The sequence below is a fragment of the Enhydra lutris genome, unplaced genomic scaffold (genome assembly GCF_002288905.1).
Source record: "Enhydra lutris kenyoni isolate GAN:26980312 unplaced genomic scaffold, ASM228890v2 scaffoldscaffold39, whole genome shotgun sequence".
Lineage (NCBI taxonomy): Eukaryota > Metazoa > Chordata > Mammalia > Carnivora > Mustelidae > Enhydra > Enhydra lutris.
The window spans coordinates 17,249,267-17,393,445 of record NW_019154123.1 but is presented as its reverse complement, the minus strand read 5'-3'; the positions used below and the strand labels follow the sequence as shown (position 1 = coordinate 17,393,445).

The following is a 144,179-nucleotide window of genomic DNA, read 5'->3' as shown; positions in this document are numbered from 1 at the left end:
CTACTATACACGTCTTCCATAAAATGCTTATCATGTGCTCCGATCCCCGTAATCTTCTGATGGGGCCTCCGTGCAAGCATCAATTTAATTCTTTGCTATTCCTGTTTTGGACTTTTTTTTTTTTTTTTTAAAGATTTTATTTATTTATTTGTCAGAGAGAGAGCGAGCACAGGCAGACAGAATGGCAGGCAGAGGCAGAGGGAGAAGCAGGCTCCCTGACGAGCAAGGAGCCCGATGTGGGACTCGATCCCAGGACACTGGGATCATGACCTGAGCTGAAGGCAGCTGCTTAACCAACTGAGCCACCCAGGCGTCCCACCTGTTTTGGACTTTTAACTGATTTTATGAACGATGTGCATTATGTGTGCCTCCTGTTCCTTGCCACCCATCTGCATATGCATACAGTGTTTGCAATGTACTGGGAGCACAGATTTCCAGCAGACCCACGATGTGTGAGATTTAAGCAAGATTCCAAGCTAGGACAAGGTAAGCACGTTATGTTTGTGTCTGAGTAAGCAGGACAGCTCCAAGAGGACTTGTTTTCCATTTGAACCTGAACTTGTTTGAAATGCAGAAAGAAGGCAGTGGCTTTCTAAGGAACACAAACACCAAGGACCTTATTTACTTGTCCTTATTACTATATCCTTATTTACTTGTGTTACTTCCCTATATTAGCCAATCGCTCACTTTGAAAATGATGACAGATAAAAGATAAGGAAACCCATCGTTCATTTCACATTCAGCCCCTGTTTACTAGTCAGTTAAGGTGAAGGTAGAGAATGTTGGTACAACGCGAGCACATCAGGAGGTAAAACTGAAGTGCTGGTTTTACACAAAGTTTCCACTTTTGGGTGTGAGTAAAATACAAATGCATGCCCAATCTATAAAATAGAAATTGTATAATTCCTGTGATTTTGCATATTAGTTTAAATGCTTTGGATTTTGTATTTAAAACTGGCATTGCACAATATAAAGATGAATGGTAAAGGTCATACTAATATAATAGTATGAAATTTTTATTTTGTTTTACTTGAAATGTCATTAAATAGCAAATAAAAAACACAATAACAAGTAAAGAGAGGGACCTCAGAAGAAAAAGGAATACTTTACTATTTTAGTACCCATAGTAGTACTTTTTTCCTACTTTTTGAACAAGGGGATCCTGTGTTTTTATTTTATCTTGAATTCTGCAAATGATGTACTGGCTCTGGCAGCACATTTGCCCCAGGAAGCCATATGGGACCAATCCCAGCACTCATGTTCACTGACAGGAGCCGATGCCCCTCTCTTCACAGAAAACAGCAGAGCTCTGTAGGATCTGAGTGTACTGAGGGTCCCCACGTCAGTGGATATGGTAAGGGTCCTTATTTACTCAGATAGCCAGATGACATCTTCAGGTGAGGAAGGGAAAGGGACAGACAGAGCTCAGAGTGAGTTTTCTGAGAGTCTATGGAAAGCAGCCACATGAGGGAGTTCAACTCCAAGTAGACGGACTGCTCAGCTTGAAAAGAGACTATTGACTGGGAAGAGACAGTATTGTTGAAAAGCAAGCCCAGGCATCCCCACTACATAAGAGGGGGGCTCTGCTAGGGAAGATCCCAATTTTCTGTGTGTATCTGATGGGGTGTGTACACTTACCAGTCTGCTACCCTCTGGATCCAAGGCACTTTCTGTCTGAAATACCCTCCTTCCTGCTTCCCCTTTCCTCCTTCCTTCCCCTGGTCCTGGCACCATTGGTTACAGGCTAACTTCTCACCTCTCTGCACTCAGCTCAGGTGTGTCCTTCTGCGGGAAGGGGAAGCCTTGCCTGACACCCCCCTTGCTCTCCTCTCTTGCAGCACTCAGGGCAACATGCGCATGTCTAGTTTCCGAGGAGCAGTCTGAGGGACAGACAGCAGGCATGGCACCCAGAGTGGAGGCTTCCTGCTGCTCACTTGCCCTCTTTGAGCCTGTTTCTCCATATGGAAAATGGGGAGGGGGAGGGTAATAACACAAGACCCACTGACCTTCCAGGATTTTGAAAATTTAGTTTTTGAAAAGGTACTACACATACACCCAATGCACAATTCAAATAAGTGTATGCAATGAAGAGTCACCCTCCTTCCCCATTCTCTCCTCCAGATTACCAGTTGTCTTCTCCAAAGACAATCCCCCTGTCACTAGCTAATTGTCCTTAGCTTCCGTTCAAAGGTACTCCACGTGCTTTAGAGCAAATACATTGTACACAGAATTCTGGGGGAGAATGCATATCCAGACTATAAGGAAGCATCAGATAAACCCCAAATATTGTTATTTTAAAAAGTGACAGTTAGAGGCGCCTGGGTGGCTCAGTTGGTTAAGCATCTGCCTTTGGCTCAGGTCATAATCCAAAGGTCCCAGGATTGATCCCCATGTAGGGCTCCCTGCTCAGTGGGGAGCCTGCTTCTCCCTCTCCCTCTGCTGCTGCCCCTGCTTGTGCGCGTGCTCTCTCTGTGTGTCACATAAATACATAAAAACTTTAAAAAAAATAAATAAAATAAAAAGTGATGCTTACAAAACATCAGTATCACAAAACACAAAGAAAGGCTGTAAATGTGTTCCAGAATTAAGAAGGCTGGTAGATTAGATAAAAGCATTATATTCATGCTAAAGCTATCAAAGTTGGTATAAGTGTACTGTGTCTATGTAAGAGAATCCCTTATTAGAAAACAAATACTGCCATATTCAGGGGTAAAGGGTTATGTTTATATACCATTATATACCATTATGTATATAACTGACTCCCATACAATTAAAAAAAATGTGTGTGTGCATTTGTATGGGTGGGTGTGTTTGTACATGAGAGGGAGACAGAGGGCATAAATCAAATGGGGTAAAATGTTAACAATAGGTAAATCTGGGTAAAGTATTGATGAACATTCTTGTATTATTTTTGTTTTCGCAATGTATGTCTAAGTTTGAGCTTCTTTCCTCTAAAAAGTTGACATCCATATTCGCAGGTTCCCTATTTGCAAATTCATCTACTTGCTAACCTTTAACCCCGGCAGCAACATCCAAGCATGTCCACAGTCGTCTGCAGACTTCTACAGAGATGTGAGAGATTTGGGTTGCCCAACACACATGTTCCCAGCTGAGGTCACACGAGGCGATGTTCTGCCTTCTGGTTTTGGCTCTCGTACCATAAATAACTGTCCTTTTCGCCGTCTGTTTGGTCCCGGGTTTTTCACATTTTTGTGCTTTTTGTTGATGATTTTGCTGTTCAAAATGGCCTCCAATCACAGCGCTAAAATGTTGTCTAGTGCTCCTATGAGCAGGAAGGCTGTGCTGTGTCTCCTGGAGAAAATACACATGCTGGATAAGCTTCTCTCAGGCATGAGTCGTGGCGCTGTTGGCCGTGAGTTCAATGTTTATAATCAGTAATATATATGAAATAAGATGTTTGCAAACAGAAACACACATAAAATCAGGTTATATATGTATGGATCAGTCGCTGAAAAAGTTGTGACCAAGGCTGGCAGGAACTTAACTTTTTATTAGCAGATATTAAACTAATTTAGTGTTTGTGGCAACTTTATAGAATATAAGTACCATGAATAACAAGAACCAACTGTTTATATGTACATGTTTCCTACACAAATGATAGTAGATAATGCAGTGTTCTGCACCTCTTACATTTAAACAATGTTTTTAGAGATCATGCTATTATATTCATTCTTTTGAGCAGATGCCTGGAGTTCCCCACATGGATATATCCTAACTGATCTAAGCAGTTCTCTAGTGACAGACTTTTGGGTTTTATCTTTTCAAAATGCAAAGCTGATTATGTCACAGTCCGGTGTAAAGTACTTCCATGGCATCTCCTGGCTCTTGGGATAAAAACTGAGGTCCTTAATCATAACCTGCTGGACACCCTCACACAGCATCCTTCAACTGCCTGTCTCCCTTCCAGCCTTCTTCCACCCCCTACTATTAGCCACACCCCCTCCTGCCACAGCCCATCGGCACTAGCTTTCCTCATGAAACAATTTCCCCATCACTCACCTCTGACCTGATGAATTACCCTTTTCCTTCAAACCTCAGCTTCACAGCTTGGTTTTTGTTTACCAGTGAATCCTCGGGCCTCGCATAGAACTGGCGTATAGAAGATGCTCAATATACTTTTGCTGAACAATGGAAGGAATGAAGCAGGAGGCAGGCAGGGAGGGAAGCCAGCTGGTAAGGATTATGTTTATGAGGGTCTCTTATTGACCAAACACTTGGTCTGAAACTCTGTGGAATAGAAACTGTACAGCTGCCATATCGTCTCCTCTCGAGTTCTCAGTTCATTAGCACTGAAGTGATTTTTGTTGGATTCAGTAATGACGATGGAAAATTGGTGGGTCCTGCAAAGTGCTCCTGGGGAGGCTGCTGAACCTTTCTGTGCCAGTTCCTTACCATGAAAGAAAGTGATAATGTCTGGCTCTGGCTTGTTGTGAGTGACACACCTAGCACTTAGCACACATTATAGGGGCCCTCCCTGCCCGCAACTCCAACAATCCAGAAGAGGTTGGCTTGTTCTCTAAGAATATCCTCAGCATATTGGCTCAGAACAAAAGATCTGAGTACAGAACAAAAATACTAAATACAAAGATCCACTTACTGTCACCATTCCCCCATAGGCCATCTTCTACTCTTTTTGAAGCCAGGATGTGTCTGCTAGAGCCAAGCTAAGGAGAAGAAACCAAAAAGGAAGTGTCATGTCAATGCGTTTTCCCAACTCCCCAGGGCTGATCACTGTGTCCCTGAGCAGGAAGGGAGGGAGCTCTTTCAGGACTGTCACTGGCCTTTGGCTCCCTTCTACCTTTGAGTGACTAATTCTATTTTCATGCATTCTCTAAAACTATATGAAACTTGCGGTTAAACCCACATCCTTCCCCTATGCCAAATGGCCCCCACCCACATCCTCCTAAGTTTGGATGGCAAAATGAATCAAAATAGTTCATAGAAAAGGCCAGAGAAAGAGTGAGAGAGTACATGGGGGACCCTATATACTAGAATCCAACCAACAACTTCTCACCATCACCACCCCCCCTGGTCTGAATAATCCTCATCTCTTGCCTGGTTTATTGCAACACCCAAGCTGATCCAGCTTTCTCCTCTTGCCCCAATCTTTCTCCAGGTATAGGACTGCCAGATAAAATACAGGACACTCTGTTAAATTCACATTTCAGATAAACAACAGATCATTCTTTTAGTATAAAGACATCACAGATATATCACAGATATGTCACAGATATAAGATATCCCATATATCTATGGGATCTATTTCTACTTAGAAATTATTCATTATTATTCAATTATAATTATTCATTATAATTCAAAATTATCTGAAATGCAAATCTAACTGGACATGATTAAATTTTATTTGCTAAATCTGGCAATCCTACCCATGTAGCAACCACAGTCATCCTTTTAAAATGTAAATTAGCTCAATCCTAGAAGAGAGCACAGACAGTAACTTCTCTGACATCGGCCACAGCAACATTTTTCTAGATAGGTCTTGTCAGGCCAGGGAAATAAAAGTAAAAATTAACCATTGGGACTCTATCAAAACAAAAAGCTTCTGCACTGTGAAGGAAACAATCAACAAAGCTTAAAGGCAACATACCGAATAGAAGATATTTGCAAATGCCATATCCGATAAAGTGCTAGCACCCAAAATATATAAAGAACTGATAAAACCCAACATCCAAAAAACAAATAAGCCAATTAAAAATGGACAGAAAACATGAACAGATATTTCTTCAAAGAAGACATACAGATGCCCAAGAGACACATGGAAAGATGCTCAATATCACTCATCATCAGGGAAATGCAAGTCAAAACTAAAAAGGAAACCTTAGGCACTGTTGGTGGGAAAGCACCTGGTGCAGCCACTGTGGAAAACAAAAAATTAAAAATAGAACTACCCTATCATCCAGGAATTGCACCACTGGATATTTACCCAAAAAATACAAAAACACTAATTCAAAGGGATACAAGCACTCCTATGTTTATAGCAGCATAACCTACAACGGCGAAGATACGGAAGCTGCCCAAGTGTCCGTCAATAAAAGGATGGATAAAGAAGTGGTGGTTGTGTGTGCATGTATCAATAGCAATATCCATAATGGAATATTATTCAGTCATAAAAAATGAAATCTTGCTGTTCACAACAGTAAGGATGGATCTAGAGTGTATTGTGCTAAGCAAAGTAAGTCAGTCAGAGAAAAACAAATACCAAGTGATCTCACTCATACGTGGAATTGGAGAAACCAAACAAATGAGCAAAGGGGAAAAAGAGAGAGTGAGACAAAGTAAGAAACAGACTCCTAACTATAGAAAACAATCTGATGGTTACCAGAAGGAAGGTGGGTGGGGAGCAGGTGATGGGGATTAAGGAGTGTGCTTGTCCTGATGAGCACCGGGTATTGCATGGAAGCGTTGAGCTACTAATTTGTACACCTGAAACTAATACTACACTGTATGTTAACTAACTGGAATTAAAGCGAAATAAAATGTAAATTAGGTCATAACATTCATTTGCTCCAATAGCTTCCCATCTCTGAGCAAAGTCCCCAGTTCTTCTTGAATTTCATCCACTCCTACTCTCTTCCTCTGCCACTCAACCCAACCACACTGTCTTCCTTGTCGTGCTTCATACTTCTCTCAGACAGCCGCATTGCTAGCTCCTTTACTTTCTTTGGTTTTTGTTCAGATGGGATTACCTTCTCAGTGAAGCCTTCTCTGACCACCCTTTCGAAACTGGAGCCATCCTATCCTCTATCACCTCCCCCTGCTTTTCCTCCATCATGTGTCATCTTTAACATACCACATTTACACATATTTGTTGGTTTGTTCTCCAGCTCCCTGATAAAATGTATGGTCCACAAGGACAGACATTGTGTTTTGTTCAAGCTGGATATCCAGCCCCAGAACCCTGCTTGGCACATCAATAAATATTTGTTGAACCAATGATGAAACCAAGGGCAAGAAGCATAGCCAAGAAAGCCCAGAAACAAGGAGGTTTTGTTTTGTTTTTCTTTCTCTGCAGGCTTGCTCTAATCTTTCCCCACTTACTCATCTTGCTCAATGCCCCCTTTGGCTGCCTTCCCACATCTCACCAAGACTTTTCAGGGGCACCATCAAAAGACTGGAATGATCTGATCGGCTCAGCTTGCTCTCCCTTCCTCTCTCTCTTTCTCTCTATCCCTGCTTCCTTTCTTCCCTCCCTCCCTCCTTCTCTATCTCTCTGTGACACTTGTGTTTTTAATATTTTTAATGAAGGAGTTATATTTCTAAAAACATTTTATGTTCTTTGTATGCCAAAGAGGAGTGATTTGGAGGCTCTCACAGCCAAGAGCAAATGCCACGGGATGTCTTCCTTGTGTTTTTTCCCACACTCAGATTCTCTGCGGAGAACCAATCACCCATGCCCTAGTCTACATTAGCCAGGAGAAGAGAGGCTTTCCTTTGGTAACAAACAGCCACAAAATCTTAGTCAACATGAAGTAGAATTTACCTCTTGCTCATGATACATGTCCCATCTCAACTGGCAGGGTCTATTTACTGAGTCTCAGAGAGCCAGACCAATGGAGTCTTCTGAATTGTAGCTGAGCCATCTGGTCATCCTCTTCAGTGCAGGGCAGGAGAGAGAAAGAGGATGCATGCTGGTTCTTAAGTGCATCAGACTAGAAGAGGGGGGCATCACTCCCACCTACAACCCTTTGTCTGAACTCAGTCACATGGCCCCACATAATTTCAGGAGGGCTAGGAGAGCATAGAGTTATTTGATAAGAAGTAGATGTCTTGGAGCACCTGGATGGCTCAGGCTTTAAGTGTCTGCCTTTGGCTCAGGTCATGATCCTGGAGTCCTGGGATCGAGCCCCGCATCAGGCTCCCCGCTCAGCGAGAAGCCTGCTTCTCCCACTCCCACTGCTTGTGTTCCATCTCTTGCTTTCTCTCTCTCTGTCAAATAAATTAATTAATTTAGAAAAAAAAGAAGTAGATGTCTCTTCCTAGGGACAACTTTGTGGAAGGGGAGGAGAAACACAGCGTGTGAGGGGTCTGCTCAAACACAGATATTCATCTCATCCACTTCTCCTCTCAGAGCTCAGGGAGCTCAAATGAGGCCTGGCTATACAAGAGAAAGAGATCAAATGGGAGCCAGCTCTGAGCACCAGAACCATAACAGATAGCAGTGAGGGAAATAAGATACTTTTCTAGTTAACGCAGGTACCAACTGTGCCTCCCTCTCCAAGTCCTGATCCCATATCTCTATAGAAAATAATAACATTATCTTTTGTTTCTCTGACACTGACAGAGCTTTTCCTTTCATGTGGTTTTCACAAGAAGTAGGCAGAGATTATGACACTTTTATAAAGGAGAAACCAGAGGCTCAGAAATGTGAAGAGAATTGCCTAAGGTCATAGAGCTCATAGGAGGCATAACTGGGACTTCAGCAGCTCTGTTTGCCTCTACCGGGTGCAGAGCTCATCATCACATCACAATTCCTTTGACAGGGCCTTGGGGAGAGGAAGAACACAACTGTTTCCACATGGATCTCTGCAGCCACACCACATACATAGGAAACCATTACTGCTGCCTCTTTGCCGTTCATAAACGGGTTAAGATATAAACATTAGGTAAAAGTTAGCTCTGCTCAGGAAACAGAAAGCCGGCTATCCGGTGGGAGGTAGGGAACAAAGTGGATTTTCAAAGCAGAAAGATAAGGAAGCTTATCTTTCAACGTCGTACTCTTTCCCCATCTACTAGTCAGCTAAGTTGTAGAGCTGAACAGGCTGGTTACGAGGAAGGTTGCCCTGGATTTGAATCCTGGGTCTGCCACTAACTTGCTACATAACCATAAAAATAGATTTATTTATTTATATTTATATTTAATATATTTATTTTTTAAATTTATTTATTTTTAGAGACAGAGAGAAAGCACAAGCAGGACTACAGAGGGAGAAGGAGAGAGAATCTCAAGTAGACTCCATGCTGAACTTGGAGCTCAACATAGGGCTCAATTTCACAACCCCAAGACCAAGACCTGAGCTGATACACACAACTGATGGTGCCACCTAGGTGTCCCACTTTATAGACTTCTGTGTGGACATAATGTATATAAGCTTTTATGGTGCTCACACATAGCTGTTATCATAAAAATGTTGTCTGTGTGGGGTGCTGGGGTGGCTCAGTAGGTTGAGCGTCTGCCTTCAGCTCAGGTTGTAAACCCAGGGTCCTGGGATCAGGCCCCACATCTGGCTTGCTGCTCAGTGGGAGTCTGCTTCTCGCTCTCCCTCTTCCCCTCCCCCAACTTTGTGCTCGTTCACTCTCTATCTCTCTCTCTTAAATAGATATAATCTTAAAAAAATAAAAAATAGAAGTTGTCTGTATAAGGTGCTGGATGGTTCAGAGGAAGCCAATGGGACCCTGAGGTTCAGAGATGAGAGCGCAAGAAATGAGAACAGGGCCTTCCCAATTTCTTGTCCTTTCTTCCTCTCTTCCTCCTTCTGTCACATTACTTTATTTTTAGTTATAAAGACAGTAGAGCAACAATGAAAAAAAAAGTTTAGGAGTAAAGAAGAAAAATGCAAAGGAAACACTCATAACCTCAGTATGGTAACTGAAACATCTCGCTTTGTCCATACTTAAGAGTCAGTTTGCATTCTCTAAATATTGTGCTTTGAAACATTTTCTGTGTTGCCTCTTTGGTATGGGATAGGTTATGCTTCAGTATCAGAAGCATATCTCAGAAACTTAACATAATATGGGTTTTTTTCCTTATTTACCCAATTCCCCCTATGGTCCTTAGTGACTCTTGTGCAGCTATCTGCCATGTGGTGACTTAGAGATGAAGGCACCTTGAACTTTATGGCACTTCCATCTCAACACACAGTCTTCTTGACTGTGATAGAGAATCATGCATGGGCTCTTAAATGCTTGAGCCCAGAAGAATATTTATCACTTTGTATTCATGAGGCCATATCTTACAGCAAAGCAGAGTGTGGGGAGGCCTGGGAAATGGAGTGTTTCATGTGTCCAGGAAGAAGAAAATTGAAAGTACTGTTGCATCATCTTTCATGCAACTTTATGTTTGTGTAACTTTTCATTGATTGCACACTCCATAATTTATGGTTAGACATTTAGATTGTTTCCAGTATTTCAATATTATAAATACAAGCAGAACTTCCCAATTTCACTATGCTCATAGTTGCAGCCACACTGGCACTGATCTGCCATATTATCAGGTCCGGGCCTCCACCTACTCATTCACTGCCTCAGCTCTCACCCCCACCCAATCAGATCAGCCTCGGCTCCTTCTCAGAGTCCTCAGGTAGGTGACAGATACTCCAATTCCTCTACTCATTAGGGAATTATACACTGAGTGTGAGGCACTATGCTTAACACACATATGGGGACATTCTACCTTTGCTGCCCGGAGCTGTGCAATCTGTGTCCTGTCAAGAACTGTTTCCTGACCGTCTACTGGTCTACAGCAGAGGGGAGAGGGTCGGAGAATACTCCTGTCCTTGCACCACACGCACTCAACCATTTACACCCCGAAGCTGCTCTGCGTGGATGTGCAGTCTCACACAGTCCTTCGTTAATTCTTCTCCTTCCACTTCTCTGTTTACTGGTGGTAGAGATTCAAATTCTCTTATTGCCCATGGTCCTCACCGATATCCTCCCTAGAGAACACTCACTCATTCTTCCACCAAATGGCAAAGCTGCCATGTACATCGACTGATATATACACATGCTCGTGGAGAGGCACGTCCCCTAATGCCACCCACCGGGACCATTGTAGACTCATGGTCTCCAGGTCATCCAGAACCCCCTCAGAGGTCAGGAACACTCAGTGGACATCACCAAGAAAAGTTTCTTTCTTCTTTTAGAGTATTTATTCCCAGAGGTGGGATAATTGGGTCAAAGGATTAAAAATTTTTTATGGCTCTTAATTCAAGTTGACAAATTGTTTTCCACAATTTGGATGGTGGATAAGCACACTCTGTAGTAATATCAGTTTCTGTGCACTGTCACCAGGATGAAGAATAACCATTGTTGTAAATTTTATCACTGTGATGGACGAAAATCATACTTTTTCCTTGTTTTAATTTGCATTTCTGTGATTACCACAGGCTTTAATCTTTTGCCATATGTGTTTCAAGGAATGTTTTTACTAATATGATTTATTAGCACAGATGTTGGTTTATTTATTGATTCAAAACATTTTTTATAAGTTCTTTATATAACAAAGATGTTAGTCTTCTGGCCATGGTGGTTGCATCTTAGAGCCTCCACTCCACCTTACAATCCCTGTTCTGGTCTATTTGCCTTTTTATTTTGGTTACTTTATTTTCATTGTTTTTGTTGTGGTACAGATGTTTAAGCTTTTTTTTTTTTTAATTCAAAGTTGTCAGTCTCTTCCTTTGTGGTTTCCTCTTTCTTTCTTTCCTTTCTTTTTTGTTTTCATTTCATTGATTTTGTTTTGTTTTCATTTCAAAGCTTGCAAATATATTACCTGTCCATCAATAGGGGACTGGATAAAAAGTAATCAGAAATATCAATATATTTTGCTTTTTTATATTGGGGTATATTGTTAAGTGAAAAAAGCAATGTGTAGAACAGTGTGTATAGTTTGCTACCTTTACTTTAAGAAAAGGGCAAGAGAAATATGGAGATAGATAACTGTATCTATCTATCTATCTACTTAGATAGAGAGATTTGGTTGTATGGTATTTTTTAAAAAGGAAAAAATGGAATAATAAAACCCAAAACTAAAAGGAACCAGGGCACTTTGGAGAAATGGCTAGGGCAGGAAATTACAAGACAAGTCTGAAATATCTTGTGTACCAGAAAACAAGGAAACTGTCAGAGATTGTTGGGTTTATGCCAAAAGCACACAATAGCCAACAGTAAGGACTTTCCACTAATCAAAAATGGAGTAATTTGAATATTAAAAATAAACAAACAAAAAGTCTGAGAAAATAATGACATATGTATGTTCTTGATTAAAACATAATAAACATGTTAAGATCATGAGTTCATAATGATATTAAAAAATAATTCACTGGCCAGGTAAGTGGATGCTAGGACATCAACTCATTATTTTGAAAAGTAGTAAAGAAAAGAATAAAGAATTAATTTTGCTTCTTCTACATGAACTGTATTCCAGAGTAACAGAGTAGTTAATGAAGATGATATTTCCATTATAGATTTCCAGCTAATACATGCAAAGGAATGTGGTAGCCAGTCTCCAAGATGGCCCCCAACGATCCTGTATTCACACCCTGTGTAGTCCCCTCCCACACTGTACCAGGGCTGACCTGTTTGACCAACAGCACATAGAGATAATGATATGTCACCTCTGAGATAAGATTATAAAAGATTTTGGCTTCCATCTGGTTCTCTCATTCTCTTCTCTCTCTCCTTTTCTCTCTCTCTCTGTCTCTCTCTCATTACTCATTCTGGGGCAGCTGCCATATTGTGAGACATTTAAGTAGTCTGTGGAGAACCTCACTAGGTGAGGAACTGAGTTATTCAGTTAAAAGCCAGTAGAAACCAAGGTCTGCCAACAACCATGTGAGTGAACTTGGAGGTAGGTCCTCCAGCCCACAAAGATTGGAGTCCCAGTTAGCAGACTGACTGCAATGTCATGAGAGACTCTGAGGCAGAATCACCCGGCTAAGCCACTCTTAGATTCCTGACCCACAGAAGTTATGAGATAATGCTCACTGTTTTAAGCTACTAAATTTTGAAGTAAGTTGTTATGCAGAAACTGCTAACTAATAAAAGGGATGACAGAGTTAGAATATCATAGATTTGTACTGCCTCATAATTGGATGCTGGCAATGCTCATCAGTGACTGCTAAAACCATAAGGCGCATACTAAAGGAGAACTTTATAACTGATGGGTCTATAGGCTCTCAGTATCTGAACTAAGGAATGAAATTTTAAAAATATTTATTTTCATACTCACAATTACGGTTTATTATGGTAAAGAGTACAGAGCAAATTCAACAAAGGGTGAAATCCAGAGGAAACCGAGCACAAACTTCCAAGAGTCTCTCTCAGTGGAGTCACCCAAGACACACTTAATTTGACCAGGAACAAATTGTGACAACCCCTGCAAAGTGTTGTCAGTCAGGAAAACTGGATTGAATCTAGGAGTCTAGGGTCAATTACTGAAACTTATAGTGCCTATGTGACCAAATGTATCACTGGAGTTCCAGACCCCGAGAAAGAAACTGGTTTTTTTTGTTTTTTTTTTTTAAAGATTTTATTTATTTATTTGACAGAGAGAGATCACAAGCAGGCAGAGAGGCAGGTAGAGAGAGAGAGAGGAGGAAGCAGGCTCCCTGCTGAGCAGAGAGCCCGATGCGGGGCTCGATCCCAGGACCCTGAGATCACGACCCGAGCCGAAGGCAGCGGCTTAACCCACTGAGCCACCCAGGCGCCCCAAGAAACTGTTTTTACAAAATATCCTCACTAACTGGTACAGTGTGAGTGATCAAATTTTTAAAAAAACAACTTATTAAATTTTTGTTTAAAAATTTTTTTTTGTTTAAGAATTTTTTATTATGTACAATTTCAAAGATATAAAAAGTATAGACATTAATTGGCTGGATTCTATACGCCCATCACTAGTGCATTAACAATTACCAGCTCATGGCCAATCCTGTTTCATCCATAACAGCACCCAACTCCCCTCACTCCATCACGATACCAGGTACCTTAAAGTAAATCCCAGACACCACATCACTTCAGCCACCGATCAATCTTAACATTACAAAAAGAGAGACAAATAGACATTACTCATCTTCTGGTGTGACATAATTAGATGTCTGCACCATTATCTATGAAGTATTATTGCTAAAGAAAAAAAAAAAAAAGAAAGGAAGGAAAGGGAAAGGGAAAGGAAAGGAAAAGACCTGAACTTGAAATCAAGCGCCAGCTACAAATTTACCAGAAATACAAAGGATATGTAGGAAACTCTACATATAAGTCAACTAATTTCTTCAAAACACAAATGGCTTGAAAAAGTGCAAAAATAAAATTCGGAGATATATCAACCCCCGTGATGTGTGGACTATATTAGTCAGGGTTCTTCAGAGAAACAGAACCAATAGGATGTATATAAGAGGAGCTTTATTATAGGTATCGGTTCACACAGTTATAGAGACAGACAAGTCCCATGATCTGTGTCTAACATCTACAGACCCAGGAGAACTGGTGGTATAATTCAGTCTGAGTCTAGAGGCCTAAGAATTGGGGATGCCAATGGCATAAGTCCCAGTCTGAGTATGAATGCTCTGGAGTCATGAGTGACAACATCTGACGGCAGGAGAGGGACATCTCCGTCCAAGCAGAGAGAGCAAATTTGCCTTTCCTCTATATTTTTGTTCAGTGCAGGTCCTCAGTGGATTGGATGATTCCTACTCCAAACTGGTGAGGGTGACCGTCTTACTCAGTCTACTGATTTAAATGCTAATCTCTTCTGGAAACAACCTCGCAGACACACCCAAAAATAACGTTTCACCAGCCATCTGGGCATCCACTAACCCAGCCAAGTTGATACCCAACATTAACCATCACATGATCACTTCGGAAATCAATTCAAACAAGCCATCTGTAAAAGACATTGTGAGACAATCAAGGAAAAGAGAACATGAACTAGATATAAAAGGATATTAAGGAATTATTAGATTTCATAAGGTGTGATAATGGAATTCTGTTGTTTTTTCATCGTTCTTATCTATAAGGATACATATTGAAGAATTTATGGATAAAATTAAGCTGTATGATGCTGGAATTTGCTTTGCTCATCATGATTTTTTTGTATTTTTACTTTCTAAAATATTATATTAATATTTTATAAGTAATATTAAATACCATTAATATTTTATATTATTATATTTTATTTATAATGTATATTTAAATTTATAATTTAACATAATAATATAATATAATATAATATATAATAATATAATAATCAGTTATAAACTATTTAAATTTATAATATAAATTTATAATTTATATTTTATTTATAATACAATATTAACATTAAATATTAAGATAATATAATATTAATTTATTATATTATAATTAATATTATAGTAATGTTTAATAATTAATATTAAATATTACTTATCTTGATTATGGAGTTTTCCTTTAGTTTTGGGCCCAAGGAAAGTGTCTCACTCAACTCGCGCTAGACCTGGGCCTGAAGACACCAAATGTAAACACAAGGGTCAAGAGGTAAGCAACGGAATAGCAGAATGGGATGAACACTACAAAGGCAACTGTGGTAGAGAATCTCTGGGGAATGAAGAGAGAAAGACTGGGAGAACGCGTGTATGTGTGTGTGAGCATGTGGATAGCGGTAGATGGTGGAGGCAGGGTGGGGAAATAGGGAGCTTTTCAAGGAGTGGTTGAAACTAGAGAGAAGTAGAGGGAATTCAGGATATGTTTTCAGGATGGAAAAGATGTGACTTGCTAATGACTTAGAAAGAGGAGGGGAGCGAAAGGTAGGAGATTGGATTCAGCTTCAGTAATGGTGAACAGGGGGGATACCTTTAACTGAGGTGAGCGATACTGGGGAGGAACAGCATTCAAGGGAAACCAGGTTTGATTTTGAACCATATTAAGTATGAGCTGCTTATATAAAGACACACATAGAGCTGGAAAAGCCACTCACAAAGACAGGTAAGAAGAGGTGAGCAAGAGATACAAATTTAGATGAGATCACTTATGGGAAAAAGAAAAATGGACCAGGCAGACAGCTGAGCTCTGGGGCCACCCACACTTAATGGTCAGGTAAGAAGTGGGAGTCAGGAAATGAGGCTGAGAAGGAGCCGTCACTGAGGTAGGAAGCGACCAAGGAAAAGATTTCCTAAAGAATGGTGTGAGATACTGCTGAGGAGTGAAATAAACTGAAAAAAGAACTAACCATTGGGTGTGGTAACAAGCCACCAAGATGTGGACAGTTTCCATTGAATAGGGAGATGGAATCAGAATGAACTGACAAATGAATTTGAGAGAGGCAAGGAAATGAAGACGGCGAACCTGATAATGCATTTAAGCAATTCTTCAAGGAGAGAACAGAGAGGCAGCTTGGAAGAATCAAGTTGGGGCATAATCCACAATCCTCAGCTCTACTCCCTACCTACAGTATTTTGTATTGAGTACAGCTCTGGTTCAGGAGGCTGTGGAGATTGATTTCATGAGTATGGAGTACTTTGTGAGAAGATTATCAAAAGGAAGTAATTTGTTTTACATTTTGCACATATTTTTTATATATGGCCTTTATCCAGCTATGACAATGGCAGAGAAGGACATTAGCTAAAAATGTTAGGTCTAAATCAGGGGCTGAGTTTTTAAAAGCAAGAATCATTTCTTGGGGCTCCGGGTGGCTCCGTCAGTTAAGTGTCTGACTCTTGCTTTTGGCTCAGGTCATGATTTCAGGGTCGTGAGATCAAGGCTGGGATCTAGGGTACAGGTAAGAGAGGGATGAGGGAAATTGAGCCCCATTTCTGAGCAGTGCATCTGATGGCTGAGATGGGGGTCTGCCTACCACCACCTACATAGTGAGTGCCCTAATTGAGTGGACAAACCCTTAAAGTAGCCTCGAGAGGGAGTAGCCTCAGTGACACTTTGGACGTCAGAATTTGTAAGCAGTGTGCCGTTGTCCCTTGTCTTTCCCACAAGAGTAAAGCCAGAACTATCCCTGATGGTTCCAGTCACCTATGGTGGGGGGGGGGGGTCCTTACCTCACCAACAGAAGCACCAAAGGTGGCATGTCTTCTCTCCCTCCCCCCAATTCCCTTGTTCTCCAGGGAAGACAGGCAGAGAGAGGAGAACAGTACACAAGCCACAGACCTCATCTCTCTGATCCACTTCTTTTTCATTAAGCTCAGAGGGAGAAATTGCCTGCTTTGAGAGGTAAAGAAACTTATTGTGGGTTTTGAATTCTAAACCCAAGACACCAGGTAGTGTGCTCTCCTTGATATAGCCACACCTCGTTTCAGGCAAACTGAACTATAAAATATGACAACCTCTCTGAGTCCTGCTTGTCGTGCCTCTGTCTGTGGCTCTTTTTACATTTCCTTCTCAGACTTGGGGCAATTGCTCAAACGGGCATACATTTCTGTATTTTAGACAAGGAAATGCAACATTCATGTAGTCAGCAACTTTGGCGCTCTGTGGCCACACTTTGCCCAGAGGGACATCCAGAAATACACAAATCCATCTCTAAAAGCTTATAGAGGGTTGCCTGGGTGGCTCAGTCATTAAGCGTTTGGCTTCAGCTCAGGTCATGATCCCGGGGTCCTGAGATCGAGCCCCACATTGAGCTCCCTGCCCGGAGAGCCTGCTTCTCCCTCTCCCTCTCCCTCTCCCACTACTTGTGTTCCCTCTCTCACTGTCTCTCTCTGTCAAATAAATAAAATCTTTAAAAATAAATAAATAAATCTTATAGAACAAGACAGCTTTTACTGAATGTTCTCCCCAAAGGGGCAGTGAAAGGAGAATTATGTCACCCAACACAGCAATCTGTCCCAGTCCCTCCTCTTGAGAAGAGAAGTTATCTCTTCCATAAAATGCCCTCACTTCTTCCTCTGGCCACTGGCTCCTCACTGCCCTCTCTTCTTCCTCGCTTTCTCAGGAAGGCCTGCTGTCAGCTTCTGCCACCTTCCTCTCCACCCCTAACTCCAGCAGTCCTGATGGTTCCTGACCAGAGATTTCCTGCTCTTGAATATTATCAGTCAAAACAGGTGTATGGGGTACACCGTCCCTTGTGATAGGACTCTCATTTTAATCACCCAGGCCCTTGGAGTTCGGATTATTTTCCTATTGTTGCTGTAACAACTTACCACAAATTTAGTGGCTTGAAACAACACAAATTTATGATCTTCAGTTCCATAATCATCACTCCTAAATGGGTCTCAAGGTGTCAGCAAGGCCGTGACCCTTTCTAGAGGCTCTAGAGCAGAATCTGGGTTTTGCCTTTTCCAGGTTCTAGAGGCTGCCACATTCTTGGTTCTTGGCCCCCTGCCATCTTCAGAGCCAGCAACCACATCACTCCGATCTCTGCTTTCTTCCCTATATCTCCTTATCTGACTCTGGTTGTTCTGCTATCTCCCTTTTTCACATTTAAAGGAAGCTTCCAAGAACTTTGGCCCTGCCCTTATAATCCTGGATATTCCCCCTATCTTCAGCTGATGAGCAGACTTAATGCCATCTGCAAACTTATTTCCCCTTTGCCCTATAACAGAACATATTCATAGTTTTAGGGGATTAATAATATGGACACTTTGGGGAAGCCATTATTTGTCTACCACAAAGTTCAAAGGCCAGTGTGGCTGGTGGTAGTTTGTGGGGGAATGGTCTCCTCTTCCTGTAGCCAAAGGCTACACAGGTGAGATGTTGTGCTGGGCCCTAAACTCAACTCAAGTGAGTGGCTAAGGGCTTAGCTAAAGTCTTCCTCCAAGTTGAGCATCATGTAACCCTTTCTCAGTTTTAGCTCTGCTGCAATCCTTGTCCTTTACCCCCATGTTAAGGGTGGTTGGGCAACAATGGGTGGTAAGTGATCTTTAGAAGAAACACAGATAAGCAAATACTTGAGCTCTAGTCCAGAGACATTTTCTCTCCATGACAGCTTCCATTCTCTCCTGGAAATCTCTTGGCTCACAAACACTGAATCATCCAGATTTTGGTGGACATCCTGGCATTTGAACATCTAGCCCATCCCAGGTTAATGACAGACTAACATTAAATTCTTCTTATTGTCTCAGGGAGGAGGGGAAGCAATGTTTCCCTGGGGCTCTGATTTGCAGATGAAATACAGGATGGCCACATGTTCTGATCTGGGAGTTATCATCACTCCAGATTCCAGGTTTACACAGTATGAGAAGATAGTCTCTGAGGACGGCTGTCATTAATTCTTTATCTCCCTGAATGCACCTGCTGCTTCTCACAACAAGATGTGGAGTCTAATTCCCCTCCCTGGGCTGGCCTTAGTGACTTCCTTGACCAATAGAATGTGATGAGAGTGATGTTCTGGGTCTCTCGTGGCTAAGTTACACGGGCTTCACTCGATCGTCTTGGAATCAAGCTATAATTATGTGAGAGCCCATGTCACGTGGAGACAGCAAATGTAGGCTCTCTGGTTAATAGGACCTGCTGACCTCCTAGCTGAGAGCAGCCTCAACCACAAGCCACAGGAGTGAGCAGTCTTGAGCATCTAGCCCAGCCAGGCCTTCAGCTGACTCCAGCCTCACTTGTCTGAATGCAAGAGCGTTCAAGGCCTTCAGTGTGAACCATCCAACTGAGACCAGCCAACTCTTAGCACTGTGAGCAATAAAAAATAGTTGTTGTAATCCACTAAGTTTTGAGGTGGGTTTGTTACAAAGCAATAGACATTTAGGGTACATGTATACCCTTGGGGGAACCCAGAACAAATCTAGGTAGTGTGATGCTGGGGAAGCTGTTGAAAAATGCCAGATACTTATAGAGAAGATATAAAATGTGTGGTCAATAAATAATAAAGACAAAGTGCCATAGGATTTTGGAAGAGGAAGATATCACTTGCGGGGAGCTGATCAAGGAAGGTTCCCTGGAGAAAATGGGATTTAATCTAAGTCTTGAATCCTGGGTAGGCTTTAACAGGTAGAGAGTAGGGATAAGAGAGAATATATTCCTGAAAGAAGTAATGTGGACAAAAATGGCCAATCAAAAGAATTAAGAGTAGATGAGAAACCCAAGATTTGCTAAAAACATTCGTCTTTCAAGATTCAGGGCAAGGGTGCTCCCTCCCAGGCATCCTCCTCTGCTTCCTCTAACTTTCCTGCCTTCGGCCTCACTTGAACTGATTTTTCTGCTTTTGTCATAGCACCAGGAATACTCTGGGCTCCACTTTTTTTTTTTTTTAATACTCCTATTATGATTAGGCTAAAAGTTAAGTGTCTATAACAGAGTTCCCCAATACGGTGGCTTAAGTCATGAGGATAGTTCTTTTTCTCTCCCATATAACAATTTTCAGAGGATAGACCTGCCCCTCGTGGTCATTCAAGGACACAGCCCTTCTAAGTCATTGCTCTGCTATTCCCTTGGGCAATGTCACTAGCTTGCGTGGTCAAGACTTGGTCACCAGCACATCCAGGCTCCGGATAGTCTGGGAGTGGGAAGAGAGGTAGAGAGGCGGTAGGCCTGACATTCCTAACCCACTACTGGTGTATATTACTTCCTTCACATGCTTTTGTCAAGAACTTGGTCACATGGCCTCACCTAAGCCCAAGGGAGGCTGGGGAAGTGGGGTCCAGCTGGACAGCCACATGGGACAGTAATTCTATCACTAGGGAAGGAAGGGATTCGGGGTGGGCAGTAGCAGTCCGTGCCACAGGTGCTCCTCTTTCTCTGAGTCTAGGAGCTCTTTGAGGACAGAAGCCACACTATCCTCATCTCTGGTCCCCTCGCTGAGCCTCCTGGCTAACCCACAGTAGTACTTAATCCATACCTGCTGAAAGGATAAAGCTATCACTGTGAATGGCCTTGGCTGGATGTGATAGAGGTGCAGGCGGCATGGGGACCTGAGAAAGAGAGGACAGATGTGGAAGTATTTAATAGAGAAATGTACAGGGCCTGATGGAGCTTGCCAGCACAGAGAGCTTTTAATGTTATGATCTTTTGTGATCTGAGTTGACAGCTCTTTGGCACAGGTTTAAAGAGCTTGAACTGAATACCTCACTTAACAGACATTTATTGAACCCATTCCAAATTTAAGAAATTCCTCAACTGTTTCAAAATCCCTTTAGGAAGAAGTGTGCCTCGAGCTTCAAGACTTTCAGGGTTCTTTCTCAATACTAGCTTCTGTTACAGTGACTGGGTTCGAGTGTCTAACCACACAGCAGGGTTTTTACCTGGCAACCTTTCCATGCCATCGACCCTACCTTCTTGCTCCAACACCACCTCTCTGGGGTGCTCACAGACTCCCAGAAAGTGAATGTGTGTGCTCATTCACGGATGTCCGGACACTTTCTCCTTTCTAGAAACCCAGGCTCTGTGGCTGAGGGCAGTCTAAACATGTTATTCTTCAATGTCAGCCCCAGGTCTTGGAACCAGTACAGACTGTGTCTGAATTCTGGCTCTGCCCTTTACTACTTAACATTGATAGTAGGTTCAAGTTACTTCATCTGTTTAAATCCCAGCTCCTTCACCTGTAAAATGGGGATTGGAATGGGGCCACGTCACTGGGTGTGTGAGGATTTAATAGGGTTCTGGGTATAAAGCAGTTGGTCCTTAGTATTGCACTCAATAAACAATAGCTCTTCCACTAGTATGACAAGTAGGTCTTCAGGCCTCCGTGGCTTCTCACATCAAAGGCTATAAACAGGTGTAACAAAAATAATAGCTGGTTATGGCTGTGCACAAAACTCAAGAGTGCAAATTGGAACCTTAGTAATTTCTTGACCCAGCCCTAATTTCTGACCCTGTGGCTCTGTCCTAGCCTCTACAGGACAATCTGATCCTGGGGCATGCTGTCCCAACCCAAGATTTCTTGGCCACATTTGGGATGATTATCAAATTGGAGCTCAGAGTTCCATTTTTATTTTTATTTTTTACATTTTACACTCCTCCCTGGTGCAGCATAATCTGATACCCTTACTCCTTAGCATAGTCACCATGTGAAGGGAGAACTGGGAACTCTTTTTGGTCTTCTATGCTTCTGGGACCCATGCTTTTTGTTGGCTATTGATGTCCTGTGGTTGTGGTGCTCCCTCAGAGATGACACTCTGAGAGAGGTGGCAGCCCTAGTCATTGGCACATTTGGTTTCATCCCATGGACCAGGCCTGTCCCTCTTACCTCCTGGGACAAGCTGAGTTCACTCCCCACACCCTGCCAGGCTAGCTGTCTCTCATTCCTAGCTAACTTGTGGCTCATCGGAAACTCATAGAAGCTCTCTAAGCCAAACTTGGTCCTATGAAAAACCGGGTCCCCCTCATTGTCCAGACAGACAATGCCATTATCCCTCTTGCTTCCTCTAATCAGAGGTGCAAGACCCATTCGAGCAACTGCAGCTGGGAACCTGAACCCCTACGTCTTCCTTCCTGTTCTATCCCGCTGCCCTTGAGGACAGTGCTCCTTCTTTCCCTTCTCTTTCTCCTCTCATGAGAACTCATGCTGAGAGGAGGGTCTCATCTCTTATAATCTTGTTCTTCCTACATAGCTCTGCTTCTCCATCTCTGTCCTCCCCAGCACAAAGCTCCTTCTACATAGGTGGAAGGGACTTGTACACGCGCACAAACACACACACACACGCGCGCGCGCGCACACACACAGTAGAAACCAGTTCTCTGAGTTTGTGCATACTTTCCAGACTGTCTCCCGTCCACCAGAGAACAGAAGTTCTTTGAAATGATGAGCAAAGGAGTCTGCCATTCCTGTTAGCAGGGGTTTTTTTTGTGGTGGCTGGGAGGAATGAACATGCCATTTGATGTCTCAGCTATCAGTCTGTCACAAATTAGTACTTCATGTCTTATCCTGTCTCGTGAGTTACACGGGTTTTTACCATGTTACTGCAGTTGCAAAGGAGCGCTACCAGCCTGCTCAGTTCTCGGAGCGGGCTGAAGCCCCTTCATGGTGTGCCCCTTGACCCTTCTATTTCCCATTCCAATCTTTTCATTTAACTTTTATCAAATCGAAATTATACATATAATTTTAGCAGTCAAATAATCTTCTAGACCATTAGAAAAGCGGCAGTCTTCTGGGCCCCTCTCCTGTCCTCCATTCCATTCTCCCTTTAGTCCTTTAGCTGGTTCTTTTGATATTTGCCTCTATGTTCCTAAAATTGGGATCGTATGGCTGCTGCTCGACTTAAAGGCATTATTTACGGATTTCAAAGTAGGGAGATGAAGATAGCACTTCGTTTAAAGACTCCCACACATACTAATTTACCCTCCTTCTATCAATACTTAAGGTTTACTTTGTTTTGATGATATAAATGCTAGTCACTGGTGAGCCAGATGGTAGAGTTTAATTGCCTTTCCCTTCTCAAACAATGGTTTGTTTTCCCTGGAGCTCATAAATGCCCTTTTCCTCCTCTGCTTAGTTTTCTGTGTAGTTTTCTTACATCTAAATTCCTGTCCTCTCCTTGAGGACTTGGCTCCCAGATACTCCCACCTAACCCTCTGGACCACAGCCTTCTTGGCCTATAGCACAGCTCCCATCTCTTATTTATTCTCTCATCTTCTCTTATTGGCTACCTCTACATGTTTGTTCTACTTTCTGGGATATTTCTTTGGCCTTTTATTTCAACTTCGCTATTGGCCTATAAGTTTTTTTTACCGTCATGGTTTATTTTCTGAGTGCTCTTTCCTTTGTGACTTTTTTTTTTTTTTAAAGCAACCATTCCTATATCACAGATTCTATGTTATCTTTAATTTCTCTGGAATATGATTAATTATCATATTTAAAATATTTATTCTTGGCATTGTCTCTATTAATACAGAGTCCTTTTTTTTTTTCCTGTTTGTTTTGGTCTTTGCCTTTCATGTTGAAGGACTACCTCAAATGTCTAGTGGTCCTCACCTTAACCTTTCATGTTTGGGAGTGCCGTGCTAAAAATCTGATTGTTGACCGGTGGTCTTGACCTGGAGTAATAAAGGTAGAGGGAGCAGTAGGTGTCAGTATCTTTTGTTGGTTTTTCCTGGACTGCTCAGATTCCCTGTGGAATGATCTCCAATCTCCAGTCAACATCGAGGGAGCTGAGTGTAGGAAGAGGGCTGGAGAAGAGAGCAGAGTGGGGAGTGGGCCATCTTTTCTGGTCAGTATACAGACTTGGACTTTATCTTCCTGTTTTTAGTACTGTATCTCAGCTCTCATCAGTGCCTCACGTCTTCTAGTTCAAAGGCCTCTATTTTATCCTTCCCAGGTACAAACTTTTAGTTTTGTGCTCAGACTGGGGCTAAGACCCCAGGATCTATATGCTCCTCCATCAGTCCTCCTGTTCTCGGCCCACCCTGCATTTCCCCCTTCCTGAGCTACCTGATGCCTCAACTCCTGACTTAGGTTTTAGTGAAGTCAATTGTCACTGATCATCTGCTGTCAGCTTTCAGAATGTAGTGAGTGTTGTCCCTACCCCCGCTTTCCTTTGTCATTTGTTTATACCCTTAAGAAAAAATCCCTTTCCTGCCATTTTAGTAGGGTTTGGGGAGAGTGGAAAGATAAAAACTGTGTACAATCTGCCATCTTTAAGCAGAAGTGTCTCATTCTATTTTAGTCCTTTCTGCTTTCACTTGGGAACCATCCAAGCTAGATGCTATGATGTAGCATTTTAAACATCCTCTATAACCCAACTCCTTTTTCCTTCCACTGCTCTGGATCTGGACCCAAATGGGGATTATCCCACAGGCCATCTTCTTTCCTCTTACAAACAGACTGCTCAACACACAGATCAGTATGACCTCAGACACCACCCTTGTCAGTTTCAGCCTCACTCTCAACAGTTGCCCAGAAGAGCTTAAAGATCCCTGGTCAGTACCATCTTCCATCCACCTTAACAGCAATTGCAGACATTCAACCCTTTTACCAACCCCCCAATTCTATCCTACTTCTCTGTGCTTTATTTTTTTTTTTAAAGATTTTATTTATTTGTCAGAGAGAGAGAGAGCACAAGCAGGGAGAGCAGCAGGCAGAGGGAAAATCAAGCTTCCCACTAATCAAGGAGCTAGGTGTGGAACTCGGTCCCAGGACCCTGGGATCATGACGTGAGCTGAAGGCAGACACTTTAATGACTGAGCCACCCAGGTATTCCTCCTTTGTGCTTTAATCCAAAAATGACTTTTCTTCATATTTCAGGAAAAAATGGAAGCAACCAAATGTCGATTTCCTTAACTTCTTTCCCTTATTTGTCTACTCCATGAAGGAATCTGTGTCTGAACCCATCCACAGCCCTCTCTTCAATACACTTAGGGCCAGTACTTAACAGGCTCTGCTTCCGAAACTACCCGAGGTGCTCCTCCCACCATGTAGACCACACTGTGGCTTTCAAAAACCAGCTCCATCTGCGTCTTTGGGACTTACTGCCTCCTGTTCTTTGCATCTTTGACTTCTCTCCCTGTTTTGGCACATTCCTTTCAGCTTAGAAACAACTTAAATGTTTCCACTTTAGAAGAATCTCTGTAAATCCCCATTTAGATACTTCGCTCTCTTTCTCTCCTTACCCTTTCACTGGGCTTCTTGGAAACATTGGTGCTCATTATCTCCATTATCTCCATTTCCTTATCTTTCCCTACTGCTTAGACCTTTGCACTCAGCCTTCCGCCTGTCAGTCTCCCTCACCGATGCCCCCTTGGTGGACACATGTGTTGGGCATCCCGCAGTTCTTGGCTTACATGGCACTATTTAGTAGGCTGGGCCAATGCCTCCCTGACCCACCAGGTTTCCTAGACTGCACTACTTCTCTCCTAGTTCTCCTCACTCTCTGGCCACTCCTCCTCTGCTGTAGTTTCTCTTCCTCTCCTGTGCTTGATGTTCATGTGCCCAGTGTTCCATCTCAGTCCTCTTTCCCTCTCCTTCTCCGTAAGATTCCTGCATTCATCCCACACTAACCACCTGGTCTCTCTTAGCACCTCTGTGTGGATGGCTGTCTCTCTACCTTAGTTTTTCTGCTGAGCTCAGACATGGATTTCCATCTGCGGGCAGGACATTTGTGCCAGGATAGTCCATGGGAACCCCAAACTCAGCATACCCCAAGACAAAACCACTATTTCAGAATCTAAACTTACGTGAAGTGCTTTTTGCAATCTGTGAAATCTTGGAGGAAGTTACTGCATTCTCATCTGGGAAACTGGATGATAATACATTCCCTATAGGATTAAATGGTCTCATTATGTCTATGACGTATGTCTAGCAGTTGTGAGAATCATTGACATACTGTTCTTGCTCACCAAATGGCCCCATCATTAGTAGTAGCAGAAGGAGAAGGAGATGGTGAGGAGGGTTAGGCACAGCCATTACCTGTTCCCAGTCCAAACACCTGGGATTCACCCCTCACCCACACCTCCACCTCACTGCCTCCTGCCAACCTTACTCAATCTATCATCAAGACTACTGATGCTATCCCATAAATATCTCTCATACCAGGTGCCTTGTTCCCATCCTCACTGCCCTGCCCTCCCTGTTCAGTCCCAATCCTCTCTCACCTATGTATTGAAAAGTCATGCTGCCTAGTTCCCCAGCCTCTGATCTTAACCATTTTCCCTCCAGTCCATCCTCTAAATCTTCACCAAAATTATACACCTAACATGACTGCCTGCCTGTCACATCTCTCCCAAGCATGTTTTAGTAATACTTATAATCATAGCAAAGAGGGAGGGAAGCTAAATATTTTAAAATCGTAACTGACCATACCTGCATCGTCTCCTAAGGCATGCATTTCTCCTGAGCACAGGGCTCTGGTAAAACACCTGAGTGGAGGCAGAAGGTGAACAGTTGAGAATGTAACACAAGAGATAGCTGAACTCTTCAGAGGAAATAGACTGGAATTAGGGATCTGGAAGGCAACTAGAAGGGAAAGAAAGTTGAGGAAAGCCTTGGGGATGGGGAGATCCCAGCTCACTAACTCAGTGGGTGGCTGGAGAGAACTGGGCTGTGCTGAAATGGGGCTGCCACATAAAGATTAGAGGTGTTGAATATATCCTCTCAAGATATGGACGGTTCTGTGCTGCTCTAGAACCCCTCCCATTCTGCCCTCAACCCCACTGCCCTTTAGTCTGCCTGGAGGCAAAGTTTTGGCTGGAATGCCTGGGAATGGGGAGTTGGGGTGGAGATTGGTGTGTCTGGGGCTGAGTTTTCAGCAACCAGGGCCAAGAGTTTAATTAACAATGGAAGGATTGAGCAAATAAGCAGATATGTGCGGATAATGGGAGTCAGGTTTCTTACTGTCAGAGAAGAGTTACAAATAGGTAATGAGGAAGGAATGGTGTGGAATTGGAATCAGAGGAGTACTGATATGAACTCGTGGATTTTATAGATCTATATGTGTATGTAGGCATATAAGCACACAGAATATACATGCATAAATATGTTTATTTCCATACTCTGTCTCCTGAGAGGGCTTAGAATCAATTATATCACAGTAGCAATTTAATCACACCTACCTCCCAAATCTTGGTTTCTAAATACCATTCTCCACTAAAGGGAACTGGGACACCTAAGAAAAAGCAATGATTCCAGGCTGGGACAGAAATGTATAAGAGAAGACAGGAATATTTTATTGTTTTGTAAAGAAAGGAAATGTTCAATGAATGCTAGGGACCTGGCAAAAGAACACAGGAATGAGCTGAAGGAGTTCTCACTGGCCAAATCTGAAATATCCCCAAATACATTTTGAGGGTGAACACATATAATGATAGTAACAGTTTATAATCCACTGAATAAAATAAGAATCCATACTGATATAAATAAATGAAAAAATAAATAAGAGAAAAGAAAAAGGTTATGGTTAAATGCCAAATAAATATGAAAGGAATAGTTAAGTTAGGAATTCATCAGTGGGTGATCAAACTAGTGGATAAAAGTTTGAGGAGGAAGCAGAAATGTACATAATCTCAAAGTATCTCCCCCCAAATTTCTTATTAATTACAAAGGGAAAAATAGTAACTTTACAGCAAGAAATGTATCAGACAACATATTAATGAAGTGGTCAAAGATAATATCACCGGTAATAGCCAGAGTGAAATCATGTGCTGCCTTCTTTTTTTTTTTTTTTTTAAGATTTTATTTATTTATTTGAGAGAGAGAATATGGGAATGAGGGGCAGAGGGAGAGGGAGACATAGTCTTAAGAAAACTCCACGCCGAGTGTGAAGCCCAACACAGGGTTCAATCTCATGAACCTGAGATCATGCCCCTGAGATCAGGACCTGAGCTGAAAACAAGAGTCAGAGGCTTAACCAGCTACACTACCCACATACCCCAACATCATGTTCTGACATGATATACTGAGAATACATCATTTCAGTGATATTTCTGTTGAAAATGCATAACCTGAATCTAATCATGAGGAAACATTTGGCAACATCAACTAAGGGACATTTTACAAAATAACTCGTTAAAGTCAAGAACTTCAGCAAAAGAAAGGTTGAGGAACTTTTAAAAGAGATGGGGGAAAAAAAGAAAACTGTGGAAAGAAACTAGATGTCCATTGACAGATGAATGGGTAAAGAAGATGTGGTGTATATATGAGCACGCGCGTGCGCACTTATATACACACACGTGCACGCGCGCGCGCGCGCACACACACACACACACACACACACACACAATGGAATACTATGCAGCCGTCAAAAACGAAATCTTGCCATTTGCAATGACTGGATAGAACTAGAGGGTATTATGCTAAGCGAAATAAGTTAATCAGAGAAAGACAATTGTCATATGATCTCACTGATATGAGAAATTTGAAAGGCAGGGTGGGGGATCGTGGGGGTAGGGAGGGAAAAAATGAAAAAAGGTGAGACTGGGGAGGGAGACAAACCATAAGAGACTCTTTATTTCACAAAACAAACTTAAGGTTGCTGGAGGGTGGGTGGGGGGGGATAGGGTGGCTGGGTGCTGCACATTGGAGAGGGTGAGTGCTGTGAAATGTGTAAGACTGATGATTCACAGACCTGTACCCCTGGGGCAAATAATACATTATATGTTAATTACCCGCCCCCCAAAAAGGGATGGAAAAAATACCTAAAAAGACATGACAAATAAATGCGATGTCTGATTCTAGATTGGATCCTGGACCAGGAAAAAATAGTTATAAAAGACTTTATTGAGACAACTGATGAAATTTGAATATGGACCATGGATTAGAAAATAGTATTGTATCAATGTGAAATGTCTGTATTTTAAAAATTGCACTGTGGTTATGAAAAAGAAAGTCTTTTTTTCTTAGAAAATGCACAGTGAAGCATTTGGGGGAAGGGGGCATTAACCTATTAGGGGTAGGTAGGGGTCTCCAACCTATTCTCAAATGGCTCAGAAAATTCCGTATCTGTCTATCTATCCATCTAACTAACTATTAATGATAAAGGAAATGGAACTAAGAATTTCCTGGAATTTTCAAAAGACACCAGATCCTGGGGCGCCTGGGTGCCTCAGTGGGTTAGGCCGCTGCCTTAGGCTCGGGTCATGATCTCAGGGTCCTGGGATCGAGCCCCGAGTCGGGCTCTCTGCTCAGCGGGGAACCTGCTTCCTCTCTCTCTCTCTGCCTGCCTCTCTGTCTACTTGTGATCTCTCTCTGTCAAATAAATAAATAAAATCTTAAAAAAAAAAAAAGACACCAGATCCAGGAATCTCAATAAATTTCAAGCAAGTAAATGGAAAGATAGCCACATTCATATATATCCTGATAAAACTGCAGAACAGTATTAAAAAAAAAAGCTTAAAAATAGCCACAGAGAATAAGCAGAGAGATAATGTGTAAAAGTGGCAATTAGCCTTACAATTGACTTTCCAACTGCAATAATGGAAACCAGAAGACAGGTAAGGAAGACTATGTCTGGATGACATGAGATCCCTTAAGGGGTCTCTTAGTTTATCATGTTAATTAAGGTTAATGGCAAACTATGACAATTCAATCCAGGTAGGATCAGTAATGGCCAGATCCTTTAGGAAAGAAGATTTGGGTCACGCCCACCAGGTAGAGAACTAGGACCAGTTGTGAAAAGTGTATATTGGCCTTTAGGAGGGCAATTCAAGAATCTATCAACATTATAAAGTAACTCCCTTTGATTCAGCAATTCCGCTTCTGAGAACTACCCTTCCAAATATATACAATATGCACAAAGATGCCTGTGCAAGGATGTGTGGTCCATCTCCAGAACCATGAAATCTATCACGGTCCATCCCAACCAAAAGAATACCGTGGATGTACCTCTCTATACTATTATGCAAGCATCCTTAAGACCTCAACTTATTTTGATCAGTGAAAACAGCAAATCATGCAGACCATTACCTTTTGTGCAATTTCATTTCTATAAAACTGAAAGCACGCATAAACACATAGTTGCATGTCTAAACACATATACAGATACATGTGTGTGTGTATGTGTGTGTGTGTGTGTGTGTGTGTGTAAATACCGAGAGAAAGGCCTATAAGAACATACACCAGGCTGGGAGGTGGGGAAGAGACATGATGATTTGTATCAAGGAGGATGTTATCTTACTTCATATAGTTCACAAGTAGGCAGCGAGGCAGGCAGAGAGAGAGGAGGAAGCAGGCTCCCTGCTGAGCAGAGAGCCCGATGTGGGGCTCGATCCCAGGACCCTGGGATCATGACCTGAGCTGAAGGCAGAGGCTTTAACCCACTGAGCCACCCAGGCGCCCCAACTTCATGTACTTCTGTGATGCTTGAGTCTTTCAAAACACAACGGGTTAATATATTACTTGTGGACGGAGAACATTTAAAAGTAAACTGCTCTAAAGTAGACAGAGCAGCATTCCCAACAGCTCCTTGCAAAGAAAGGGGATGTCTTCAAAACTTAGAGCCATCCCTTTCTGGAGCCCTTCCCTAGCTGAGTGAACTCAAGGCACAGGGAGAAGTATTGTTCTCAGGGTTCTGTGAGCAGGCATCTATCCTCTTGGACATGAGCTGGGACTCTGAGTGGAGCATCAGACTCCATGTGTGGAACAGCCCAGTCATTTCCATTACCTGGAAGGCCTCATCCCAGCATGCCCCATCCTCCCAGCACTGGCCCAGGGCTCCCACTCACCCACCCTGCTGCATTTCAAGGCCAAGCCAACCCTTTTTAGGAACAGCGAAAGAAGCCCCGATGATAGTGTTTTCCAGCCCTCTCAAATTTGTCTCGTGGGGTAGAATAAGGTCAACCACAGTGACAAACAAAACCAAGAAAGAGGCAGTGTGTAGAGTATGGTGATGATTGCGGTTTTCATTTCCTCTAGAGAGAGAAACCTCAGGAGGCTGAAGTCAGGGCTTCCCAGCATTTTTACCCTGAGACTTACTGGGAAATTTCAAAAGTTTAGCCCCACACCTTGGTGGGGGACAGTTGGGGGCAGATGATTCCTTATCCAGGGATGGGATGGGGATTGTAGGGAGAACTTTGTGTGAGACCAAATACACTGTAGAGACAGGAGAGACTGGGAATTGGTTTGTTCTCTGGGGAAGTTAAAAGTGTTGGGACGTTTACAATTTTAAACTTATTTAGAAGTTAACATCTGAATACAATTTTGAAGAGGTAAGAGATGCAGCCCTGTGAAAGTCAGAAGGACTAGTACTCCAGGTACAGAGCCAGCAGGGCAAAGGCCCTGAAGTCTGTTGCGTTGCACAACAAAGTCCTTGTGGGAGGAGGGACAGTAAGAGATAAGATCAGAAGGGAAGGGAGGAAGATGGAGAATGAGAACTGCCTTGACAGCTTGTAAGGACTTTGCCGTTTATTCTAGATGAATTAGGGAGCCCTCAGCAGTCTTACGAGCCAAGTAGCAAAATGATTTGGTTGTGTATAAAAGGATAGTTGTGGTTGCTATGTTGAGAATGGACTAGATGAGTCAAGGAGTAAGGGGAAAGCAGGGAGGCCAGTGAGGCCTACAACAACCCAAAGGAGAGCCCGTAGAGTTGAGATTTTCTTGACAGAGTGGCTAGTATCACCTGAAGGGCCTGGGATACTCTCTGGGGGACAGGGACTCTTTAGAACAAATAATGAAATTTATATACCACCTCTCTGTGTTTCTACCCCCTGAGATTGATACTTTTATTAGTCAGGGGTGCGGCCAAGGAATTTGCATTTCTACATGTTGCCCAGTGATAGTACCTCTGGTCTGGGAACCATACTTTGAGAACCATCAACTTTTTCTTCACAGCCCTGACGAAAATGTGCAATGAACATGTGTTTATCACACGTCCTCAAGGAAGCATCTTCCTTACCCCTGTATCCGGGTACCAAGCATGATGCACTGAGCTCAGCTCTAGGCCAGGCATGGTGATGTATGAAATGTCCTTCAGCATCTCTGGTTTCAAAGGTTTGTTGGTAACTGGTGATTAAACTTTTCAGGAAACGGTCATTATAGGGATGAGATTCATTATAATAACAATAACAATGGGTGTGACACTTTGCCTGGGGGTTTTACTCACATCTTCTCCAATTAAATCCTACGGAAAGCCCTGTGGGTCTGGCATTATCACCCCTCTTTTATGAATGAAGAGACCAAGGCTCGGGGTTTAGTTTTCCCAAGGTCACACGATTAACAAGTACCACAGCCCAGCCAGGCCTGACTGACCACTCTGCTGTGTTTGCAACGCAGACTACAGTCAAGAAGTCACTGATATGAGAAGATTGCCTTCAAGACAGGAGCTTCCTCCCTTGCGGACTGTGAGCCATTTTGAAAAATGCAGGGAATATGCCATCCTTTAAAAAAATGCCTCCTGTCTGAATTGACATCCTTGTTCACACAGCACATTTCCATCCCCAAGCCCTTCTTAACAGCGCTGGTCCCCCAATAGGTAGCAGCGGCTGCCCCAACATAAGGCTTTTTCCTGACCTTTGTGATTTTTTTACCGTTCTCTGGGGCAGCACGTTTCCTCAGCCCTTACTTTCCTCTCAGCCTCCTCCTGTAGGATGATGGACACAACTCCGGGGCTGAAGCTTGGCAAATCAAGGCTTGCCGATCTCTAAATGGAATCCATCGTTCTCACTAGAGAAGGAGAAAATAAAGTTCCAGGACTTTCCCGCCTCATCAGTCTCTCTCTTCCCCCACTCTCCCGGGAGGATAAAAATAGCCACCTCAAAAAAAAAAAAAAAAAAAAAAAAAAAAGCCGCCTCCCAGGGCCTGCCTGCGGGAGCAGCAACTGCGCTGGGAAACTGGGCCTGCTCCGGGAGTAGCTGCGCAGTGAGGCGCGGGGCGGGTTGGTGGCGGGGGTCAGGGCGCGGACCTGCCCGCAGGGGCGAGGTGAGCCGGCCAGGAAGGGACGCTCCACAGTCCCAACCAAGAGGGGGAGCACCTGGAGCAAGTGTGAGCGCGACGGTGGGTGCTCACATAAGTGCACCCCGAGACCTGGAGGTCCGCGCATGGGCTCGCTCATTCGGCAGCGTTTAGAAAAGCCGAGGTGTATCCGCGATTCTTACCCTCTTTAGAGGGCTAGGACTCGGTAGAACAAATGATGAAACGTACCTAGAGAAACACAGACACACACTACTGCACACCACAGGTTAACAACCCCAGATGAGGGTTGATAATGGGGACTCAGAACGACCGTAAAAAGTAAGAATTCGTAACGTGTAAGGGTAAGGTTACTAAAGTTCGCTGAGCAGGATCTTTTGGGAGAATAAATGCATACAGTATTTACCCATGGGAAGTGATACAGAAATCGTAATGGTGACCTCCGATGGGGGGGGGATAAAAGGTGCTTTCTATTTTTCACCATTTTCTCACTCAGAAAAATCAGGTTTCTCTGTTGCTACCAAAGCGGCTGCATCCAGGCATTATCCTGGATCTGGGGATCCCACTCAGTGGCAGCCCGGCCCGGGCCTAACTGCCTGGACTTTGTGTCGCGCGCGGGAAGAGGCGTGTGTTACAGACAACAGGCGAGCAAACATCAGGCTGGTGACAGCATGGGACGAGGACGGGCTCCTTTTAAAGGGTGCCCAGGGAGCCCACGGACGACCGCAGCACTTGAAACCCAAAGCGCTCCCAGCCTGGCCGCCGCCAGCAAGGAGCTGACGGTGCGTGCGTGCGCGGTCTCGGGGCGGCGGCGGCGCGCACGGGCGCGCCTCCGCGGCCAGCCCCCGGCCCTAGACGATGCCGCCGAAGCGGCGGCGGCGCGCTCCGGCGGTCTGAAGCGGCGTCCGGCTGCCACGGGCCGGCGGCGCGATGACCTGGACGGCCGCCCCCGGCTCGGGGCTGTGAGGGGCTCGGGGCCGGGGGTGGGTGGCGGCGGCGCGGCGGGCGGCCAACGCTCCTCCTCGGCGGGCGGCGGCGGCGGCGGCGGCCATGCGGGGCGGCGCGGCCGGGGCCGCGGGGCCGGGGCCGCCTCCCTGGGACCCGCGGCCTCAGGGCCCCGCCGCCGCCGCTGCTGCTCCTGTTCGCCCTGTTGCCGCTGCTGCCCACGCCGGACGCCGCCGCCGCCCCGGCCCCGCGGCCTCCCGCGCTGTCGCCCGCGAGCGCGGGGCCCAGCGTAAGCCTCTACCTGAGCGAGGACGAGGTGCGCCGGCTCATCGGTGAGTGGGGCCGTCTGCGTCGGGGTAGGCAGGTCGGGCCGGATCACGGCTGTTTCCGGCCGTCCGCGGCCCGGCCCGAAAGCAGGCACCGCGGCCAGGTAGCGTCCCAGCACCCGGGGTCGTCTCGGGGCCCCGGCCTTTGCCCCGTGCCTTGCCCCGTCCCAGCACCCGGGGTTGTCTCGGGGCCCCGGCCTTTGCCTGCCTTGCTGGCCAGGAGGTGTGGTCCCTGCCCGGTCCCCGGACGGGGTCAGCCTTCCGGCCTACCCCCTACGTCCTTGCTGTCCCGCCGAGACAAACCGGGAATCCACCCGGTTCCTTCTTCCCCGCAGCCTCTTAGGCTTTTCGCTCTATTCCCTATTCAAAGCGCCCAAACTTTTCTTCGGTGATGCATCAAGTTCCTTTGACCCTTCCTAGGCGTGTCATTGTAGGGCCCTGGATTTTGGATATCTCGAAGTCCACGTTTTATTTAGACCAAGCCTGCTAACCCTTGGCTGTGGTTTTGATGCCCCAGTAGAGGCCACAATACTGTGCTCTCACTTTCTGGTTATCATACTTGTTTTTAAAATTGAGGTGAGGGGAGGGGAGAAGTTAGAGGGGCACTGCATGTTCATGGCAGTCTCCAAGTCTTGTGACGGATAAGCATATTTTTAAATGGAGAATGAATCTCCGGGTAGCAGATCTGCTAACTTCTTCGGTATCTTTTCGGTTCTTGTCTTGGATGTGCTGGACTGTGGACCGATTTGTATTTCAGGGCCACTCTCCTACTCTGAATACCTTGTAAGGAAAGGAGAACTAGCTTTGGGTCAGTTGGTTGTTCGGTTCCACCTAATTAGCTTTGTCGTTTGGGGAATTAATTTGAAAAATAATGGTGTTTTTGTGCTGAGACTGTGGATTCTGGAAATGAGCCCTTAGAGGTCTGATAAAAATGGCCCCAAATGGGAAAGTCTTTGGTGTTAAGGATATTTAGATATTCTTTGTGCGTTAGGCTTTCTTTTGTGTGTTGTGGCACAAAATAACATTTATTTAATCTCAGGTTTGTGGTACATCTGAGTGATGGTGTTTGTTTTTTTTTTTTAATCATCCATTATCTGTCAGTTTTAGTTTTTTTTTTAAGTTTATAAGATTTTTTTGAAGTCGACTCAATGTTGGAATGGTATTGCTTTTAGCAGTCTTGTTTAGACATTGTTACATGTATGGTTTGTAGTCTTTAATCAAAGAAGAATGCTGTGTTTTTGTAATGTTCTGCCCTTCTTAATCCTCTTTTTAGTCTAGTTGAATTAGCTAAATTTAGTTGAGATGAATTAAAACTGAAAATTATGTTAATACTTGGAGCACAAGACTAAAGTTAAGGAAAAATAATGCTTAAAATAGACTCCTGTCACTAATTATTTTAAAAATATTAATGCATTCTGCATGGTTTTTAAAGGTTTTTTGGTTAAAAGCTTGTATATAATTTGTGACTTTGTTTACATAAAAGAGTGCATGTTAGAAACCAGCCAGGTGGGAGTAGGGGATAGGGAGCAACCAGAGGCTGACAGTGATTGAGTGCCTGCCATTTACTGGTCCCTGCATGTTTTGTACACATCATTTCCTCTAATTTTCTTGTGACCCCGTTAAGTAGATACCATTACTCCCATTTTAGAGTTGAAGAAAGTGCGGCTTTTTTTTTAATTTATAATCATTTATAAATATATTTATAATCATTAAAAAAAATTAAACATAGTGTTGACATAGGCCACAAAGTTTTATTAAATCTAATGAAGACTTTGTTTATATAGAAGTTTTGTCATTGCTAATTAATACTTGAAATAACGTATATGTATTTGTCACCTGACTGATGAGCATCCACCTTTTGCCCAGGAATGGGCAATTGGGAGGCAGGGAGGGACGAGCCCTTCACCGATCAACTTCTGGGACATGAGGGACTTCCAGTGGTATTTTTTCTAATACAGATAGAGTTGACCTGTTAAATTTTGATTCTCCTTGCCAGATCTAGGCCCAATCTTCTTCATCCACTCTACCTTTGTAGTATTCCTTGGCTGCTCCTGGGTGGGGAAGAACAAGTGGGTAAGACTCAGATATGTACCAGGCATCTTTTTTTTTTTTTTTTTAAGATTTTATTTATTTATTAATTTTACAGAGAGAGACACACAGTGAGAGAGGGAACACAAGAAGGGGGAGTGGGAGAGAGAGAAGCAGGCTTCCCACTGAGCAGGGAGCCCGATGCTGGGCTGGATCCCAGGACCCTGGGATCATGACCTGAGCTGAAGGCAGATGCTTAACCCACTGAGCCATCCAGGTGCTCCTGTACCAGGCATCTTGAGTTCTCAGACTGCCGTTTCTAATAAAGTGTTTAAGACTACTTGATAGAATAGTTTGTACTGTGTGTTTGCATCATTATAGGTTAAATGCCTCTGAAAGCTGGTCTGGGAAACTAATCATTTTATAACATTTCTAAGACGATGAGTTTGGAATTCCAAGTAAGAAACTTATAAATAGGGGCTCCTGGGTGGTTCAGTGGTTAAGCCTCTGCCTTCAGGTCTGGTCATGGTCTGGGGGTCCTGGGATGGAGGCCCGCATTGGGCTCTCTGCTCAGCAGGGAGCCTGCTTCCCCCTCTCTCTCTGCCTGCCTCTCTGCCTACTTGTGATCTCTCTCTGTCGAATAAATAATAAATAAATAATCTTTAAAAAAATAAAAGAAACTTATAAATGAACTTGATAGTGATAGCTTCATAAATTGCACTAATTGCCCTTGATATGAGAATAAGTCGTTTTAATCCAATTAATACGTGTACACAGTTTAAAAATCAAATAGTGCTAAAAGGCTTAACATAAAACACAGCAGTATCCTACCCTTGGCCCTTTTATCCTTCAGGTGCTACTCTCCAGTGGAAGTGACCATCTCATACTAGTTCTATTTATTTATTTATTTTCCTGTTTTTTACTTTCATATTTTGAAATTAATGTAGAATAAGCATTTGATTGCCTAATATCATAATTGAGCACTTGCCCTGTTCTCTGGTCCTCTCGGTATAGCTACATAACAATTTTTGGTAAAACCAACAATCAGTATTTACATTGTTGCGTATATCCTTATTTCTCACTTCTGAGTTAAATAGTGATACCAGGTTATGGGTTTTTTTTTTCCCCTATACTTTTATGTTTTCCCTGGAGCAAATAATTGACTCCAACTTTTTGATTAGTTTTTCATATATCTATGGCTACATTCCTCAAATACCTCAAGAAATATGTTCAGTGCCTTTTGATGTTGTTTTTTTTTTCCAGGTAGCACAAATCATCTCTCATTTCTCCTTGGTTTCATCTTAGAGACTCCCTGCTTGGGAGCCTTCCATCCTCTTATTCCAGTCTGGACAGTAGGATTGTTTTTCTTGTGGTATCTGTTCCCTTTCTCCTGCCTTGGAGCCTGTTTCCTGAATCATTTGTTTTCTTTTTCTTGGTTTGCTTCATTTTGCTAACAGGTATCCTCAGTAGCTTCCTAAGAAGGGATGCATGGGAGGTAAATTATTTGAGGCTTTGCATGTCTGAAGGTATCTACCCTAGATGCTTTATAGATGATTTATAGGTCCTTTATAGATAATTTGGCTACATTTAGAATAGTAGGCAAAAAGTGTATTTTTTCCCATAGTTTTGATGGCATTTTCACACTGTTTTTGGATTTAATGGTTTTTGAAGAGAAACTCAAAGCCATCTGATTGTTTTTATTTTTCTGTTTTTATTAAGGCTCAGGGTCTTTTTCTTTGGCATTCTGAAATTTATTCTTTAAAAGATTTTATTTATTTATTTGAGAGAGAGAGAGAGAGAGAGAGCACAGAGGGAGAGGGAGTAGCAGACTCCCCACTCATCAGAGAAAGCGATAGAGCTCAGTCTCAGGATCCTAAGATCATGACCTGAGCTGAAGGCAGACGCTTAACTGACTGAGCCACCCAGGCACCCCTGGCATTCTGAAACTTTATAAACTTTTGTGTGGGTCCTTCCTTCTGTTCGCTTGTTGTCTATCTTGTTTTAGTAGGCCCTTTGGATCTAGAGACTCATATTCTTCAGTTTTCCAAAATGTCTCTTACTTTGATAATTTCCTACCCTTCGTTTTTTGTTGTTTCTTTCTGAGACATCTATTGGTTTGATTACTGAATCTCCTGGAATTGATCTTCAAATACTCTTAACCTATGTTGCCTCTTGTTTATATCTTTGTATTTGGAGGTAGAAAGTATGTGGGTAAGAATTGTCTCAATTTTGTCTTCTAAACTTTTTAAAGTTTAATGATGATGTTTTTAAGTTTCAGGAGCTCTTTTTCTCTGTTTTCATTTCCACTTCAATTTCATTTTCTGTTTCCATTTTATTTATGGATGTATTGTCTTTGAGGTGTGTGTATAAGTATTTTTCATTTTTTCTGTGTGCTTAATATGTTCTTAATATTTCTTCTGCTTCCTCCAGTGTGCTTGTTCATTTCAGGGTTCTTGTTATGGTTGTTTAGATCACAAACATCTGATCATCCTTGGCTGTCTGCAATTAAGTTGATCAGGAGAGAGACTGTGTGCTGGTGGTGGTCTAGTGACTTCCTTTCAAGTACAGGTAGACTTTTCATTGCGCTTCTACCCCACAGATCCGCGCCTTCACATCTTACCTGAGAACAGTCAGCGTCTGCAGAGAAGATACTTTGAATAGCCTGCCTCTGATGTGTTTGGTAATACACTGGCTGCCTGGGTTTGGGTTATCTGGTTGAGGAGGGATGCCACCATTCAAGCTGTAGACTTTGACTTCCCTTTACAGTTCTCCTGCCTCTGTGGTTCAGTTTCTTCAGAAAAAACTTAGGGTCTTCTGTTGGATCTGGTGGCCCACCCTCAGGCTGGCCTTTGGTGCCTCAGGGGTCCTGAGGTGCAGTGACTCCCCTCTTGGAAAAGTTTGTTGAAGTGTATATTGTATATTGTCTTCTTTCCCTTTCTGTTTCTCTTTGTGGTTTAATGTCTTTGTGATTTCATTAGTATCATTCAGAGGAGTTTGGGGATGAAATGGGGATAAAGGTCAGTGGTCATTCTGCAATATATAAATGACAGTTTAGGTAGGGCTTTGAGTATTTTTTTTTTTAAATATTTTATTTATTTATTTAACACAGAGAGAGACCACAAGTAGGCAGAGAGGCAGGCAGAGAGGAGGCGGAAGTAAGCTTCTTGCTGAGCAGAAAGCCCGGTGCGGGGCTCCATCCCAGGACCCTGGGATCATGACCTGAGCTGAAGGCAGACGCTCAACCCATTGAGCCACCCAGGCGCCCCTGGGCTTTGAGTATTGAAGAGCTGTTGATGTGTAATAGGTTTTTTGTTTTTTTGTAATAATATTTAGGAGTAGTAGTTGATAACTTTTTAGAATGCTGCTGGCAGGTAGCAGTCTTTTGTCTTTCTTTGTCAGGCACAAAGGTAATTCCTGTTTTAAGTATATACTGTTATTTTCATTTTATAGATGAGGAAACAGACTCGGAGGAAGTATGTAGCTAACCCAGTTCCTTGGTTGTGGGGCATATAGTCCTGATGGAAGTCTATCTGTACAGAGGCTCCAAAAGCCACAGGGACTTTTACTCTCCATGTGGCATTACTGTGTCCCCAAGCCCAGTTTCACTGCTCTCATTTACTCTTCTTAACAGGCTGCAATGTAGTTATGTATTTCCCCATTTTTACTGGTGAGGATGTTGATTTGGGAGCCTTTGGGCAGTGAGTAAATGGTCCCCTCTTGACTCAGTCCTGCTTGAATCCAGAATCCATCTTGCCTCTTTGTCAGCTCTGGAGGAGCCGTGATTAACCAAAACATTCGAGAAGTAGAATCTGAAAGCCGGTGGCCACATGTTCGTGCTCTTGACCATAATCTGCATCTTCCCATGTTCCTGCTCTAATTGTATTAGATAATAATATGTAATTCCATGTATCCTAATAATAGTTCTAATAGTATTGAGTTCCCTGGATTCCAGGGCTTGTGAAACTTGTATGTGGCTGGGGCAGTGCTAGGAGTTTGCTCCTAGCGAGATGCTGAAGGGTGAGGGCTATTGTATAAACTGGAAATGGCAGCAGTGGTGGTAGTGATAGGGACTCTGTAAGGATCAGGGGTCTTCTAAGAATAGACTATGCCTCCTGCCCATTAGATACTCACTTGGGGTAACTTGCTTTTCTATTAAAGTAAATACCCTCTGCAAGAGTTAAGCATTGTTCACATCTTATTTAAAATCAGTTAAATACAAGTTGAGATCAATGCTTCTCAGATCAGTCCAGTAAAAATCTTTGAAGCCCAATCATATTTTGTCGTAGAAAATGGTGACTCAAAATTATTAAACTCCTTTTCTCGAAGAACTCAAAATTTCGGAGGGGAGACTAACAGTTATAATGAGGACTGTAACAGTGAGATAAGAGTCATACTGCTGACTGACATAAGTAAGTTATTGTAGGAGTGATGACTTTCAACTCTAGAAAGGGGAAAGGGAAAGAGCCATAGAGCGTTTAGGGAAAGTGTTCCAGGAGCGGAGACATTTGAGCCTCCTCTTGAGGATGAGTTTGATAAGCAGAAAAGAGGAGCAGTTCTTGCCGAGTGAGAGAGCAGCATGAAAAAGCTACAAATGTATGAAAGTAGATGGGTGTGAAATCAGGAAGTAGGAAAAATCTAATGTGGCTAAAATGAGAAAAATTGGCAAAGCCAGGGCGTGGCAGAATGTAAAGCTGGGAGGTAGGTTGAGATTGGATTAGGAGTTTGAATTTCATCTCGTAGGTAATGAGGAGCTGTTGGAAGAATTTAGGAAAGGAGAGTGTACAAACAGGACTGGGTTTCAGAAAAGATGACTTTTGGCCCCAGTGGAAAGGGGGTTGGAGAAAGACAAGCTGGATTTGGGAATGGGACAAAGTCAGCCTTGTGCTGATAAGAGGGATCAACTAGGGTAGTGAAGGAGTGGGATGGATTTGTGAGGAATGTGCAGGGAGTTTGGAAAAGACTTAGTGGAGGAGACCTGACGTTAAAGCAAAGAGAGGAGTTATAGAGAATGCCAGGGTTCAGATTTGGGCTGCTGAACTGAGGGACTCTTTCCATTTGGGAGGTGGTTGAGGAAAAGAAAAATAAAATGAGCCATGTGTTCCTCTCCTCCCAGCACCTCTCTTTCCTCTTAAACCTCAGGCCAAGTGCTTGATGGGGGAGGGCAGTGAGAGGGTTCTCTCTACTGATGCGTCTGGCATAACCTGAGAGGTATGGGGTGCTTGCTGGTGAAGTCAGTTAGCACCCCGCGGCAGACTCTTAACCCTGGGCATTTTGGGTGGGGTTGGTGGCATTAATGCAGCATTAATTTGAGTCCATGTGTTCTTCATTGGGAGAGCAAGTCTGAGACATTGTGCAATTGTGGGTTTTGAGTTTTTTTTTCCCCCTTCTTCATGCTACACATGTGGGAGAACTCTGTCCAGTTATGGCTAAACCTGTCCCCTATGAGTCACATCCTGAGTTGACTAGTCAGTTCTGAAGGTGCTGCCTAAAACACTGTTTGGATTTTAAGGGTCACTTTAGAAACACATCTGAGGGAAGGTTTTTGAGCATCCTGAATTGAGAAGTTGTATGGCATTACTTTTGTGGCCTAATGCAGTTATGCCAGTATTGTGAAAAAACTTGCCAGCTGTACCTACCGAAACAAAACAAAGCAAATACTTAGACGTAAAACACAGCCTTTAGCTACCCTGAAATTATATTATACTTAAAAGTGCTTTTTTGGTGTCACCCTTGTTGATGCAAATCAGGTATAATATTTTCTGATCAAAATGTTATTAAATAACTCTCATTTATGTGTGACCTCTTAAGATGTGATGTGCCAAAACAAGTGTGTGTATATTGCTGAGTTACATAATAAATACTTAGTGAACAATTCTTTTACTGTGCCCAGCAAGCGTTACTGCTGAGTGGTAGAATATTTCTGAAAAGTAATTTCATAGGTCTCATGCTTGTTCATGAGATAAATATGTCTTGTTTATAAAGAAATACATTCTTATATAAATATGTTTTAGTTTTAGTATACCTCTTACTATATGCCAAGTACTTCACATGTGTTCTCTTTTTGTTATATCAACCATACAAAGTAGGTGGCATTGACTTTTTTTTTTTTTTTTTTTTAATAGATAAAGCTGAGGTTCTGGGAAATTACAGAATTCACAGGAGGTCACAGAGATGTCTGGGGCTTTGTGACTCCAAAGTGCATACTTTCTCTCTATGCTGCCTCTGAAGGTTAACAGTTTACTTAGTCCTTATCTCTGGAATCATCTAAGGGGCTTAAATAAAATATGGATTCCTAGACCTTTCCTGAGCAATTTATTTAGGAGATCAGAGATGGGGCTCAACTCATGACCTTTTTTGAATGTCATGTTTCACTAATTATAAGGTGTCCAGTTTTCCCATGTTTGAACATCTCTGAAATTGGAACCATTTTCCAATCAATGGTGAGTCATCAGTTAATTGACAGTTCTTTTTTATCTTTCTTAGTGGCACAAAAAATAATGGTGCAGTTTCGATTAAATGAAATATGGTATTGTAAAAGGATTGCCACCTTCCGGTTTTGGGGGGCGTAGGGGAGATACCTCTCAGAACTCTTTCAGAGTTGTAAAATTCACTGAGGGTATTTATTACTTGCTTGTGCTAATGGCTGTGTAATAATGTCCTTGCAAGGAAAGCAGATGATGGCAGTGAAATACTACCATTTAGTTTACAAGCAATAGTAACTCAGTTATCAGCTAGGAAGTTGCTGGCAAAAGAAGTATCAGTGGTTCTCAACCTCATTTTGTCAAAGTCTTCTGGCCTTTCTCTAGACAAAGGCATGGATACCCAGCTGTATTAAGTTTTATGTAGTGTGCTGACTTAGACTTTGGGGGCTTTATAGGGACCTCTGATGAAAGCTTATGGTTGTATCTTGTATCCCACAAAAGCTGATTCTGGAAGTGGGCATATTACATTCTGTATTTCATCCTGGTATTCCTTGACGTCCTCCACAAAATTTTAAAGATTTGCATACATTAAAATTTACTTAATTGTGTTGTATGAGTTTTAACAGATGTATAGTATCATGTACCCACCATTGTATCATATAGAATAAATTTACCACCCCCCAAATTCCGATTTATTTGAAATAAATTTGCTTTTAAAAATGTATTTATTATGGAAAAGTTCAAACATTCAAAAATAGAGTAATAGAATGAACCTATGTGCACCCATCATCCAGCTTCAACAATTACCAACTAATGGCCATTTTTTTTTTTTTTTTTTGGCCTGTATCTCTCCACTTCCTAATCTACTCCTTTGTCCTCACTGCCCTGATTCCTCACTTGGATTATTTGAAGCAAACTCAGACACATAATTTTGTAAATACTTTTTAGTGTGTATCTCTAAAAGATAGGGACTTAAAAATTTATAATAACCATTCTCACACCTAAGAAATTAACAGTTCATAAATATCAAGTATCTATGCTGTTTCAGATCTTTCTGATTAAAGATTTTTTAAAATTTTATTTATTTATTTGACAGAGAGAGAGATCACAAGTAGGCAGAGAGGCAGGCAGAGAGAGGGGGGAAAGCAGGCTCCCCGCTGAGCAGAGAGCCCAATGGGGGGCCTCGATCCCAGGACCCTGAGATCATGACCTGAGCCAAAGGCAGAGGCTTAACCCACTGAGCCACCCAGGTGCCCCCAGATCTTTCTGATTTATAGATAAATGTTTATATGGAGACTCTTATCTGCCACCTCTTTCCTCTTTTATCCCCCTTCAACTCCTGTGTGTTTAATTCCTCTGGTGCCAAGCTCTTTCTCACCCTAGGTTCTGCATTTGATGGTTGCTTTGCCTCACACACTTTCTCCTGATCTTTACAGGCCTGGAGCCTTACAGATCTCAACTTGAAATGTCACTGCCTCAGAGAGCCCTACCTTCCTAGGGTTGACCCCCAGTGCCACTGTGTTCTTATCACCCTGTTTTATTTTAAGCATGTCATACTTTTGTTGTTTCTGTCTCTCCCTATACAAAAGTTAGTTCTGTTTGAGTAAAGACCTTTTATATTGTTCTACTGTATATCCCCAGCACTTAAAACAATACCTGGCATGTAGTAGATGTTCAGTAAAAGTTCAGTGAATGAATAAATCATACTTCTTTTAGGGGAGATTCACTGTCTTATGCCTTATGGGGTCTTCATTCTCTTTATCATTTTCCATTGCCTTCTGAGTTATTATCCAAGAGGGAAATTGGGCTGGACTTACTCGTATTTATGAATGGGAGTTTAAGTAAGTTAGTTTTTAATACCTTATTTTCTTTGAGGTTGCCTAATCTTCCCATCTCTGTTCTTTGTAGCCCTCTCTCTGGGTACGGTGTCCCCCATCTTGCCTTCCATAGCTCTACACTCTGTATAAACAAATCAGTATCACTATACCTACCACATTCTGTCTTTCCCATATACTGCACTTAAGGCCACCCCAAAGCTTGACTAGCAACTCCCAGCAGGCTTCTGGTCTGCAGGACATTTGAAGGATGGAAAGTATTCAAGAGAGATTCTGGCGAAAGCCTTTTCCAGTTATTAAAAGCTGGGAAGTGTAGTTTCTCATCTTCTCTTCTGAAATGCTTAAGCTACTCTTAATTCTGTCCAGTGCATTTTTTCATCATACACATTGCAGTTTTTACCTGTAGAAGATTGATTTGTATCCTTTTATATCTTTCATGTCTCTGCTTTTGACCACTTGAAGTACAGTTGCAATAGTGTTTAAATGTTCTTGTCTGCGAATTCTAATGTCTGTGCCAGTTCTGGATTAGTTTCAATTAATTTAGCTATCATCTATCTATTCATTTATGTATTTTCCTTTAGGGGGAGGGGCATGCCTGGTAGCTTTTGAGCAAAAGACAGGCATTGTGATTATTAGTCTGGTAGGTGCTGAATATTTTTGTATTCCTATAAATATTCTTGGGTTTTGTTCCGGAACTCAGTTGAGTTACTTGGCAGCAGTGTGGTCCTTCTGACCTTGTTTTTTGGACTTGTTAGGTAGGACAGGAGCAATGCTGTGTAGGCTAGTTGTTCCCCACTACTCAGTTAAGACCCCTTTGTGTACTTTCTCTGGTGACCTGTGTGAATCATGAGGTTTTCCAGTCTTCCTGGTGGGAACAAGTGATATTCCAGATCCTATGTAAGTAGGTTTGTACATTTTATCCTTTCTCTGACCTTGTATAGCTTCCTTATCCATCCTCTGATCAGTACTTAGCTGAAGACTGGAGGGCAACCGTCTGCAGATCTTTATTAAAGTATTCTGTGCTGCTTTCTCTTCTGTGGTACTTCATCCTGCCTTCTCCAGCTGTCTTTGTCTTTCTGAACTCTCATATTTTCTATGGTTCTTGGTTATCTCAGAAAGGGAGTTAGTCTGGTCCTAATATTCTATCTTATCTAGAAGTGGAAGTAGTCAAGGATTATCTTTATGATTGTTTGCATCTTTTCTAACAAATTATTTGTCAAAAGAGAATTTAGTCCAAATTAAAGAAAAACATTTTATGGTTTGTATATGTGTGTATGCACATGTGCACAAATATGGGAATATAGTAGATAATGTGGTGTAGAACAATACTGAATTCTGCATTTTTAAGTTTTAATTTCATTTTGTGGCATATGTATTTAATTAATGTGAGTGTTGGTTTCTTTATATATAAGACAAGATGCTTTTCAACTACAACAGGATGTCTTTTATCACAGTTGGTATAATGTATGTGAAAATGCTACATAATCATCAAAACAATTTATTTTAGTTATTGGTGAGAGATTTGCATGGTTTTGGCTGAAAACTAAAATCATAGAGTGTTTGAAAGAGAGGTCACTTAGACATTAACTTAGGTGATTGATTATCTTTATTAGCAACACTTAAAACTCAAGCTCCAAACAATTATTTACTGATGTCAATTTACTAGGCCTTATTTTAGGGGCTTAATATATTTTAATAAATAGATAATATTTTAATAAAACAGATAAATATCCCTCATGGAACTGACTTCTAGCAGAGAGCTAAGTGACTTGCCTGAGAAGAGAATTTGTGTAGCTTTATAACTGAACTTCAAGTTAGCACTTTGCAATGCAAGTTGCTGGCAGGGAGAAGTGACATTTGTGAGTTCTCCATTGTGCTTTGAGCCCTTTGACTCTGAGTTATTAATAGGAGTTGGTTATGAAGTAAGTTGAAGTAAGTTTGATGGTCACATCAAACGGTAATTTATTCCATCTCTGTTACAGAGCTGTACCTGCAGTGCATGTTTGAGCTGGTCGGATTATTTTCTTTTTCAAATAAGATAGGAACCAATGATAAATTATTTTCTAGAGTATCTTTTGACCAGATACTGGAACATTGCAGTGTTATTGCAGGGCATGCTTCATATGTTATGCTTTAGTGCTAGAGATTACGGGTTGTTTTTATCTCTTGTTTTCCTGGGATAGGATTTGGGAAGGATTTGGGAAGCACTTTTATCACCTCTCCAAATCACATCTTTGGAGGCATTCTTTTATGGATTTTTTTTTTTAGATGACAAATATGTTGATTAGACCCAAAATCTTGTCCTTTATCTTCTATTTTAGTGTCTACCTCTTTTTATAATTTCTTATAGTATTTTCATCTACTATAGTATTTTCAGATGGGGAAGGTGACATTCATCATTTGAGTCATCCATTTGAAATCAAAAGTGATCTTACTCTACCTTTGATTCCACACAGGTGATATCATCACAGGTACAGGAGAAATAAACCTGAGCACATATTTATGATGGATAGCTGTGGGCTTCCATTTTCAGGGATCATGGAATTATATCGAAAGCTACTTTCTGAAACGAAATCTGTGGAGGAGAGGGGAGGAGAGGTGCTTAGTAAAATACACCTTTGCATCCTGTAGCTTCCTGATCTGTTAAATCAGTGGCAACAAATAGCCACCTCAGTGGATTGTTTTTAAGTAGACTGTTGATTTTGACCGTGTTATCATGTTTATTTTCTGAAGCGGCAAAGTAAGGAAAGGTGCTCTGTGATTGCAGATGCTTGGCTTTTCCTTGGGAGGACCAAGAGATTCCCTTTTGTGAAGTTTACTCCTTAGTGATACCTCAGGGACCAAGAAGGCGGGCCTGCTTGCCTTTCCTCCCAGGAGGCCAGTTTTAGGCAGGAGATGAGGAGGTAGTCTCAAGGAGGGAAGGGGGAAGCATATTTACTATTGGCTTCTATTGTTAATCGGGCATACCGTTTTTTCTCTTCAAAGCTCACTTTTATTCTTTTTCTACTCTCTCTGTGTACATGTATATGCTCTCAGTTGAGTTCTGTGGAGATGCTTAAGGTTGTAGGAGAAAGATTGGAGGAAAACGATGAAATGGTAGAGGATTACACGAAAAATCTTATTTATAAGAGATTATGGTATAAACAGTTACAGAGATTGAAGATTTATGTGCTTTTTCTTTTTAAATTATGAGGAAAGGATGCCCTTTTCCTTTAGTCTAATATTTGTAAATTCTTTGTCTTATGGTATAAACATTAGGTCTCAGCCAATTTCCTAGTTATAATTTGACTATAGCCAGATTTATTAGATTCTAATGGGCAAATTATTTTATTGTATCTATTTCAGCTTATTAGTTTCCATAAACCAGGAATATTTGAAATAAGATCGCCTTATTTATTTTCTTCCAGCATTGATTAAAATACAGAGTATTTAGCGGTTTCATACATAGTAAGTGATGTTGGCTTTTTTTCCTCTGGCTCATGTTCTACACTATACTCAGAACTTAGATTAACTTGACTAAATAAATTTTTTACTTGAGTTTTGACTAGCATTTAGAAACTGGATGATATCATAGAATTTAATAGAGGTTTTGCTGACATTTGGAAATCATAGATGATATCATAGAATAATAGAATTTTGTGGCTGGAGGGGGACATTAACCTCATCTGGTTTAACTCTCTTGTTTTATAGTTGAGAAAATTGATGCCTAGAGAAAGTGGTTAAATAATTGATTGCCAAAGTTCACTCAGTTACTTATTTGTAAAATCTCTGCTTTAGCTCTGTTTCCACTACATCACTTTTGTTTTCCTGCCTTAACTGATTCCGGATGTTTTCTTTAAAATATCATTTCCCTTAAAGTTCATCTTTGATGTAGTTGTTTATCAGCAGGCTGCCATTTGTGCATCTAACATTTGAATAGCTACAAATATTCTAAGACCCCAGCCCTGCTTGTGAGGTGTACAGGGTAATAGGGAAGACAGATGCGTGAACAGCTTCTTGGAATGTATTTTATTAAGTGCTATTAAAGGTAGCTCTTTTTATAAAGGGAGATGGGTTTCCTCATTGGCACTATTCAGTTGTTGTTGTGGCCTTGAGAAACCAATAGTTAACTTTTAAAATCATTTGGAAAATTTTTTGAACTGTTGAATTATTTGAACTTCAGCTAGACAGGCCAGATCATGTAGGACACAGGACTTGAATTAGAGTTTGGACTTAAGGGACACCTGGGTGGCTCAGTCACTTAAGCACCTGCTTTGGCTCAGGTCATGACTCCAGGGTTCTGGGATCCAGTCCTGCACTGGGCTCCTTGCTCAGCGGGGAGCCTGTTTCTCCCTCTGCCTGCTGCTCCCCCTTCTTGTTCTGTCTCTCTGACAAATATGTAAAATCTTTAAAAAAAAAAAAAACCAGTTTGGACTTAAGATTGTATAGGGAAAAATGAAATTTTCTTAATGAGAGTTGAGAGTTTTGGGTAACAACTTTGGTTTCTTTGCTTGGAATTTGGGTTGTTTAAAAATAAAATTATGAACAAATGCCATCATTTCCAATAAGAGCAACGTTTCTACTTTGCTGGAATTGGCAGTGAAAAATTTAAGTCTGGTTAGTGTAATCGAACAGCTGAAATGTTCTTTGTTCTTTATTAGAACAGAAAAATTACACTTACTAAAATAACAAAATGCTACCTCTTCAGTCTGTGGCTGTCCATTCTTACTCCTGTCCATCTTCCAGCAGCTCCTATATCCTTCAACCCACTCTACTTTGCCTGCTCTGTTCTCTTTTCTGCTGGCCCTTTCTCTTTATCTTGCAGAGCTCTAGTTCAGTTTTGAGGTCCTTTCTGATTCTTTTCATAATCTCTCTTATCTCTTCAGCTTAACTGAGACCTGATTTTCTCTTGTAAGTGATAGTTTCCTCATAATTCTTTCCAGTCACTGAAAGCCAATTTTATTATACTCCCTCCCCATTTGTGCAGGAAGAGGCCAGCTCTTTTTCGTTTATTGAGGTGAAATTCACGTAACATAAAACTAACCATTTTAAAGCGAATAATTCAGTGACATTTAGTACATGTACCATGTACAGCCACCACTTCTTATTCCAAAACATTTCCATTACTCCAAAGTAAAAACTCCTTACCCATAAAGCACTCTTTTCCTCCCCCTTCCCCTAGCCCCTGGCAACCACCAATTTGCATTTTGTATCTATGGATTTATTTATTCTGGGTATTTTATATATTGTATCTCATACAATGTGAGAGTTTTGTGTCTGGCTTCTTTTATTTAGTAGCCTAATGGTTTGGAGTTTCATCCACATATAGCATGTACCAGTACTTCATTCTTTATGTGGCTGAATAATACCCCATTCTATATATATATATCAAAATTCGTTTATCCATTTGTCTGTTGATGGACTTTTGGGCTGTTTTCACATTTTTACTATTATGAATAATGCTGGTATGAATGTGTATAAATGTACTTGACTGTCTTCAATTTTGGATATATACCTAGAAGTGGTATTGTGGGCTATATGGTAGTTCTATGTTTAACCTTTCTTTTCTTTCTTTCTCTTTTTTTTTTAAGTAAACTCTACACCCAACCTGGGTCTTGAACTAACAACCCTGAGATCAAGAGTTGCATACTCTGCTGACTGAGTCAGCCCAGTGCCCCTGTGTTTAACTTTTTGAAGAACCATCAAGCTGTTTTTCACAGTGACTGACCCATTTTGCCTTTCCACCAGCAGTGTATAAAGGTTTCAGTTCTCCACATCTTTGCTAACACTTCCTATTTCTGGTTTTTTGTTTGTTTGTTTTAATTAAAGCTGTCCTAGTGGTTCTGAAATGATACCATGTGGTGGCTTTGATTTGCATTTTCCTAATGACTAATGATGTTGAGCATCTTTTTATATGTTTCTTGGCCATTTGTGTATCTTTGAAGAAATGTTTACTCAAGTCCCTTGCCTATTTTTTGAGGTTTTTTTTTTTTTGTTGTTGTTGTTGACGAGTAAGTCCTTTGTATATTGTAGATACCTGACCTTTATCAGACACATAATTTGCAGTATTTTCCTCCAGTCTGTAAATTATCTTCACCTTCTTGATAATGTCTTTTGATGTACAGAAGTTCTAAATTTTTATGAAGTCTAGTTTATCTACTTCTGTTCCTCATGCTTTTAGTGACATACCCATTGACAAATTCAAGATCATAAACTGTTTGTATTTAGGTTGCTGATCTCTTTTTAATTGTTTATATATATGGTATGAGGTAGGGGTCTAATTTCATTCCATTGTGTGTGGTTATCTAGTTGTACCAGCATAATTTATTGAAGAGGTTATTCTTTCCTCATTAAGTGGTTTTGGCATCCTTGTCAAAAATCAGTAAATTAGAAATATGTAGGTTTATTTTTGGATTCTCAGTTCTACCACATGGGTCTACATGTCTGTTGTTATGTTGATAACCATACTGTTTGGGTTTCTGTGGCTTTGTGGTGAGTTTTGAAATCAGGAATTGTGAATTCTTCAGCTATGTTCTTTTTCAAGATTGTTTTGGCTGTTGGGAGCTATGTGCAATTCCGTATTAATTTGAGAATCTGCTTTTCCGTTTCTGAAGAAAAAAAAAAAGATAATTAGAATTTTGATAGAATTTGTACCAGTAGATAGATCCCTTAAGGTAGTATTGCCACCTTAACAATAGCGAGTCTTCCAATCCATGAAGATGGGATGACTTTTCATTTATTTAGGTCTAATTTCTTTCAGCAGTGTTTCGTAGTTTTCTTTGTTAAACCTTTGTTCATATTTATTTGGATGCTATTGTAAATGGAATTGTTTTCTTAATTTCCTTTTTGGATTGTTATTAAGGGACCAGTTTTTATCATGCATTATATCCTTCCTTTACTATTTTGATTGTTTTGCCCAAAGACCCTGACGTGACTCCGCATACTCTTCCTTTTTGAGGTCAGTGATATTTACTTATATGATCTTTGACCTGTTAGGGTTGTTGGAATCACCTGACTTCTATAAGATGATCCTTCATAACTTCATACCCTGAGTTGTTCTTATTTCTCTCTCTTTATCCCAAAGGATATTAAAACCTATCCAGATTTTTTTTCTCAGCTATTATTCCTTTGACCATGTTGGTGTTGTAATTCCCAGGTCTATTTTCCAAATAAGACACTGAAATATGGCCACTTTACATTTGGTCCAGGTCCACTTCTTAGCCCTTGGAACTTCCTTTTTCTCACCAGGGCACACCAACCTTCTTTCTCAATCGCTCCCTTCTACTGAAACCAGGCTCTGTGTCCTGGTCTGCTAGAGTTACATATTTCCTGGCTTGCTGCAGACTGGCTCAATAAAGCATTACTGAATAGATTGTTTCCCTTGTTGCCTATCTAACTATTCCCCATTGCCCACTTCACTTCTGGAGCCTACCACATCACTTGCAGACAATGATAACTCCTGTCATCTGCTACTTTTGCTTTGAGACTGAATTTAATTGCTTTTGTCATATTTGACAAACTAATAATTGGTAGCAGTTAGAAAAGAGTTAATTATCTAGATCCCATCTTCATTTGTCTTTTACTTTTTCTTTCTTTTTTTTTTTTTTTTTTAAGATTTTATTTACTTATTTGAGAGAGAGAGAGTGTGCACAAGAGAGAGCACAAGCATTAAAGAGAGAGAAACAGGTTGGCCATGGAGCAGGGAGCCAGATGCTGTGCTCAATCCCAGGATCCTGGGACATGACCGGAGCTAAAGGCAGCCCCTTAACCAATTGAGCCACCCAGGCTCCACCCTCTTTCACTTTTTCTTTAAAAAAATTTTTTGTAGGGGCGCCTGGGTGGCTCAGTGGGTTAAGCCGCTGCCTTCGGCTCAGGTCATGATCTCAGGGTCCTGGGATCGAGCCCCGCATCGGGCTCTCTGCTCAGCAGGGAGCCTGCTTCCTCCTCTCTCTCTGCCTGCCTCTCTGCCTGCTTGTGATCTCTCTCTGTCAAATAAATAAATAAAATCTTTAAAAAAAAAAAAATTTTTTTTGTAAGGGGTGCCTGGGTGGCTCAGTCAGTTAAGCATCTACCTTCGTTTCTGGTCGTGATCTCAGGGTCCTGGGATGTACCCTGCATCAGGTTCTCTGCTCTGTGGAGAGTCTGCTATCCCTCTCTCTCTATTCTTGCTCTTCTCAAATAAAAAAATTAAAATATTAAAAAAATTTGAGAACATATGATGGGGAAGGAAAGAGAAAGAGTATATTAAAAAACAAAGCATGATGTTCTCCACAGATTTTATCTTTTCCAAAAATCAGCTTGTTGAAAATTCTTCTATTTCATTAATTATATTTTCTGATTATCAAGGTAAAAACATACTTTGTTATTTGGAAAGTGTATAAAACCATAAAGAAGAAAAATACACATTATTTTACCATGCCTTGGTAATCTTTGGTAAATATCTTTTCAATATTTTTTCCATGTTCTCATTTTTTTTTAATGTAGTTGAACTTTTATGCAATGGTTAAGAATATAGGTAACTTTTTGAGGTAGAGAATACTTCAAAATTTGTAGTGTTAAGTTTTCCCTTCCTCCCTGCCTCCTTCTTAATGCCCTGTGGCCAGATTGTGGCCTGTACATTTTCTGCTTTAAAAAACTGATTGTGCTTTCCTTATGGCTGATCACTTTTTCTGAGTCTCTTACAGATCCTTTGAAAGAATTGAATTTCCTATAAAGTGCTTTCTTGGTGTGTCTATATATCTATCATATTAATTGTAGCTGTATATATATATATGTGTGTGTGTGTATATATATATATAATAAATTATATACCCTATATGCTAGTATCAGTCATAGACTAATAGTTTTGTACCATGATTATACTTAAATTGGGTTCTCTCCATATTTCTAATATTTGGGGAAGGTTTTACTTCCATTGGTTCTCTTTGTCTTTCTAATATTTGGGGATTTGGGGACCCTTCTTTTTTTCCTTTTTTAAGATTTTATTTATTTATTTAATTGACAGCAATAGAGAGACGGTGAAAGAGGGAACACAAGCAGGGGGAGTGTGAGAGGGAGAATCAGGCTTCCTGCTGAAAAGGGAGCTCGATGCAGGGCTGGATCCCAGGACCCAGAGATCATGACCTGAGCTGAAGGCAGATGCTTAACAGCTGAGCCACACAGGTGCCCCAGGATTTTTGGATGCTTGACATTGTGGTTTAGAGCTGTAAAGATTCAGGATTATAATACTTTTGCCATGAATTATACCTCTTCTCAGTATACAATGCTTCTTTATCTCCTGTTTAAAATAAAACTGTTATTAATATCTTAATGTTTTAGAGTAACTTTTGGGGGGGGTGAAAGAATGTATAATTGGTCTACTTTCTGGGGGCTTCTCATAATCTGTTGCCTTTACATCTGATCAAAATTTGTCTTGGAATAGAATTTCCAGCCTGCTTGTTATTCCCCTGAAAGATAATGCTTTATTGCGTTCCCTGTCATGTTCAGAGTTTCCCGTATTATTGTCATTCAGGTAGTGAGCATGGGTATTCCAAGGATTTTCTTCTCATTTCAGCCCCATTGTTAGTGTTGCATGTGAAAATTCTTTGATCTTCTCTTTCCAGTTCTTAGTGCTTTACCAGATTTTACCTTTTGGTATATCTGGGTATTTTAAGGGAAAGAGGAAGGTGTTTTAGTCACTAATAATTTACCATTACTAGTGTTAATATTACTATATCAAAGATACTATCTTTGCCAATGTGGTTTTTGTTGAATTTCATTTCTTGAAGGCTTTCTCTCTAGTTCTTACTGACCTTCATGGATTACTTTAGGCAGTAACTGGATTTTTGTTCAGTGAATTGCTACAGATATATGTGTATTTCTTTAAACATGTTTTTAAAAACCATTTTTTCCCATTTTAACTTTCATAGGAAATTTAAGAAAAAAAGAATGAAAGCATATGATAAAAAATAATCCATAATCCACCATTTATAATCAATCACTATTAATATTTATTGATATTTCCCTTCTTCTTTGAGAAATGGAGTGCACACATCATTTGTATACATGTACATTTAACTTTAGTTCACTGAACATTTATTTAACGCTTATTATATGGATGATGTATTCTAGGTGCCAGATTGTTAAAAATGTGCTGTATATGGTTTGTATCTTTCCTGTTTTTATTTTATGTTGCAGTCTAAGCAAAACCCAATTTATTAAAATGTATTTGTAACAGTCCTGTCCATGACTTCTTAGTGTTTTTTAGCCACTAAAATCTGTCTTTAAAGGGAAAGCCTAATATATCACATAGATGAACAGGGAGAGATTTGATTGAAGGGGTGTAATGGCTTGGGGTACCACCTCTTTCCTTCTCCAAAGAAAGAGAAACTTGGGATGCTTGAGTGGATCAGTTGGTTGGGCGGCTGCCTTCGGTTCGGGTCGTGATCCTAGCATCCTGGGATCGAGTCCCGCATCGGGCTCCTTGCTCAGCCGGGAGCCTGCTTCTCCCTCTGCCTCTGCTGCCACTCTGCCTGCCTGTGCGCTCGCGCGCTCGCTCTCTCTCTCTCTCTCTCTCTCTGACAAATAAATAAATAAATAAATAAATAAAATCTTTAAAAAAAAAAAAGAAACTTAAAAAAAAGAAAGAGAAACTCTTGAAAACTATTTTCTTTTTTTTTTTTTTAAAAGATTTTATTTATTTATTTGTTAGAGAGAGAGAGAGAGAGAGAGAGAGCATGAGCACAGGCAGAGTGGTAGGCAGAGGCAGAGGGAGAAGCAGGCTCCCCGCTGAGCAAGGAGTCCGATGTGGGACTCAATCCCAGGACGCTGGGATCATGACCTGAGCCGAAGGCAGCCGCTTAACCAACTGAGCCACCCAGGCGTCCCTTGAAAACTATTTTCTGTTATGGATGTATAGCATTATAGTTTATTGATTGCTGCTCTGTTGCTGGTCATTTATTTTTGTTTCTTCAATTTTATTTTATTCTTTTTATTTATTTATTTTTTTAGATTTTATTTATTTGAAAGACAGAGATCACAAGTAGCAGAGAGGCAGGCAGGGGGTGGGGAGACAGGCTCCCTGCTGAGCAGAGAGCCCGATGTGGGGCTCAATCCCAGGACCCTGAGATCATGAACTGAGCCGAAGGCAGAGGCTTAACCCACTGAGCCACCCAGGTGCCCCATCTTTTCTTCAATTTTAAATATTGCTTTGATTAATATCTTCATACATAAAAATTTGTATCTATATTTGGTTTCCTTAGGGTGGATTCTTAGAAGTGGAATGATTGGGTCAAAGAGCATAAATATTTGTAAAACTTTGATATATATTCACAAATTGCTTGCTTTATGCTAACATTCAGAATTATAGTTAAAGAATATAAACGTTTCTGTTACAACATCAAATGCATTCCTAAAAAAAAAAAAACCCTTCAGGATTGCCTGTTCGCTAAAAATAATAGGACTTATGGGAAAAATAAGGTTAAAGGCAGACCATTCAAGACCTCTGCAATTTTCAAACCAAGTACTAACAAAAGTATAATTGGTACCTTATGAGATAACTTGGACAGCCCAGTCAAACCACTTCGCACAGCTGAGGCTGCCTCAGAAGAGAGTTAAAAGATATTAAAATGTAATAGGTTGGAAATCGCTGGTCTGTATGGTCTTGAGATAGTGCAGATGTAAGTAGATTTCTAAGCCAGTGGAGCTGCCATAGAGGTGGGCACAAGAGGAAGTACAGCTTGCTGTGTTCCAGGAACTGTGTAGGCTGGCTGTGCTCCTCTGAGCAGGAAGCCCTGGGTGCAGGTGCTCATTTTTAGTTTTCTTAAAATAGGGCAGAGAGGGCTCCTGCTTGGCAGTAGCTGAGCCTGATTGAGGGTCTTTTAGTTTTCCACAGGAAGTTAAAATTTTTACCTCCTAACTCTGTTCCCCTTGCCTGGGAAAATTCAAATGTGAACTATCATAATTTTTGTATTATACTGGTGTTGTTATTGTATTTAATAACTACTTACAAGCTAATTGGTGTTATAGGAACCTATCTTATGACAAAACAGACTATTTTTATTAATTTGATAAAGAAATGTTTTCAAAATCTGTAGTCGGAAAACATCAGCTCTGTTTAACGATCACATTAGAATTTAAATACCTTAATCTAGAGTAGTAAATTTCAAAATTTCCAATTTATTTTGGTGGCCATTAAGTGTTTATAGATATGGATCCCAGGACTCCAGACTGTCAGCAGCTTATGGATATTGTTTGTTGAGGGGAGAAGATATGGTTTTGTGGTGACTCTCATGTGTGGGAATGGCTTCATCTGGGATTATGCAGCACTCAGTTATAGCAACAGAGAAGACAGAGGGTAGGGAAGTCAGGTCAGTTCAAGAATGGCAGTTTTTTAGGGTTGGGTATGCATGTCTTACATAGGTTGGTGGGGGAAAATTGAGAATATTAGTAAGGAAGTAATTGAGGTAATTGGGGTTGAGGCCATTAAGAAGAAAATGAAGAAACGATTGGTATAATAAAATGAGAGAAAGAAGAGGATTTTGAATACTGGAGAACTTATGAGCCCAGAAAACAGCAGGTGTGACAATGAAGGGAAAGAGCTGAAGAGCTACTAGTTATTGAGATGTTACGGTTCAAGATTTTAGAGGTAGAGCAATTTACATATTGCTACTGCCCCTATATAGAAATGGGTTGCTTTGTTACAGGAGAAGGTTGTTGGGAGTTGAGGAACAAAAGGAACATTGAAGGACAGGTTGAAGAGTGCCTTGGTCTCAAGGACAGTGGGAGCCTGCCATAACAAGTCAGAGAATAAGGATGCATAGAAATTTTATAAACTGGTTCCAGAGTCCTCAATGAATGAGATCGCTAAAATACTAGGAAGACTAGAAGGTGGCGTAGTTTGGTGGTATATATCTGAAAGGTAACAGGACTTTTGATAAGGGTACTTAAGTAAACATCTGAAGTGGTTTTAGAGATTCAGGGCAATGCCCACTGAGGGTGGGAGAATGAGTCCTTCAAGGCTCTACAGGGTCAGGTATGCCTCAAGGGGAGGAAGTTGGTGAAAGTCCCAGTGGTTTTAGGGGATGACAGTATAGAAAAGAGTCATGGGGAGGGGGGGAGGGTCATGGATGGATGAATAGGGTAATAAGCATGCCAGCACAGGTTGAGTTCCAAATAGGTTTTTGAAGCTTGAGAAAGTTAGTAGACTCTAGTCTTTTTTCAACCTTCTATTGGATTGTTGTGTAAAAATTGTTCTGTTGTCTTCAAAGAGAATGTTTTCTAGTTAGGAACCTTGGTTTCTGTCTAGAGTTTCAATTGGTAAAATTGGAGAGACCTTGAGCAATTTGGGGAGAGCAGATGCCCCTAGGATGTTGGAAAGGGAATTGGCCATATCCCTGTCTCATCTTTTGAGAGGTAAGAACTCAGAGAATTTTTAGTAGGACTAAAATCATGAATTATTAAGGACTGCATGCATGGCTTGAGGATGTGTTTGTTTTCTTGTTTTTATTTCTTTTCTGCTTTTATAGCTCTTTTTCATCTGGCTTTATAGGGAGTTGAATTTACAGAACCCATAGATGTTTTTGATACTTTGAACTGTGTCTGGAAAACTTAAATATTTATACATTATCATTGTGATGATTACTATTGTTATTATTACTACTACTACTGCCGCCACCACCAGTAATAGCATTACAATTGTTATTTATTAGAAACAGAGTTCTTTATTTCTCTGTGAAAGATGTATTAAGTTTAAATTCAGAAGTTGTTGATCACTTTAAATTATTTTTTAAAAACTTTTTACCTTAGTGCTAGTGACATACAAGCTTTCTGAGATTAGAAAAAAGTAATAATTTTTTCTAATTTATTATTTTATTTATTATTATATATTATTTATTTAATTTATTATTTATTTTTATTATTTATTTTCTAATTTTTCTATTATTAATTTTTTTCTTCCTCTTGAAAATTTTAGGCTAACTTTACATAATGAAATGCACAAATTTTAAATGTACAGTTGATTGAATTTTGGGAAATGCATACACCTATGTAAATACTATCCCAGTTAGATATGTAGAACATTTTAATTACCTGGAAGCTCCCTGGTGCCCCTTTGCAATCAGTTCACCTATCTCTCACCCCCTTTCCCAGGCAACCACACTGATCTGATTTCTAGCACCATAAATTAGCTTTGCCTGCTTTAGCATTTTGTATAAATGAAATTATATAGTATGTAGTCTTTCATGTATAGCTTGTTTTGCTCATGTAGTCTGTGAGATTCATCCCTTTTGTTACAAGGTCTCAACAGTTTATTTTCATTGTCAAATAGTATTCTTTCCTATGAACATACCACAGTTGGTTGTTCATTCATTGGTGATGGACATTTGTATAATTTACAGCGTTGGCTCTTCTGAATAAAAGTGCTATCAACATTCACATATAAATTTTTTTTGTGGACGTTTGTTTTCATTTTTTTGGGTAATGACCTAGTTTTGGAATTACAGGTTCATAGGGTATATGTATATTAACTTTATACAAAACAGCCAGTTTGGGGGTCCTGGGTGGCTCAGTCCGTGAAGCGTTTGCCTTCAGCTCAGGTCATGATCCCAGGGTCCTGGGATCAAGCCCTACATCCGTCTCCCTGCTGTGCCGGAAGCCTGCTTCTCCCTCTGCCTCTCCCCTTGCTTGTGTTCCCTCTCTTGCTATATCTCTGTCAAAAAAATAAAATCTTTAAAAAAAAAAAGTGCCAGTTTTACCAAGTAATTTAACATTTTCATGCTCCCAGGAATGTGAGAGATAGAATAGCTCCAACATGCTTACCAACATTTAGTAATTCTTATAGGTGGAAATAATATCTCTGTGTTTTAATTTGTATTTCTCTGATGACTAAGATGTTTGGCACTTCTTCGTATGCTTACTTTCCATTTTCTTTTATTTTCTTATGTATGTTCACATCTTTTGCCCAATTATTTAATTGTATTATTCCTTTATTTTTGGTTTGTAGATCTTTATATGTTCTAGAAACAAGTCCTTTTTTTAAAGAAAGTCATGCTATGAATATTTTCTTAGTTTTTTACTTAAACTTCATTTTCTTAACAGTGTCTTTTGAGGAGCAGAAGTTTTTAATTTTGATGATGGGAAATTCATCTTTTTTTCTCTTTTGGTTTGTGTTTTGAGTGACCAGTCCAAGAAATCTTTATTTACCCTAGGTTGTGAAGATATCCACTACATTTTCTTTTAGAAGCTTTATAGTGTCATTTTTTATATTTAGGTTTATAATCTATCCCAAATCAGTTTTTGTGTGATATGTAAAATAAGGGTCAAGATTTTTTTCCCTTTACTTTTATCAGTTGCCTTAGCATCACTTTAATTGAATTGCCATAGTACTTGTTGAAATTCCATTGGACCTATATCTGCAGGTTTATTTTTGGATTCTGTTCTGTTCCACTGATATGTCTGTCTTTTTATCAGTAACCACAATCTCTTGATTACTATAATTCTAATCATGTTATGAAATCAGGTCATGCAAGTCTTCTAACACTGTTTTTTTCTTTTTCAAGGTTGTTTTGGCATTTCAATTTCACTTTAGAATTTGTTTTTTCAAAAAGGTCTATTGGGATTTTCACTAGGATTACTTTAAATCTGTAGATCAATTTGAGAAACTTGACATCTTGACTATTGAGGCTTATCTAAAAGAATGATTATCTCTACTTACTTAGGTAATCTTTAATTTTTCTTAGCCGTGTTTGGTAGTTTTTAGTGTAGAGGTCTTACATATCTTTAGTTAGATTTATTTCTAGGTTCTGGTGTTTTTTGTTACAGTATTGATTTTAAATTATATTTTCCAGTTAACATATAGAAATACAATTCATTTTTTAATATTGGCCTTGTAGTCTGAGACTCTGCTAAATTCACGGATTGGTTTTAGTAGTATATAAGTAGACATTATAGTATTTTTTACACACATAATCCCATGATCTGTGAGTTTTATTAGTACATCCACTCCAACTTTTATGCTTTTGTCTTGTTCTTATACATTGGTTAGGACCTCCAGTTCAAGGTTGAATAAAGGTTGTAGAAGTAGACATCCTTGCCTTGTTTCTGATCTTAGAAATAAAAATTTAATAATTTACCATTGAGTATGATGTCAGTTGTAGGGTTTCTTATGGATGCTTTTTACCAGACTGAGAAAGTTTATGTCTGTTCTTAGTTTGTGGACAGTTTTTGTCATTAATTTTACCAGATGCTTTTTGTGCACCTACTGGGATGATCTGGGTTTTTATCTTTTATTCCTTTAATGTGGTGAGTTAGTTAATTTTTTTGAATTAGTGATTTTTCAAGGTTAACTTCTCATATACATTTAATCATATGTAATTATCCTTTCTGTATATTGCTGGATTCAGTTTACTAATGTTTTATGGAGAATTTTATGTCTCTGTTCATGAGGGATGTCAATCTGTAGTTTTCTTATCATGTTTCTGTCAGGTTTATTATCTGTGGTGCTGGCCTAATAAAATGAGTTAGGAAGTGTTTTCTTTGACTATTTTCTGAAAGTTTATGCAAGATTGGTATTATATCTTCCTTAAATATTTGATAGAATTCATCTGGACCCAGAGCTTTGGGTTTGTTGTTGTTTTTTTTTTTTTTAAATTTTATTTATTTGACAGGCAGAGATCACAAGTAGGCAGAGAGGCAGGCAGAGAGAGGGAAGCAGGCTCCCTGCTGAGCAGAGAGCCAGATGCGGGGCTGGATCCCAGGACCCTGAGATCATGACCTGAGCCGAAAGAGTGGCTTTAACTAACCACTGAGCCACCCCGGTGCCCCTTGGCAGGGATATTTTTATTATTTGGATTTTTAACAACTTCTTGTCAATTTTGCTAAATTGTGTTTTACAAGAATTCTTCTGGTTTATCTGAGTTACTGAATTTATTGTCATAAAGTTGTCCATACTAAGATTCTATTTTTTTAACATCTGTAGGATTTGTAGCAATGTTTCCTCTTCATTCTTAATATTGATAGTGTTTTCTTTCTTTTTTTCTTAATCAGTTTTGCAAAGGTTTAACTTTCATCAGTCTTTTTAAATAATTATCTTTTGGCTTTATCCTTATCTTTAGTTAATTTCTTTATTATAATATTTAAGAAGGTAGCCTATATTATTCTAGTTAGAATCCATTTTTTAAAAATGTGTATGGTTTAACTCATGATTAACGCCCCCATGAGTGTTAATCAGATGAGGGGCACTAACTGTGGGGTGTCCCAATTGGGTGGGGGCTGGCAGGGGGGGCAGTGAAAAAATAAACCCAAGGCAGAACAAAAGAGATAGAAGTTTATTGAGTACACTGCAAGGGAATGGCCAGGCAGGACTGCAGAAGGGAAACTGCCGCTTGGCAGTGGTAAGGAGCCACAGTGGTGAGGGCAGAGTGAGGGAGAGTGGGGGCAAATGGAATTTTCCATTTTTGGTAATCTGAGGAACTGTGCCTGTTTGCAGTTGGTCACTTAGGGCTTATGGCTATTTCAAGGTGGGTCACTTAATGAGCCTGTCTGCTCTCAGCCCAGTGGTCTCTGTGGGCCCTTTTGCCTTGCTCAAGTTTCCATTGCCCAAACCTGTTGCTTAAAAGAGCCTCTACAACCCCTTTGTTTTATGTCCCATAATTACATTGTTCAAAGAATATTGTAACCACAATAACTTGAGTTGGCACCTTGGTGAGGGAGAGACTACACTAGGTGGAGTTGTCACACAAAGGAAACTATTTGCAGCAAATAAGGAGATCACCAGGAATAACTTCCAAAGTTGATTCCCCAAGCAAGGGTTAATGGGTTCCTTTTATTTAGGGTTAGGATGAATATTAAGAAAGGGGAGCTTTGTCACTGTAAGTAGAGGTGAGCATAAAGTTGTGCAAGCGCCTTAAGGAAAAAGGCCTATACCTACATTACATGTTATGTTAATGAGGCTTGTGCTCCTCCTGGGGGGAAGGTTTCAGCATTCTAGTGAGGTAAAAGTAACTGTCATTCAGTGTTCCGTCTGTGCAGGTGTGAGTTGGGGTTTGAGCTCAAACTGGTCTGGGTGGTCTGGGCCTGCCAGAGCTTCGGCTGGCCTGTCATTTTTGCTTGAGAGGTAGTTTTGGTTTCCATCATGGGATGCTGTGCCCGTGGGTTCTTGGCTTGAGTTAAAAGATAAGCTGGAAAGAAGAGCTTAAAAATGTGGAAGAAGGTCAGTGAGTACATGTAGGTGAGTAGTAAAGGTCAGGTTTCAGAGTCCAGCTGGTGACAGAAAATCCACACTAAATTTCTCTTTTGATCTTTTGTTTTCTGAAATAATACTGGTCTCCAACTATGATTGCGAGATCTCCGTCTTGACCTCTTCATACCGTAAGGTTTCAGGCTCACAGTATAGACTCACTAATTGGTTGATCTCCCCTGTACCCTTTCCCTCCAATGTGTGGAATATATATGTCATGCATTACTAGAGGGACACCTAGACACAACTTTATATAACAGCAGATCGGTTGAGAGAAAGTAACCCTGTTTTTATTTATTCAGTTCTTTTGGATTATTGTGGAGAAAGCTTCTATTTGGTTCTTTACATATATCAAATACTTGCTTTTTGTAAGTAGTGGACTGGACTCAAGCCCATTCACTGCATTGCTAGGCACCAGTATTTAGCTAAAATTTAGTAATATTTTGTTTTCCCTTTAAGTAATTCTTTTTGCTACCTTATTTTTTTTCACAATAATTACTAATTTCCCACTCAAGAGAGTAATTAAACTTTGCCTTTAAAATTTTTGTTTTAAGGGGCACCTGGGTGGCTCAGTGGGTTAAAGCCTCTGCCTTCAGCTCAGGTCATGAGCCCAGGGTCCTGGGATCTAGCCCCACATTGGGCTCTTTGCTCAGCAGGGAGCCTGCTTCCCTTCTTCTGTCTCTGCCTGCCTCTCTGCCTACTTGTGATCTTTGTCAAATAAATAAATAAGATCTTTTAAAAAAAATAAAATATTTTGTTTTAAAAAAAAAAGAATCAGTGTTAAAGGAAAATGTTAAATACAGGTAGGATGAAGGGGAATGAAAGAATTGAAGAACGTGGTGTATGTTGGAGGTTGGATGTGGCCCTGATGGAAAAGATAATATGGGAGTGAGTGAAATTTGGAAGTTGCTTCTCCAGCATTTCTCAGGTGTCTTGGTTATTTCAGCTTTATCTGTGGAACTGACTTGTTTAACTGGTGTTTTCTGAGCATCTGCTTTGTGCAGAGAAGTGTCCTGAGTATATGAGGAGAAATCTGCTGTTCTCCACCTTGTCGTCTAGGTAGGGGAGAGGTGCATGTGTTGGTGTGGCAACTAGGGTGAGTGTATGATGGTAAATGCTGTCAGAGTGAGTGGCCAGGATGTCTTTGCCTGTGAGGAAGGGGAGGTCATCTCTGGCTGGGGTCTTGAGGCCGTGGCTCAAACTAATGTTTTCACAAAATTACATGTCTTTCTTCATTCTATTTTGAATCTCTTTTCCTAAATCTCCATCAATTTTGAGGGGAGAAGGGGTTCTTGTTTGTAGGAAGAACTCTGAGAAGGACTGTGTCCAAAAGAAAGTTACATTGATTCTCAGAAGATGGAGTGACTCCCAGAGTTCTGGATCTAGCACACCTGTGTTTAGTTGGATAACTACTTAATTGTTTTGAGTCCCAGGTTCTTCTTTTTTATTGATGACCGTGTAGCCCAGTCTGCTTCATTAGACAGAATATGTGAGAGACATTTATGATGTACATTTGTATTTCCATATTATTTCCACTCTTACTAGTATTTGAAATACTGATGGTTAATGATTTTGAGTGCATTTTAGGGTGTTTAATTCTTTTTTCTCTTTTTTTCTAGGTCTTGATGCAGAACTTTATTATGTGAGAAATGACCTTATTAGTCACTATGCTCTATCCTTTAACCTGTTAGTACCCAGTGAGACAAATTTCCTGCACTTCACTTGGCATGCAAAGTCCAAGGTAAGAGAGTGGTCAACCAGAGATGCCAAGACAGAACCACTCAGGCCCAGAGGCCCATGTATGGGCTATATCTTAGGGATGGGCTACCATCTAAGGGCTATCTATATCTTAGGGATGGGCTACCATCTGTATAAAAGGGTCTGTGGGTGGTTGGCTGTAGCAGCAGCACTGGGTCTTTTCAAATTAATGTTTTAAATCTTTAGCTTATTCTTTTTTTTTTTTTTTTAAAGATTTTATTTATTTATTTGACAGAGAGAGAGCACAGCATGGGGAGTGGCAGGAGAGGGAGAAACAGACTCCCCTTTGAGCAGGGAGCCTATTGTGGGACTTGATCCAGGACTCTGGGATCCTGACCTGAGCTGAATACAGATGCTTAACCAACTGAGCTACCCAGGCACCCCTCTGTATCCTATTCTGTTAGACTTTCTCAAGTCCTTTTAAAATGAAGGTAGCCATCATTTATGTGACTAGCTAATGATAGAACATTTACATCCTTTCAGGCTTTTCAAGCAGGGATGCAGATCTAGTTTGAAGAGGGAACATTTGGACCTGCTAATGACTGCTGTTACTGTGAACTGATAAGAGTGTAGGATGGGGAAATTGATGGGATAGGTGCTTTGGACATGTTTGATGTAATGGCTAAAGTTCTGCCATCTATGGAGAAATGGTAAAAATGGAATATAGCAGACACAGGCACCCATATGAGCTGTGGCTAAGCTCCTTTAATGTTAAGGGACTTACTGCTTGGCTTATTGTTGCTAAATTCTTCACATTTTCTCTGACTGACTAGACTCCCTGAACATGATAAATTTTCTCATAGGTCAAAGAGTAGGGGCTGAGGGTAGAGCCCATCTCCTCTAATCAACTTTAATTTCTTTTATTAACATTATAATAAACAATAGAATTTTATTTGGGAAATAAAAATAGTTTTGCTACTAAAATCTCTTTGAGTTTTATTTTTTAAAGAATTATAAAGTGGTGTCTGTCCTGATATCTGTTGCAAAGTCATTTAAATTTGATGACTTTAATATAGATCTTTTTATCTACTTAGAAAATAGTAATGAGTATTAGGAAAATTCAAGTATTAGTAGAATTATTTTTAGAACTGTTGAGACTTTGTAGATCTACACCCCAAAGTAATCATTGTTTATAGTTTGGTATACTTCAAAACTCATTAAAAAAATTTTTTTAAACATAAAGGGGATTTTATCATACCTATATTATATGATATTTTTCCTCTTAACTATATTTTAGCATCTTTCCATTTCTCTCTATTTAACTTGTCTTTAATGGCTTGATAGCATGATATTGTATGGATATATGATTATTTCTTAAGTGCCTCATTGACACATAGATTTTTGATAGCGTTTCACTATTTCAAACAATGCTTCCTTTCACTGTTAGAGATTGTTTACTTCACTTCATCTGGCAGGCAAAATCCATGGTACGGGGTTGGGGGAAAATTGGTAGTTCGTCTTTTGTTGCTGTTTCTACTTCTTATTGATGAATATAGAAACAAAATATATGTGTGCGAATGTGTACTTGGGTGTATGTATGTATGTATATATATGTGTGTATGTATACATACATTGAGAAATTTTTGTGCACTTGTAGTTATTTTCGAGTAGTAATTTGTCACCAAGTAGTGAAATCACAGGGTCAGAGTGTGAGTGTTCAAAATTTTGGTAGACATTGCCAAGATACTTCTCTCTTCCCTCTCTCAAGATGGTACCAGTGAACCAGCACTCCTTATCAAATGAATAGGGGTGCTTACTTCTTTAATTTATTTATTAACACTAAATATCTTAAGTATAGTTGTTTGCTAATCAGATGAGTAAAAATGGTTATATAACTATTATTATTATTACAGTTGACCCTTGAATAACATGAGGGTATATTGGGTACTGATAGGGTACCGATGCCCCCCTATAGTCGAAACTCCATGTATAACTTTTGACTCCCCCCAAACTTAATTACTAATGGTTAGTTAACACATATTTTATATGTTATATATATTTGTAATTCTTGCAATAAAGTAAGCTAGAGAAAAGAAAATATTAAGAAAATCATAAGGAAGTAAAAATCCATTTAGGGTATTACAGTATAAAAAAAAAATCCATGTAAATGGACCTGTGCAGTTCAAACTGGTGTTACTTAAGTATCAACTATATATATATAGGTTGAAGCATACATTACAGAAACATTATATGCATATACATATAGGCATTAAAATATAGCTGCAGTAATGTGATTAAAGTTGACTTAGCTTGGATTCTTGGTAAAACATATATGCCTCGTCGTCTGGAGCACCTGAACCATCCAACATTGTTGCTTTGGGGTATCCAAATATGGGCCTACTTTTTTAGTGGTGGGTTTATCTCTTTATGGTAAAAACTGCAAAAACAGAGGTCAAGAATGAAAATTCATGTGAAACAATTAAGAACATTTAGTAAATGGAAACCTGGATATGCTGAAGTGCCAAAAGGTACAGATAATTCAAAAAAAGTTCATATGAGACATTTTAATCTGAGATACGTTGGTTTCAATGAGTAGGCACCTGAACTCTTCAAAGAAACTGTGCTAACACATTTTCCAGTGTTCTTTTTTTTTTTTTTTAAAGATTTTATTTATTTATTTGACAGAGATCACAAGCAGGCAGAGAGGCAGGCAGAGAGAGAGAAAGGGAAGCGGCTCCTTGCTGAGCAGAGAGCCCGATGCGGGGCTCGATCCCAGGACCCTGAGATCACGACCTGAGCCGAAGGCAGCGGCCCAACCCACTGAACCACCCAGGCGCCCCCCATTTTCCAGTGTTCTTATACAACATTATGTGACCTTATTATTTAGGGTGGGGTGACTTTTTATTTTGATATAATTTCCAACATAAAAATTACAAGAATAATAGAATTCTCCTATATCCTTTATCCAGATTCACTGATTGTTACTGGTTTGCTTCATTTGCTTACTCTATCATTCATTCTTCTCCCCACCCTCATGCACACACAGTTTTTTTCTTGATCTGTATGAAAATGAATTGCAAGCATCCTGTCCCTTTAGCCTTAAATAATCAATGTATATTTTCTAGGAATGAGGGCATTCTTTACATAACCAGAGGACAGTGATCAAAATCAGGAAACAATTAATATTGATATAGTACTGTTATCTAAAGTACAGTATTCACATTTCATCGTTATCCTGATGATGTTCTTCATAGTTCTTTTTTCTATCTAATTCAGGATCATGCAGGCAGTTGATGTACCTTTAGTCCTCTATTAATCTGGAACATTTCTTTGGCCTTTCTTTGTGTGCCTTGACCTTGACATTTTTGAAACACACAATCCAGTTATTTTGTAGAATGCCCCTCAGTTTGAGTTGTCTGAGGTTTTCTTGTGATTAGGTTCAGGAACATCTCTTCGTTAGTAACACCACAAAAATGCTGTCCTTCACAGTGCACATGATGTCAACTTGCCCCATTATTGGTGATCTCTGATCACTCAATTCACAGGATTCTCCACAGTAAAGTTTTCTCCTTAATAATGAATAAGTAATTGTAGGGAGATTTTGTGATATTATATTTAAAAAATTCCATTCCTTATTATGCTTTCAACTACTAGTTTCTACATCTGTGTTTAGAATTAGTTTTCACTTTTTAGCCAGTGTTGTCGAAGAGATTAGTATGTTCCTTCTCACTGGAAGAGTCAGATCCACATTTGGTAAATATTTGGTGGGAATGTTGTAGAGGGAATGGAAATTCAAACATTTGTGGAGTAGCTGGTCTTGAATTTTAAGTTCCCTTGCTGCTCTGAGATCCTATGTTCTGTGAACATCTTTAAGTCAGAGAAGCTTCTTATAGTCTCCAAAAAATTGATATTTAATCCTTTGTTACTTTTCCTACTTATAATGTTGATAAATATAAAAACAAACGATACATATATTTTGAAGTAGTGAAAAATCTAATGAAATAGAAAATCTACTATTCTACTAACCTTGACTAGGGTGTGATTATTTCTGGGCCCACTTAAGGAAAAATAATGATACATCATGAGAATGGTTCCTGGGCAAGTATATGGGTAGTAACTTGTGAAGAAAAAGGCAGTGTGGCATGTGGCAGTTAGAATTGAACAGATTTAAACCTTCTCTTAATCATACTTTTTCAGATATACACATACATTGGATGTTTTTATTTGGAGTGAGTTTCAGGGATCTGATATTGCTGATAATGGATGTCTGAGGAGTTTTAAGAGCCTGTTACAGGAGGAGGTTGGAGTGGAGGAGAGGAGAGAGGAAAGGGTTCAGATGAATATATATATTCATGTATGTATGTGTATGTGTATATGTATATACACATACATACATATATATACACACACATACATGTGTATATGTATATATATGATGTGTATACACACACACACACACACACACACACACACACACGTTTGTACTGCCCTGGGCACAGGTTGGGTCAGGAGGTGCCCTGGTATAGTCTATGGACTTTCCAAATTCTTCATGAATAATTTCTAAACTACTTCTGTGTCAGGTTTTAAATATCATCATTAGTGCACATTGAACTACTGTTGCTGGTATGATATTCCTGGTAAGGCAGAAAGATGTTCCCTGACTTGCTGGAGGACATCACCACCTATTTACACATCTAGCCAGAATCCTAGAAGGGGTCATACAGTTCCGCTATACCTGCCAAGTCCATTTGACTGTCTGTGATAATTATACCTTAAATTCACCTCCTTCTTTTTGGATCTGATGCCCCATCTGTAGTTTGGGCCTTCATTGTTTCTTAACAAGAGATGGAAATAGTCTTCTAACCAGTCTCCTTGCCTCTGGATTGACTTCTTGCTGTGCTGCTGCTCTACCTTACCCCACATGCCCTACCCACCCAAACTACTTTGGGGCTCTCAGTTGCCACCAGAATAAAGTTCTGATTTCTTAGGAAGCCTTTATGATCTTGATTCTGCCTTTATGATCTTTATTCTGCCTTTCTTTTCTAATTCCTCTTCAGCTAGTTGACTAGTGCCATTTTGTTTGGTAATTTTTTGAATGTCCGGGAGGTTACATTGCTGCTGTTTGCACTGCTAGAAATGCCCTTTCCCCATTCTTTACCTCATGAACTCCTGTTCATCTCCTAAATCTCAGACCTGGTGTCACCTCTCATTTGGCTGTGTCAGGTGCTCCTTTCTGTACCCACGGCACCCTTGTCTTTCCTCCCTCATGGCCCTTGTCATACTCTATAAGAGTATTGTAATGGTTGATCTTCTTTTCTATCTCCCTTCTAGATGCAAATCACTTCAGAGGGAGGAACTTCTTTTCGTCTGTCTCTGTGTTCCCTGTGCCTGGTGTATAGCACCTGGTACTTTGATACAGGTGTTCTACTGACTACAGAAGAGATGCATAGGTAGAATCCACAGGGCACAGCTCAACAAATGGGGGTCTTCTGAGTAGTTAGAGCTTTTTAAAGTTGGAATGTATTAGGAATGGGGAATTTCCCGTTTCTAGATGTGTGAAACATAGGCTGAGTACTTGACACCAGTTGTCCAGCTGTGATTTGTCAGGTATTTCACTGTGAATAAAGTTATAAATTTGGAGACATGAAGGGAGTTCACAGATTGAGTATATAGCTAAACTAATTTCACAAGTTCATCTGTAACAGGATTTACAACATACGGGAAAGTAATCATCTTCTATCTTAAAATATTTTATAATAAAAATCTAAGGAATATGTTTGTGTTAATCCAGTTTCAGTTTTTGGCCACCATTGCAACTCCTAATCCTGACTTTAAGTCATAATCTCTTTGGTAATTTTAACACAGTTGAGTAATTGGACTTCGTTTGTTTTAAAAATTGATCTTTTGGGTAATGATGTATACGTATGGTACAAAGTTCAAAAGGCATAAGGCGTATACAGTGAAAAATAAGTCCTCTTAACTTTGCTGGTACCATCCCCAGCCAATCTAGACACTGAATTGCCCTTCCATTGGCAACCACTGTTACCTGATTCCTGTCTCCCATTCTAAAGATAGTCTGTACACAGATAAGCATCTTTGTGTGTGTGTGTGTGTGTGTGTGTGTGTGTGTGTATTTTAACAAGTAACATACTGTATACTTTCTGCAGTTTGCAGAGCATTGAACAACATATCCTGGTAAAGTTTCTCTGTCACTGCAGATAGAGTTGAATTTTTTTTTCTTTCAAATCACTAAAAAATACATTATATGGTTATAATTTAGTTTATTGATCAGTTATTATGAGAAAAAAAAATAAGACCCAGATTTGGGAAGGGACTTGCTTAAGGTAGTAGAAGCAAAAGACAAAGGAGGTAGAGGTGTCTTGAAATGGGAAGGTCACACAAGGGGCAAGAGAGACATGGCTTCTTCACCTGAGAAGACACAGAAAGCTCTTCACCTGATTCTGTTGGCTCTGGGATGAAGTCATGAACTTTCTGGAGGAAGGCCACAGCTCCTAAGGGCTAACACGTTATCAGAAGTTCTCAGTTCTTACTTTTTAAGGTATGCTGGAAGGTAAAATATTTGCTTCCAAAGATCTCCAGGCTCTCCTTGATATGTCTGTTCACACTGTTGATATTTTAATATTAGTTTTCACACATCAAGCTTTTGCCAATAGTGTTGTTTTTCAGTGTTTACTTGGTTGTTTTGTCTTGCCAAATAGACTGTGGTCTTCTGAGAGGCTGAAGCTGTATCTTATTCTCGACATTTGTGTCACATAACCTTAGTGAGTAGTTGTTAAATGCTATTGGTTAATTGCATTTGCAGGTGGAATGAGAACTCTCGTATTTCTTCTCTTTCACAAGACCACATGATCAAAAAAAGCCAAGACTACTAGGTGGTTTTAACAAATAATTAGTTTCTTGTATGGTCCAGAACATTCTCTGATATCTGGGAAAGAAGCATGCCACTGTATCTGTTAATTGTCAGTAGATATTTTAGGTATCTGGAAGGCAAAAATATACCAAAATATAGCAGAATATTCCCCCAACTCACATCCACTCTGTAGCTGTTCTCTGGTTTCAGGAATTCTTCATCCTTGTCAGGACGGTCTGCAGGGAACTTGTCCAGAGTTCCTACAGCAGCTCCGGGGGCCAGAAAGCAGTATCTCCTGCAGAGTGGGATTTCTGTGAAAAAGGTAGCACTTCTGGTGAATTCAGAGAAATTAAAAAGCTATCTGGCTATAGGCAAATGTATTCACTTTAAATCTGTGCCATGTTCCAGAAGGAAATCGCTTTACTTATCAGCTATTTGCAATTGCCATTTGTTTCCAAGTAAGGGAAGATTACCAAAAATGTTTATTTTTTAGCTTATTCAAATATTTACATTTTCTCCGGCTTCTTTTCTGAAATATTTTGGCTCACTCTTTTCTCTGATAAACAACTGCTGTTCAGATTTCCTTTGTTCCAGTAGATTATGAATGTTAGCTTTAGAACGGATCTGTTCTTCAAAGGATCACTGGCAAGTGAGATTCCACACAGATCGTTATATGGCAAAATAAAGAAAATTGGACAGTGATAACTGGCAGTTTGTTCTCTGCCCCCAGAAACTAATTTAAAAATTAGTATCCTAAGGATTTCAGAGAGAGGAGAATCACCTTGTGAATGCCTTACATATGTAGGTAGTCCCTCAGAAAGGGAGCCAGCAAAGGGCAGTCTTCCGTGCTTTCATACTCCTTATTCCTCCAGGCTGCTTTTCTAGCCAGAGGGTCAGCCTTCTCAGACCTCCTATCCAGCTCCATTCACAAGCTCATTTCTCTCCCCCTTGCCTCTCCGAGATACTCGGGTGCTAATCTTGTCTCCTGCCCTCTGCATTGCCATTAGGGCCTTTGACCCCATTTGCCAGTCTCTGCTTTCCTAGAAGTTTTGGTCTCTGGTTAGCTGTACCTCTGCTTACAATAACTGAGACCTAGAATAAAAGAGCAAATATAGGGAAACATGCATATGGCCTTGAATGTGTTAAGTTTGAGAGCTGTAAGATTATAATATATATGCATCTAGTAGGTAATTGGGCATATTGGAGAGATTGAAGGTATAAGAGGGTGAGAGACCAGTGGGTGATACGAGATCCCATCAGTGATGAAATGGACTAGAACCTAGTATACTCGGAGAAGAGAGTTCATTTGGAGAGGAGGCTATAGCTTTCCGTGGGACTGGAGTACAGAGGTTGAGTGCTCTGACAGACCTCTGATGCTGTAAAGAATGACAGAAAGGAGGTTCCTGTGGGCTAGCTAAAGGAGATGAGGACATTGTCTGAAGAGTGAGGAAATGGTGAGGGCAGCAGGTGGTGGAGTGGTGAGGTCCTGTGATATTTGAAATGAGTTGACTAGGGAGGGAGAGGAGTCTGAAGAAGGGCTTGCTGACAGGTTTAAGGGCCAGCCCTGAGCCTGGAGGTCATCTTTGTGTAGAAGCACCCTTCTCTCCAGGGAAGTGGTTTCCTTCAGCAATGGGAGATATGATCCTCCAGCAGTGCTGGGCAGGAGTAGAGTTAGAGATCGTTAGGGTGCTGGTGCACCCCTCTGAGGTATGAGGGTGCCAGTATGAGTGTGTCAGTAACATAGGCACCTTTGGAGCCCTAGCCCTGGGAATGTGAAACCAAGTCACTGGCTGAGCTGGAGAGGAGGGAAATAGCTGGATTGGCCATTGCATTCCAGCTCTGAGCACAGCCCTTGGCTTACAGATGTGCTTCATAAATGTTGGCTGAATCAGAGTGGTGGAGACAAAGGACTGGTTTTGTAGGGATCAGAAATAGTGATAGGATCTTTGATTGGGTGGGATTTGTGCATTTGTTCTGGTTCTGGAGTAATTCTTTATTATGTAGTAATACTGAATACTTAATATTGAAGCCACCAGGAAGATGGCAGGAGACAAAGTGAACCAAGGGCCAAGGCCTCTAAAAAAGTTTTTGTCTGTTGTTGATGTTGATGCTATGAGAAATAGCCATCTTGAGTAGAATTCGTGAGCTTCAGGATAGAGGGGATTTTGTCTGGACCTAATGATCCTAAAAGAATGCTGACCCTACTATCTGGGCCCTGAGGGTCAGGTGTTGTAAGAATTGAATGATAGGGGAAGAAAAAACTTCTGAGGAAAGCCAGGTTGCAGGAGAAGGTGGGGAAGACAATTTTGAAAAGCCTAAGAGTGTAGGAGGTGGTTTTAGAATAGTGAGGGCCCTGGGATGGAAGACAGAACAGAACGGCTACAGCAGTGTTCTTGGCAGAGCACAGGAGGCTTGTGTCAGAATGTCGGATCAGTAGTAAGCTGGTGCTTATGGGGAATGCAGTGGGGCAGTAGGGTAGCTACTCTGGAACGACTGATGCCACTGGGGTCTGCGGTTATCAGAGGGACCTGTGCCAGACTGATGGGCGTGTTGTATTAATTATCCTACTTGATCCTCCTAATGCATTGTAGTAGCCCCGTTTTACAAAAACTGAAGCTCAGAAAAGTTCATTTATGTAAGGGTCACACAGTCTCATGGATCCAGTCCAATTCTTGCCTAATTTCTTTTGTGCACTTGCCCTTCATGTGCTGCCCTATTCAAAGATAGCATGGATTTAGGAATATAGCAAGTCCATTTTTTTTTTTAAAGATTTTATTTATTTATTTGAAACAGAGAGAGAGAGATCACAAGTAGGCAGAGAGGCAGGCATAGAGAGAGAGGAGAAAGCAGGCTCCCCGCTAAGCAGAGAGCCCGATGTGGGCCTCGATCCCAGGACCCTGAGATCATGACCTGAGCCGAAGGCAGAGGCTTAACCCACTGAGCCACCCAGGCGCCCAGCAAGTCCATTTTCTTAGTCGTTGAGTATTGCTGGAAAGCCTGCTGCTCCTTCTTGGCCCAAACTCAACCTCGGTGTAGCCAGCTCTCTTGCACCCCCTGGTGGCAGTGACAGTGTTGTGACGTACTAAGGTAAGCGTGAACACTCTCTAGCTCAAGGTACCACTAAGTCAGTGATATGCAGCGCCAAGAACATTTTTCTTTGTTGTGAACGTGGCACTTGAACAATTGTTTGTATGTGTATCTTACTGCAAAGTAATAATATGATATTTGTATACCCCTACAGTGTTCAGGGACATTCAAGTATGAAAGTGTGAAAAGAGACCCACTCATAGGGGGAGTTAAGTTCGTTGGCATGAATGCTTCTTATCCATGGGTGGACACCCTTTGCCCCAGCCTATCCCTTTCTCTGTAAACTAGGATGATACTCTTTTCTTGTTTCTTTTCATCGTTGTTGTGTCCCATTTCTTTGGCTTTTTTCATTAGCATATAAACACGTTTATTTATTTATTTATTTATTTATTTACTAAATTTATTTATTTGAGAGAGAGAGAGAGAATAAGAGAGCATGAGAGGGGAGAGGGTCAGAGGGAGAAGCAGACTCCCTGCCGAGCAGGGATCCCGATGCGGGACTTGATCCCAGGACTCCAGGATCATGACCTGAGCCGAAGGCAGTCGCTTAAACCAACTGAGCCACCCAGGCACCCAACACATTTTAATACCTCCCATTAAAGAAAGAAAGAAAGAAAAGGCTCAGAATCTGTCCTCACCTCCCCCCACCCCAAAACTGGTTCTGTTTTTCCTAGTTAAGTTTATTAAAGAATGGTTTCGTAAACCTTCCTACCACTCTTTTCCCAACCCATTCATTGCTCCTTGGCTTCTGCCAATTCTAGCTCTTCACCAAAACCAGCCTTGTGACCACTGAGTGGGAGAGGGGTACTGTTCTTATCAAGACCCCAGCAGGTTGTACAAAGAGTAATGTGAAATAAAAGTCCTCATTGAAGGCCGTGAAGGTGGCAGCTGTTCCGGATTTCAGCTCTTGTTTTACAGTCTGAGTTGTTTTTTCCGTGACCATCAGTCTAGCAATAGGACAGTATTTGTTGATGCTGGTTAGTTATTTTTTTTTTTTTAAGATTTTATTTACTAATTTGACACAGAGAGTTAGTGAGAGAGAACGAGCACAAATAGGGGTAGCTGCAGGCAGAAGGAAAGGGAGAAATAGACTCTCTACTGAACAAGGAGCCCAATGTGGGACCCAATCCCTGGACCCTGGGATCATGACCTCAGCTGAAGGTAGACACTTAACCGACTGAGCCACCCAGCCACTACGTAGGCCAGGTATTGATAGTTAATACTCGTGTTCCAGTTATATCTTTGTAATCACCTCTTTTCCTTTCTGGATTCTGAATTACTTGAGAAATAGATGCAGAAATTAGATAGGTATCCAAACATAAACTTTCTTTATGGTGAGAGCTAGATTAGAGATATTCTATGAGAAATTGTGCTTTGTAATCTGTGGAGTGGGTGGATCTGCAGAGTAGAGCTTCTTCTGCCAGCCACGTGGAAGCCCTCAGAGCCTGGCATTTATCAATCAGAGACCGTGTTGGTGACTTGTCAGTGGTCTGTAAATGACACATCTCAGCAACTTGGCTCTTCATATCTGTCTCTCCAGGGCCACTCTGTCAGTGGCTGTATAGTTGTCAGCAAGATTTCTGAATCCTACCTAGAATGCAGATTCTACAGGAGAGTGATAGTACTGTTCTGGACGTGAAATAGAGGGTGACTTACTGGGTTGAGTTTTGATCCGGTTGAAAATTCCTAGGACTGCTCCTGACAATTTGAGTTTTGTTATAGCTAGATTATTTGTACATATGAAAGACTCATGCATATACTAGTTCATGAGCTAATAAGTGAAGTCAAACTGTTAGTGTCCTTTCTATTATCACAGATTCAGTTTGTTTATTTCCACATTTTACAGGTTGAATATAAGCTGGGATTCCAAGTAGACAATTTTGTGGCTATGGACATGCCCCAGGTCAACATTTCTGCTCAGGGGGAAGTTCCACGTACTTTATCAGGTGAGTCTGTAAGAGTTAACATACTGTCTTCAATTGCGTCCCCCATATCCCCAAAATAACAGTTTAATAATTGATGTGTAGTGTATCTTACTTGGTAGGTTTAAGATGTGTAAATACTTTGGAAAGTAATTTTTGAAAATCCTGATTATTTGCAGTGTGTTTTAAAACATTTTGTCTTTTCCATCCCTTCGAGAGCTGTCTGTGCTCACTTCTTCCTTGTCTCCTTTTCTGCATTGCTGGCCTTGGCCTCCACATGGGTCTCTGTGTCTGGTCTTGTTCCTCTTTGACTAATTGCCACACATGGCATGGATCATCACTGAACACTCATGTCTGATCTAATGACATCAGGCCCATCAGGGCCCCTGCCCCCATCAACTGAGTACATTGCAGACTCTCTGTCCGGCCACAGTGCTGTATGTATATCCTCTGTCCCTGTTGTTGCATTTGCCCCAGCATTCCAGGGACACCGTACTACATGCAGTTTTGACATCCTTGCCTTTTCATGTGCCGGTCTATGTATTTGGAACCACCCTTTCCTCTTTTCTGCTTATTAAACTCTCATTCATACTAAATATTCTTCAAGACTCAAAATCTGTGCTGTCCTTTTCTTGCTTCCTTCTCTCCCTCCAGTTCTTAATTCTTTCTTCTGTTCTTCCTACCCTGTAGGATCTTGTAATTTGACTGTTTTTGAACTGATCCATTATCTTGTAATTCTTTGTGCTTGTCTCTCCTTGCTGGCCGTTGGTTACACTGAGGGCAGGAGCTGTCTTTTTCAGCCATCTGCTCTTGGTGCCCAGTACTGCCTCTGCACAGGATAGTCATGTAATACATGTCTGATGAAACGATTTAAGTGTCACATATACCCCAGTTTAACTACTGTTGAGCTAGCCTTTTGAGAAAGGCTCCTGAAGATGTGAGATTTTAAGGAAAGCCAACCGAACTTCTTCAAACTTGAAAGTATAAGCTGTCATCTGTTATAGTGACATACACTAAGCTTTAGGAAAGTATAGGGAGGCTTGCTCATATTTACGGGTCAATTTCTGTTTAGATTATTAAAGCCAGTTTCTGTTTAAAGAGGTTTTTTTTTTTAATTCATAGTTGATTAATTTATCAGGTTTATCAGTTTACAGGTTTATATTTAATCTCTTAATTAAGAGCAATACATAATTGCATTTTGGTGTTAAATTGTCTCTCCTTTTTATTTTAAGTAATTGTTGTTTCTGTTGCTGATGTGACTGGTAAGGTAGCAGGGTTTGCCCTACTCTGTAGCTTTGCTCTATTATAATAGGACTTATGAGACAAAGTGATCTATTAAAAATCATGAGCAAAAGTTGAAAATAATCTCTTCCTTTATGTCTTGGCTTCTTTAATGATAACTTTTATATCTATAATAAATGAAGAAATAATGTCTAAAGCTGTGTAGTCTGAAAGTAAGTTCTCTGGAAATTTCTGTTTAGTATTACGTAAATGAATTATTTTTAGTTTTATGCAACAAAAATAGAGAGTTCTAAAATACTTAATAGGTATTAATGTTGATTTTTAGAAAAGTAAAATACCTTTTCTTTTTTGTTTTTTAAACAGTGTTTCGAGTCGAGCTTTCCTGTACTGGCAAAGTAGATTCTGAGGTTATGATACTAATGCAGCTCAACTTGACAGTAAATTCTTCAAAAAACTTTACAGTCTTAAACTTCAAACGAAGGAAAATGTGCTACAAAAGTAAGGCATTTATTTACCAGAGTGTGTTTTATATAGATGTGATGAGGTAAAAAATACGTTTTATCATCTTTCTACAGATTTGTGACCAAATCTTTATGTTAGTTGCCAAGTGAGAAAACAAAGAGCACTAGCAGGAAATACTGAGATAATCGCCAGGTAGCTTCTTGCCTGGAATCTCCCTTGGGCCCCTCATTCTCAAAATCTTTTACCAGAATTGCTAATTTTCCATTAGGGATGTGAAATTGTACTCAAGTAGCTGGTCACGTAATTGTGGTAGGGGCCCCTGAATAACTGAGTGTTCACTGTGTTTTCCTTATAGAGGTGCTCTTGTGCAGAAGCATTCCTTGGGGCCAGATGGACTGGGCCTGAGATGGGGAGCAAGTCACTTAACCTAAGTCTTAGTTTTTGCATTTGTAAACTGGGTATAATAACCTATTTCAGAAGTTGTTCTTTCTTATTTTGTTTTAGATTAATTGACTCAAACCTAAATCTTAGAATACCATGTGTGGGTACTTAATAGATGTTAGTAGCTTTGGTTTGAATAATCGATTACTCAAGAAATTATAGTGGCTATGAGAATTCCCAGCACATAAGCTGTAGGGGAAAGAATTTTAGAGTTTCTCCTTAAAGGTCATCTAGTCCAACCCACTCAGGTAAAGTGACCTGAGTTTGCACAGTCACTGAGGTTACTATCTAAGATAGGGAAAATAAAGCCCTCTAAACTTATTGAGAGCCTACTATCTGATGGGCACTTTACTTCTGTTGAGCCTAGTTAATCCTTACAATGACCTTAGGCAGTAGTTCTCTCATTACCTTCATTTTCTTAGGAGTCAACTGAGGCTCAGAGCATCTGAGCCACTTGCCAAGGTCAGACAGCTAAGTGGTGCAGCTGGATGCAAACTTGAGCTCTTAGCTCCATTGTTAAACTCTCTCTTAATACATTTCCTAATTGAAGTTAGTACTGACTGTTATCAAAGTACTTAAGGCCAGCAAGTGAGTTACAGTGGGTGCTATTCAGATACATGCCAATAAAAAAGCTCTACTGCATTAGAATGGACATTTTTTAAAAAATGGGAACTGAGCAGGCACCTTTTAGCTTCACTGTTTGTTTTTTAAGATTTTATTTATTTATTAGAGAGAGTGTGCACAAATGGGGAGCAGTAGGCTGAGGGAGAGGAAGAAGCAGGTTCCCTCTGAGGAGGGAACCCGACGTGGGGCTCGATGCCAGGACCCTGGGATCATGACCTGAGCCAAAGTCAGCCGCTTAACCGACTGAGCCACCCAGGCTCCCCTAACTTCAGTATTTGGATACATTTTTCAGTTCTAATATATTCAGTTATGTACCTACTTTCATGTGACTTTTTTTTTTTTTTAAGATTTTTATTTATTTATTTGACAGAGAGAGATCACAAATAGGCAGAGAGGCAGGCAGAGAGAGAGGAAGGGAAGCAGGCTCCATGCTGAGCAGAGAGCCCGATGCGGGACTCGATCCCAGGACCCTGAGATCATGACCCGAGTCGAAGGCAGCAGCTTAACCCACTGAGCCACCCAGGCGCCCTTCATGTGACTTTAAAGCCAAAGTGGACTTTAGAGTCTCTCTAGTTCAGTCTAGTCATTATATTGATACGAGGAGACTGGGCCTAAGTTTGCACAGCCAGTCAGTGAGGACTATAGAAGGCCTGGTTCCTGATCCCTAGGGAGGGGATATAACTGTACTGTGGTGCTTCGCCTAATGCCTAAGGCAGGATGCTGGCAAAGGTGATGTGATTGATGGAGCCCACTTCTTGATAGCCACTGAGGTTAAGGATCAGCTGACATTCAGAATGATCCCATACTTTCTCCATTTTCTTTATGTGTACATGAAAATTAACATTAAAATACAGTTGGTGTAATTTTCTGCTGTTTTAGACTTAAGTTTAATATAGTGCCCCCTTTTCATTTGGTTGTCATACTTCTGGCCACCCCAGTCATCCAGTTCATGACTCTTACTTTAGAATGTGATCCTAGTGGTTTTCTATCCCATTATGTTAGAAAGTGACAACAGAAAATATATCTATACTTTTATCGAATGTTAATGAGTGTTACTGGCAAGAAAATGTTCCTTTTTTTTTTTTTTTTTTTTAAAGATTTTATTTATTTGGGAGAGAATGAGAGAGAGAGAGCACATGAGTGGGGGGAGGGTCAGAGGGAGCCTGATGCAGGACTCGATCCTGGGACTCCAGGATCATGACCTGAGCCGAAGGCAGTCGCTTAACTGAGCCACCCAGACACCCCAAAAATGTTCCTTTTTTATGTGAGAGTGGGGACTGCTTGATCAGGTAAGTTTCATAACTTAAGAACTCCTTAGAGCCTTTATACTCTGCTAGTGTGAATTATGCACCTCCATAGAGATGAAAATACATGTTTTCCCCCAAACTTCTTGACCACAGAAACCCTTTTTCATTGAGCATCTATAAGCAACACCCATAGACTAGAGATTGGTGATTATAGTGATGATTATCAGAATAGTTAATGTAGCATTTATTATCTTGTATCAAGTACCTTATGACTTACTTCAGGAAGTATTCTAATAGAACACAAAACTACGTTAGAGAAAAACTCAGAAAATGTAATTAAAGTATTTAAGGGTTTTCATGGGAAAGGAAGAATTTCTAAAGCATCTTTTATCTTTTTTTAAAATTCAGAACTTGAAGAAGTAAAAACTTCAGCCTTGGACAAAAACACTAGCAGAACTATTTGTAAGTGTTACTGTGTTACCTTTCTCCATCAGAGGGAAGAAATATGGCTGATTGCAAATGCATGGAATTATATGAGGCTCAGAGGCCTTGTAGTGTCCAGTTTGTCAAAGATACGTGAGGCCTTGCTATTCACTGATGTTTTGTAGATTGGTATATAGTCAGGGGAAATGATTAGAATATTGACATTTTTGTGAAGCAAAATTCATACATATTTTATAACAAGTGGTCTGAAGCAAGACTTTATATTATGTCATTTTGAATGGTTACAATTAAAGTGTGAACATAAAAACGTGTCAGATTCTCATTTCAGTAGCAGATGTTAAGAAAATCTGACTTGTGACCTAGACCGGTTAACCCTCAGCTAATTTTATATATTGTCAACTTTTTTAGAATATTTCATTTGGATTTATCTCTGAGAAGAAAGAAAAACTATTTTAAAAAAAATCACTGCTCCCCAAATTTACTTTGAAAATTCTTGTGATTTTACCCATTTCTTTTATGCTAGTAGGTTGTTATTTCACACAAAGAGACTAGAATACTGCGTATTCTTGGTCTCTGGCTATCTTTTCCTCAGTACCTCTCTCCTTCCCTCCCTTTCTGTCCATCCAGTCAACATCTGTTGAGAGTCTGAGATGTGTCAGGTGGTAAGATTAAAGCAGAGGGTTAAACGAGCCAAACAGACCCTGCCCTTAAGGGCTTGTACTCTAGTGGATGAGATGGACAAGGCACTAACGCAGTGATAATAACATAGCATGGCAAGCTAAGATAAGGCAAGTGCAAGTTGCTTTGGGAACCCTGCAGAGGGCCATATAATCTCTGAGGGAGTGAGGGACAGCTTCCTGAGGAAAAGTGTATCTCATCTGAGACTCGAAGGTTGACCAGGCGGTGGCAGGTGAGGTGTCCAAGTGAAGGAGTGGGAACAGTGCATTCACAGGCCTGGAAGTTGGAGGTAAACAAGCAGGATACAAATAGGGGGATCTTCCCAGCAGAGCAGTGTCCTCTTCTCTGCCCTCATGTTTGCTTGGGTTGATACTGCCAGCCCTGACCTTTGGGACCTCCCTTTTCTGTCCCTCCCAAGATTGAACATTGAGCCCGTGTTATCCTTGAGGAAAGTCAGGCCTTCATTCAGGCTGTGTAAAGTGTAGCTGCCCTAGAAGCTATTTGGTCTCTTTGCTTTAATTTGTTCTGGTTTATTGTTTGTTGATTCAGTTTAAATTTTAGAAAGCAATTTTAAAAGTTTTTGAAAGCTTTAGCTTTTCTTTTTTGTCCTTAACTATCCCCAGAGCTCTACATTTGTATTTCTGTCAACCACGTAGATGTGCGCTGGGTACTCATAGATACAACAAAACTCTTGATCATCTCGCTTTCTTCCCCCAACTTGCCTTTTTTCCCCAATCTGTGTAAAGGTACCCTTATCCACCTAATTCTTTAAGCCAAAATTAGCAGAGTCTGTTGACAGTGCTTCCAGTCCATTAATTTACCTTCAGCAACACTCTTGCCCACACCACTGCTGTCTCTTTTTTGGACTACAGTAGTAACTTTCTAACTTGTTCCCTGCCCCTGTCCTGCTCATTCCTCAAAGCATTCTGTACACAGTGTGCAGTCAGCTTGTTTTTTTTTTTTTTCAAGTCTCATCATGTGTGTCATTCCTTTGCTTAATAATGATTTCCTGTCTTACGTAGGGTAAAACCCAGATTCCTCAGGTTTTATTCAATAGAATTATGTGAGTACTCATTATCAAAACTTACTTGATGCCTTGGTTACACCAGTTCTGCTTCTATTTCTCTGTCTTCTCCTGTGCTTGCTCAGATCACATGTATCTATCTCTGTGCATCTTCTCCTCAGTTTGTGTGTGTGCCTCTGTGTGTGTGTGTGTGTGTGTGTGTGTGTGTATCTGTCTCTCTGTCTTTGAGTTATTTCCCCCATTGCCAAGGTTTGCTTTCTCTCTCCCTCTGTGTTTTGAATAATACAAAATTGAACACTATATTATGAGTGGGGTCTTGTTATCCTGCCCTTACCTTTGAAAATAAATAAGCAAAACAATCTGTTACTCTTACAAGAGAAAAAGACTATATATGTGTGGGTCACTCTGTTGTATATTCTTTCTGTGAGTCATTGGTTGGCGAAAAGATGTCTGATCTTTCCACTCTAGACGTCACTATTGAAGAAATATGAAGGATATATAGATCTTTGCTGTCCATTGTGGTAACTGCTAGTCATGTGTGACTATTTAACTTTAAAGTAATTAAAATGAAATAGAATTAGAACTTCAGTTCCTCAGTAGTACTAGCTATATTCAAGGGCTTCATAGCCACAGGTGACCAGTGGCTACTGTATTGGACAGCATACTGTAGAACATTTCCATCACTGCAGAGAGTTCTGTTGGACAGCACAGCCATACATACATGTAAAACTTGGGACTTCTGTACTCATCAATGAAAATTTTTGTTTAAAACCCGTTTTAAAAACTTAAACAACATTTAAAGAATTTTAAAAATTCTAAGGACTTATACCAACATACCAATGGTGACTGATCTTACCAAAGAGGGGCACATGAAATGAAAATACTTTTTTTTTTTACGTAGAACAGGATACTCATTGTTTATATTGGGTCATAGAGCAATTGATAATAATGGTTTAAAAAGCTTAATATACCTTTCGTTTTTATTTTAGATGATCCTGTGCATGCAGCTCCAACTACTTCTACACGTGTGTTTTATATCAGCGTGGGCGTTTGCTGTGCAGTGATATTTCTTGTAGCAATAATATTAGCTGTTTTGCACCTTCACAGTATGAAAAGAATTGAACTGGATGACAGGTATTATACCTATTTTGGGAAAGGAAAAAAATTAAAGTGGTTATCTGCATTTACATGGGAGCCCACACACACCCATGCGTTGCAGTGCACAGGGGAAAGAGGGAGGATGATCAGGTCTTGCCAAAAGAAAAACTGTTGTCCTTGTGATTATTGTCATTGTGTTCTTCTGAGTCTATTTAAAACATTTTTTGAAGACAGAAATTATAGTTCTAAGAAGTGAGGATCACATTTTTGTTCCTGTCCCCTTTAACGTGACTCTATTCCAGATTCCTTGTACCTTTTTAAAATAGCCCTGTTTCTTCCTCCTAGTTCATCCCTCCATCATTATCCATCCATCTTCCACCCATCCATCCATCCAGTAAACATTTATTGAGAACCCGCTGTGATTTAAACCATTGGTTCTCAACATGGTTGCACATTATAGTCGTGGGTAAGCTTTTAAAACATGGGTCCCACCTTCTAGAGATTCTGAAGTAATTGGTCTGGGGTGGTGTATGGGCATCACTATTTTTCTTAAAGCTTCCTGGATGGTTCTGATGTGTAGCCTTGGAGATATGCTGGGTTAGATTGCCCAGTGCTGGGAATATTAAAAAATTGGTGATATACCTTATAGCTTCAAATACTCATCTTTGACATTAACCTGTAATTACAAAAGTTTATAAATTTGATGAAAATGATTTGTGTAGTATACTGTGAGAATAGAAAAGGTGCTTGTCCCAGCCTAGGTGGATCAGAGATGACAGGGAGAACTTGATAGCCAGGATAGGGTGACAGGTAAAGATTGAGTGACAGGTTTATTTTCTCAGTACATAATTCTCACTTTCCTCCTCAGTGATTCCCACTTGATGATTGAAAGATTTCCAGGTTCGTGACTTGGCTTTCTCCTTTTTGTGGAGAGGTATCTCCCATATTCGTTGAATTTTTCTTGCTTTATTACTGTACCCCTACTTATGCTGCAGTCACATGATTATGTGTTCCACACTTTGGCCCTATGTTTTGCCCGTTGGGAGTTTAGTTCTTGCTTTCCTTTTGCCCACAGGGGTCCCTGCATTTTCCACCAGTCCAAACCTGCTCTTTCTTCAGCTCTCACCTCCCCATTGCCATTTCTTTAATGAAGTCTTTTCTAAGCCTCCCAACTGTCCATTTCTCCCTTCTCCGTTTCTCTCTCTTTCCTACCCTATGCCTCTCCTCTCCCTCCTTCCCTCTCTTTCTCTTTGGTAGCAGTTACTGTACTTTTTTCTCCTATAATAATTTTTTGTGTACTTGTCTCTCCCACTAGACTGTAAGCTTTGTCCAATTAGGGAACAGTATGTCTCACTCATTGCTGAATCTGCAGGCCTACATGTTGTCATACACACAGTGGATAGGCATATTAGTGGCATAAACAAAAACACAAGGGGACAGGGAACTGGCTGAGTTTGATATCTGCCTCTAAGGTGTCTCTGTCCCCTTTGTTGTACTTGCTTTATCAGAGTAGAAAAGGAAGAGGAAGGAGGTAAGAATGTGAAGAGAAATACATGGGTGATGTGTTTTAGAATTTGTGTATATGGTGATGTTGAAGTTAGAATTAGTTTACAGAGGAAGAAGTAATGGCGTTTGGAAGATTCTAAGTGGGAGTAAAGTAACAGGAACATTTAGCTAAGACTTTGAGTAGAGTTAAAGGAGTTAAAGGAGTTATTGAGGAGCATGGCATTTAAGAGTCTTGGTCCACACACTTTCCTTGAATGGTTACATGTGTACTAGGGCTTTGAACACACATTGGACAGAGTTGTGCAGAAACTGTCAGATTATATAGGGCGTATATATTAGTCTGTTAAAATAATCAGTTACCACTCATGCTTTGGGTGTTCCGCTTCTTTCTGTTTTCAGGCAAAGGTTTCCAGACATTGAATAAAAGCAACTTACATTATTTCTTGTTTTCAGAGTTTAACCTAGTGGTTAAGACCTTGGACTCTGGAGCCAAAGCATCTCTGAATTCTGGCAGTTCTACTTAATTAGCTTTGTGGCTAATAATGTACTTAGCATCTTTGTAGGCTTTTCAAGAATTCTGAAGTGGTACAAGAGTGCCACCTACTGTTCAGTTACTGGAGAGAAACAACCAGTAAATAATTTTGAGGCTGGCCCTTTATTTAACCATCAGGGTATGTTGGTTGCTGGTATTATTTAAGTAGTAGTTTCACATATATTATAGAACTGGAGCCTCACAAAAATCCTGGGAGGTAGGTTTTCTTAATTCCATTTTATGGGTAAGTAAATTGAAGTCCTTTATTTTCCCCTTTTTGGGGTTGGTGATGTTTCTCTTCCTTCCTCTGGATTTTTAACGACATTGATTTTCAGTCTGATCTTTGAGTAGTACTTAGAATTCCAAAAACAGGTGTTCTGTGGTTACCTACTGAAAAGGCAGAAATATATGCTTAAGAGGTATTAATTTGTAGTAATCTTGAGTACAGAGTTAGCATTTACTTGAGCCTACGATCTTCTGGATCTCCCATATTATTTAAAGAATAATATGGTGTAATGGAATGCTTCAGGTACTAGAAAATTTTGGTAAGTTCCATAAATTCTAAAAAGGTAGGATTGAGGGAGAAGGAAAATGTATGTGATTCAGTAAATGATATGATACCCTTCCCAAGCCTTGAGCATGTTGGTATATTTGATTTGCTTTGATATTCCTTATTTGATATAGTCCATTTGATTTTGGACCATTAATGAAAGAGGCCTTTCATTCCACTCTTTAAAAAAAAAAAAAAGAAAAAGAAAGAAATCTAACTGAACGGCATGGGCTCTTTTCCTGAGAGATGACCCATATGTCCCTAATATGTCTTTCTGTGAGGTTCAGGACTGCTGTGTCTGGTGTCTGAGGATTAATACATGCATTTCTGAATGACTGATAAGATGAACCTACTTGAAACTGTGGAGATAGAAAAAAGAAATAGCTCTTCATTATGAGATTAAAATTTCAACATGGAATGTTTGTGATGGACATCCATACATTATTGAGATTGCCATCAGGATTTTGAGCTGGTTATAAAGGCTGTATGCTTTTTTGTATATATAGAAAAAGGAAATTTATCATTGAAGCTGACTTACCAGTTATTTCTCTTTTAAAAATTGTTTGCAGCATCAGTGCCAGCAGTAGTTCCCAAGGGCTGTCTCAGCCATCTACCCAGACGACTCAGTATCTGAGAGCCGACACACCCAACAATGCAACTCCTATCACCAGTAAGAGTTAATTGTAAAGATGATTTACTGAAGTTGTCTGTGGTCTCTCTGCCAGTGGTACTTGTGTGCTTCGTTATTTGTGTACCATCCTGTGTACATAGTATCTAACATGCACAGAATTGCGTTTGACCTTCAACTTTTGCTTTCTAGAGCATTGAGTGAAACATTCTAAAATTGGAGTAGTAAAAATTATTTTTAAAAAATTTCGGTTTAATTGCTAGATTTAATTTTGGGGGAGATTTCCATAGATTAATTACATCAAAAGGGATACTGAATTACTTCTGTAGAAATTCAAAGAGAATATTTTTAGGTAGTTAGATAGAATAAGCTATTGAGCTGTGTGAAAACAGAGTCTTAGATTTTAATGAATTGTTTGATAATCTTAAGGGCTATAGATTTTACCTTTTTTCTTTTTTTAAGATTTTATTTATTTTCAAGAGAGAGAGCACTCGCGGCGGGAATGGAGGGGCAGAGGGGGCGGGAAAGGGACAAACAAACTCTGCCACTCTGCGCTGAGTGCGGAACCTATCCCAGGACCCCGAGATCATGACCTGAGCTGAAACCAAAAGTCCAATGCTTAACCAGTTGAGCCAGCCAGGCACATTGTTTTTTAATCATAATAGGAAGCTAGCTGCCATTAGAATTGAGAACATGGAATCTGATTTCCTTTTTCTTTAAATAGGATTTTGATGAATGCTTTTATACCGTAACATGTTGATGTTAGGGAAAATAATCATTCTTAGAATATAATTTAGACATAATGAAAAATCGGTCTCCACATAAATAAAAAACCAACATAATCATCAGCATAAACAGTGGACCAAAATCAGGGTTCAATTCAGTAGTGCTGTTGATTAATTAGGTTCTTATATTCTTGCTGCAGTCTTTCAGTACTGTTTCCCATTCAAAAGAAGTAGAATTCTTTAGGGAAGTGGCTGATTTCAGGACTGTCAGGATGGACAGGTTGAGATGGGGCATTGAGCTTCAAAAAGAATGACTTTAGTGAACTGAGACATTGAATATGTAAAAATCCATGGGTTTTAATATGTTTGAAAAAGTTGATCATCATGAGAGGTAACTGAGGTACCAGTAATGCCTCATTCTGATCACTGGCTATATGAACTATATTTCATATTTCAGCGGTTTCAGAGTAACCAGGTAGTGTTGGTTGGTGAGGGAAAATGCTTCTTTACAGAAGAATCCTGCCTAATAAATGTGAAAGGAGTGATGGAATTAGAAAATCATATTTGCAACATCAATTAAAATATTTGATTCAGGAAAAGATCATTAGTGCATAAAATGTTGTGAACAAAGAGAAATGGGATCATTTGAGGGATCAGACTGTCACAGCCTGACTCCGTTAATGAAACTTTACATCACTAACTGTAGGACAGCTAGATATTTTGTACTCCCACATGTGATACACCACCCATGCTGTATTTTTGTTTCCTCTCCCTACCCCAAGAGTTAACCTGGATCTAATCACAGCTGTGGAACTGACTGGACGTTTACAAGAAATACAGGGATAGAGGAACAAGTTAAATGATACTGGAAGCAGCAGATGCTGGACATTCTCTAGGATAACTGAACTGGTTCCTCTTTTTTTTTTTTTTTTTTAAGTTTATTTATTTATTTATTTATTTTTAAAGATTGTATTTATTTATTTGACAGACGGAGATCACAAGTAGGCAAAGAGGCAGGCAGAGAGAGAGAGAGGAGGAAGCAGGCTCCCTGTGGAGCAGAGAGCCTGGGCTCAATCCCAAGAGCCTGGGATCATGACCTGAGCGGAAGGCAGTGGCTTTAACCCACTCAGCCACCCAGGCGCCCCCTGAACTGGTTTCTTTAACAGGAATGGCAAGAAAAAGAAAAGGGGGAAGAGGGAATGCTCAAGATTAAGTGAAATTTAAAGGAAATGACAGTAGTTATCATCACTATCAATAAAAGAAAGGATTATATGTCCTTTAGAAGATATGATGACAATTATGAAAGTAGTTCAGACTATTCAGAAGAAACACATTATAGCTTTTAATGTTTAGATGACAAGCTTTGCTCATTAGTCAATTTTTTATTGTGATTGTAACCTTGAAGAAGTAGAGATTCGATTATTATGTGTCAAAAGGAAAATACTTTAGTTCATTGAAATTATATATTAAAAATATTTTTAGTTACTATCGATAAGAAATGTACTTATTTTTATGGACATTATCTTGAGGAGATAGATCGTTTATTATGTAGGCAAAAACAAACACTTTTAAAAACAATGGAAATTCATTTGAGTATAAAAAAAGACAAAGAGAGGAGTAAAAAATATTTGAAGACATAATGGCAAAGAATTTTCCAAAATAATGAAACACAACAGATCCAAGAAATTCCCAAGAATTCCAAGTAGGATTAAGCATATACAAATACAGACACACACCTGCGTATATCCTGTCTGTTCAGACTGCTGATGAGTGGGATCAGATGTCAGCCTAATCCATTGGTCACAAAGCTCTCAGGCCTATCATCTAGATCTTGCAGCAGCCTTTGGTGACTACCATCCAGATCTGCTAACTGATCTTCAGGGAGTTTTCTTCCCATGTGTTTACCAAAGTGCATAAATCTTAGAGATACCATTCTAATTTTTACTTGCTGACACTGAATCCTTCTTTTATTCTAACATTTTTTTCTTGGAATGAGAGTTTAAGTTATGGCTAAATTTTGTTTTTGCTGCCATTATAAGAATGGTAAATATGGGAACTGAATAACATGTATCTCACAGTGATAAGACTAGGCTCTATAAAATGACATTGATTAGTTGTTTTGTTAGAAAAGATAGTTTTATGACATCTCTTCATTTGAAAAGTTTTTTTGTTAGGAGACTGTATTAGAAAATTTTGGGGAAAAAACCAGTCCATAGAAGGGATTAAATTAAACACTGTGAGTCAAAGCTTGTTTCATTTGGCTGAAAGGCAGTTGAAGTGGTGGTAATGGTAATACTCATTTTAGTGTTTCTTGTTTTAATTACTCATTTTAAGATTTTGGGGTAGATGAAAAGTGTTTTCTTTCAAATTTAGTGTGGCTTTTATAAGTAATTTTCCCTGTTCATGTGTGTGCCTTTTTCCTTGTATGATTCTTCCATTTATGTATTCCTGTGACTTGAGTCCTGAGGTTTTGACTGAATTAGTTGACCCTGATGGCATAATAAGGGTATTTATATTTCTTGGTTTGGCTTTGTTGGCTCCTCAGGTTATCCTACCTTGCGGATAGAGAAGAACGACCTGAGAAGTGTCACTCTTTTGGAGGCCAAAGCTAAGGTGAAGGATATAGCAATATCCAGGGAGAGGATAACTTTAAAAGATGTACTCCAAGAAGGTATTTATTATCTCAAAACCAGTTTCTCAAAGGAGATTTAGTGTTAGCACTATAAAAAAAATTTTTTTAATTCAAATTTTAAGAATTTCATCTCTTCGTGTCTAAGGATAGATAGAAGTGCACAATTTATTTCCTTTATAAAACTGATTTTTATTTTCTCTTTCTTTAGATCTTTAATTTGCCTTGACACAGCTTTGGTGTAATTATTAATTTTCAAATATACTAAAGCATATATTTTATATTAGCGTTTGTTACCTTTAAATATATTTTCGTTTTTGTTTAAAGGTGATATCATCACCTAGCAAGCCAGTTTGCTGTGACAGATAGTATAGGGACTCTAGCAGACAGAGCAAGCATGGGCTTTGGAGTTACACCCAACTTCTAATCCCAGTCTCAGGATTTATCACCTGTGTGACCTTGGAGAAGTCATTTACTGTCTTCCACATCCAGTTGCCTCTTCTGTAAATTGGGACTGCATTGTCTGTTCTTGAACTAGCTGTGGAGATCAGATAAAATGATGTACATTAAGTGAACTGACACAAAATAGATATTTTATAGATGTCATTACCCATGCCTTCCCCGCTTGGTGTTCCTTATTTTCTTTCTTGAGTTATAGGGTATTAATTGGGGAAATGCTGATGGAGGAGTATAGAAATTAATAATAAAGTACTTCATTGAGCCCCTCAAGTTGTTAAAAAGGAATTACGTTTTTCTTCCCCCTTTCCACAGTCCAGCTTGGAATGTTTTAAATGCATATGAGTCATTCTGAATTCATCTCTTGGTTGAGGTGCTTATAAGTCAATCACAGCTAAGAGAGGGGCTTGAACTGCCCCCAGTGACAAATAGTAATGAGAAGAAGCAAGTATTTTAGGTCTGTTTTTGAGTGTATGAGGGGAGTCCATTTTTCTCCTTTGTTATTATTCCAGAGCTAAGCCTAGAAATTCATAAATGCCTCATTATGCAGTTCTAGTATTCCAGGCTATATCATTAGTTTATTTAGGATAATTCAGAAAGAATTCTCATATACTTATTTTAAATATGGCATTTCTAAAAGCTGTTAAAACATTTCTTAATTACAAAAAATTTCTTTGCTTTTAAAAATACATTATTTTTTTTAAAGGTTTTTATTTATTTGAGAGAGAGCAGAAGAGAGAGGGCAAAGCATGATCAGGAGGGAGGAGCACAGGGAAGGAGACAAGTAGACTCCCTGCTGAGCAGGGTGCCCACTGCAGGGGATGATTAGTGATCTCCTTAATTACTGTTTTTCTTTCAGGTACTTTTGGGCGTATTTTCCATGGGATTTTAGTAGATGAAAAAGACCCAAATAAAGAAAAGCAAGCATTTGTAAAAACAGTTAAAGGTAGGATTTTTTTTTTCATACTATTTTCAGAATGCTTTCCTAAGGTGGATCATGCCAGTGAAATTCTGTCTCAAATTCTCAGTCTGTGCCAGACCTTTCAGTCAGTCCATGTTAATTTAGCTCATATGAAACTAACTTCTTTTGTTCTCATAAGGTATAGAAAATAGAGGTTTAATAGTTTAAGATGTTAAAACACTAGGTATTACCCAGGTTTGTAGTTAAACTACATCCATTTGACTTCATTGTTGCTATATCTAATACTGTGTTTTTCCTTGGTAAAAATTTTGGGTTTTTCCTCTTAAAAACATTGTTACTAGTTTTCCCTCCTTTCCTCCTTCCCACTCCCAGTTCTGCAGTCTATAATGAATAAAAAATTGACCCCCAGACTCAAAGTACTTTATGTGAATAGCCTTATTCTCTTTCCTTACACTCCCCTTGCTATATTGCTGCAGAAAATATCCATGTGTGTATGTTTACTTCTTGGCTTAGTTTTATAGGTACAGCTGTAGTTGGCATTGCTGCTGTAAGAAGTGTTTACATTCAAAATTTTGATAGATATTGTCTGATTGTTTGCTAAAGGGTAGCACTAGTTTATGTTATCATGAACAGAATACCGATATTCACATAATATTTTGGAGAAATTTAATGCTGAATTTTTCAGTTTATAGTTCATATTTATAAAAGTTTATATGTTAAATCTATTTGCTCATTTTAAGAGAAAGAAAAAAGTGGTAATTTATAGGGTACCTAATATCTGACAGTGTCTGATATAGACTGAGATGACAGGGTGTTAATTTTGAAAAAAACAAATTTAGCATTTTGATGCAGAAATAGAGGGGAAAATTAAATTCAGTTTTATAGGTAGGAGGTGGCAGTTTTATGAAGTTTTTGAAGTTATAAGAACTTATGTTTCTAAGTCTTCTTAAATGAATTTGTAGAAAGTATGAAGGATTTATGTTTATTTTTCTAAAAAGCTGTACTAACCTAACAAAAAAAATGTAGAATTTGATTTCTCTTAATTTAGCAAGATTGCTTGCTTAAGGATCCTTCATACACATGCACACGCACAGACACACATACATATTTTATGTTTTCTAAAAAAGTGGTTTAACTTACTCTACTGTTCAGTATGTATTTTATCTGCCTACCTCTCCTAGCCCCAAAGCACTTTTAAAGGGTAATATTTAAGTTAGGTCCATTAGATTTCCTGACTAGTTTTGAAGGATATTTTACATATTACTCTTTGTAAATGTAAAATTTGAACCCTAAGTTTGGTAACTATTGACATTTGTTACATTTTCCCCATTTTTTTTTTTTTAAAGATTTACTTATTTATTTGACGGACAGAGATCACATGCAGGCAGAGGCAGGCAGAGAGAGAGAGGGGCGGGTAAGCAGGCTCCCAGCTGAGCAGGTAACCTGATGCGGGGCTCTCTCCCAAGACCCTGAGGTCATGACCTGAGCCGAAGGCAGAGGCTAAACCCTCTGAGCCACCCAGCCACCTCCATTTCCCCCATTTTTAAGGAAATATTTCTCTAATTTTAATATTTTTCTGAGGTTTATACGTAATCTGTGGGCAGTTTACAACTGGGCTGTTACTAATTTATTCTGAATGAATCTTGAATTAGCAAAAGAGCTTTCTATACAGAATTGGATTGATTTAGGGTTGGAAGCAGGGGGAGGGAAAATAATAGTGATAAGAAAACACAACGTGGATACTGGGGCTGTTTCACAAGATAAGATTTCTCCTTCCGGACACACTTGAAGTTGTAGGCACTTGGTTGTTTCTACGCCTTACCACTGTAATTATAATGTTCCTTCTGAGCTAGCTGGAAATAAGTGAAAGCACAGTGAGTCCTTAGCCAAGATGAGGTCATGGTTTGCATGAGAAACAAAGAGGAAATCCACTGACCCCAGTCCTTGCCTCTAAATTATTAGATGACTCCACACGATTGGGTATCTCTGAGATTTACTCTTTTGGAATGTTATGATTTTTTAAATTGAAGATATGTAGAGCTGACCAAATTCTTTCACAAATCCATATGCTTTGTTACGTGCCACACAATTAGAAGTGCTTCTTAAAATGCAAGAAGTAAGTTTTTAAAAGATTTTGTCCTTTGCCTTTAGGTGTAAGCAAGAAATTGCAGTTTGGCTTCTTAAAAATTTCATAAATGTGCACAGAGACTTAATGGATATTCTGATATAAATTTACAGAAATTAAAATTAGGAATCTGAATTTCACACAATGAATATTGTAAAATTGAATTCCATAGAATTAATTAATTTGAGGTTATTGGTGTTAGGGTCTTGTTTTATAGCTGCTAATATTTTGTAATTTTGAAATAAATATTTTTTATCATTTTTTTCTTGTAATTTTTTGGAATGTAAGTATTTTAAAAGATTTTTTTCCAGGAAAATGATTTTTTCTTACTAAATGGATAAAATTATTTTTTCCCCAACTCAAAGTTTTCTTAAATCATTATCCAGTTCAAGTGTCCCTTGCTTAATAGAGTATGCTTATTAAAGTTAAGAATTTGAAAAAAATTATGCATAAAATGACATGCCTTAAAATATTTTTACTTAGATCTTCATACCCTTGACAGGAAAGTAAACAGTTATTAACTTGGTGCAGACCTCCAACTGTTACTAGTTTGCAGTCTGAAAAAGACACTATTGGTCCCCAAATCATCCTGGCCGTAATTTAATTAAAATTTATTTAGATTACAGAAAGAAATAAAGGCACATTCTGCCATTCCTAAATGATCCTAAATTTTGAGCAGTTTTTAGACAAGGAGTTTATTCCATTGGTGTGAAGCACCTTTTTCCAAAAGAAGTACGAAGTGTTTCAAGTTTTTGGCTCTTTGTCTACCCATTTTACATGCCTACAAAGGTTTTAAACTAAATGAAGCTGTCTGGAAATGTGGACACAACTAGCAAGTGTGGAAGAGGGAGTGATTCCGCTTGGTTTTGCTTCGACAGCTCTACTTTTAAGGGGCGAATGTGACACAGACTCCTAGTGCCTGACTTCAGTGTTCTGGATTTTGCTCTTGGTTCAGTATTTTACTGGGTAGAGCTCGGATGTGGATCTTGGCTTCTTTTTCTCTCTCTTGTTGCATTGATTAGAAGCTTTATAAATTATTATGACTATTTTTACTGTTGATGTACAAATTAGTCTTTTTCTTTATATAGATCAAGCTTCTGAAATTCAGGTGACAATGATGCTCACTGAAAGTTGTAAACTACGAGGTCTTCATCACAGGTGAGAGAAGAAACCACCCAGCATTTAAAGGTTAAGCATAGTAACATTGTATGCTACATTTTTATTTTAAGAATGTTGTGATATGTTCTGAACTGAAAGGTTTTTGGAATAGCTTATTTTTTTTTAGAATATCAAAGTGAAATGCATGCTTAGTGTACAAAATTTTAAAATGCAGTAAAGTAAAAAGAGGAAAATAAAGCAGAGTATATAAGTTCACATCTGGATAAACATAGCTAAGCTTTCCAGAGGTTTTACATACTTTTATGCATATTTTCCTTTAAAAAATAGAATAGTGATACATATATATATATATACATATATATGCTAAAAAATATTTGCTAAGAAGTTTTTAAACAAAAAATACCAAAGACAAGCATAATTAACAACCAGTGAACATTTTGCCTTTTTTGTTTATGTCTGTTATCTATCCAGATGATAAGTAGATATTTACAAGTGTAGAAATATTTTAAAGTAAACTGGGTATCTCAACACTTCCAGTTCCACCCCCCGCCCAACAAGAGGATGTTTTCTTAAATAATTGTAATGCTATTACTATCTTTGATAAGGTTAACAAGTGTTTTTATTGTTTGTTTGGTTTTTTTTTTTTTTTTTGATTAACAGGTTTTTTAACATAACAAAATGTACCTAACTCTTCGTATAAGTAACTGTGAATTTATTTCCACATTTTAAAAGGCTATGTAGCAGTTCATTGAATGGATGTACTGTGTTTTATTTAACCAGTATCTTGTTGTTAGGTCATAGTATGATTTTAAAAAATACTTACAGTTCTATATAAAGAACTTTTTCCTAAAAACCCGATAATCAGTCTTTTTCACAGAGCTATAAGGAAAGCTTCTACGTTCTGAGACAACAAGGGCTTCTATATTGTATTGCACTGTGCTGCAGTGTCAATATTGGGTCAAGGGCTTTTTTTTAAAAAATAGCATGTAAGGTCAACTTCATTTGTATGCCTCTTGCAGATTTGGTTGTGTATGTTTACAAAAATGGGACAGTGACCATCCCTGTTGGAAGATATTTATGGACTTCTAGGGGAAAAAACACATGACAGTGATGCATGCAAAAGGCAGCATGCATTTTAATTTCTGGGTACTTTAAGCCCTTACTTGGGTTCTGCCAAAAAATAAGATGACTGTGCATAGTTTTATTTTTGAATATCATTTATACTTCGGTTCATATTGGAAAAAATTTGAGAACCTAAAAAGAAGGCAGCAGTAGTAAGATCAAGAAAATGGTGATGAAAATCAAACTGAGTTTTATGGCATTGTAATGGTGGAAGAAAAAACAAATAATCCAACAATAAAGATACAAATATTTTTGCTGTGAATGAACGTAAAACATGTCTTAGCTTCTGGGCAGCCAAGCTGAGGAACCATTAAAAGTTCATAAATCTCAATATTAGAAGAGAAAGAAACATAAATATTCCTTGGGGAAGAAAAAAGATTTTCTAGTTTCAAATTCTGAGGCAGCTGCCTCATTAAGCTTATCATATACTTGGGGCATTGATTAATACAGTGAACAGATAAACTTTTTAGTTTCACTGAGTATAAAAAAATCCCAGGGGCCTTTGAAAAAAAAAGAACATACAATACTGAGGGACTTAAGGGTTAAAATCAAGTGGTTGAAGAATGTTATTTTCCATTGACCTGATTCAGTCCAAGTGTAAAACTTACAGAGGAATGGATGGATAACTCATTCCTGAGACTCTATTTTCTAAAAAACACATTTTGTTTCCTCTGAGTAACAAAACAAGAATTGGGTAATGGTCATTTGGGAAATGTCCTTCTTGGCAGTATTAGAAGTGCTTGATGTTCTCTTACACTGACTCTAGAGGGAAGAGTCAAAAGTGTTTAATACTAGTATGTAATGTTAATCTAGTACTTTGGTGCCTACCTTGTATTCTTAAGTAGAAGATCCGCACTACTTCAGCACAGAAGTGGGAGACAAAGCTAGGATTTTCTAAGAAGCAGTTTTATATCCTGTGTAGCCCAAATAAGCTTTTGCAGCGTTCAGAGCAAGTATTTGCAGCATTTCTCATGTGGCTTTCAGCTATAGGGTTTTCTAGCAAGCATCCTGTCAGGATGAATTAGCAGCCCCAGGACACCCTTAAGTGATAGAATTCCACATGCTGAATAGGGTCGATACTGGACACTCAGTGTTTGGAGAAAATCTTCTAGAAGCAGATTGTACAGTTTGGTCATAGTTAATTGTTTTTCCTGGCTATACAGTAATACTAGGACTCCTAAGTTTTTTGTGTTTTTGTGGTTTTTGTTTGTTTGTTTGCTTTTAGGTAGGTGCCACAGCCAGCATGGAGCCCAGTGCTGGGCTTGAACTCACAGCCCTGAGATCAAGACAGGAACTGAAATCAAGAGTTGTATGCTTAACTGATGAGCCACCTAGGAGCCCCAGGACTCCTAATTTTTAATGAGCAAAACACATTGTTAATATGTAGAAAGTACATTATTGTTCTTTCCACTCATTGTAGCAGTTTGTTTCATTTTTTTTTTAAGATTTTTTATTTTATTTTATTTATTCATTTGTCAGAGAGAGAGCGAGAGAGAGAGCACAAGCAGGTAGAGCGGCAGGCAGAGGCAGAGGGAGAAGCAGACTCCCTGCTGAGCAAGGAGCCCTATGTGGGATTCGATCCCAGGACCCTGGGATCATGACCTGAGCCAAAGGCAGCAGCTTAAGCAACTGAGCCACCCAGGCGTCCCAGTTTGTTTCATTTTTAAGGGGATTAGGGCCTACCATGCTTTTCTTTTTGATCCCTGGTGTCATGGGTGTCTGTGCGTTTCTTTGTTCATTCTCTTATTCTCATTCATGAAGTGCCAGTTTTGCAATTGCAACTCTGCTAGGCCTGAGGAATAAAAATGAACTAATGAGTTTCAGTGTTCATATTACAGAACTTATCAAGCAAACAAAATACACTCAGTAAGAAATGATGCCTTGTTTTAGAATTTAACTTTTTAGAACTGGTTGTGGTGTATAATTCCACATGCAAAACATGTTTACTTTGTGTCTTAGCATTCCTTAAGTAAGAATTGTAAAGCATTGAAATATTTTAAAACATTTTGAAAGTCTTTTTATTCTTTTTTCCACTGGACTTTGTGAGAATAATTTTTACTGTAGGTTAAAATAGCTGTAGAAATAAAATTTATTTATTTTAATAACAACTTATTTTAATTACATCAGAAGTACTTCCTGACAGAGTACTCTTGAATTCTTTTTCTGCTTGTAGTTTGGCTTTCTATTGGCCCAAGTTGCCTGTTGGCGACCTTCTAAACACTGAGTACCTCCGGGCTCTCACTCTGCAAGCACACTGGGCAAGACTGAGAATTGGATGCAGTTCTTGTCTTAGGTCCCCACAAAACCTTCCCTTCGTCTGCCTTGTTCTTGTCTGCAGAACCAGTTTCTTCTCTCATCCACTCTTCCTCTAGGTCCCAGATCTTCCTCTTTATCCTTTCCTTTATAAAAGGGCAGAATGAAAACCAGCCGTTTGTACTTTAAAACATGTTCATGCAGCTTGTTACCTCTTCTGGAGGGATTTTAATGATTTTATCAATGAGATAATTAAGTAAAAAGTTACGTAACCTTGAAGAAAAATAATTTCCAGATACCAGTGGAAAGAGGTGTCATTAGGCAATAGGATAAAAGTATTTATGTGTGCCATGGAAATTTAAAGAGAAACAAGGCTGTTACTATGTGCTTTGGCTTTATTCATAACAGCATTTTATGGTTGGTGTGATGCCATGTTAGTGATATGGAAACTAAGGTCAGGAGAGAGAGTCGCACAGACTATCCATAAATGTTAAATTTAGTATTTAGAAATCAGATTCTAAGTCCCATGTGACCAGCTGAGGACATCTTGGCTATTGTGGCAGTTCCAGCCTCTCTGAGGTCTTCTTGATTATCATATTCTGGTTCATAGTCTGCCTTTTTTTTTTCTTTAATGTTTTGATGGACTTAAGGGGATCTCATAATACACTCATAATGTGTCAAGTCATTTTTTAAATGTCTCTGATTACCCCTTAAGAGTAAAGATTTAGTGTATGTATGTAATGTTAGAGTGTGTCTTCAGAGAATCCAGTTCACAAGAAGCAACTTAGAATTTACTGCTTTTCCCTATCAAGAAAGTGCGTATGTGGGGGCGCCTGGGTGGCTCAGTGGGTTAAGCCGCTGCCTTCGGCTCAGGTCATGATCTCAGGGTCCTGGGATCGAGTCCCGCATCGGGCTCTCTGCTTGGCGGGGAACCTGCTTCCCTCCCTCTCTCTGCTTGCCTCTCTGTCTACTTGTGATCTCTCTCTGTCAAATAAATAAATAAAATCTTAAAAAAAAAAAAAAAAAAAGAAAGTGCGTATGTGGAAAATACTGACGTCTAGTTTCAAAGGGCATTTGTTTATTTTACTACATTTTTAATGGTAATCATGTTTTTAAGTATGTTTGAAATTTTCTTGTTTTGTTTTAGGTTATCTTTATTACTTTTTATTAAAAATAAGCCCTTGAGGATTTAGATTTCACTTGTTCTCCTGATTTCTTACTATTTTGTAGAAATCTTCTTCCTATTACGCATGTGTGTATAGAAGAAGGAGAAAAGCCCATGGTGATATTGCCTTACATGAATTGGGGGAATCTTAAATTGTTTTTACGGCAGTGCAAATTAGTAGAGGCCAATAATCCACAGGTGAGAAAAATTTGCCCATATACCAATTATTTACCAGGAACTTCTGATTGTATCTTTGAAAGTAGATGTTAACCTTCTTAATATAAACTGTGTAAAAGCCTGCAAAAAGAAACTCAAAATGTGCCAGAAGATATTTATAACCTGTTGATTTAGAGGAAGATGGTTTATGATTCCAGTCTTGAAGATTGCACTTTACTGATGCTAAAGTTTTTCCTTTTTATCCATTGTGTGTTTATTTATAATCATCTCAACTCTAACACCATCTCAGTCATTTTCCTGATAACTCTTTGAAGGTACTAGTACTAGATCTCCCTTCTAGGAATGGAAACACATTTGACTGAGTCATTTGGTCCATATTGTATCAAAACCTGGTGGTGACTGGAAGTCTAGATTTTGGAGATAATCCACTTATTTTTAATATGCTTGGTTTAAGATGTCAGTCACCTAAGAGTTTCCTTCTCTTCACTGCTTGTGTACATAGCTGTGAAGCATTTGGCTACATTCCAGACACATGATGGTAGTTGTCCTAAAGCCTAGCTGGTGTTTTGTTTTACTGTAAATTGTAGCCACATTAAGTTTGTTTTAGGGTTTATAATAATGTACTTACTACAGTTGCCAGGATAAAGTGGATTCAAAGGCTGCATTGGGTTTTTGACTTAATATGTCAGGATTAAAGCCAGGGTTCCAACAAGTTGTTGGAGGCCATAGCCCATCAGTATCACCTGAGGAAGAATTTCATTCCTCAGCCCACAAGACTGGCATCCTGGCTCTACAGGAGCACGTCAGTAGCAAGAGCTGTAGACTTCTATTAGCTTGAAAATGGTCCTCAGAGATCATCTAATAAAAACTATTTTTTTTTAGTTTTTAAGAAAAGAACAGGCTATTGAATAATAAGCATTTGAAATTTTACCTTGAGAATCCGGCATTCATGAAACAGATATTTATTGAGCAGTTTTTTATGTGCTAGATGTTGGGGAGCTATACCTGACAGATGAGAGGGGCAGTGAAGTAAATGGTAAGTTACATTACAGGATGGTAAGACTGTAGTAGATACAGATATTAGAGAGCTATGGGAACATATTCTTGGTCAAGAAATAGCTTTTTAAAACTACAGTGTAGACGTAAAGAAGTATTTTGGGATTAAGAAGTATTGTGTCTTTTGGGATAAAGAAGGATTGTGGGATAAAATAAGTAGCTGACTGCCATCATCATTTTTGTGCTACCTCCAAACATCTTTTTTTTCTCCCCCAACAGGCAATTTCTCAACAAGACCTGGTACACATGGCTATTCAGATTGCCTGTGGAATGAGCTATCTGGCCAGACGGGAAGTTATCCACAAAGACCTGGCTGCCAGGAACTGTGTGTGGGTGCCATGAGCTTGTCACTGTCATTTCATGTTTAGTTTTCTCTGGATTTGGGGTCCTGTCCAGGAGTCACAGTGGGCATTATATGGTATTTTAGAGTAACTGTGATCCATATGTTTTAAATATACCAATTGGATTTAATGTTCATGTCTTTACTTTTCAGCATTGATGACACACTCCAAGTTAAGATCACAGACAATGCCCTCTCCAGAGACTTGTTTCCCATGGATTATCACTGTCTGGGGGACAATGAAAATAGGCCAGTTCGGTGGATGGCTCTGGAAAGTCTGGTTAATAATGAGTTCTCCAGTGCTAGTGATGTGGTAAGTGCTGGGACTCCTGGACATCAACAGGTTTTATGTTTTAATTTTTTTTTTTTTAATCTGGTAATTGTTCCCTGACATGTTTCATTGAGAAAGCTAGTGTCATTAGCTCCATTCAGCCAGTTTATGGAAAGAAGCTGTGACCCGTACCATGATCTCTCACTGTGTGTAATCACAGTTCATCCTCAGAATGGCCCTGTGAGGAGCTGTGAACACTAAGAAGTAGCTGGGTACTAATACCCCAGTTTGTGAGGTGGCTATTAAGGCTTAGAGAGGTTTCCAGAGCTGATTATTTTTCTTTTCTTATTTAAATCTCAGAATGACCAACTTGTTGCCAGATGATAAAGATTTATTGTTTTCTTCTTTTCAAATAGCCTTTTTCAACATTATGACCTGTGTTATTTATAATTCCCCAGATGTCACTCTCTTCCCTTTTGTCAGTTTCTGAGTAGTTCTGCCCACCAAAGCAGATCATAGACTGGATCCTTTATACTTAGTGATGAATAGTTTCAGAAGCAATGTTTACTTGTAGGTAATTTGCAGATATTTTAAGTTTCTTTTAACTTCTCACTTTTTAGTCTGATTTGAAAGATGAATTATTTTCCTTTCTCTTGCTTATTGCAGTTTATTATTGTAGCTGAACAGGTAGAGATTAGGTAAAATTTCTGCTTATCAGAGAGAGTCAGTTATCATATGGTTTCACTTATTTGTGGAGCATAAGAAATAACACGGAGGACATGGGGAGATGGAGAGGAGAAGGGAGTTGAGGAAATTGGAGGGGGAGATGAACCATGAGAGACTATGGACTCTGAAAAACAATCTGAGGGTTTTAAAGGGGCGGGGGGTGGGAGGTTGGGTGAGCCTTGTGGTGGGTATTATGGAGGGCACATATTTTGCATGGAGCACTGGGTGTGGTGCATAAACAATGAATTCTGGTACACTGAAAAGAAATTTTAAAAAAATTAAAAATTAAAAAAAAAAATACGAAAAAAAGAAAGAAAAAAAACTTCTACTTATACGGTCCCCCTCTGTGGCCACTCAACAATGTTAACGTCATCACATAAAATCTTATAGAATTGTCTGCTTCAAAGTTTCAACTGTTAAAAATTGGGCTTACTGTGTCACTGTATTTTGTGTCTCATCAATATATTTTACTTACAGTATGGGGTTACCCTTTTACTTCTAAGTTTGGATGCTCTAAGGATCACTCTCTTAATACAGTCATTTCCTCAGTGTATTAGTATCCTCTCGATGCTATAACAAATTATTGCAGCCTTGGTGATAAAACAACAGAGATTTATTCTCACATTTGTTCTGGAGGCCAAATGTCTGATGTCAAGGTATAGACAGACCATGCTCCCTCCAGAGGCACTAAAGGGGAAACCTTCCTTGCTTCTTCGGTTTCAGGTGGCTGTTGGCATCCTTCTTGGCTGGATCGCTCTGCTTCATGTTCGTATCATCTTCTCTTCTGTGTATGTCTGTCTCTTAAAACTCCTGCCTCTCTCTTACGGAGATACATATGCTTGCATTTAGGACCTGCCCATATAATTCAGGATAGACTTTTTTTTGAGGGGAGGGAAGGGTTGCATTTTTGTTTTTGATTTTGATTTTTCTCAAATAATATGAAAAGAGAAAGCAGAGTTTGATTTTAAGCTAGCACACTGCTGCTATATTGAGTATCATTAGGGACCAATTATATTCTTATTGATATGGTATTAGTTTTGGGGGGTTGCTAGATATTGATTTAGAAGTTCTGAATTCTAGCTGGAATTCTTTAACAGCTTTTACATTAAGCAAAATTGTTTTCACAGGGGTGCAGATGAGTTTAACTTTGGTTTTAGCACATAGCTTTAAAACATAGTATCAGTTAAACTTAGTACTATATGGTTTTCAAATCTACCCCTTTAATAGAAAAGCTTGTATCTGAACATTTTTGAAAGCAAAAAAGTAAAAGAAACTTTGTTGAATATTTTCTTTAAAAATTTTACTCTGCGGGCGCCTGGGTGGCTCAGTGGGTTAAAGCCTCTGCCTTCAGCTTGGATCATGATCCCGGGGTCCTGGGGTCGAGCCCCACGTCGGGCTCTCTGCTCGGCGGGGAGCCTGCTTTCTCCTCTTTCTCTGCCTGCCTTTCTGCCTACTTGTGATCTCTGTCTGTCAAATAAATAAAATCTTAAAAAATAATAATAATAAAAAAATTTAAAAAAATAAAAATCTTACTCTGTTGTTGATTTGAAATATTAAGTCACCCATCTCTTTGAGATCTTTTTATTTTTCCAGTGGTTGATTTTGGAATTTATGATTTTGTTACTCATTGAAATATAGCATAATTGCCTTAGCAGAAATGAAGGGGCAGTGGTGGTGACTCAAAACTAGTCTAATGGGCAGGAAATGGATGTTTCTTAAATGACAGATAGGCCATGTAACTTCAAGAGATTGGGGACTGTTTGATTATTCTCTTAGAAAAAGGAGTATTGATTGATAGCTATGAATTAATTGACAGGTAATAATTCAAGGGGTTGTACACGATGGCCAGTAGTGCTGTTTGCTTGCACATGGAAGCCCCCAAAACACACTTTGCTTAATTTAATGTATTTATACATTATAGGGGCACCCCTACTTTTTTAATTCTTATATTAAAACACAAACGTTAAAGATTGCTTTTTAATGTTTGTATTGAAAATATGTAGATATTCTCTGTTCCTGTTTTTCCTTTATAGATGGAGTTGGGGGTTCAAAAGCTACATTTAATATGGTACTTTGGGGCTGAGAAACTTTATACATAGTCATATATAGAATAAGTAATGTAACCCCACTCTCACCAGAGTCTCTGTACATGTAAAATACATATTTCAGGTATAAATGTAACACCTATTTCTGCCTTGGAGAGGGCATTCTCTTTGTCCTTTAAAAGATCCTTAACATTTTTGCATTTTTCTTATAGCTTAAAGTTCTGTGTGATTTGGTTTGGAAATACATTAATGTTTTCTATCTTAAAAATAATACATTGCATCTCTTGCTTGTGTTTTCACAGTTTTTACTGGAAGGATTCAATACTTCAGTATGTCAAGATTCTTATAATGTTAATGTCAGCTTTTAACTGTTAAACTTAGGAAATATGCACAACTAGATTTTGACTAGTTATAAATCTCTTTTATTATTTTCAAGATATGACATCATCTTAGGCATTCTTAAGAATTTCTGGATATTGTTTTTATTCTGTTTTCATCAGATGTAGATACCACCATAGATTTTTTTTCCTGTAACTTTCTTTTCCTTTATTTGAAAGTAGATTTCTTGATTTATATCTTCTTTCAATTATTTAGGTAATTATAGTAGCTAACATAATTCTGCTGTTAAGAGACTACATCCTACTAAGAGACTAAATGCAATCAGAAGTGCACAATTAAGTTTCTTTCTTGGTGCTTTTTTTGTCTTTACAGTATTACATTGTGTTTAAAAAACATTTTCTTGGGGAAAAACAAGTCAAGGAAATGATTTCCATGCTAATCTTATCAGTATGGCTTATAGCAGTGAGGAGACTCTTTAAGGTATCTGAACAGTTTTTAGGGTGTAGAGTAAATTAAAATGGGTTCCTGTGCCTTTACAATATTTATTTTGTGAACTTTAAAGATGACCTAGAAGAAGGAGGGAAATCTGCAAAGTTATCCAGATACTGTATCTACAGCAGAGTGCTTCTTACTGCTCTTGTTTGCCCAGTGTAAGGTAAAGTCATTGCCATACCCTGAGCAGGTTTGAGCAGGAGAAACTCACATTCCTAATATACCCATGAAGAGTGGGCTTCTGAATTACTGTGGTATCAAAGAGGAGGGTACAGTTTTCAGAGAATGCTTACCATTTTTAGAAGTATGGAAAACTTTCTGTTTTATGTTTTTTTACTGCTTATTTTAGAATAATGCTTAGATTCCCAGTATTTATTCATTTCCATTATGGTTGCAGATTTTACACATCAACAACCTTAGACATATTATTCAAACATGAAATTCACATTTTAAGAGGAATAGCATTTATAGGTTGACAGATTGTAGCTAACACATGTTAGCATAACGTATAAACTTGTTGAATCACTGTGTGTTGTATACCTGAAAGGAATGTAATTTTGTGTGGCAACTATACTTCAGTAAAAAATAACTAAATAAATAAAAATTAGCATTAAGTGGAATTGATATAAGACAGATATAAAGACATTAAGGAAAAGCTGGAGAGGTGAAAGGATCATTCATATTTTAGGAAATAAAGATTTAAAGTTTAATATTATTAACATTAAGAATGTATTTTTTAGTTGTATTTAATAATATATTAATAGTCCTGGTATTTTCTGGAAAAGAGGAATAATAAATGGATTTACTTTAGGAACAGTTGTATTTTCAGAGGTGACTGGTTATTGTCTTGTGATCAAGTATTGCCCTTGATGTATTTTCTGTATTAGGCTCTACCTAAGAATAGATACTTTCCTCAAGAGATCTTGTGAACATCCTTTTCCCTTTCCTTCCTTGTCCTTACCATTCAGTTTAACATTTACCTTCACATAGCATGTGTTCTGATGGAGCAGTGTCTAAGCATCTAGTACACTAGAGGAAAGTCTCATTGATAGCAGATATGTGTGATGGCCTGGTAGGTATCCAGTATTCCTGCTCATGGATTCTAGGGCAGATTCATAGCAGAAGTGCATGCTCCCACTCACTCGCTCGCTCACTGTCTCTCTCAAAATCTTTTTAAAAATTTCAATTTAGGGGCGCCTGAGTGGCTCAGTGGGTTAAGCCTCTGCCTTCGGCTCAGGTCATGGTCTCAGGGTCCTGGGATCGAGCACCGCATCGGGCTCTCTGCTCAGCAGGGAGCCTGCTTCCCTTCCTCTCTCTCTCTGCCTGCCTCTCTGCCTATTTGTGATCTCTCTCTGTGAAATAAATAAATAAAATCTTTAAAAAAAAATTTTCAATTTAATTAACATATGCTGTATTATTAGGTTCAGAGGTAGAGTTCAGTGATCATTAAGTACATACAATACCCAGTGCTCATTATATCACATGCCCTCCTTAATGCCCATCACCCACTTACCCTATCCCCTCACCTACCCACTTCCAGCAACTCTCAGTTTGTTTCCTGTAGTTAAGAGTCTCTTATGACTTGTCTTTCTCTCTGTTTTCATCTTATTTTATTCTTCCTTCCCTTCTCCTAGTTCATCTGTTTTGTTTCTTAAATTCACATAAGAGTGAAATCATATGATATTTTTCTTTCTCTGGCTGATTTATTTCGTTTAGCATAGTACTCTGTAGTTCCATCCATACTGTTGCAAATGGCAAGATTTCATTCCTTTTGATGGCTGAATAATATCCCATTGTGTGTGTGTGTGTGTGTGTGTGTGTGTGTGTGTGTATACACACCACATCTTCTTTATCCATTCATCTGTAGGTGGACATCTGGGTTCTCTCCATATTTTGCTATTGTGGACATTGTTGCTATAAACATTGGGTGCATGTGCCCCTTCAAATCACTATGTTTGTATCCTTTGGATAAAAATACCTAGTAGTACAATTGCTGGGTCATAGGGTAGCTCTATTTTTAACTTTTTGAGGAACCACCATACTGTTTTCCAGAGTGGCTGCACCAGCTTGCATTCCCACCAGCAGTGTAAGAGGGTTCCCCTTTCTCTGCATCCTCGCCAACATCTGTTGTTTCCTAAGTTGTTAATTTTCAAAATCAACTCTTTTTTTTTTTTAAGATTTTATTTATTTGTTTGACAGCTATCACAAGTAGGCAGAGAGACAGGCAGAGGGGTGGGGGAAGCAGGCTCCCTGCTGAGCAGAGAGACTGATGTGGGGCTTGATCCCAGGACCCTGGGATCATGACCTGAGTCGAAGGCAGAGGCGTTAACCCACTGAGCCACCCAGGTGCCCCAAAATCAACTCTTAATTACAGGGAATTGGTAAAGAAAGATCCACACTCCTTCCCCTGGTTTTCAGAGCCTTCTGTTTCCTGCCTTATCTTCCCTTTTTAGTTTTATATTTTCTATTGTACGTTTCCTGATATTCTGCATTTCATCCAATCTGGAATTCCTCTTGGGTCCAAAGGCATAAGGTACTTTAATGCCCTTTGATGTGGTCTTCTTTGGATCCCCAGAGAATTTTGTACTTACCTAATGGCACCTACCACTGCTGCCTTATATTTTTATGCATAAGTCATTCTTCCCAGAATGGGCAGTGGAAATTCTGCTTTACTTATTTTCCTTTAGCAGGTGTTCCATAGTTATAGAATTGAAATTGGTGTACATATGTGTTCCTTTTGGGTCACTTATTTTAAGAACATTCACGGCCGGCTATGTTAATCTTATCTCCAGAGAGCTGTGTACTTGAATGTGTAAAAGAATCCTGAATGGCTCATACAGACTTCTTACCGTCTTTATTTTCATGCTGAATCTCACATTTCTCCTTGTCTCACTCTCACAGACTTTGCTTCAAAGATTTCATCTCTTTTGACTACAGTTGTTATTTATGAGTACATTTATTAATTGACCTTTGTGCACTGAGGCTCCGCTCTTAACTGTCAGATACATTGCATAGATGTCTACTCTCCTTGCCTACCTGGGGCCTGTGTTTCTGAAAGCTTCAGTGCAGTCTTTGATCTGTACTTTTCTTTAGTTCTGCTGTTGAAGTAAATCTTAAGTCAGTGTGAAGATACAACACAGTTGAAGACGACAGGTAGAATATCTGGTTTGGGGAAAACATGATTGATTTGATATGAGTCATGTTGAATTCAGGATGCTAGTGTATGGGATGTGGGTCTGGAATTCTGAAAAACATAGAAGCAGGATATTAGAAGTTGGACATGAGCTTCATTAAAGTGAAGATTGAATGAACAGGAGGGTTTGATCCCAGAGGTAGTGAATATATAGAGAGAGGAAAGCCAAGGGAAGAATATAGGGAATATGTAGTTTCAGTTAGCGAGAAAAGAAAGATGAACAAAGAATTAAAACAGAAATTGAATGCTGTGTCATAGCTTCAGGGAGACTTTCATTTATAAATATACCTGCAGTGGTCAGAAAGGATTAGGAAATCATTGAGGGCATTTGAATGAGTGGGTTTAGTAAATCATTAAAGATAGATGTGATTGTTGGGGGCTCTGTGGGAGATGTTAAAGGGGGGGCAATATGTAGATTATACTTTGAAGGAGTACAGCTATGAAAGAGAGTGAAATGATCTTGATTTGACGGAATGGCAGGATTAAGAGAGGCTTTTTTTGGTTCATTTTAGGCCAGGGAGAAAGAGATTGGACATGTGGTTTTTCGGGAGAGGTTCAAGAGATGATTGGTGAATGGGCTCAGGAGGCCCCGGTTAGAGGTATACAGGTCTCGACATAGGAAGAGGAGTACCTTTCTTCTGGGATGGGAGTAAAGCAAGAAATGGAAGGAGAGAAAAGATGCAGGAAATTCTTGAAGAAGGATCTCTCATTGGGGTAACTTCACTAGGGTTCACAGAGTGAAGGGAAGGGACAGAAAGAGTAAGAAAGACTGAAATGTTTCCACATTTGGTGAAAACTGTAAATCCACACAAATCTAAGAACTGAACAAACCCCAAATCCAAGAAGTGAGAAGAAACTAAGCCATAGTGCATTATAATCAAATTGCTCAAAACTAGTGATACAGAGAAAATCTTAAAAGCAGCCAGAAAAAAAAAACAAAAAAACCAAATCATGTTACTACACAAAGGAACCAAGAGAAGGATGGCAAAGGAACCAAGAAAATTGGAAGCAGTGCAAGGGAGAAGACAGTTAAACATTTTAAAAGTACTTTTCAGAAAAAACCCTGTGAACATAGAATTCTGTATCCAGTGAAAATATCTTTCAAAAGTGAGGGGGAAATAAAGACTTTTTTAGAAATACCAAAGCTGAAATAATTGTCATCAGCAAACCCATATTACAAAAAATGTTAAAAAAGTCCTTTAGGAACCAACGATATCAGATGGAAATACACGAGGGAACAGAGAGCACAAGAAATGTTAACTATATGCATAAATATATGTCTTATTGTTTAAATCTCTTTAAAAATAATTGAATACATTTCAGTGCCCCCCCATTAATAAAATAGAAAATACTTAAGGATTTAGATTTGAATGATAGTATCAACCCACTTAATCTAAATGACAACTACAGAACACTCCACCCAACAACAGCGGAATCCGTATTCTTTTCAAGGGTTCATGGAATATTTACTAAGATCATATTCTGGGCCATAAAACTATTCAGAGAATATAAAAAGATTCAATTCATACAAATAGGGTTTTGTGAACACAGTGGAATTAAATTAGAAATCAAAAATAGGAATCTAGAAAATACCCAAATATTTAGAAACTAAATAATACACTTCCAAATAACCCATGTATCAAAGAAGAAATCAAAAGAGAAATTACCAAGTATTTAGACTTGAATGAAAAAAATACTATATTTCAAAGTTTGGGGGAATGCTGCTCAAAGGGGAATATGTATACTATTAAACATCCAATATTAGAAAAGTCTCAAATCAGTGATCTTAATTTTTACCTTAAGAAACTGGAAAAAGAGCAAATTAAACCACAAGTAGGTAGATGAAAAGAAATAATATAGATAGAAGTCAGTGAAATATGAAATAGAAAAACAGTAGAGAAAATCAGTGAAACCAGTGCTTGTGAGAGTACTATTTATGATAAATCTCTCACCAGACTAAGCAGGAGAAAAGAAATACATTGCAGATTAACAATGTAGTGAATGAGATAGTTGATAGCATTACAGATCTTCACAGGTATTTGGTAGTAAGAAGATTATGAACAACTTTTTCCCAGTAAATTCACACACTTAGCTGAAATGGACAAATTCTTTAGAAAATAACTTTCAGAGCTCATTTAAGAAGTAGATGATCTGAATAGCCCTTTATCTATTAAAGAAATGGAATGTTTAGTTAAAAACCTGCCTGAAAGAGAAAACTCTTAGGGCACTGGCATTCCAAACATTTAAGGAAGAAATAATATAAATTCTGTACACTCTCTTTCAGAAAACTGAGGAGAGAATACTTTCTAATTGATTCTGTGAGGTCAGCACTACTTTGAAATAGCACCAGAGAGAAGAAGAAAACTATATATCATTATTCCTTATGATCATAGATACAAAAATTCTAAACAAAAATTTAGCAAATAGAATCCAAAGTTTATTTTTTAAAAATCGTATTTTGGCCACATAGGCTTTATCCTGAGAATGCAAGTTTGTTTGACCTTTTGAAAATCAAGCAGTGCAGTTTACCGCATTAATATACTAAAAAAGAAAAACTATATGATCATCTCAGGAGATGCAGAAGAAGTATTGGGAAAAAATCCTCAGTTCATTCTTAATAGAAATTCTCAGCAGTGTAGGAATAGAAGAGAGCTTTCTCAGTCTGATAAAGGGCATCTACCAAAACCAAAAACACCTATTGCTAACATTATACTTAATGCTGAAAGACTGAATTATTTTACCTAATAACAGGAACAAGACAAGGATGCCCACTCTCTATCACTTCTCTTCAGTGTTGTATTGGAGTTCTAGCCAGTATGCTAAGGCAAGAAAAGTGGGGGGGGGGAACCCAACAGAAAAGATTGGATAGGAAAAAGTATTTGTGGACAACAGGATCATCTATGAAGAAAATCCAGTGTGATATACTAAATAGTTACTAAAACTAATAGGGTTTAAAAAGATTATAGGATACAAGATCAATGTTTAAAAATCAGTTTTATTCTGTCAAATAAATAAATAAAATCTTTAAAAAAAACTACATAGCCATGAAAACTGGTATAGAGAAATATTTAAAAAAAATCAGTTTTATTTCTATATACAAATAATGAAAAGTCAGAAATTAAAAGGTTTTTTTAGGTCATTCTTATTGCATATATTTGACATATAACACTGTAAATTTAAGGTTACAGCATGTTGGATACATTTAAATATTATAATGCTTGTTGTAGTGATACACACTATAATTATAGTACAGTATTTTTGTCTGTATTATATTATGCATTAGATCACTGTGGCTTATTTACTACTCATTGCAAGTTTGTACCCTTAAACAACATCAGTTTTATCCTCACATTCCTCATCCCCCAGGAACAACCATTTTACTCTCTATTTTTCATGAGTTTGACTTTTTTAGATTCCACATGCAAGTGATACCATATATTACTTGTCTTTCTCTGTCTGATATCTCACTTAGCATAATATTTTCAGGGTTCGTCCTTACTGTTGTAAATGGCAGGATATCCTTCCTCATGGCTGAATAATATTCTGTTGTGTATATACCACATCTTTGTATGCATTCATCAGTAGATGGGCAAATAGGTTATTTCCATATCTTGGCTGTTGTGACTAATGCTGCAGTCAACATAGAGGTGCATTTATCTCTTCAAAATACTATTTTTATTTCTTTTGGGTATACGTAGTAGTGGAATTACCAGATCATATGTAGATCTATTTTTAATTTTTTGAGGACTCTCCATATTGTTTTCTTTCCCTAAGTTTTTTAAAAACATAATAGTATTCAAAACTATTTCTTAGGGATATATCTGACAAAAATATGAAATATCTACACAAAGAAAACTATAAAGCATTATTGAGAGAAATTAAAGACCTGTATAAATGGAGAGCTATACCATTATTTATTGATCAGAAATCTCAATATTAAGATGTTAGTTTTCTCCAAGTTGATCTATAGTTTTTAACATAGTCCCAAAGAATATTTTTGCAGGCTTTTAATTTTGGGGGTAGAAATTGATTGACAGATTGATTCTAAAATTGATAAGGAAATACAGAGGATCTGTAATAGCCAGAACAGCTTTGAGGAAAAAAGTTGGAGGTCTGATTTAAAATTCCACTCATCAAGACAGTGTAATGTTGGGAAGATAGACCAGTTAAACAGAACAGAATACCTAAAAGTTGACCCACATATGTATGGACAGTTAATTTGCAAAAAAGTGCAAAGGCAGTTTGGTGGAGAAAGGATTATTTTTTAAACAGTCCTGGAGCACTTCAATATCCAGCTACAAAAAAATGACCTTTGATCCAAACCTTGCTCCATATATCCAAAAATTAACTCAAAATAGATCAGAGATTTGAATGTAAAATCTAAAACTATAGCACTTTTAGAAGATAACAAAGAAGAAAATCCTTTGGAAGTTTGTGTTAAGCAAAGATTTCTTGGGCCATCAAGTCAAGATCCCTGGAAGAACAAATCAAGCTATCAAAATTTAAAACTTGTGCTCTTTGAAATATAGTATTCAGAGAATGAAAAGACAAGTCACATTCAGAGAAAATATCTGCAAATCATATACATCTGATAAAGGAAATACATGCAAAATATATAAGGAATTTTTAAAACTCAGTAACAAAAACGGACAACATATTTGAAGAGATGTTTCAGCAGTGAGGATATACAGATGGCAAATAAGCACATGAAAATATCAAATTCATTGGTCATTAGGAGAATGCAAAATAAAACCACAGTGAGAAAACATTACACACCCATTTGTATGGCTAAAATTAAAGACTGACATTCCCAAGGATATGGAGGAACTGTAGCTTTCTTACACTGCTTCTGGGAGTCTAATATATAGGTATGTTCACTTTGGAAAACAGTTTGATAGTTTCTTAAAAAGTTAAACATATCTGGAGCACCTGGGTGGCTCAGACAGTCAAGCATCCAACTCTTGATTTCTGCTAGGGTCATGATCTCAGGGTTGTGAGGCCCAGCATGGAGCGTACTTAAGATTCTCTCTCTCCCTTCTCCTCAGCCTTTCCTCCCCCCAGAAGTTGTATCTGCCATATCCAGTTATTTTGCTCCTAGATAAATGAAAGCATAAACCCTTACCAGTACTTGTACACAGGTGTTTTTAACAGCTTTCAGTAACTAAACCTGGAGATAATCAAATGTCCATCAACAGGTAAATGGATAAAGAGCTGCTGTAGTCATATAATGGACTACTATTCAACAATGAAAGGGATGAACTCTCAATGCGTGCTGTGTCATAGATGAATGACAGAATCATTATTCTCAGTGAAAGAAGCTAGGCAAAGAAGTGTACTGTTTGAGTGATTCCAGTTATATATAATTCTAGAAAATGCCAACTAGTAACAGAAAGCAGATTAATGGTTACTTGGGAGTGGTAGAGGTAGCAGTGGGGAGGAGCTGGAGGAAATTATTCTAGAATAGGAAGAATCTTTTGGAGGTGATGGATATGTTTATTATCTTGATTGTGGCAGTGGTTGCAGGAGAGTATACATATATCAGGTCTTATCAAATTGAGTACTTTATGGCATTTTCTTGAATATCAGCCATACTAAAATAGAAATAAAAACTTTTTTTGTTTTCTGACCAGTACTACTAACATATCTAAGATTAATTTCTAAATTTGCTAGCTCTTAAGACTAAATAAAGACTCTTGTTTAAATATTGAGTTCCAGGCTTCAGAATTACTAGGATAGGACTGAGGAATCTGTACTTGTAACAGACACTCTAGATGATTCTTCTCATTTTTCAAGCTTGGAAAACACTTGACCCAGATTAAATTAATTGCACTTTGGTCATCTGAATCCCATTTCATATGTGAGTAGGGGGTATTAGGTTTCTAGTATTAACAGAAAGGCCAATCATAAAACATCTGATTGTGCTGCTTTCATTGTGGTCAGATGAGACCTTTTAGAAATAAACAAAATTCTTTTCTCAGCAGTGTGTAGTACACTGAAGTCAGCCTTGCCTGATAAATTCCTGAAGAAACAGAATGGAAATCTCTTACAGCCCCAGCATTAGTTAATATTACATTAAAGAGTAGAAAAGAATCTTATTTATATACTTTGACAGCTGACATCAGTGTTTCTTGTTAGTGAAAAAAGTTTCATATCCTATATATTTAGAAACTATAAAATAACACAAATTGGGAGAAAAAGAGTAAGATTAATAAGAGAACATTGTTATTCTCTAAATGCTCTTTAAACGGATGTAACAGCAGCCTTTCATAAAACTCTGGAAAAAACAGCTTAACCTTATTGCCCCCTTTTCAACAACGTCAAACAAAAGGAAATTATAGAATAAGTCTGTCGGAATTTTAAATGGCTTAGTTATCAGAAGACTTTAGAGGGCAATTTTTCCACAAATCATCCTCATACTATTTGGTCTTGATTTTTTTTAAAGAGTTGGTGAGCCAACATGTAATTAATCACTTTTGTTGACTTTTAAGGAAATGAAACAGCAATGTACCCTTTGGCTTTATTGTTCTTCATTTTGGTGTTTTTTAGTGTTGCAATATGTACTATGAGAACCTTAGGTGGATGCTTTGTGTTAATAATGTAGACAAAACAATGTGAAAAAAGTAGTTTTTTAAAGTCAGCTTATACAGATTATACTGTTTTCATACCTGGGTACCTTCCATACCTCAGATATCAGCAGCATTACTGTGAAGGCCCCTTACAGTCGGAAGTTGTTAGAGTGTACCTCCCTCGTCATTGGATGGGTTAGTCCCTGTGTACAAAATGGGAGTATCACTTATTACTCATTCCCATTGTTTCTTCCTCCAAAATCTAGTTTGGATTGATTATTCCTTTTCTACAGCTGTTGCCACAATTGGTGAATAAGAACAGATCCATCTCATTTCATGAAGAAGGGATGGGAACACCCAACCAGTTTTACTTCTTTGGGCTCTGTTCCATCAGAGTAGTGAACTACCTTACATATGGAAATGAGACATGATTTTTAAAATCATTTTAATTACTAATTACTAAAAATTACTAAAATGCTAAGTAAGCATTACTAATCATCGTCATTATTTTTAAAAGTTTACCTAGAGTACACTTTTAAGATAGACAGATACCTGGATGTATGTAGGCACCTTCCTTTAACTTTTATTAATTTGAAATCATTTTTCCATTTTTAAACCATTAGTTTTTTGTTTTTGTTTTTATTTGACAGAGAGAGCACAAGCAGGTGTTGCCACAGAGGGAAAGGGAGAAGCAGACACCCCGCTGAGCAGAGAGCCCAACACGGGGCTCCATCCCAGGACTCTGGGATCATGATCTAAGCTAAAGGCATACACTTAACCGACTGAGGCACCCAGGCACCCCTTAAGCTAGTAATTTTAAGGAAAGTTCTAGTAGGTTCTGTTTCTATGGAGATTTTTTTTTTTTTTTTAAGATTGATTTATTTCAGAGAAAAAGAGAGCATAAGCAGGAGGGGCATAGGGAGAGAGAACCTTAAGCAGATTCCCTGCGGAATGCAGAAGCCACTGTGGGGCTCCCATGACCCCCAAAGAACCGCCTGAGCCAAAATGAAGAGTCAGACGCTTAACCAACTTGGCCACCCCTCTATAGAGATTTTAAAACTACATATGCATTTGCATCTGTTCCTCCCTTCCTCTTCCCCTACCCCCTTCAAGAACACAGACTTCTGGGATGGGCATTGCTCCACCCTAATGATCTGTCAGTGAAAATGATACTAAGTTCCAAAGACTTGACTTTATGGTTATGGTATTTAAGGGAATGCTGGCTTCAAAATGAATTGGGAAATACTCACTTTCCTCTGTTTTTTGAAAGGGTTTGTATAGGATTGTGTTATAGGTTGAATTGTGCTCCTCTGTAGAACAGTTTGAATTCACCTTAGAATGTGACATTATTTGGAAATAAGGTCATTGCAGATAATAATATTAAGATGATGTCCTACCCAATTAGGGTGGACCTTAATCCAGCATGACTAGTATCCTTGTAAGAAGAGATACAAACATGTGAGGGGAGAATGTCCGTGAAGGGCAGAGCGTGAAGGGCTGTGTCTGTAAGCCAAGGAGCACCAAGGACTTGTGGCCACCACCAGATGCTGGGCGTGAGCAGGGAAAGATCCTTCCCCATGAGTTTTAGAGGGAACAAAGCCCTGGTACATCTTGATTTTGAACTTCTAGACTCCAGAACTGTGGGATAACACATATGGTTGTTTAAGCCATCTAGTTTATGGTACTTCATTATGGCATCCGTAGGGAACGAACATAAATTCATCTTGTTTTCTTCTTTCAACTTTGATGGGATTCACCCAGTGAAACGAGATGCAGTTTTCTTCGTGAAAAGATTTTTTAACTACGGTTCAATTTCTTTTTTCTTTCTTTTTTTTTTTCCTAAGATTTTATTTATTAATTTGAGAGAGAGAGAGAGAGAACCAGTGGAGGGGCAGAGGAAAAGGGAGAAAGGAAAAGCAGGCTCCCATGCTGAGCAGGGCTCCATCCCGGGACCCCGAAATCATGACCTGAACCAAAGGCAGATGCTCAATCCTCTGAGCCACCCAGGCAACCCAAATTCAATTTCTTTAATAGATATAAGCTACATGAGTTTTCTATTTATTCTTACATCTATTGGTAATTTGTGTCTTTTGAGGAATTTGTTCATTTCATCTAAGTTACTGAACTTAACTGTTGTTGAGTTTGTATTTTTTGATGTAATTATGGTCCCTCTTTCATTTCTGATTATCAGTAATTTGTGTTCTTTATTTTCTTTGTTTAGTCTAGCTTAGTGGTTCTCAACTTGGGACAATTTTGTTGTTCTCAACAGGGGCCAGTTTCGTCGTCCCCACTAGGGGACATTTGGAGGTATTTTCAGTTATCACACTTGGGGCATCTAGTGAGTAGAGATCAGGGATATTGCTAAACATCCCACAAGGTACAGGATAGCCTCTCACAACAAAGAATTGTGCAGCCCACAGTATTCATAGTGCTGAGGTTGAGAAACCTGTCCTAGAGTTTATGATGTACCCCTCTACTTTCAAATAATATTATACCATTTGTGTTTAACATAAGCACTTAATATTTCCATTTGTCATCTTCTTCTACCCTTTATGCTACTGTGGGCATACATTTTGCTACTAAACACATTATAAACCGCACAATACATTGTTACTGATTTTGCTTTAAACAATCCATTAAACTTGAAAATAAGAAAAAAAATCTAATTGTTACTCATGTTTTTAATACTATGCATTTTCTTTGTAGATCCAGATTTCCATCTCAGCTTCTGTTTGTCTAAAAAGTGTGTATTTTTGCCTTCATTTTTGAAGTATATTTTGGTTTGGTATAGAATTCTCCACTGATATTTTTTAAATACTCTAAAAGATATCTCTCTCCACTGGGTTTTTGTTTTGTTTTCATAGATTATAATAAGAAATAAAATTATTGTTCCCTAATACAAGGTTTTTAAAAAACCTGTATATTTCAGGAAGGAAGTATTTCTGGATTTTGTTACTATTGAAAAATAATTACTTAAAATTTAATGCACTATGCTCAGATCTTGCAAACAGACTTGTTTTTAACTTGTGTTTTTTCCTTTTCTCTATTTCTTTCCCCTTCACTCATTAAAAAATTTTGGTTTTTGGACCAATTACTTCTCTGAACCTCAGTTTTCTTACCTGTAAAATTGGGCTACCAGTTCTTCTCACAGGTTTGTTGTGAAAATTAGATGGAGATAAAGGATTCAAAATGTCTAGAACAGAAGGGACTCATAAAAATGTTATTTTCCTCCTCATCCAGTTTAGCTGTTCTCATCTCAGGGTTCATGGGTTCATAGATAGCAGGAATCCCTGCTCTGAATCCTTTCTGGCTGTATGGCAGTAACTCTGTGTAGAAATGTTACCTGCCCTCTGCATAATCCCTATGAGCCAGTGTAACCATAGCTGAGCCAAAATGGGGAGCTCTGGTTGAACCATGAATGAACACTCTTGTCACTGCTTTTGATTTCTGTTTCTACCAGTAGTTCACATGCTGATTTTAAATAAATCTGATCTTTTACTCAAGCAAGTTTAGAAAATCTTTTTTCAGGATACCTTCATCTGTTAATTTCAATCATTTAAGTATAGTAAAAATCCATGACATCTTATATTTTTACATAGTTTACATAGTTATTCAGAATTCTCTTCCCTCCAGTTAGGCTAAAGTTAAATTTATTTTCCACTTCTCAGTTATATAGATTAACTATACTTATTCAATGTAGCATTTTTCATATTAAGAAAATTTTAGACATAATTAGCAGTTTGGGGTGGTTGGTCTTGTAATCAGCGGTAAAAAAACGTTCTTTCCAAGGGATCTAATTACCTTAGAATATATAATATAGTATATAATAATGATATTCCTATTAAAGGGTGCAGTCATTAAAATGCTTTTTTCTCCCAGCAGGAGAAACTAGCTATGGTAGACTTCTTTTTGTAGATAATATTTTGCTTTCCTTAAGAGTCAGGTGCTATTTTTGGTCCATACCTGGTCACAGGCAACAGCACTCTTGACAAGTGTTTTACATTTCCTTCATTGTGTTTCTTCTTCTTTCCTCAGTGGGCCTTCGGAGTGACACTGTGGGAGCTCATGACTCTGGGCCAGACGCCCTATGTGGACATTGATCCCTTTGAGATGGCCGCATACCTGAAAGATGGTTATCGAATAGCCCAGCCAATCAACTGTCCTGATGAGCTGTGAGTTTCTCTGAGCTTGAAGACGTGGGTTTCATTCCATTTATGATACTGGGATAAAAGAAGAAGAGCAGGTGTCCATATTCATACAGAGACTTCCCTCTGGAGAGTAATGACTCTTTGGACTTGAATTAGACTCATAGAAAACCACAGAGTTAGCCAGATTCATTCACTCTTTAATGCATTGGACATTAGAACGTTTTATAGTTCTTTTACTTGTAGTGCTTAGTCTAATCTGAGAGACCAATAATGTACATGGTAAGGAAATACTGTGTCAGTTATTCTGTGTAGAGTGAGTATCCGAGTTTTATTTATACAGCCTTAGTTATAGAAAGCCTCTCTCATTGTCATCTTGCCTTGCCATTTGGTGTCAACTGATACATAAGGAAAATGTTACAGGCTGCGATAGTTCCTGTTTCCTGTCTTCATCATGTAGGTAATGTTCCCATATAAAGGGAGTAGGGTAGGCAGGAGGCTATTCAGGGGTGACTGAGTGCACAGATGACTGTGGTCTTGCTTCCTGAATCCCCTGAAAGTTTCTATACCATGGTGAGGTGGCAGCTTTTGCACTGATTTTACTGTAGATCCAGGGTGCTTAGAGCTTAATCTTCCTCTTCTTCCAAGTTCTTTCTCTCAGAAAATACAGGTTATTATTTTGTCTGTGTTTTAGGGATTTACATGAACTCTCAATATTTGCTGATGTATTTTGCTATGATGTTATGAAGAGTTGAAATCCACACATAAAATCCAGATAACTCGTTTTAGTTTCTTTTCATTTTAGAACTGCTAACATAGAGTAATATTCATTGATTTTTAGTATGTCATTCTCCCCATGCCCACCTTTAGACAGAAAACAACTGGCATCGAATTGACCAAAAGATTAGGGGTACTGTTGCATCATTAGTCCGATTTTCTATTTTTGTCATTGCAGATTCGCTGTGATGGCTTGTTGCTGGGCCTTAGATCCAGAGGAGAGGCCCAAGTTCCAGCAGTTGGTACAGTGTCTCACGGAGTTCCATGCAGCCCTGGGGGCCTATGTCTGACTCTCCTCTCACAGTCCCAGGGCATCAGGAGCATGGTGCCTTTTGGGACTCCCTTGGAACCAGTCATGGATGCTTTGTACGTCATGCACCACCAGCAGAAGCACATATGCCTTCCGGAGCACTGTGCCTTAGGAATGCTTTAGGATCGGAACTTTTAAAGACAGACTTAATAATGTGGAATATTTTCTAGATATCATTTTTATTAGGTTGAACTGAAAGGGTTTTTTATAAATTTTTTGGCCCCCAATTTTTTAAAACATAGTTACTTTGGACTAGGGGTACATTCTTACAAAATAAATAAACAGTTTTTAAAATTGTTTAAACACAGATACTTGGAATAGCTATCTTAGTGCCAACTGCTTTTTTACTTTTTTACTTCATCAAGGTAATGTAGGTGATTCACCTTTAAAGTTTGGCTTTTCTTTTTCAGTATTTATCACTAGTCCTGGGAATGGTTTGTCTTCAAGATATATTACTTTTTCTTAGGAAAAGGAAAACAACACAAAAAGATGTCTGGTTTGCCTTGTATAGGAAAAGGCAATATTGGAGGAAGAAAACTTAAAAGCTAGGGTAAAAAATATAAAAAAAAAACCTTAGAAATTGTCCTTTTGTGGGAAACTGTTTCTTTTTTATTTTTTTAATGAAAATTATTTCTGCTTTCTTATTTTGGGGAAAGTAGAAGATGAATTCATTGAAACACTTAAATTTGACAGGAATTAGCATTTCCATCAGCCAGAAATAGGCTGGGGGCAGGTCAGTCAGTAGTAAACGATGGTAATTTTATTTATTTTTTACTCTCTAGAAAAGGAGATGATACTATTCCAGAAAGTGAAATCGTGTTTCTAAGGTTAAGAATCCCTTTTATTGCACGTAGAATAGTGCTGTGCACAGAGGGGGTGTTTCAGTTGTTCTGGATAGTGTAAAAAACAAAAAAGTAAACTGGTGAATTTTGTGCTTCAAGGCTGGTTTAAGTATAAAGTTGTTTCTTAAAACACTTGAAAAATTAAAAGATTTGTTTTATATTATAATAGTATTGAAAATATTGTTCCTAATGAATGATTGGTTGTGTTTGGTAAGTCTTTGAACATGTACCAGCTAGATAGATACCCACGTAATCAGGCTCCTAAGCCCTAACAGCTGACTCTACTCAGTCTCCTAGTTCTAATAACTTGGGATCATTATTACAGGGAAGTATTACAACATTGACACTATTCTCCAGAGCCATTAAATGGGGGATATATATGTATTTATGCTTGGTTGTAGTTGACCTAAGGCAGAGTTGAATGAGCGTTCTAAATAGGCCTATGGGTGCCTGCCTCTACTCCTGTCCTCATAGGTATATTAGGAAGAATGTATAGCAGTTGGAGGTTTCTGCCATTGTTGAAGTTTTATGAATCAGCACATCTGGAAAAATAGCTCGCACAACACATGCTCTGCCAAAGGCAACCTAAGAGCATGATTTTTCTGAGTACCATTTATTAAGAACACTGGTTCTTTTGTGTTATGAAATACTCAGCCCCCTGAACGTCCAGTTTTCTGTTTGAAGTCTTCAAAAATTACAAACGTTTTTGTTCACAACCTGCAATCTTAGAGGGCATTCAGTCAACAAATACTTTTTTAGTTCTTATATGTATTATGCACACAGAATGGTTCAACTTTAGCATCCCTCTCAACATTCAGTGCGTTCTGTTTTGTGTTCAGATTATTGCATTGTTAGAAATCACAGTTCTTTATACAAGATTGGCTCAAAAGAAAAAGTGCTGACATCTGACTTTTATCCCAAATTAGCAGGTGCTCTCAGAGGTGCTCTCAGTTTGCTGGGATGTGTGATGCCTTTAACCTTATCTTTTTGTGTTTGTAAGCTATTTTATTTTATGTATGTGCATTTGTTTTGGTAAGTGGTTTAAGACTTCAAATAGATTTTTCTTGCTGAGCTACTTGGAGTCATTGACTTCAATGAAAAAAGCAGTTACAAGATTTCTGTGGCTGGTCATCTTCCAGTTGTTTTTTGTTCTAGGGTGTGAATATTTATTGAAGACATTTTGCAGAAAATACACTTTTTTAAGGAAAGAAGCAAATTAACAAAGTGCTGATGTGATATTATAAGCTGGCTCTAATGACCTAGAGCTCCTTTCTTATAACACCCCAATGTAAGAAAATTTTACTTGTAGAATCAAGGAGGATTGGGTTATTCATTCAATACATGTGTATTTATTGAGTGCCCACTGTATGTCTGGCTCTCAAGCTATGCAGGGAATAGGACAGATGAGGTTCCTCCCTTTCTAGATTTTACATTCTGGTTGGGAGAAGCAGATAATGAACATAAGTAAGATTTTGGTAAGTGTTTATGAAAAATAAAAAGAACAGTATCATAGAGAAGAACTTGAGGTGTAATATTTAGCCAGGCTTCTCTGAGCAGGTAGCATTTGAGCTGAGATCTGAATGACAAAACACCAGCTATGAATAGATCCATTCTGAAGGGACATAATTGAAGAGGCCTTAAAGCAGGAACAAGCTGCCCTCTAGATTTGGCCCTACCTGTTCATCTTCCAACTGCTGTTGCTGGAAGAAGAGGACAGAGGCCCATGTGACTAGAATGTAGTTAGGGATGGGAGGGTACCAGATGAGGTCTGGGAGATACAGTAACAGAGAGTAGCAGGGCCTTGTAAGCCATGGGGGACATATTTTATTCTAAATAAAATGGAACTTTTCATTCAAGGATTTTTTTAAAATAAGGGAGTAACATGATTTGACTTGTCATTTAAAAAATATTATGCCAGGTCTTTTGTAAAGATTAAATTGTAGGGAGGCAAAGGGGAAAGTAATAAGAGTCTTTAAGAAACTGCTGCATAGTTCAGGAAAGAAGAGACACTGGTTTTGGAGCAATTTGGGTAGTATGGGTGTTTGGAAGGGGTAGGTTGGAGACATGTTTTGAAGGTAACAGGACCTATATCCTTTGGATGTTGGAGGGTCAGGTAGAGAATGAAAGAGAGTAATCAGGGATGACTAGTTGGTTTGGGGCTTGGGCATCTGGTTGTGTGGCCAGACTATATACTGAGATGGAAAACCTTTAGAAGGAACAGGATTTTGCTTTGGCAGATGGAATGAATCAGTTATCTGTTGTAGGCCATGTTTGAGGTACCAATTGGTTATCTAAGTAGACAGATGAGAGCTGCAGCTCAAGGAAGAGTTCTCTTTGAACGTACTAATTTAGGAGTGTGACATGTAGACTTTATTTAGAGTCATGGTACTGGATAAACTTAACCTCTGGAGAGAATTTAGATGGAAGGAGGTTTTAGGACTGACTCTTACACTCTCTCAACATTTAACACTCTAGTGAAGGAAGAAGAGATACCAAAAAAAGGACTAAGCAGAAGCCACTGTAGTTGAAAACAGCAGCAACAATAACAGGAAAATGAGGTGTCATGGAAGCCCAGGAAAGTAAGTATTTCAAAATGGAGAAAGAAGACTCTATGGGATTTGGCATTATGGAGGTTATTGACAAAAGCAGTAGGGATTAGAGCAAGCTGAAGTATGAATACAGTGTGGGAAGGTGGAGACCCTGCTGTAGTCAACACTCTTGGAGAGTTCTGCTGTGAAGGGAAATGGAGCAGTTAACTACAGGAGACCAAAGAAGTGTTTGGGGTGCAGGTTGGAGGACTGGGAGGAGAGCATGTTTTTTTCCAGGTGAAGATAGAGTACTGCGAGATGTTCCACAGGCTAATAGGAATGATCCAATAAAGGGAAGAAATCCCTCTGGAGTATGGGACACTCTTTTTTCTTGTCATTTGGTCTACAAGCATGAAACACTAGTCCAGCCCCCAGTCCTTGTGGTAAAGGCTGTGTTTTTATTGGGGAAAAAATGTGAAGGGATGGGGAAGTAGCACTTGAAATGTTTTGAAACTTGAACTTGAAATGAACTTGAAAACAGGACTTGAAGTGTTTCCATTATATGAAAATCAGCTTCTGTTGAGTTCACTTCCTTAGGACTTCAGACCCAACTTGGTCATCTTGCTTGTTGCCATCATCTTTTGCCCCATCGCCTCCACAACTTCTGGACTGGCCTTGGCCTTTAACCCACCCAGCCAGTCAGTCTCTGCTAGAGTAGTGCTTCCTAGCATAGAGCTGCTATCCCTGCTTAAACCCTTCAGCACTTTCCCAAAGCCTTTGGGATAGAGTTCCCAAGTCCCAGGTACACAAAGTCAACCACTCTTCTCTGCAGTTCACCTCTTGCTTCTTCACCAACTCACTGCTTCCAGTCTGCATGCATTGTGTCATTTCATGCGGCTTTTCCTTTGCATATGCTGCTCCTCTTAGAGTGCCACACTCCATTCCAGATCACCCAGGCACCCAGGAAATGGCTCTGACACCTTAACCCTGTTTCTTCAGGCTTTGTAGTTGCTTTTCAGCCTTGTTCCCAGGTTTGCACTCTGATAGAGGTAAGATGCAGGCTAATTTTTACCACTTGGCTGTGCATTCTTGAGGATAGCAATTTGTATGTCACGCACATCTGAATCTCATTTGCTTAATTAGTGCTTGACACATGGCAGGGTTGAATATTGAATGAATTAAGTAAAAATGATCTATTTGCATGAGAGCGATTTGGCTTAAAAGTCTGCTAGTTCTTGAAAAGCATTATCTCTTATTTAAAATATTGTTATGTTATCAGTGTGATGTTTATATTCAACTTTGAAGAGATCAAGTTTTGTGTAATATAAACCAATACAGCATAAAATAAAGAAGCAGATTAGTAGGGAAGACTATATCCCACCCCAGTGGTGGCTTAAAAGCACCATCCTCCCCAATCCCTTGGCCACCTTTTCTCTTCATTTTCCCTGCTTTTTCTTTGGTCACAGGGATAATTAGCCCAATGGAATATTGTTTCATGCTTCCACAAGGTCAGCTTTATTTGGAGTTGTATGTGAATAATTACCCCAAATGAAGTAATTCGTTGAGTTTAGTGGGTGAATGTTTTCCAGGTCTGCCCCCTTACCACCTCATACAATAAAAAGGAGGTGATATTATTTATGGGGCTAGAAAGGAAAAATACAGACAGTTGCTTATTAAGTTAATAATTTTTTTCTACATTCATTTTTATGCTTAGAATAACACTTTAGAATAACATTGAACTTTATTTCTTGGGACAAGAGAACATCCTACATCAATGTATTGAATATATACATTTTATATATAAGTAAACTGAATCTGCAGACCCCTTTGCTCTCTGAGTTCTATTCTTTAAGGGCCTAATGGGAAATGTCTCTTAACCCTTCAAAGAACAGATGTTAGAAAAAAAATTTTCCCCCAAATACTCTATTTTTATTAACATACAATGTATTATTTGCTTCAGGGGTACAGGTCTGTGAATCATCAGTATTACACAATTTACAGCACTCACCATAGCACATACCTTCCCCAATGTCCATCACCCAACCACACCATTCCTCACCCCCCGCCCCTCCTGCAACCCTCAGTTTGTGTCCTGAGATTAAGAGTCTTATAGTCTGTCTCCCTCACCAGTTACATCTTGTTTCTTTTTTCCCTCCCTTCTCCTATGATCTTCTGTCTTGTTTCTCAAATTCCTCATAACAGTGAGATCATATGATAATTGTCTTTCTCTGATTGACTTATTTTGCTTAGCATAATACCCTCTTGTTCCATCCATGTCGTTGCAAATGGCAAGATTTCGTTTTTGGGGTTTTTTTTGGGGTTTTTTTTGATGGCTGCAGAGTATTCCTTTGTATATATTTACCACATCTTCTTTATCCATTCATCTATTGATGGATATCTAGGCTCTTTCCATAGTTTGGCTATTGTGGACATTGCTGCTATAAACATTTGTGTGCACGTGCCCCTTCAGATCACTACATTTGTATTTTTGGGGTAAATACCCAGTAGTGCAATTACTAGGTGGGCCAGAGGGTAGCTCTATTTTCATCTTTTTGAGGAGCCTCCATACTGTTTTTCCAGAATGGCTGCACCAGCTTGCATTCCCACCAACAACGTAGGAGGTTTCCCCTTTCTCCGCATCCTCACCAACACGTCTTGTTACTTATTTTTCAAAAAAAGAAATGAGAATTGATACTTGAAATTATTCTTTGAACAAATAATAGTATGCCATTTGTTCATACTTGGTTTATCCCACATTTCAAAACTAAAGCATTTCTTAATGATTTCTTTTTAGAGAGGGATAAGTACTCCTGTGGGGATATATCAAGCTTGAGGAAAACATGTATAGTTCTAGAATAAGTAACTATTTACCTTTAAAAATAAGAAAGAAAGAAAGCTGACTTCCAGGTACCTGAATGTTATATTTAGAATCAACTTTTTTGCATCTTTCTGAGTCTACTTTTTTGCCTTTTGCCTTCTTGGCTTCAAGATAAGCACAGGCTAATATTAGATGGGCATGCGTCATGAGGGATAGCATTGGCTAGAACTGATAGAAATCTAGCTTTAATCACTTAACCAAATAACAGGTTTATTTCTTTCCCATTACAAATCCAGAGAGAGGTAAACTGGGGTTGATACAGTGAGTCCAGGGTATCATCCATTACCTGGCTTCCTCCATTTTTGCTGCTCTGCGATTTTTAGCACCTTTTTGCTCTCAGCGACCGTCACCCCCCTCCCCTCATCCCTGACCCCGAGGCCTAGACCTAGGAATAGGGGAAAAGGATGAAAGACAAAAGGCATGAGTTAGCTGAGTCCTTTTTATGAGACTCTTAACTTTCCCATAGTGTATTTCCACCAACATCTTACTGGCCAGAGCACATGGACAGCTGTTAGGCATTGTGGGAAATTAGATTTTATTGGTTTTTTATCAACAGCCTTATTGAGATATAATTCACATGTCACCTATTTTTTACCATTCCAAACAGAAACCCCGTTTCCATTAGCATTTCCCACTCTCAGCCCTAGGCAACTACTAATTTACTTTTGTCTCTACATTTGCCTATTCTCGACCTCTTATCTAAATGGAATCTTAAAATATGTGGCCTTTTGTGTGTAGCAGCTTTTACTTAACATAGTGTTTTTGAGATTCATGTCTCAGCATGTATCAGTACTTCATTCCTTTTTATTGCCAAATAATATTCCATTGTATGGATATTTTCTATTCATCATTGTATGGATATATACTATTCATTTGTGAGTATATGCATATTTGAGGGCATTGTTTTTTTAGTTGAGCATTTTCTTACCCTGAGTAAAACTGGGTTTGGGTTACTAAGGAAGTATCATCTAGCTGTTTGTTGATGGGCAGCTAGCAGTGTCTCTCTCTGCACAGAAATGGAGTAATGGACTGGAATCTGGTCTCCAGTAGCAATGTAGTTAATGCTTCAGAAGTTTTCAAGTATGAGAGGAAGTGCAGTGATTGTGAAGTTTTAATGAATGGAGGGAATGCCCAGTCAGCTTCTTTTAAGATTGGCGAGGACCGCCATGTTTGAGGAGAAAGCCTCATAGGACTTATTACCTAAACTTTCAGCCTGTAAGTCTTTGTCCCGAAAACCTACTGTTCCCTGGTGTTTGCTGTTACTTTGGTCTCTGGCCCTGCTGTTTTCCACTAGTCCATAATTCTGCCACCGCTTTACAGATTTGAGCTTGCAAGGATATTTATTTCTTCTCAGTATTTGGCCTGTAGTATCTCCTACCAAGTGCCTTTTCTCTAGTTTCATGGTCTGATTACCTAGGACCTTTGGAAATAAGCCAGAGATTGGCTATATGTTTCCAAAAAATTCTTACTAAAAGAGCTTAAATAAGCATTTATTTATTTAATGCTATATCACCTGAATCTATTGAACTGTATTATATATGCCTTTATTTAGCGTATTTGCATCCATATAAGGCTTGTTCATTTTTGAAGTTAAACTACTTGGCCACGGCATTACTTAGTACACACCTAAAGAATGCCTTAGAAGTTGTCTGTATAAGTCCGGGAACAGGATACTCTGGATACTCTGATGGACTTAAGAAAGTGGTCTTGGGTCCTGGCTGCAGAAGAGCTCCAGAATTAGTATTTTGAATAAAGTTCCTTTAACTCTGACTTTGCTCGGAATGGGCTTGACTTGACCATAATCTCTTCACAAGGAAATGCAGTGTCTTGATAGAGCTGTGTTTTAGGTTTTGTGTTGGAATCTCTAGGCAGTGTCCCTCTGGCCTTTGCTCTTTCTATTCCCCCAGAAATACCTACAGATGACTTAGCTGAAGGAAGGGCAGCTTTATTTGACCTCACAAGCATTCTTGGTCAGCTAAGCAGACTCCTGTCTTGTGATAAGTATTCCCTAGAGTTCTTCTTGTTCTTCTGGGAAGGCAGGAAAAGGAAAAGACAGGAGGCTGCAACCTGGTGCTGCCAGGCTTTGTGCAAACCTGGGACTGGCTCCTCCCTGAGGACCTTCCCCTGTCTCCACTGTCCTTTCTGGACAGTTTGGACCTTTTCCATTTTCAGCATCCCTTTGTTGCCAGCCTCACCATCTGGCTCATGTACCATTTGTCCCTCTCAAAAGAGCCTCATTCCCTTTCCACAGGATGCAACATTTCAAGTGCATTTAAACAATATAAGATTTAAAAATAGATACAGAGATTGCTTTTTTCCCCACAGCCATTTTAGGATAGCATCACATTTTAGAGCTAAAAAGAGGGTTACGTAACCTAACTATATTATTTTACAAGGAAGAAAACTGAATTCAGTATCATTTCCCAGCCACAAGATGGAAAAATAGACTCTTTTTCATGTTGGTGATTTTTAGGGAGGTGATTATTCTTTTTCAGGAAGGGGATTTACTTTATTAGAGTAGTCATTAATACTGCAAAGGTGGGCATTTTAATATAGAATCTGTCAAAGAGTAAACATTTATTTTATTTTATTTATTTTTTAAACCTGTGGGCAGTTTGGTATTGTAGCACAGTGTTCAAGAGAGAGTAGGGGCACCTGGGTGGCTCAGTTGGTTGAGTGTCTGGCTCTTGATTTCAGCTCAGGTCATGATCTCTGGGTCTTGAGATCGAACCCTGCATTGGGCTTCATGCTGGATGTGACGTCTGCTTGAGATTCTCTCTTTCCGCCGTTTCCCCACCCCCTGCTCGCTCACTCTCTGAAAAACAAAAAAGAGAGAGGCAAGAGGGAATATTCAGGGGGTAGATGGCTGATGTTGCATGAAGGGCCTCACATTGAGAGGTTTGGATTTTGTTTTGAGTGAATGGCTTCCCTGAGGTAGTGATGTGATCACCTTTTTTTAGCAGGATTAGTAGCAGGTGGCCATTGCTTACTGTATACCAGGTATTGTACTAGTTCCTTTATATGCATTATTTAATTTGCTCTTCACCATCCTGTCAGGTAGTGTTGTCATCCTCTCCATTTTACTGCTGAGGAAAGGGAAACTGAGCTAGGTTGCACAGATAGTATATAATGGAGCTGTGATTTTAATCCAGGGAGTCTGACCAGAGCACAGAGAGGACACCTCTACCCTTGGGTAACAGTAGAGGATTGCAGGGGTGGCCGGGAGATGGTGGGAGACCCTGTTTGGTGGTCTTAGTGTCTATAATGCCCTAAGAGACAGTATTATTGATTGAAAGTGAGAGGTTGGCCAGAGCCCTGGTAAATATCATGAGAGTTTGTAGCCTTCACTGGGTGAATTTGCAAGGTTGCTGACCAATAACAAGTGAAAGTAGAATTCCGCTGAGGTTGGGAGACAAAGGATTTATGGTGGTACTGTCCTGATTGGTGATGGCATTTTTCTCCACATATTTGACTGTAATAGAATCTGCTGTAACAAGGAATGGATTAAATAAATGTTTGTTTCTCTCTTACATTACAGTCCAAAGGGAGGGAAGTGGCCTAGGCTAGTGGAGTGGTGGCTCATTTTCTAGATCCACTCAGTGTTCTAGATCCCTTCTATCTTGTTCTGCCATTCTTTTTTTTTTTTTTTTTTTTTAATCAGAGAGAGAGAGAGAGCACAAGCAGGAGGAACAGCAGGCAGAGGGAGAAGCAGGCTCCCTGTTGAGCAAGGAGCCGGATGCGGGACTTGATCCCAGGATTTTAGGATCATGACCTAAGCAGAAGGCAGATGCTTAACTGGCTGAGCCACCCAGGTGCCCCTTGTTCTGACATTCCTTTTTTTTTTTTTTTTCTTTTTCTTTTCTTTTTAAGATTTTATTTATTTATTTGAGAGCGCATGAGAGGGAGAAGGTCAGAAGGAGAAGCAGACTCCCTGCAAAGCTGGGAGCCTGATGCAGGACTTGATCCCAGTGAGCCGAAGGCAGTCACTTCACCAACTGAGCCACCCAGGCGCCCTTGTTCTGCCATTCAGTAGGCTGTGCTCATATGGCTGCATGGCCAAGGCTAGGTCTTTGTCACTTCAGTGTTCCAGCTCCTGAAAGGGGCTAAGAGCAGAAGTGGAAAGCAGTAATTTCTTTTTAGGTAAGTGAAAGAGAAGTTGTGCACATTACTTCTGCTCTCATTTTATTGGTGAGAACATAGGCACTGCAAGGAAGTCTGGGAAGTGGGTCTAGCTGGGTAGCCATGTTCCCAACTAAAACTCAGTTACTATGGAAGAAGAGGACAGATTTAGGGCCCTAGATAAGAGATGGCTGAATGGGAGTTTGATAAGAGAATTGGAGTTTTTCTGGATAGGCGGGAAAACAGCAGTGCAAGAGACTTTAGGGTGTTGATGAGATGTAGTTTGGGTGGTCATTTGAGCACTAACTGACGAGGTTGTAGTTAGACCAGTATATCGAGGACCTGGAGTCCTTGAGTCTAGGGGGTTGCAGGATAGATGTGAAACTAAAAGAGTGAAACTAAAAAATAGGAGTTCGTGGTCTGGTTAGAATGGGATCTGGGTTTGGGTCTAAAGGCCAGGGGTTTGGGAGATTGACAGGGTGAGATGGAGGGTTCACAGAGTATGTCCCTGCACAGTACTCAGACTTCCCATCTTAGCACATGGTACCCTTCACTATCTGGACCCTAGGTCTCTCTCCCCCACACACCTTCTTTCTACCCAATAATCTGGTTTTTGTAAAACAAATACTCCATTTCCCAGAGGTAAAAAACAAAAGTGCCCATCTTGTGGAAAGCTACATCATTATATATCCAAGCACCAGTTCTTCTTCTCAGGTTTTTGAAGAGTCTGGCCAGAGACTGCCATGGTTGTACCAGCCCAGACTGCCATGATTGTACCCAGGCTAGGAGGTGAGAGAGGTTGGGGGTTCAGATCTGAGGTGGTCCTACCAGATTGGACCTCCCACTCCTTCCCAGAGCTGGCTCAGAGTCTTCGGCCCTGGATCTTTCAGGAAAGTCACTGTAGATGCAGGCCATGAGAAGTGGCCCTCTCATGCTCTCATCCAGAGGCTCTGCCCACCCTCCACCCCCTCTCGGGAAAATGGGGTACACTTCTTTTCAGGAAGTGGTATACTTGGAAACCTGCTGTTCAGATGAGAACATTCAGTGCCGCTCAATATGAGACCATCCTTGGTTTCTCTGTTCTCACCCCCATATTCCACCCACTCCTTCTAAATGTGTCCCTGCACCCCACCCCCAACTTCACTTTCCTCCATCACTGCCCCTCTGGTCCAGGCCCCCATCATTCCTCCTGGATAACTGTGACCCCTTCCTAATGGGGCTGCCTTCTAGCCTTCCCAGTCCATTCTCACAGCTGCCTGAGCCATCCTGTGACGGGGAAATCCTCCCAACCAAGGGCCTGTCTGCATCCTCATAGTGGCAAGTATGGCACGAATTGATTCTCCAGAACAGCTGGAAACCCTATAATCCTGGACAGGAATTTCAGAAGGAATTGCACTGGAAACATCACTTTCCTCCCATGGAAGATGTGGGTGAGGGGAAGAACCTCTAGAAACAGACCAAGGCCATGGTGGTTATACCAGACAGAAGGACTTCCTAGGCTAGGGGTGTGGAAAATGTTCCCAGAAGAGAAGCCATCGCTGTGGGGTGGTCACCTATAGACCTTGAGGTCCCTGGGGCTCAGGAAAAAGGAGGGCCGACCCCAACATAACCTTGGGCTTATTTTTTCTGCAGCAGACTAGGCCAGGGACCCTCTCAGAAGCAATACTGTTTGCTTGTCCCAGGTTGACTCTGTGCTGTGGCCTGGCCAGTTGGTATCCCACAGACTGTCTTCATTGTCCTTGCTCTCACTCTGACCCGCCTGTCCCCTTCGTCTTTGTCTTTAGCCCTCTCCTGATTCAGCCCTATTCAGCAGCTCTTCTTTCTTTCTCAAGTGCATTCTGGGCTCTTGGAACAATCCTCCCCTCTTTCAGAGGAGCTTTCTCATCTTACTTGCCCTCTTGCCAACACTACTGTCCCTTCCCACCCTGGATCCCCTAGGCTGTGTTCTATTTATGGCCCTCCCCCTGATTTTCCCATCTTTGGTGGCTTCCTCTGTCTATGTGACCTGGACCATGACTTCCCTTTTCTCTCCATTCACTTTCTCCCCTGCCTGGTGCCATCATACTGTCCAGAAGAGCTGATGGTTCGACCTCCCCTGGTCCATCTCTTGGCTTGCCCAGGGTGTTAGCAGCCCCCAGCCTCGGACCAGTGTTCTTTCTGTACTTCATGTGTTTACTTTCTGGGGCTGCTCCCTCTGCAGGTTCTAAGACTCCCATGGCAGCCAGATTCAATGGCCTTTTCTGAGTCCTTATTCTCCTGACCATACCAGTCACATCACCCTGCTTGAAAGGCTCTTCTACCAACATTTCTCTCCTGGGCCTTTTCTTGCTCTTACCTTGTACACAGGCGTGCATCTATCTCCCATTCCCCCAAGTATGGGGGGGGCTCCTAAGGTTCCTGTCCCAGTCTTTTTTCTCCATCTTGCCCCTCAGTGATTCAAACTATGCTCAGATAACTGATCTGTGCCTGGCACCCACACACCTAGATCTCTGGTCCAGGCCTTTTTGAATAATTTCTGGATATCCCCACCCAACATATAGCCATCTCAACCCCAACATAGCCAACACAAAACTCATCACTTCTCAGCCTTTTTCCAGGGCCTCCCCAGGGAGCCACCTTCACTCCTCCTGTTGTGATTCTTACTGAGTTATCTAGGGGAAGAAATTTGGTTGTCTGATAAGTCTTCTCCAGTCCCCCATCCTGAGAGTGTCTGCAGGGTAGGCTGGACCAGACTTCTATCCCCTCTATGCTGTCCCGCAGACTTCGGCAATAACATCCTATTTGGGCCTCCTGCCCCAGTTTTCTTCCTAGTGATAACCCTGACTGCCAGAGATACGTTTTTTGAAAATCACTCAAGTTTTTATTGCCAGACACTGAAGAATTGTTAGGAGAAATGCTTTCCTTCAACATGTTTGGAAGCACAGAATCATGTGACTATGAAAGATGCATATTTTTTTTAATCTGTTCCATTTTAAGCCCCCCAAGCAAAGAAGGACCTTCTACCCCTTCTTTTGCAACTTCTTATAGCACTTAGGGTTTATTAAATATAATGATTTCTTGGGGCAAAGAATAATTTTACTGAAAAAGGTAATCCTTCTGTTTCCCACTGAAAAATGTACACATATGGAATTCATTATTCTAAGAGTTCCTCCTGGCAGAAAAAACCTAAATATATTCAGAAAAAGGCTTGGAGAAAGTTATGTCATAGATAAGGTTACTTTCTAAGACAGACATTCCTGAAAGAAACAGAGAGAGGTGGACTTAATTGTTTTCATGTCAGTCTTTAGGGTAAAATGGCCATGTGTAGGGAGTTTTTACATGGACCTCACTGATGGGCTGCCTTTTCCACAGCTATGTCCCTATGATATTATTTGGTGGCTAGCTCATATGTTCCTCTATACAGTCAGCCTACATTTATGCATGTACATGATTCAGCTAAAGTCCCTAGAGTTGCTTTCAGCAGTGGTAACAACTTTGGCCCAATGGACCTGACTGCTAGACCCAGACCTGAGACCATAGGGTGCCTACTGGGGTTGAGCTGCAATCTGTGCCTATGAGCCACTAAGTAAATGACCTATGACCTAGACATCACCAACTCTCTGCTCTAATTCACCAGCACAAACATCACCTAGAATCTCATTCTGAAGAGCTGACACCGTTGGCCAACCTACCATGAAAGGGAGGCCCTGGCAACTGCCCTGGTGACTTCATGACAAATGGCCTTCCCTCACTTCCTCCTGCCCCAGGAATTCAGTTCCTTGGTCTGTTTTTTTCATTGTTATGCAGTGGAATTAGAAAGTACACAGTACTTTTGTTACAAATATACTTTCTCATTTAGGCACAGGATACTAGCACGTGGCCTTGAAATTATTTTTGGAAATCTAAGGAAAAATGTATTTTTTATAAAAAGTATACTTGCTATATAGTAAGCATTTGATTAGCTTCCTGTTGTCTGTGAGAGAAATGCCAAGTGATAGGTGTAGGACTAGGGTTTGTAGTTGGATTAATTAAACCCTAAGATAAGAGGGAGAAAAAGTCCCTTTTTTGGGGGGGGGGGTAAGATTTATTTATTTATTTGAGAGAGAGTGTGTGAGGTGAGGGAGCACAGAGGGAAAGAGAGAGAGTCCTAAGCAGACTCTACTGAGCATGAAGCCTGACAGGGAACTTGATCTCATGACCCTGAGATCATGACCTGAGCCAAAATCAAGAGTCAGACACTTAGCCAACTGCACCACCAGGCATGCTGAAAAATGGTCTTTTTGAAGGCTAATGTTGCCTCTTCCTATTCCATCTTCCATGTCTCTTAAGCTCTTTTACTTTTTTCACTTATTTTAATTTTCTGTACTGCATTCCGGGTAATTTTTTAACCTCCCTTCTGATTCACTAACCCTTTTTTAAGTTGTGGTTCTGTTGTTTAATGGATTTGGGTTTTAAAGTTAAATGGATGTATTTTTTTTATTTCTAAAATCTTTCTTTTTTCTTATAAAAAGAATATATCTCTTTTAACTTAAGTAGTTGCTTATATTTTTATTGTATCTTTTGTTTCTTTAGCCATTGTACACATGTCTTTTTAGTAATCTAGACTATTAGTTCCATTTCTTGAAGTTCTTGGCAGTCTAAAGCTGCTGGTCCTTTACTGACTCATTTACCATGTCTTCTATTTTCATATGTCTGTAAGTTTGGGTTGTGACCTCATGTTCTGCTTGGCCTTCTTTGTCAAAATCCCATGGGATAGTAAGACATGAACAAGAAGTAATATTGGGGGGTCAAGATTATAATTGTTTACAGATGATATCATAATGTACGTAGAAAGTACAGGAGATTCAATGACATAATTAATAAAACTCATAGACAAACTTAGAATTAATAAAAAAGCAAAAACAACTAAAAAGAAAGGAAAGAGGCCTAGTACAGGAAAACACCAAAATCACTAGCCTTCCAATAAGCTAATAATAACCAAAATGTCCAAAGATATAAACAGAAAACTTACAGAAGAGAACATATAAATGGTCAACAAACACAAGAAAGAAGTCGCCCCGTCTGAAGTCAGATGCAGTGAAATGTAGCAAAAAGTCTCATTTGTTTTTATTAACATTTATCGAGAATTAAACTCATTACAATATCAAGTGTTGATGAGGGAAATTGGTATCTTCACAGATTGTTGGTAGGACTGCAACTTAGTATAGCATTATTTATAATTTTATTTTTTTATTTTTATTTTTTTTAAAGATTTTATTTATTTATTTGACAGAGATCACAAGTAGACAGAGAGGCAGGCAGAGAGAGAGAGAGGGAAGCAGGCTCCCTGCTGAGCAGAGAGCCCGATGTGGGACTCGATCCCAGGACCCCAAGATCATGACCTGAGCCAAAGGCAGCAGCTTAACCCACTGAGCCACCCAGGTGCCCGCATTATTTATAATTTTAAAAACTATGAACAAGAGGCAGGTGATGTACAGATACTATGTAGTAATTAAAGCAAATCTAGAGGAAATGAGAACTTCCTGTTAAATACAAAAACTAAGTTACATAATACTGTGTACAGTTAGATGAACTTTATGAAAAAAAAAACAATACAAAACACAAGACTATGTTTATCCAGGTGTAGAGAAAGGTCTGGAAGGATACATGCCAAACACAGAACAGTGGTGAGGGTAATAACAGTTACTGTGTATTTGCCTTGGGCTATGAGAGGTTACAGATTTTTTACATCTATTAACTTGAATCTGCCTGGCAATTCCGAGGTGGTAAAACAGGCTCCTCAGTCTAAAGGTTTCTTAAGTTGAAGGACATTTTTCTGAAATGACATATTTGATTGTGCACTCCCCAGAAATCTCTGCCTTCCTTTTTCATCACTCTTCCTCAGCTGGTTCTCTAGGTCCTTAAATTTTTCTCTCATGTTTCTTACCTCTTTGTATTTCTGTTTTAGTTTAAATCAGTGGTTCTCACACTTGAGGTGCATCCAAATCAAAGGTTCCTGAAAATGCAGGTTGCTGGGCCCCACCCCCAATTTAAGATTTAGTAATTTCAGGCTGGAACCCAGAAATTCTCACTTTAAAAAGTTCCCAGGGGGGCGCCTGGGTGGCTCAGTGGGTTAAGCCGCTGCCTTCGGCTCAGGTCATGGTCTCGGGGTCCTGGGATCGAGCCCCACATCGGGCTCTCTGCTCAGCAGGGAGCCTGCTTCCTCCTCTCTCTCTGCCTGCCTCTCTGCCTGCTTGTGATCTCTCTCTGTCAGGTGGATAGGTAGAATCTTTAAAAAAAAAAGAAAGAAAGAAAAAAAAAAACTATTAAAAAAAAGTTCCCAGGAATGCTAATGTTGCTGGTTGGGGATTACATTTTGAGTTCTCAGCTACTTCTTTCATTTGTATGCATCTATTTTGTTTGACATTTACATTTCTTAATTTCCAAGAACATTTTCTATTTTCTCTTTTCCAGTGACTTTTTTTCTTTTTTTGTCTATAGAAGAAAAACTTCCTAGAATCTCTCTGAGGATACTAAGTAGATTTTTTTTTTTAAGTTATTTCCTACTCTTGAAACTCTCTCTCCTGGGTTTATTGTTCTGTTTATCTTGATTCCTTTGTGTGCTGTTTTATTTAAAGATCTAGGAATCATTGGCTACCCATTTATATCTGTGAAGGATTTGTAGTTTAACAGAAGTGGTTGGTGCTAGTCTTCAGTACCATTTTGTGGCTCTGTTTCTTCAACAACCCTCTCCTCCAGGCGGGAGCCTTAGACAGGATGCCATTTAGGGGTCATGGCCGGGATACCGTCTACCCCTTGCCCCGGTAAAATGAGAAAGCCTTTTCTTGTGATGCCAACAAAGGCACTAGGAGCCTCAGCCTTCCCAGAGATCCTGTCTAATTTCTTTTCGAGAGTACCCTCTGATTCAGCCTTGGGTAGAAACCATCTTAGCCTGTTGTTCTGCCTATACAAAGCAGGCAAGCATATGGTAGTTGTGCTCCTGGACACAGCTCTTTCTAGAAAGACCTAGGACTCTCCCTCATTTCTCCTCTCTACCATCTCTTGCCCTCTGTGCCTGTACCTTCTGATCACAAAGTCTCCCCCGACCCGCCATGAGCAGTGGCTCTCACCTCCTAGGCATCTACTTCCATGGCTACTTCCTCTGTTCTTCTTGGCCCATCAGGATAGTTCCATCTGATTTTATTCAAACTCTTCCAGTGGCCCCCTCTCCCATGCTTAGTGCTGTGATTTTTATTTCCTTTTGCCATTTTTAAACTAGTGTGGTCAGTGTTAAAATGAGGTTTCTCTTGCTCAGTTGAGCAAATCATTGCTGTGGTAGACAGATTTCTAGCAAAACTAGGAATGAAGAGTTTATAAAGAAAATGTGTAGGGAGTGTTCCATTTCAAGAATATGAGGGAAGAAAAAGGAAGAAAGCATTTGAGAGAGTTTCTTTGGAGATAATCTTATTCAGAATCCTAACCCACTTGCCTACAGGCCAGCACTAGAAAGACTGGGGCCACAGTGTCCAAGAGGAAGAGTGAGGAGTAGAGAAAGAGAAACTGAGCAGCCTTCTAACCCTACTCCCTCTTTTTTCTTCCTACTGTCAGTAGGAGGCCCAGGAAGCAGCTGCCCCTCAGCCACTCTGCTTTGTATTTGCTCTTGGGATGGTTATGGATCTGGGGAGCTTGCCCTTTACCTTCTATCCTCCACACCTGCTCTGTCTCCGGTCTCCACTCTCCCTCTCTTTCCCACTCCACCTCTTCCATTTCCCACTTGCATTCCTTGCCTTTCCCCTCTCTTAATTACTGCAGATAATGCCAACCTCACATTGGTAAATTCTCATGGCCATTTATAAAGGACCGTTACATTCCTTTCTCTTCCCACTTTTTTCAACAAACAGCACTGCAGAATGTGATGGTGGATCTCAGGGGACAGTAAGAACACATAAGCACAAACAGTGTGGTCAAGCAACCAGAAGGAACGGCGTGAAGGATGGACTCCAGATTTAGCACAGAGGTGCCCAGAGGGCTTCCCAGGAGCTAAGTTGTGAGGAAGAGCAGAGTTGGTCAGGGGAAGGGGATTTGGGAGGAGTTTTCAGGCCAGAGAGAGCATCATATGCAAAGTTTAGAGACACACTACAGGGCCACACATTCGGGAGTGACAAGCTCTGTCACTTTGTCCCCCTTATTTTAAATCTCAACCCCGTGAGATGAGCTCTGCAGTGTAAAATACCTCTGTTTTAAGATCAGTACATCAAGGCTCAGATAATCCATTCCAGGAGCACTTTTAGAACACCATTGTCAGCCACACTGTGCAGGAGAAGCTGACAGTAAAGAGAAGGATGGGATTATTGCACTAGATTGGTCATACTGATTATAGGATTCTTGAGACTAGAAGCTTTCTGCTCTCCAAGAGTGGTCAGAAAGCCATAGGGCCTGTTTGAAGTTTCATGGAGGGGCAGGAATAAGGTGTTTCCTGCTTGAATACTCTGTAGTCCCATTTGTTAAAAATAAAGGAGAAATTCATTACAGTGGATAAAAAAAATCCAGTGAGGTTAAACGTCTGCCTTCGGCTTAGGTCACGATCCTCAGGTCCTGGGATTGAGCCCCATGTCGGGCTCCCCACTCAGCAGACAGCCTGCTTCTCCCTCTCCTCCTGCCTGTCGCTCTGCCTACTTGTGCTCTTTCTCTATCTCTCTGTCAAATAAATAAATAAAATCTTTTTTTTTTAAAATCCACTGAAAAGTATACAACGTTCTGAGGATAAAAAATGGAATGATCCACCCGTGTCAGTGCCAGAATGGCTGGGGGCTACATTCTGGGTGGAGGGCACCAAGGCACTTGCTGTGAAGCTGGGTTCACATAGGTGCTCTTTTCTTTGATCTCACAGGTCCACAAAATAGCCAAGTTTTCTAAAGGCATTTGGAGTCCTATTATACAAAATACTGAGAAAACCTCCACTGTCATATGATTATCCCTGTTGGGATAGACTGGGATGGTTTGTAGATGTGAGGAACTTGAGGCCTTCTGTGTACCCTCAGTACTGCCTTGGCTCATCCGTGACTGGGAAAGCAGATGCCAGCAGATGTGTCAGCTCATGAGCAAGTTGTGGGACCTGACTGTGGGTGGCACTGGGGCCTGCCCTGCGGGAAGGAGGCTGGCTGGGCTGGGAGTCATACACACTCATGATTCCTGATAGCTCTGGGACCCTGGGCAAATTCCATGGCCACCCTCAAGTGTCTTCCCTGAGAGTGGGTATAGTGGGCTTATATAGTAGGTCTAGGGTTTTGATAGGCTTCAGTGTGATGATGTCTAACAACACTCTTGCACTCTTTAATGGGAGTACCTGAGTACGGTGGAGCGAGGGACCTAGAAAGCATGGGAATTCTCAGTCCCCTGCTCTATCTAAATTCAAGGAAGTTTGCTTTTGCTTTATATTACATCTGTGTTTAACATTTAAAAAAAATATTATATTACCTAATTTTGCCTCCTCCCAAATCTTTGAGCAAAAACTGATGTCAGAATGCCCTGGGCACAGAGATGGAGCAGGGGCACAGGGCCCTGGGGGGTGGGCAGCTCAGTCTAGGAAGCCAAGTGATGGGAGTGCCTTGCTTAGTAAGGCACAAAACACTAAATGCATGTTGCCAACTGGTTTATTGCTACAACCCAGAAGAGAGAAGGTGTGAGAGTGAAAGACTTACCAGGGTTCCCTGAGAAAGTGGAACGGGTGCCCCATTTGGGTGGATCAGTTAAGCTTCCTAGAGAGGTATGCCCAGACTTTAGGGGATAGTGCAGATCTCTTTTTCTGCCCACCCAGGAATCTCAGCCCCTCCAGGGCTGACATGGCCTCCCTGTGCTGGGCCTGCAGAGCAACTTGGCAGTTTCACTTCCTGGTGATGAGAATGTTGTCACATCTGCCAGCCACCAAGCCCTGGGACCAAACTCATGCTGCTCCTTTCAGCTGCAGTAGTGTCCTCATGTGAGAGAGGCAGGCTGGCTCTGTGTGGCCTAGGAAGGCTGAGTGAGGTTCCTGGAAGCCATGGATGGAGGCTGATTTGAGTTACCATAAAGTATATTTGCCCCAAGGAGTAATGGCAATATGGGGCAGGGCCTAGTCAGACCCTCGAGTCTCCACCTAGCTTCTATCCAAGCACTGTGGATTATGAGGTCTGTGACTTGCAGTGGGACACAGAAGAGGCATGAGGTATTCATGTTTCTTCCCCAAGCGAGTACCAATGATCTCAGTGCAAAGAGTTCCTTTCCCTCTCCAGATCTTTCTGTAAGCCTTCTGGCTAAGAGAGCTGGGTTTTTAGCTGCAGAAAACTGCAGATGGAAGACACTGGACCATGTAAGTGGAGGGTGCCACAGGGAACACGTACCAGTTTAGGTGATGATGGAGCCTAAGTGAGACAGAGAGATGGCATGAGGAGGGAGCATCTGCAGGGTGTGGGATGGATTGGATGAGGGAGTAAAGAGGGCTAGTGTTGGAAAACCTCTCTTATTCAGCCACTCTTTTTTTTTTTTTTTAAGATTTTATTTATTTATTTGACAGAGTTCACAAGTAGAGAGGCAGGCAGAGAGAGGAGGAAGCAGGCTCCCTCCTGAGCAGAGAGCCCAATGCGGGGCTCGATCCCAGGACCCTGGGATCATGACCTGAGCCGAAGGCAGAGCTTTAACCCACTGCCACCTAGGCGCCCCTTATTCAGCCACTCTTACCCAGAGGGTTTTCATAGTAATTCTGAGGACATTGCACATTAATCCACTTTCATGTTCTTTAATGAGAATAATTAACCTTGCAGTATACAATTTGTGCCTTTACTTGGAACAAACTTCCCATCCTGTGCTTGGTTCCCTGGTTGTGGCGGGGTATCATAGGTCTTTCTGGGCTTCTTTGTCCCAGCTGTCATAGCCTTGATGGACCCAGCTACATTCTTTCCATAGAGGATCAAGGACTTTTCATCACCATCAGTGCTACTACTATCACCATCACCAACCACGTACCCTCATTGGCCTCCTCTCCCCTAACCTGCTCCACTCTCCCACCATCGTTGTCATCAATGTTGTCTCCTCCACTAGCACCACTAACCATCACCGTTATCATTTCTACCACCACCCACCATGTCACCCCCATCCTCAGGACCACAGCACCATCATCTCATTACACCCCATGCCGTGGGAAGCCCTTTCTAACCAACTCCTCAGTTGGCATTTCTCTGTTCTTTTACCTGTTTTAGAATTCTGGGCCTCCTATTGGTCCAAATCCCTGCCAAGAAACCTGCATTTGTCTCTTAATTCCAAAAGTAGGAGACCTCTCAGAGTGTTTGTTTCCCCCCACTTTTAGGAAAAGATAAGAATGTTCCAGATGCATGACAAGTTGCTTATCTGACTGGATTAAAATGCTGAACAACTGGTTCCACTAGTTTCTTTACAAATTGCCTTGGCATAACTAAAAGAACCATAGCCAGCCCTTCTCTCATATTTCAATTAGCAACAATCATTAATTCATCACACATATTTTTTTAAAAGATTTTATTTATTTATTTGACAGAGAGATCACAAGTAGGCAGGCAGGCAGAGAGAGAGAGGAGGAAGCAGGCTCCCTGCTGAGCAGAGAGCCTGACGCAGGGCTCGATCCCATGACTCCAGGACCATGACCCGAGCCGAAGGCAGAGGCCCCAACCCACTGAACCACCCAGGCGCCCCTCATCACACATATTGAGCAGTAGTCTTTATTAACTGGTTTCCACAGTTCATAAAAGGCTACCTTGTCCTATTTGCCTTCCCCTATGAAAGGCCCAGCTCAGTGCCTGGAGCAAAGGAGGAAAACTTCTTTGGATCCCATGTCAAGATCACTTTTGACACTCTTCATGGAGGCTGAATCAATGGGAGGGAAGTTCAGGCTCTCCACCTTAGCCTTCAGATGTTGTTCCCCAGAACTAGACCAGTTCCTTGAAGTGCTGTTTATGCTTGAACTTGCATGCACGTGGGATAACTGGCTCTCTGCAGTCAGGCAGACTGGCTGTAAGCCAGTGAGTTATTCCGGCATGGCCTCGATATTCCCATCATAGGTTATCACTGTTTATTTGTTTAGTATGTATTCTGTTCTGCAGCTTGACCTTTTCATATTCTGCTGAGCTCTGGTGATCTTCTTTCTCACTGGTCTTGTGAAACTTACACATTTCAACAGCCAGATGGGAGTATAGCGGTATCTCATGGTGGTGATTACTTGTACAGCTTTCTAACTATCAGTCGTTTGGGTATCCTCTTCTAAACACCTGTTGAACACTTCTGCTCATTTTTCTATTATTTACCTGCCTTTTTCTTTATGAATTTTAGGAATTCTTTATATATCAGGTACATAGCTCTTTGTGAGTTACCTATCTTACAAAGAGTTTCTCGTGCTCTGTGCTTGCCTCTTCACTGCCTTGATGGCCTCTTTTGATTTTCCTTAATGTAGTCAAATGTATCAATCTTTGCTTTTGTGGTAGTGGTTTTATGCCTTATTTTTTTTTAAAAAGATTTTGTTTATTTACATGTGTGTGAGAGAGAGAGAGAGCAGGAAGCCCAGTGTGGGGCTGGATGCCAGGACCCTGAGGTCACAACCTGAGCCAAAGGCAGATGCTTAACTGACTGAGGCACTCAGTTGCCCCTTTATGCCTTATTTTAAAATAAAATCTTTATCCTTCAGTTAAAAGATATTCTTCTATATAATCTTCTAAAATCTTCATTGTTTCGAGTTTAACATTTAGGTCCATAGTCCACCTGGAATTGACTTTTGTGCATGTTTTGATATAGGAGTTCAATTTCATATGGGTATTTTATAGTTCCACAATAATTTATTTAAAAGGCCATTCAATCTCATTGTTCTTCAGGGCGACTGTTGTCTTATAAGCATTAATGAGTTCTGTATTCACACTGTCTATACTACAATTGCTTTTTCAGTGTCTTAATACCTGATAGGGCAAGCTTTCCCACTTTAAGAGATCTTGGCTCTTAGACTTTTGTATTTCTCTTTATATTTTAGAACCAGCTTATCAAGTTCCACAAGGAAAATTCAAAGAAAGACATACTGTACATTTTGATTGGGAATAAATGAATCTAGAGATCAAATTAGAGAGAATGGACATCCTTTTACTTTGGATGTTTCTTCCGTTTCTTCTCCTTCTGGTATTCTCATTACATGTATGTTACACCCTTCATGATTGTCCCACAATTCTTGGATATTCTAAGTGTTTTATTTTTTATTCTTTTTATTTTCTGCTTTTCAGTTTAGGAAGTATCTATTAACATATTTTCTTTTTTTAAATATTTTATTTATTTCTTTGACAGAGATCACAAGTAGGCAGAGAGGCAGGCAGAGAGAGAGGAAGGGAAGCAGGCTCCCTGCCTCACAGAGAGCCTGGTGTGGGACTCAATCCCAGGACCCCGAGATCATGACCTGAGCCGAAGGCAGAGGCTTTAACCCACTGAGCCACCCAGGCACCCCTATTAACTATTTTCAAGCTCACTGATTCTTTCCTTGGTCATGTCCAGTCTACTGATGAGCCCATCAAAGGCATTCTTCATTTCTGTTAGAATGTTTTTGATTTCTTGCATTTCCTTTTGATTCTATCTTAGTTTCCATCTCTCTGCTTACATTACCCATCTTTTCTTATATGTTGTCCTTTTTTTCCATTAGAGCCTTCGGCATTATAATCATTGTTATTTTAAATTTCCAGTCTGATAATCTCAAAATCTCTACCATATCTGAGTCTGGTTCTGATGTTTTCTTTGTCTTTTCAGACTGTGTTTTTTGCCTTGTACCATGACTTGGAATTGTTTTTGAAAGCCAGACATGATACATTGTGTAAAAGGAACTGATAGGGCATGAGGTGTTATGTTTATCTGGCCAAGAGTTAGGCTGTATTTACTTCTTGCTGTACTCGTGGGGTCAGAGGCTGAAATTTCTTCTAGTGTTCTTGTTTTTGTCTCCTCTGTTGTCTTTGGGTTTCCCTCGAGATTCCTTCGAGAGGATCTGAGGCTTGTGGTCTTTTTTTTTTTTTTTTAAGATTTTATTTGAGAGAGAAAGCACAAGCAAGGTGGGGCAGAGGCTAAGAGAGAAGCAGACTCCCCGTTGACCAAGGAGCCCAATGTGGGGCTTGATCCCAGGAT

The 144,179-nt window shown here is 39.7% G+C and overlaps 1 protein-coding gene across 1 annotated transcript; it reads left to right on the top strand.

Moving 5' to 3' along the window:
- Positions 1-33,242: 33,242 nt before the first annotated feature.
- LOC111154966 (receptor-like tyrosine kinase) lies at positions 33,243-120,010 on the top strand. The gene is made up of 17 exons (XM_022514924.1): positions 33,243-33,268; positions 33,444-33,855; positions 33,915-34,224; positions 64,316-64,437; positions 76,199-76,298; positions 77,880-78,014; positions 80,699-80,752; positions 83,426-83,570; positions 86,692-86,792; positions 90,021-90,146; positions 91,420-91,506; positions 94,696-94,765; positions 99,332-99,464; positions 100,719-100,828; positions 100,993-101,152; positions 118,507-118,643; positions 119,572-120,010. The coding sequence occupies exons 1-17, from the start codon at positions 33,243-33,245 to the stop codon at positions 119,681-119,683; spliced, it is 2,340 nt and encodes a 779-aa protein (XP_022370632.1). The 3' UTR covers positions 119,684-120,010.
- The last annotated feature ends 24,169 nt before the right edge of the window (positions 120,011-144,179 follow it).

Excerpts from the sequence above, each read along its gene's own strand:
- LOC111154966 (XM_022514924.1), top strand. The coding sequence starts at position 33,243 with ATGGGGACTCAGAACGACCGTAAAAA. Across the intron at positions 78,015-80,698 it reads AAGGAAAATGTGCTACAAAA|AACTTGAAGAAGTAAAAACT; the intron begins GTAAGGCATTTA and ends TTTAAAATTCAG. Across the intron at positions 86,793-90,020 it reads CAATGCAACTCCTATCACCA|GTTATCCTACCTTGCGGATA; the intron begins GTAAGAGTTAAT and ends TTGGCTCCTCAG.